Source organism: Lygodium microphyllum, chromosome 2 (assembly GCF_053477565.2).
Source record: "Lygodium microphyllum isolate KBCC chromosome 2, Lygodium_microphyllum_v1.1.10, whole genome shotgun sequence".
Taxonomy (NCBI): Eukaryota; Viridiplantae; Streptophyta; class Polypodiopsida; order Schizaeales; family Lygodiaceae; genus Lygodium; species Lygodium microphyllum.
The window spans coordinates 139,063,706-139,207,884 of NC_141136.1; the positions used below are offsets into that span (position 1 = coordinate 139,063,706).

At 40.5% G+C, this 144,179-nt stretch overlaps 2 protein-coding genes across 2 annotated transcripts; one reads left to right on the forward strand and one right to left on the reverse strand.

Moving 5' to 3' along the window:
* Positions 1 to 11,871: 11,871 nt before the first annotated feature.
* On the reverse strand, positions 11,872 to 63,863 carry LOC148040389 (uncharacterized). The gene is made up of 6 exons (XM_087699085.1): positions 62,801 to 63,863; positions 45,305 to 45,410; positions 12,952 to 13,673; positions 12,735 to 12,869; positions 12,584 to 12,628; positions 11,872 to 12,468 (listed from the first exon to the last, which is right to left on the reverse strand). The coding sequence occupies exons 1-6, from the start codon at positions 63,638 to 63,640 to the stop codon at positions 12,328 to 12,330; spliced, it is 1,989 nt and encodes a 662-aa protein (XP_087555211.1). The 5' UTR covers positions 63,641 to 63,863; the 3' UTR covers positions 11,872 to 12,327.
* A 53,240-nt stretch (positions 63,864 to 117,103) lies between these two features.
* LOC148040390 (N-(5'-phosphoribosyl)anthranilate isomerase 1, chloroplastic-like) lies at positions 117,104 to 135,749 on the forward strand. The gene is made up of 5 exons (XM_087699100.1): positions 117,104 to 117,230; positions 117,374 to 117,743; positions 134,553 to 134,710; positions 134,819 to 135,094; positions 135,253 to 135,749. Exons 1-4 carry the CDS (start codon positions 117,172 to 117,174, stop codon positions 135,048 to 135,050), a joined length of 819 nt encoding a protein of 272 aa, XP_087555226.1. The 5' UTR covers positions 117,104 to 117,171; the 3' UTR covers positions 135,051 to 135,094; positions 135,253 to 135,749.
* Positions 135,750 to 144,179: the final 8,430 nt, after the last annotated feature.

Consider the following 144,179-nt stretch of genomic DNA (forward strand, 5'->3'; position numbering starts at 1 on the left):
TGGGCCAAAAAGAAGAAGTTGACTAATTGATGCTGTTTTTTAATGTTAGGGGATAGAGTTGCTTTATGAAGTTGCAAGGATTATTGGCGACGTGAGACTTGGAAAAAAGGGGAGGACGAGTAACCAAGAAATTATTAAACTTTTCAAGTAACTAGAAAGAGGGGGGTTAGATTAAGGGGTGTCTATATGTGTTTAAGTGTGTATGTGTGAATGAGAGGTTAATAAGGTAATCATTTAGGTGTGTATTAATGAGTTTATATATTATAAACACTTAAGTTCATATCCTTTGATTAAAATGGAAGAAGATGTTTGCATCAATGCTCTACTTAAAAGTTTGCCTCCTGAATATAATAATGTATCATTAACTCTAATCAATATGCCAAACCCTGAACTTGTTGATATCCAAGCATCACTGTTAGAGGAGGAAAATAAGCACCTCTAGCATAGGTGAATACATAGCCAGAAGTGGACTTCCTACTAGAGGTCCCAAAATGCCTATCTAGTTGTAGTCAAAGAAGAAGAAAAAAATGGAGTAAAAGAAGAAGAAGAAGAAGAAGACCAGTAGGAGAAGGACAAACCTCATCAATCCTTCTATTCTGATAGACTTTTTTAGCCTTGTATTGCATAGCCCTAATGCTTCAGACATAAACTTATAAACTCCTCATGTAGCCTTGTACTACAGCCTCTGTACACTTTGTGAGGCCCCTGCTAATCATAGGCATGTCCTAGATTCGAGTTTCTAACATTCTAGAGTGATGTGACACCAACATATCCCAAGCTTCAATGGCCACCATGTGTCCTTTGTGTTCCAATGATGAGAAATAGTTAACAAGAAGAGGGAAGGCCTCACATATCTCTCACAAAACACCCCTCCACACACATACACACACACATGTGCATGCACACTCACTCACTCACTCACTCACTCACTCACTCACACACTCTCTCTCTCTCTCTCTCTCTCTCTCTCTCACACACACACACACACACACACACACACACACACACACACACACACAGAGCTAAGGGCAAAGGAGTGGTTGCAAACATTGAAATATGGAATAAACATATTTGACATGCAAATGTGTAATAGTTGAAATTAATGCAATCTAAAGGGTTGGTTACAAGATTGCTTGCTTTTAGAGTTGCATAATTTCATAAAGTATATGAAGGATGATAGTTTTGTGAGTAAGAAAAAGAACCTTTTTTACATGATAGAGATATGAGTAGGAATATACTTGATGTTGTATATATAAATGTTTGGGGGCCTACATAATGTATCTCTTGGTGAAGATAAATATTTTATCATATTTATTAACGATTGTTCAAGAATAAGGGGTTACATGCTATTAAGGACCTTAATTGTAAACAATGAGAATTGAAGTAAAAATAGAAGGTTCATCCTTGTCAAAAACTTTCAAGGCTACTATTGAAACAGAAAAAAACTTGAAAGTTAAGTGCTTGAGGTCAAATGGAGGAGGAGAGTACCTCTCTAAATAGTTCAATGACTTCTCGTTTAAGGTCTTATTTGATAAAGAGACAGTTTACTTTCAAGTATACCCCACAATAAAATAAGGTTGTAGAAAGAAAAATTAGGCATATTTTCTATATTATGAATAGAACTTCTACAACTGCAATTCATGGGATGAACCCCAAATAATGCTTTACAAACAAGAAACTCGATGTGTCACACTTGAAACTATTTGGTTGTATTGTATATATTCATGTGCTGGAAGAGTTACAAAAGAAGCTTGATCTAAAGGCTAAAAAATATATTTTTATTGGATACTCTTTAGAGAAAAAATGATATTGTTGCTATAACCCTATCACGTGTGAGTTCAGAGTGAGTAAGAATCTTTATTTTTTATGAGATGAGCAGTCGGTATGCATCTGGTGGTGAACATTGAATGATAATAATGATCATGATAGTTATGTATAGAAAGAAAAGAATGAATGAAGTAGCCTTAGTGGACTAGAAACATCATATGCTACTACATCTACAATTAGCCCTTAGGAGACTAAGAAGCATCCCCACATCTTTAGATGCATCTACAAGTGTTGCAAATAAAGAGGAAGGGAAGAAGAAAGTGACAAATGGTAATAATACATCTACTAGTCATTTGGGGTTTAATAAAGTTTCGAATGGCTAAGAGAGTTTGTATGATGAGCTTGGTATTTTTTCAATCTCAAGACAGCAGGTATACAGAGAGCATATGTCTAGCACGGTCAAATACCATGTTAAAAGATTTGGTTTTGAAGGTTATGCAGCTCACCATTATACTTATATGGTAAAGGTGGTTGAGAATGTTGAGCACACTTATTTTAAGGATGTTGTTGGTCATGCTCATTGAGATGTAGCAATGGATGAGGAGATGGTTGTATTAGAAGCCAATAAGACTTGGGATTTACATTACCTAAGGGCAAGAAATCTATTGGTTGTAAGTGGGTGTGCAACATTAATTGTAATACAAATGGCTCAATTATAGATATAAGGCTAGGCTGCTTGCAAAAGGCTATGCTCAAATATATAACATAGATAATGAAGAGACATTAAGTCTAGTTGCTAGGACGGCAAATTTTAGATGTGTAATTGTTTTGACAATAGCCAAAGGTTAGAGTTTGTAGCAAATGGATGTGAACAATGCCTTCTTATATGGTGAATTGCAAGAAGAGGTGTATATGGAGGAGCCAATAGGTTACAAGGATTTAGAGCACCCACATATGTGTGTAGGTTAAAGAATATACTCTATGGGCTAAAGCAAGCACCTAAAGCATGGTTTGACAAGATCTTGTCAGCATTGGATATTATATTTCCAATGTTAATCATTCACTTTATGTGAGAAAGGGAGATACAAGTTTTATTACTAGCGGAAGTATTCTGGCCGTTCCCACTTAGGACCGACCTGAATCAGGGTTTTCCCTAATGGTCATTTCCTAAACGACAACTAGTATCAAACCCTGAGCGAACTACTTTACGCAGAATTGCCAGGGCCGAAGCGGATTCACGCTGCACTTGGTTCAAGGAGAATGGGAAATGAGAGGGATGCAAGGCTTGACCTCTGTACCATAAGGCATAGTCCCATTCCGTTCCCCTAAAACAGCGTAAACCAAGATTATTATAACCTAGACTCTAGGTCAGCGCCCTTATTATTCATTCCCTCTGAGAATATCCCCTTGCTGTCCATTATGATTGATAAAAGTTCCCGGCCAACCGGGACCACCCATCCGTAGGATAGCAGACCCATGACCACATCCATCACACTTTCCTCAGATTGTTTTAGTTATCTAATTACCTACCACATTTAGTTGGACATGCATCAAGCAGCTTGCTTAATTAGCTTGTTAGGCACCGATTCCTTCACATAATCTTAGCACTTGACATAGAAAAGCAGTGTCAAACAAGTTCTTTTTCAATAGGTTATCATATTTATCTTTGGAATACATTCATAAAGTCCAGCCCCACACTTATCCATAATCCATCCGAAGGCTATCCAGCAATCCACAGGGATTACTAATCCAAGATTCCACCCGTAGACTAGTATGCAGGCCTCAAGATCCAATCCCAAGTCACGTTGGCCTCTTGTTCAGGGCCCGAAAGGCGAGGGATTTACGGCCAGAGCCCCCCTGGCATCCAAGTGTCCTCCTGCTCCAAGTAGAGCTCAACGGGAGAGCTCTCTCTCTCTCTCTCTCTCTCTCTCTCTCTCTCTCTCTCTCTCTCTCTCTCTCTCTCTCTCTCTCTCTCTCTCTCTCTCTCTCTCTCTCTCTCTCTCTCTCATTCATTCATTCATACATATAATGTGCCAGGGAATGACTAATGGATTGAACTTCCGAGGAGTCCTTAAGGTAGCAAGGCATAGAAAGGGGACCCATTGAGGGGCTGCAAGCATGCTTATGGGAGCCATTGAGCATCACACACACAAGATTCCTCTCTGCCTCGATTGATTGGGTAGAGCAATCGATCCGACCTAGCCCATTTTGATTTCATATGCTGCCTATGGAGTCCATCAGGCCACACACTCACGTTCTTGCACAATTTTAACGCATGCAGGGTGCGATAGCCCCCATCCTATGCTCTCAACCTCCCCCTCTTTACGCTTCTATGTTTTGTTGGGGCCTCGTTGGCTTTATAGCTCACTTCAGTCACAGTGATTGGCTCTTAGGGCAATTACACACTGCCCTTTACACACACGGTCCATAAAAACTACCATCCCTAGGAAGGTGGTTGGCCCACTAGTTACATCTCAAGAGTGTGGGGGGAGTGGAGGGGGTTTCAAATCCACACAACTAGAATCCTTGCTTCTTATAAATGTATTGCGATCACTGTGTGGCTTTGGCACAAGGAGATCCTGCACCCAAACTTGTCCACCACCTATAAAATGCAGGTTCAATGATATTTTACCATGCTCCTAGTTTTTTGCCACTACCTTGTCCATCTAAGGCAATGTGTAATGCGCCTCAGGCTGAGTCTATATGGTACATTTTCCATGCATATTTTGTAGGTAGAGACATGCTTGCTTTGAGTCTTCTTGCATGACTACAATCTTATCATCTCAATATTGGGGTTGGAACTCTTGGCCAACCAAATTTTGGATCATGAATGAGCTTCCACTAACCATATGAAATCGTCAAGATCAAGGTAAGCTAGAAAAGAGGACAAATAGGTACTTTATTGAAGTAGGAAAGCTATCATACATTATGTATTTACTAACTTAGGGAACCAAAGTTTGGATCACAAACGAGCTTACATTGGCACAACTCAAAGCATGACCAAGCAAAATCGCCAAAGTGAAGGTGGTGTTGGGATAAACCAAAGGCCAAAGGTCACACAAGCACTTTGTGTATAAGTACACATTGTACTATCATATATAAGTGAAGATGATGAATAACAAGGGTGTCATTGTCCCCACCAAAAACTTTGTGTGTGCTTCCTCTCTCTCACCATCTTTCTCCCACAGCTTTAACTTCACATCCCACCATTACTTTCTTCCGAACTAGTATTAGAGTGGCATTCCTATGCTTGCAGTGATCATGCATCATGAAAACATCTTCTTGGCTTGCATGGATTTTTGGCATCAGCGACAAGGGTGGCCATTTTCTTTTCTTTATTACTTTCATATTCTTATTCAACTTTAAAATACTAAGGTATCTTGCTTCATAAACCCCTTCACAGTGGCAATTATTGAATTGGTTATTTTGGAATAATTGGTCAAAGTGTATTCTATCCACATTGTAGCTGGAAAAATGATTACATTGGACACACAAATAGCTATTTATATGCCATTGTTTCCACGAGCATTTTATGCATGAAAAATAGTTAGAAAATTCTACAAAATTAAAAAAAAAAACATATCCATTGGGGAGTTCTTAGACATAATTTTGGCATTATTTTTGGGTTGTTTTGATGTTGCATTAGACATTTTTTGGCAACTTCCGTCTCACTTGAGTTACAGCCATATTTATCTATTTAGTCTTCCAATTGATAGTTTCTTAGTGTTTGGTGCTTGGCACACATTGTAGTTGACTATGGCTTCTTCTACCACTTGTAAAAACTGCATGTTCAACATGGAAACATTGGATGGTACAATTTCTTCCAATTGGAAGGAGCATACTTAGAACATATTGGCATGAAAGAGGTAGATCAATGTATTTCGATGTAAATGATAGGGAAAGTGGTGCTTTTGGAGTTTGGAAGAAGTCATGTGACTTGCATGTTGCATAAAAAGTATATTAGCTAAAGAAACTCATTGACCTTCACATGGAGAAGGGGAATTCTATGTCCAATCATCTCACTTGGTTTAATACTAATTTCAATCATCTGCCAACACAAAAGCTTACTTTTCATGGCTTAATGAAGGCTATGGTTTTGCTTGTCACCTTACTTGAAAGTTGGGGTACTTTCATAACTATCATCAGTAACTCAGCACTTGTGAGTGGATTGAGTAGTGCAAATGTGGAAAGCATCTTTCTTACAAAAGAGGTGAAAGAACAATGCAAGTTCTAAGAAGTCAAATGCACTTATAGTTAGAGGGAGGTTCAGTGCAAGGGGGAAGCTCGTGACAGATGGGAACTCGAGTAAGTCTCACACTAGAAAAGATCTAGAATGCTATTGCTACAACGAAAAGGGTCACATTAAGAAGGATTATTTCAAGTAGAAAAGAAAGAATAAAGGAAAGCTAAAAGGTGATGATGATGGCAAGAAAGAGGAGAAACAAAAAGAAAAGATTGAAGAGGTCAAACACCATAGGCAATGATGATGATGATGTGCTTTATATCTCTTCAGTTGGGGACACATTCTTAGTTGCTATTGATGATGGCATGTGTCAAGATTGGATTTTTCATTTTAGAGCATGATTTCATGTTATTTCCCATAGGGAATGGTTTTCCACATATGAAAGAAAGGGATGCATTCACTTGGTAAACAACTTTGCTTGATAGGGCCTCAGGACGAAACATCCCCCAATAAATAGAGTTGGTTCATCAGATCGATTCTATTGGGTTTTGTATGGGTTCGATAACATTGTTGGTGGGAGATTCCCACTTGTCGTTGGCTAATTGTTCTTCTTTTATACATTAGGAAGGTATGCCATGTACTAAACTTGAAGAAAAGTTTGATTAGTATTGCACAACTGGATGATTATGGTTATGGTGTGATCTTTGGTGATCATGCTTGGAAGATATGCAAATACTTTCTCATAGTTGCTAAAGGGCAAAAATTTGGCACATTACACTCTTTGCATATATATTGTAGCTTTCATGAAACATCCGTTCTGTATCACTTTGGCATTGTTGTTTAGTCCATATATCTATCATTGAAATGAAAGCTTTCACGTTTGTAATATCTCCCATTTTTTAACATTTTTTATATTGGAACGTGTGAGCATTGTATGTATAGTAAAGAGACTAAAGTGTCACATAAAAAGAGTGTTGGTACTAGAAGTTCTAAATGTTTGGAATTGGTTTGTAAAGATACATATGAAACTATGCTTATAGTTTCTTTGGGTGGAGCATCTTACATTGTTACTTTTATTGATGATGCCACTAGGAAAGATGGGTCTTTTCTATTCAAAAGAAGAGTGATGTCTTCAATGCATTCTAAAATGTATTGGCCCATGCAAAAAATTAGCCGAGAAAGAAGCTAAAATACTTGAGGATTGATGATGGTGGAGAGTATACCTCTTGTGTACTTTAGAACTTTAGCGATATGCATGGCTAAAATGAATAGGACTATCCAAGAAAGGGTTCATATTAGGATATCTATGTGTGTCTCACTTGTTGTTTTCAGGATAAACCTATTAAGATAGTTATTCATTTGATTAAGAAGTCATCTAGCAAGCCGTTGAATGGAAATATTCTAGAAAAGATGTGGCTTTGCAAGAGACCTTCTTATGATCACTTGTGGATGTTTGGATGTGAGGCTTACATGCATATCTCTAAGGACAAGTGAAACAAGCTCGATCCTAAATCCAAGAAATGCATATTCCTTGGATATGGTGATTCAAGTGAGACAAGTTACATTCTTTGGGATCCTAGAGTTAAGAACGTAGTACACAACCGTGTGGTTATCTTCAATGTGGATAATATGCATAAACTATCCAATAAGACATTTAAGATACACAAGGTAGTATTCTAGGAAGATGGACAACCACCATATGAGCAAAATGTACAAATGGTTTCACATGATATAGGGCATGGACAACCAAGAAATGGTGAGGTGGAAATACCACATGCAGGTGGGTAGCCTCACATTAGGTATGATAGATAGTTGGGACAACCAGGCGATTAGGTTGAGCTAAAATTGAGATGCTCTATGAGTCTCTAGATCACCAAAGAGATACGCATCATAAGTGGATTAAGATTATGCAATAACTTGGTTGCAGATTTTGGTGAGCTTTCATGTTATATTAATGCAATAACTAGGGATGACAATCATAAGTGGATTAAGATTATGCAATCAAATATGGACTCTTTGGTCAAGAATGCTACTTGAAAGCTAGTTTCTTTACCTAAGGGTAAGCATGCACTACCATGAAAATGAGTCTACAACCTGAAAATATCTCCATTTGATGCATTGCCCAAGTATAAGGCAAGATTAGTAACCAACGAATTGAAGCAAGAGAAGGGGATAGACATTGATGAGATATTCTCAGCCAAGAGGATAGCCTTGAATCAGTTGTTGTTGAGTAGAATGGCCAAGGTTCCTTATGCATCCATTTTGTCTTCACATTCACAAGAGAGATGGTCTCATGGGTCTTCACATTCACAAGAGGTGCAGTCTCATGGGTCTCTTCTTGTTGTAGCCATCTAAGATTTTACATACCACTCAAACCAAGTATATTACAGCCATCGACGCCTATAAGGAAGCAATATGGCTTAGTCCTCTAGTGGGAGATTTGGGTATTACAAGAAAGGTATCCATTATGCATTGCGATAGTTAGAGTGCCATCCAATCTACACATCAATCATCACAAAATCTTGTTTTTCATGCAAAGGCAAAGCACATTGAGGTGAACTATCACTTCATTAGGGAGATGCTTGAGAACAAGCGGATTGAGCTTGTCAAGGTCCATATGGATAACCTTGAAACTCTTCTCACAAAAAGTTTTCTCAATGCTTTGCACATTGCAAAGTACTAATGGGCATTGGATAGTATATTCACTTCTTATACTCCCTCAAATGAACATTGGCCTTTAAGTGAGAGGTTGTTGGGGGTCAAGGCCAATGGCCAAAGGTCCGAGCAAGACACCCTTAGTATAAATACACCTTGTATGATTATACATAAGTGAAGATAATGAAGAATAAGGGTATCATTGTACCCAAGAGAAACTTTGCATGTGCTTTCTCTCTCTTTTTCTCACCCTCTTTCACTCTCAACTTTGACTGTACATCACACCATTGCTCCCCCTCAAGTGGCAAAATAGAGGAAAAATGGGTAGTTTTTTGAGGCCATGAAGATATTGTACATAATATAATTAGTAACTCATATAGCTCTAGCAATTACTTTTAAAGTGTCGTGCCAATGGCACCTCCTCAAAGTGGATTGTAACAAGAATCTTGATGTGTGTCTCTTTGTCCTGTAAGTCTTAGGGCCTCTTAAAGAACATTCATACATCTCTCTCTCTCTCTCTCTCTCTCTCTCTCTCTCTCTCTCTCTCTCTCTCTCTCTCTCTCTCTCTCTCTCTCTCTCTCTCTCTCTCTCTCTCTCTCTCTCTCTCTCTCTCTCTCTCTCTCTCTCTCTCTCTCTCTCTCCATATTATATTATTCTATGATAGATGGCCCCAAGCACCAAGCATGGGATGCATTGAAAACTTTTATGTTTGGAACACGACACGCGGTATTGGTTGCAACCCTTACAATGTAGGTACTCTTTAACATTCTCAATAACCTACTAGTACTTGGGCTCATTTCAATAGGATTTATGTATAGCAAAATGACTTTCCCTTACCAAAAGCTTGTCAATATGTGGGTGGAAAGACATCATGTTCTTTGACCATCAACTAATAGTATAAGAGATGTTGCATAGTTGGTTGAGGCTTCTAAAGCTTTCTCGAGGCATTACCATTACAATTTTATCAAACTTTCTTGCAAGAAGATCTATTTTTTTATTGTATGCAACAGGTGACTCTTCAACTCAACTATCATTTGCATTAAGAGCGCTTAAATGCTTGGCCTATTTTCAAGAAAATGCTTGAAAGTTTGCCTTTGAGTATGGAGTATAACACCTTCAACAAATGGACCTCATTTAAAGCACTTGCAAGTTTATATGTCAAGTGACCTCTATGCAAGAACAATAAAATGAAAAATAGGAGTTGTTAGCTTGCATGATGCTTTGAGAAATAAAAATAATCAATTGCATGATTTCCTTAATAAATTACATTAAAAATCCCTACATTGATTCATCCTCGATAATATGGTTTTATCAAGGATCAAAATATATTCTCACAATGTCTTTAATTTTCAATTTGAGATTGATAATGCACAAGCACTTGGACATAGTGGTCATATTCCAACTTGACATAGAAAAAACTTATGATCATGTCCATTAGTCTTTTCTATGAACTAAAGTCTTTTAGCCCTCCGATGACTAATGTCATAAACAATATCAATCATGATGGCATTGCACAAATTATACTAATGGGTGAGTCTTTGAAGACATTGCTCTTTCTCATTTCTTGAGGCAAGGATCATCCCTCCCGACCCTTCATTGCTTGCTTTGGTCACTCATCCCATGTCTGATTTATTGAATATGCTTGCCTCCAATGGGGGTATTTTGGGTAGTGTAAAGTTTGTTCATCAATCATTGACTAATGACTCTTCCATGTTTCTCAAGGTTGAGAAAATAATATGACTAGATCTATGGCTTGGGATTTGTTTAGGTTAGCATCATGATTGCATATTAATATGCAAAAATAAACTCTTATGAACTACCCTCTAATGAATTTTTTTAACTTCAAATGGAAGATTCCTACAAGAATTATTACTAAATATTTGAGTTATGGGATGGATGTAGCACATTGGGTACAAATCATATTGATGATAGAATTGTACTCTAAAAATGTCAAGGATGGCCATTGTATGTTTGTCTTAAAGTAACACAAATTGGTATGGTGAGTATGATGTCCTTCCTACCATTGCTACATTGGACACAAAAATCATTGGATGAATTTGTGCAATCAATTCAATTTTTGCTTTGGAAGAATCAAGGAAATCAATTAAATCAAACTTAAGTAACTTGAGACTATATCACTATTGCAAAATGTGTGGGCGAGGTTTGCTTGTGTAGATGTCTAGAAACACACAATGGCTCTTCAATTAGCTCTCTTATAGGATATATACTTAAGAGCAATACCCTTGGGTTGAATTGTGAAAGCTTTTATTGAGTCATGTTTCGAAGCTTATTCAAAGATGCAAATATCACAAGTTTACAATTTGATCACACTTGATTTAAATGGAGAGTTATTGTCAAAGGCCTCCCTAGTAGTGACATGGCACGACAACACAAGACTACTGGTGGCCATTCTATGTTTAGTATTACATGTGTGGACACAACACCTCACTTTTATTTTCTTGCCTAATTACTAGACAAGTTATATCCATTGCCTTGGGCCAAACAATGGTGTCCACTCCATGGAATGAGTGGGATGAGCATGAGACAAAGGAGGCCAATGCTATGCAACACTTGTGCCTCAATGAGAATTTATTTGCATGACATCCCAAAGAATTACTATTCACACATGAATCTTAGGAAGATTACCCCACATTGACACACATTGCAACCACATCATTCTCATTTGTTTCTTGAGATAGATTGTCATTGGCACATCTAGTGCACTAGAAATACTTCTTTGACTCTTGGTCTAAAATTTATAGTCATATTGGCCACATTAGAGATTTTTATTGTCACACCTAACTTCCTATTATATCAATAGGGGTTGTTATCCACAATGTGACTGCTCCATGGTTGTTGACAGAGTTTTGGTCGTTATTTGTATACACGATGGTGCAGAATACTTTTATTGTTCCAAGGGCTTCAACAAGTTCTCTTTCCTACAGTCACACTCTTCAACTTTTTGGGGACTATTGGTTTTATCCAGTGGTGATTATACCTTTTGTGTGTTAGCTAAGATGGTTTCTGATACATCTAACTATTCTTTGATTTCAGAGGCCTTTATGGCAAAAGAGAGTGTGTGCACACGCACATGTAATGTGCAATTACTGTTTCACATTTCTAACCCGCTATATGTCACAGGCTTCTCACGTGAAAGTGCGCTGCACCCACCTCAATGTGCCCACCGTGTTCTATCCAACTGTACTGCACCTACTCCAATGTTCACTATTGATTCCCTATCTTTTGAAATAGACAATAGGCCTTTTCTTCCGTACCTTTCATTTCTTTTTCACACCTTCACATTTCATGCAAAATCTCAAGAAAAAACCTGACCACTTGTTTGACAAATGACCATAATCAACACAATATTTCAAGTGGTAGCCTAAGATGGTCACAATGCATACCCCTGATTCGTACCTGTGATTCTCTCCCATCTTCTGCAGCATTTAGAATATCACATGTCAAACTGGAAAAATTCAACATGATGCTATTATACACCGTAAAAACATTTAAGCTTTCACATGTATAATAGCATGTATCTGTGCAATAACATAACACAGACATTATGAAGAAATGACGGGGCATAAACCTTTGTTGCCCCCTCCTATTGCATACTGCTGCCCCTCTTGTCTTAAATACAACAATTGTGTTGAATTTGCCATATGCATTAGTTTCCCACTCTGATTATGTTACAACAAGACTTTTCATCTTGCTATGTCACTCTATCCCTTGGGTGATTTCAGATCCTTCTTGATGGAATCACCAACTGCCAAATCCTGATAAACCAAATCTGCTGCTGCTCGGACAGCTGCTGGTGAGCTATATTTCTTTTGCAGGGACATTAATAAAGAATCGTGAGACTCCTATTGCAATAACAACCAAAAAGTGTGTCACAATCACAGTCGAATATGGGATACTTCTGCTGCTATGTATGATAGCTTTAAAGGTAAATCACTGGCTTAGATAAATTTGGCTCACCTTCAACAATCTGACTTCCTCTCCAAGTGCAGCTGCTGCTTCCCTCTGATGCACAGGGTCAACAATGTTTAGCATCAAATCATACTGTGACTGATAAGAGGAGTCTTGATGTTACAGAATGCCAAATTCGGCATTTAAAAAATCCTCTTACTTGTTTCATCATTTCTTTTTCTAGATCTAAACTCCGTTGCTTTTCTTCAGCAAGTGCCAGCATAGCAGTTCGGCGATGCTGTTCTACAGCTTGAATTGTTTGATACAGTTTTTTAATGCGTCTATCCAGATCCAACTGTAAACAATACAAGTTTATCCATAAGATGCATTCATGAGCAGATTTGGTAAAACTACCTTGCTAATGGATTCCATGTTACCTCATCTTCTTCATGCCAATGGCTATGCCCACTTAACTTTGTAAATGATGGTCTCCGGGGCCTCTCATCTGACTCCTGCATATGAGAAAGTAAATGACTTGAATTTATTCGTCTGAAATGCCTTCCACTTGTAAATGACTGCATTGTGCTAGAAGTGGGCTCCATAGAGGACATTTTATCCTCAAATGAAACCAGTGGTTTCTCATCACTATTGTGTGGATCAGATGAAGGTCTATAGTCTGTTGTCCCAGTTTTCTTGGACATGGACAGAGCATCTTCATTAGTGGCAAACACTGACTCCACATCTTTCTTCAGTTGGTTACCACCATATTGGCCCCTCCTAGATGAAACCCTGAAATTCCTTCCAACAGATGGTCTGTATTTAGATCCTGGAGTGTACTGCCAACTGCCTCTTGCAGCACTAGCAGTGGGCAATTCACCTGTATGCACAGGGAACCGGAGTATCTTCTTATCACCATCGACTTCTAGAATAGGATATTTAGGAAACTCAGATATTCTCATCTGGAAATTTCTGTGTCCCCAATATTGTGGGCCAGAATTACCATACCACTGAGAACGTAAAATCCTGCGCTTAACAAACTGCCTGCGAGAAGATCGCCCAGCCGAATAAATCAGTCCAAAGGCAACTAATACAGCTCCGACCATGATCAAACCAATGCTGCCAATTGTCAAGTTGTCAAAGCGATGAATGTTGACAACTTCTGGAGAACCAAAAAGAAACCACAAAAATCAAATAGAACCTCAGCAGTTTAAATCTCAGGACAACAGTAAGGGAACTTCAAAAGACTACATGAAACTTACAAGACTGCACACAGTTCTCCAAAAAGCAAGTAGACGTTAGAAAATCAATTCTACACTCAGAAGGCATTATCTACCTCAGAAACTAAGGTATTTCTGCTGTGTACTGCAATGTACACCATATGTAACTACCAAACTAAATCAAAAACTAAGATGCAACCAAACTAGTTAACAGAGTGCAGTAAACTCAAGTCTCAGAGACAATTAAAAACAACCTCATGTATATAGAGAGAAAGATCATGCCCAAATTCCCAACATACACAAGTAATATGGGCCTGTTCTCGTCAAGGTTGGGCTCGTGTGTTATAAGTGAGAGTGGCATAAGTTGATGGAGAGCATGACAAATACATGCATAGAAGCAGATTCATTCTGATAATTTCAAAATGACTTCTGCGAAGAGCATGGACCAACAGTTGAGCATCAATTGAAGAAGTTGAGAGAAATGGCAGAGCACATGCTTAAAGGGAAAGGATTGGCTACCTTGTTTGGTTGTGACTGTTCATGACATGGCTCAGCTTTGATAAACCTCTAATACTTCTAAAGCCTTCTAAAATATATTCTGTGTACACCAGCTTTCCCACCTTGCCATAGTGGCAACAGCATCCGACATCTCCATGCTTTGGCATCAAAGGTATAGTCATCTTCCTTTTTCATCATGGAGCCTGCTTTACTATCACTTAATTGTAATAGGTAGACCTTCACCGAAGGATTGTAAGAGCATATGCAAGGCTTGCTTGGAAGCGAGCAACAGCAAGCATTTCCTAGAGAACCTAGAGGCCACCCTCCATGCCTCAAGTATTTGGACCTTGTTCTTTTGGATCTATGTGGCTTCATTCATGTCAAAAGACTTTTCTTGGTCCACATGTCAAAATGTACGAGGAATATATAGAATGGTTAGTATAGTGTAGCTAAGAGTTTGGAAATGAGAAGTTAACGAGCCTCTTCATGATTTTAAGCACTTCAAGGGCTCAAGTTTTTGCCTTGACAAAGTCAAGTTTTAAAGTTCTCAAAAAAGCATGTATTATACAAGTTTTGTAAGTTCGAAACATCTATGTATAGCCATGTTTCACATGTTTCAAAAAGGTTTCTATGTAACACCAACCCTCAGTTGAGGATGAGACTAAACGAGTTAGAAGAATCTGCAATGATAAGAAGGGATCATTTTCTTCGTGCAAGTTTGGGATTTGTAAAAGGGCAAAGGAATAAAGCACCAATTCTGTGTTCCTTAGGAGTCAGGACAGACTCCAGAGGCATAAAGCACCAATTCCGCATTCCTTACACCCCTTAACACAATGGAGTGGTTGGGGGGAAGAGCTGGGAAATTATGGAAATGGCAAGCTACATGCTACAAGGGAGACAGCTGAATCAGGGCAGAGCTTGTTGCCATTGCCATCTATCTTCTGACTGCAGCCACATTTCAGCCTTGTTGACAACATCAAACTTGAGGGCCCTCACAAGGTATACGGCCGTTTGCATCTCATGTACCTTTATGTGGTATATATGTCATATGCCACATGTGAAGAGAGAGAAGTTGGATACCATGTACAAGAGAAATATATTCAGCTTTAGGGTCATGGACCATTGTCATCAATCAAAATGTATGCTTTCGCAAGCATCCTTCAAAGGCAGCTAATCTTGAGCCCTCTACTTTCCCATTCTCACAAGGCAAGAAGTCCCCCTCTTTTTTTTTGGCAAAAACCTGTGGCACTAAGCTGAGGCTTGAGCATGGCCACTCCACACTTATTCCTCCTCCAAGCTTTCATACTCCCCTTCATCTATTTTGTCCATTACACAAGTTCCACCTACCCCTCCTTGTTCATCAAATATGATTCTACTCCATTGGTATGAACAGACCCTTATAGTTTCTAGCATCCAGTTTCTAAGTTTCTTTCCATGCCTCATTCAAAATAAGCAGTCACAGGGTGCAACTATTGCAGGCCTCCAGGACACTAAAACATCATCCCTACCTCCAAAAACGGGTGAAACACATCATGTCAAAATGAGACATTCCCTAAAGGGTCCCTCACAAGGGGGCAGGCATCTCCCGTTTCAGATGTACACTTGGCTGTTAGGGATGGCCAGATAAGGACATTTTAAATGTCCTATCAAGCGATCTTTTTCACTCCTGGATGCCCCTCCCATCAACAGCCCAGCTCTCTCTCTCTCTCTCTCTCTCTCTCTCTCTCTCTCTCTCTCTCTCTCTCTCTCTCAATGGGTAATTTATATAAATTGAAGAAAAAAAAGTACAAGATTACAAGTTGCAGAGTAACTCTAGGCCATCATGTATAAACCATGCACAACAGATTTAGCAGATACAAAGACAAGAGAACAAAGGGCATGCCTGAGCTAAACGGGCCATATCACAAAGGATCAAGAAGTATGAAGAGATTTTGTGGCATGGGCATGGGCCTTCGTTGCCAATGTCTCCAATACACCATCTTCAAACTTGCCTCCTTCGCAGATGCAGTGACAGCTGCATGAGTCCAAAAGGTACGAGTGGCAGTGAAAGACACAAAGAGTATACCCAAGTTCCTAAAGATTGAGGCAGGAGGTCACTCCTTTAGGCAGCAAGTCATTGTGACGGGGCAACCAAGGCAGTGTTTGCGTTGCCACAACTTTGGGCATCATGCAGCAGATTGCAAGCGTTTTGGAGCCAAGGCGACTCCGCCAACAAGCCCGCAGGTGAACACTGACAGCTTCACACGGGTCCAAAGACGACAAAGAGGGAGACGGCAGGGGGTGCCGTGACTAGCTCCTCAGACACAGCCTCGTCAACAAGGATCAGGAGGGCGAGCGACACCCCCCGGCAAAGCACTCCACAGCCTCCCCCCCCTGCCCGCCCCACCCAGCAGGACCGCAACCCCCCACATCCACCACCCATGCCACAGACTACCTCACCTAAGATCCCACAGCCCCCACACCCATCCCTCCCCCTCCACCTCCCATGGATCCCCCACCGACCCTGGCTCACAACCCTACCTCACCTAAGATCCCACAGCCCCCACACCCATCCCTCCCCCTCCACCTCCCATGGATCCCCCACCGACCCTGGCTCACAACCCCCCCCTCCTTCCAGGGTCACTAGCCCTCCCCCACACTCGTCATGCGCCTCTGAACACTCCACCATCCCTCGTTCCTCTTCCCCCCCACCACCTCCCTTGCCAAGAAACCCCCCTAATCCACACTCGGTACAGGTGATCCCCCCCGACCCACCCCCCCCCTCCCACACGATGATGAGCCACACACACCTACATCCTCCTCGTATCAGCAGTCCTGCCCCCCCCCCCCCCCCCACACACAGCCACCAGCTCATCTGCCCCTGTCGCCCACACCTTCCGGAGATGGGCACAACTATTACCACAAGAGTTCTTCCGCAGTGGCCCGTGGTCTTACCTGAGAGTTGCAGAGCGTGGAGAGTTCCCACTACCTCTACCCAGTGTACAGAGTCACAACTCTCAGCATGGCTAATAGATGCATTGGTAGTACCACCTGGTGCATCTATCACCCCCATGGTCCGCCCGAGGGCCACCATGGGAGATTGGAGTTCGCCGTCCAGGCTTGCGGCAAAGCGTACTTGTATGCCCCATAGTTCTTCATCCTCATCTCAGCTTCCACACCGAACAGATGCCTATTCAATCAATCACAAGTTTCCCCATGAGCTTGCACCTAGCATCTTGGAATGTGAATAGTCTCCACTACAGTGGGGCACATGGTTCCAAGAAGTTGATTGTTTGGCAGAAGTTGCAGCCGGCCCTTGTGGAACGGATAGACATCTTGCTTTTGTAGGAGCACAAACTCACCCCTGCCCAGGTCCATCGAGTAGGGAAGGTTCTCCCAGGCAGGTCATACACCTACTGGGAATACGCCATCGGTGCCCACGACAAGAGTGGAGGCGTATGCACCTCCATTGGCCCGAGCCTTACCGCCTGCGTACGGGATCATGGGGCGATTGTGGCAAGAAGGGTTCTATGGGCCACGTTGGATATTGGGGACTTGTGCATCGAAGTTCTCAATATCTATGCTCCCACTGAGGTCAAGGCACGCAGCAGGTTCTAGGTGGAGGTTGCAGCAGGACTCCCAGAGGTGGACTCCTGGATTGTTGAAGGAGACTTCAACAACCTGGAGGCTTTAGAGGACCAGCAGGGTAAAGGCAGAAACTACCAAGGCATGGCTAGGGAGGAGCAGGAGGTATGGGAGGTCTTCCTACTAGCAGTAAGAGCTCGCGATGCTTGAAGAGACCCAGCATTCCACACGAGGAAAAGGTGGTTGGACTTCTCGTGGGGATATAGGTGGCTAGGCGGAGCCCTGTAAGAGCGGTTGGATAGGTTCTATGTGGGAGTGTGGTGATGCTCTCACGGAGGTCAGATAGGGCAATTGGCTGGCACCACTCTGTCCGATCACTGCCCGGTCCTCCTAACACTTGATCCCCCAGCATCTTCCCTAGATACACGATCTTGTCGGATCCCTGACTCAATCTACAAGAGAGAGGAGGTGAAGTGACAGATTGAGCAGATTTGGACGAGGGAGGGAGTAGGAGGGACCAAATCGCTGAGAAGGTTGCATAGGTCCTAGCCACGTTGAGCAATATCTGCCAAGAGATAGCCCTATAAGCCAGGCAGCAGTGCTGAGAGGAGAGAGCACTCCAACGAGACCTAGTAGCTACGCAGAGATTACTACATGAGACACCAGGGGATCCCATCCTCCATGCACAGGAGGTGCACGCACAAGCAGCCATCGCTGGCTTAGAGGACAAGCGCTCAGAGTTCTCATTCTGCACCTCAACAACCTTTTGGGCACAGAAGGGGGACACGATGTGCAGGGAGTTCATTCAGACAAACCAGCCCCTCACCTCAGGAGAGCAGATATGCAGCCTTCGGGATCAATATGGGAGGATTCGCTCTAGCCCAAACGAGGTGATGGAGATTGCCACCGACTATTACAGACGTCTTTTCTAGCAAGAGACAACCTCAGCTAGAGGACAGCATTGCAGAGAGCAGGTCTAGGATCACGTCTCGTCCCTCGTCATAGAGGAGATGGGATGCTCCCTCCTAGCCCCCTTCACAAAGAAGTAACTAGAGGAGGCTTTCCACACATAGGACGGGCAAAAATGCCTGTGAGAGGATGGCCTTACACTACGTACTGGGAGGTGGCGAAGGATCCCTTACTGATGGCCTTCCATCGCCTATGCAGCTTGCTCCGCGTGTGGCAGGGCCTCCGTAAGGCCCTAATCCAGAGCCCCCCAACCTGCCAGGAAGAGATAGACCACCGTCAATCGGTGGTCTGGAACCCCCAGGTCGGAGATCGGAAAGGGGCACACATTGGCGAGCACCCCCATATCCAATGGGCTGGTTGGAAGGCTGGCCCGGCTCGTACCATCAGGACATGGCAGAAGGTGTACAGGATGGTGGATGAGGAGGTGCTACAGCAAGTATCAGGCTACCAGAGAGAAGTGGAGTTGAGGAGAAGGGAGATAGACGCAGCAATACCTCAGGAGTGGCTTGCTCCCCCAATACAAGAGCCGATAGAGCCCGGGGAGGTATGGGCCACTAGGTTTTCACCAGTACACATCCCCCTATACGTAGTAAGTAGAGTGGGTGGTGCTCCACCTAGGACTTTCTTCACCGTACAGGAGGGGGGGCGTTTGGCTCTTGACATAGGGTAGAAGGATGAGGGGATAGCTGTCCTTTCATGGAGGATCCGGGTGATTGGCCTATAGGGAAAGACATGGCGGCTGGACCCTTTTGTCTTCTAGACGGAGCTCAGCAAGCAGCGCCTCCGAATCTAGGAGGGCAGGCCACTTGATGAGTTGGAATGGGATCCCGGAGAGTGGCCATGGCCGGCCACTGCAGTTGCCAAGAAGCCACCAAGGTTCTTGGAGTACACAGCCAGAATTGGCAGACACGTACTCATGCAGGAGGATATGGATTGGGCGTCGCCACGTAGCAGGCACTGGACGGAGCACATCATCACGGAGCTTTTCCGACGGACCTTCTGGCGCCGCCAATGGGATAGCTGGAGGCCGAGGAGGGTATCGTGTTTCTTATGGCTGGTCGCACATGGAGGCTTGGCGGTGGGAAGTTGGCTTGCCGAGATGCAGAAGGAGGGTGGTTGTAAGCGCTACACACAGCAGCCTTTGAAAACCCCAAAGCACTGCCTTTGGTCGTGTGAGGCGGCGCAGCTCGTGTGGGAAGGAGCATGCCGCATCCTTCGCTATATAGCACCCATCCTTGGATGTATCTCATGGGGAGCTTTCTGCTGGCAGGCAGTTAGCCAGGGCCGTCACCTTCTATATGAGACTGGAATGTATGACACAATATTCATTATCGAGGAAGGGTCGTGCACAGTGACCGGTTTGGAGACTCTACCCATCCGCCAGGTATTGCAGCCCACAACAGACCCCTCTGAGGTATGGGAGATCGAAGGGAGTCTTACTAGGTGGCATATCTAGAAAGCGCGGTGTCAAGAGGCTTTCGGCGAAGAGACTTTCAATACAGGTGACCTTAGTAGAGCTTCCGACCTCCATCATCCACTCCCTCCGCGGCCGATGGGATCAGGTGCAGGGCAAGTCCAAGGCTCATCAGGAGCTTCGATGTCATTTCATGCGCACTTGGAGCGGCCAGGACCTGTTTTTTGTGATGCAAGTAGGCAGCCCCATATGGGGATACACCCCCCTCCATGGTTTCTTGCCCCGATCCCCCCCAGACCGCCTTGAGAGGCTTATATACATGATTTTTTTGTGACTTTCATCGGCTCCAGCTAGTCTGTCGAGCATGAGCACTCCGTTGTAATCAGTTTTTTTGAGTAATACCCAAAAAAAAAAAAAAAAGGAAAGGCGCATATCTCATGTCCCCAACTCAAAAAGGACTGGTGCAAGTCTACATGTTAGCCCTACACTAAAACACAAAACCTTGCAAAAGAGATCAAAATCTGCAAGCACAGATGTGAGCAGTGAGATGCTCCAAAAAGCAAAACTGAAAATAAAAGAAAGCAAAGCTAAGTGCAATGCAATGAGTATGTAAGTATGCAATGGAAGTCCAAAAAGAAAAAGGCTAAGTGTATGGCCACCATCATGTATGGCGAGGTGAAGAAATGGTCCTAGAAGGTGCACTGGATGTCCTAAAAATGGATACATAAAGTGCAATAGGTGAGTCACTAGCAGACCAATCAGCCAATCCTTTAGGAGTAATAAAGGAGATAGGCTATTGAGGCTGTTAGCTTGCCACATATCCAATAGCCATTGGGACAAATGGAGTGGATGGCACAGCAAGGAGAGGCGTAGCCCCATTGGATTGGCCAACCGAAGTGGAGGCAGTCGCAATAGTCTATTGTGATTTTCTAGAAGGAAGACCTTGGGCATTGGTGCAACACTCCTCATCCATATGGCCTAACCTCTGGCAGTGTGTGCAAAATCTATTCTCTTGGGAATATGCTGTAAAAGGGGTCGCGTTTCTTTGTTTCATTCGAAGGAAGTGGTGTCACCCTTTTTTCTAATTACCTTTGCATCTTGCGAGTTCTTGCCACTGTTGGTTTTTCCTCCGAAGAAGAGGCAACCAACCCTCACCCCTCTGAATAGATATATGTGGAGGACGTCTTGTGGACTTATCATGCAGCCTTGCGTAACACAAGAACTAACACTCCAACTCATAGAAGGTCGGCAATCTAGGTAGTGAAAAAATGTGCTAGACAAAATGGAAGTATTTATCGAGCAACTTGTTTAAGAAGAACGTGACCTAATCGTCGTCTGACTTTGAAAAGCCAATAGTAGCAAACTCGGCAAAGTAACCGCCAATATTCGGTCAACTTGACTTTCAAATCATCCCCTTCATTAGTGGAAATTCCTAAACCTCAAAATCAAGATTGATATGTCAAGTGCGATCACAAGCTACATAGCAGTCAATGAGATGACTTCAACATTCAAATGCGAGGGAAAAATGTTGTAATTGAGAATGGAACTCAGGAAGCAACCCCTGTATTAACTCAACATTGGTTGTAGCATTGCAAGCTCTCCTTTGACAGATGTGATCAATGTGAGCTAATCAAGGGTCCGTCGATACCAACAACAAGGTTCCAAAGTCCCTAAGATTCGAGCACTTGTTGCAAGAAGTTTAACCAAGTGGTAAAATTCGACCCATTAAAACGAGTCTTATCCGTGAAGACATTCTTGGACATTGCAATAGGAATGGTAGTCCTAAGAGATGGAGAAGGTGTGTAATGGGGGTAGGGTGGATAGGGAGGATAGAGAGATGGAGTGGAGTACACTTGGAAAGTAATCCCAAAGTACCCTCCATGCATACAAGAAGTGTGCATAGCAAAACCAAATGTAGGCAAGGGCAAACTAGGTATAGACATGGTAACCACCTATGGAGCCCATGGTAGAGGGATAGGGACACGTCAAGCAGTGGATGGAAATTCCTGCGTAGAAGTGACCCAAGGGATATGTGACGACTATCCATAAGCAGAGGATGGATATCCTTGCATCTAAAAGGTCATGTGGGGGTTTGTGAGTGTCCATAGGGTAGTGAGGGGGGATACCCATCTAAGCCGTCCCAAAGTGGAAGAATGTGGTAAAGTGGAAATAGGTGGAAGGTACCGTGTTAAAGGGTGGCATTCCCCCTAACAATACACCAAGAGATGGAGTGAATGGAGGGTAGATAGATGGTGGGATGGAGAAAGAGAAAGTATTAGGAGTAGAGGTGGAAGATCCAACTCCTAGTGTGCTTTGAGTAGAAGTGGAATGTAATCCAAGATTTTGGAATGAAGATGCGAATAGATCAGAATGTCCAGAAGATAGTGGTGGAATGGGAGGGTGTTGAGAAGTGTACTTGCTCAAATGAAACAGATAGTAGAGACATACCTAATGAAGGGTATTTGCTTTGAGAGCCTCCTTTATTAAAGTTATCATATTGAAAACCATCCGGCTCCTATACACCAAAAGGAGAAACAAAAGAGGATTTTGGCTCATACAACTCAAAAGGATTATACGAACCTAACATAAGGCCTAGCTAAGATAAAGGAGATGGATCACCAGACATGCCAAATGTCGTGGTTCCTCCAAGATCAGAGAGACGGCTAATCTCACCAATTGGTCCGGATGGAGTAGTAGCACTCGTTGGAGCGTAAACTAAACTATACGTGATACACAAGTACTCCTCAGACTCTTCATCTGTAAGATTACCAAAACAAGAAGAAGAATATGGTAAAGGTGAAGGTGTGTCTACCTTCTCCTCAAGACCATAATGCCTTCTCACAACCTCCAATGATGGAGAAGCTTGATACAGTGTCATATGATCCAAAGAAAAAGGTGCCCGAGATATTATAAGTTAGAATCGAGTCACGTGTGAGTCTCTCATAAAGACTAGCCTCCACAATCACCGCAAGATACTCTTTAGAAGAGCGTCGGCTTTGATACCATGTGAAGATATGCTAGGATTTGCACTGAGGAAACACAACATGTACAACAAAGACTGAAACACAAAAAAGACTCAGACAAAGGCAAGCAAAACTCAAACCCTAAATGCAAAACGCAAAACGCAAAAATGCAAAACACAAACACACAGACAAAGACACAAAGAATAAACTCTGAAGTGAATGAATGTTGTAAATTAATGTAAGAGTGTACAGAATGCCCAACGGCAAAGCAATGCAATGTCAAAGGGCGACATCCGTCGGAGATAGATCCCAAGTGTTGTGACCACCAGTCAGAGTGTTGAAGTGTGGGAAACACCGAATGCTAATCACCAGAGTGTCAAGGAACTGAGGTGACAACACAAGAAGTGTTTGCTGATGTAGATGGCCTGCTAGACAGCAAAAACGCAAGTATTGCAATAGTCGCCTAGTAGGAGAGATGGCAATAGTCTATCGCCTAAAACCAAATGCTGAAAACGTAGGCTAATCAGATGCTATGATGACACAGCAGATGGAGACCTCCAAACAGCAAGGGGATGGCTGAAAACAGGCCATCTAGGGCTGGATAGTGGTGGGCTGCAATCCATGATGGCTAGATAGCAGATGGTAGGTGGCTGATGGCTGAAATCTGCACGGTAGAGTGAGAAACCTACACAAAAGGATAAGCCTAAATGGTGGGCAACCTGTCTATTTATAGATGTTGAAGCGTGCCCCAAAAATTTAGGGTTTTGGGGGACCACTCAAACTCTCTCTAACCGTACATCAAATTTGTGTTTGTCATTAATTAAGCGTATTTTGGGGCTGTTTAAAAATGCTAATCAGCTATAAAGCATGTTTTAGCTCAACACCACCCATACGGGACATGCTTGCTTAAAAGCATTGGAAATCGACCATTGGATGCCACGAGACAATATGCACTGACTACTTATAAAAGAAAAGGGGTTACTTGTTGAGAAGAAGATCCTGTGTTGAAGGTGAAAAAAGTATAACCTCATAGAATCCATGGGGACCTGTGAAGATCTCTTCTGCACAATCGATCTGAAGGATACATGTCAGCCATTAACAAATCCTAGTAAGCATGGAAATATGACCAGTGAAGAAGAGGATAACACCCCGCTCCTGGAAAGCAAGAAAATAGCAAAGAACCTCTTTAAGCATGAATGTGTATGTCCAGGATCTCTTCCTCCACGTAGACAGGAATAGCTCGGTGGCTACGCTCAACATATTCCTCCAAAAGAGAATTCACAGACTCCAACAACTATTCCCGGTTAGATTCTTGCAAATCCTGTGAAGGAGAGGCCACCTAAACATATGAACGAAGAGGAGAATCACCCACACCTAAGGCCTTGAGAGCAAATGCAGATGCTTGGTATGTCTAACCGATGGTTGAACAGTAGAGGGAGATGAAGCCAGCTTGCCAGTACTAGACACCATGTCTGCGTCTACGGTATCTTCTTCCATGTCCATTTCCAAACTCCGAGCAGCAAAAGCCTGTTCCATATCCTCCATATTCTCCATATTCTGACTTGCCATCAAAAAGTGGGAACTATCAATAGGTCATACTCATCGCAAGGTGTCATGCTGCAACCATGGGAAAGTCATTGGAAAGCAGGGATGCTAGTGCTAAAATACTTGAAGGGAACTCTTGACTAGAGTATCACATATAGTTTTGGAAGTGCTCTTGTAGGGAACTGTGACTTAGAAATAGAGCCACACATCAATGCACACTCGTGAAGTTCTATAGAGCATCCACTACTCCCTCCACTACAAAGCCCCCATCAGACTGACCAGCAGCCCTACCACGAGAGACCACCCTAGACATAGCCACAAAGAGATGTAGAGCCCGTTGCCCACACCCGACTGATCCATGCCCTCACAAGAGGCATCATCTGCACTTCTAGAGGATACTACACCTCACCCCCCTGCTTCAACCTCTCTATGCCAGATAGACCCATGAGAGTTATCTTGTAATGAGAGTGCCTTCTAAGTAGTTCCACATTGTATCTGGCCTAGACATCATTTTGTACTCATCAACTATGTATTGTTTACTATTTATTTCCCATTTAGTCAGTCATAGCAATAGATGACAGCTATTTTGGGACTCCAGAAATTCCTTGACTTTTTAGATGTAGCATTTTGGTCTTATAGACCGATTTGGCCTTTTGTAGACGTTAATATAGCTCCTTTTTATTCATAATAGGTTTAATCTCTCTCTCTCTCTCTCTCTCTCTCTCTCTCTCTCTCTCTCTCATAATAAGTAGTTATATTATATCAAATCACATAAGAAATACAAAAGTCACAGCAAAGAAACAAAAGAAATTGCCACATGCCAAGGAACCAAATCCTCCCTAGGAAGAAGGCCAGCATGCTTATCAAGATCTAGCTGCCAAGGTAGAAAACCCTTGAGCCTAGCAATATGTCCCTAGATACTAGAGGCTGAGTAAAAAATGAATGCATTCTGGGTGACCCAGTTGTGCCGACAGCCCCAAAAACTAAGAAACTAGAACAATATCTTCATATGTGGCTATGTCGGAGTGGGATATTTTGCCTTAGAAAAGGCCAAGTCAAAGAGGCATAGCGACAATCCAACCACAACTCTCCAAATATCACACAGGAGGGTCCATATTTTTCTAGCTAAAGGGCAGGAAATAAATCTATGAGACGAGAGGATTCCACATTGGTAATACAAAAAAACAATTGCCGTTTGGGATTTGTCACTTTAAAAGAGCCAAGGCAAGGGGAAGTCCGCCAATTAGCACTCTCCAAAGAGGGACTTTACATTTTAAAGGAGGCTTCTCTAGCCAACCTTCTATCACAATCATTTTCCACTAAGCCTTAGATTTATACAGGCTCCAAACAACATTGGCTTTGGTGATCCTCCAATGATGATCTTTGATCATGAGATGATACACTTGATTAGCTGAGGCATTTTCAAGATTGAAGTAATTGAACCGACCCACAATATCCCAATCCTACCAAGGACAATCAAAATCAAGGGCCAGAAAGGGTTGCCTATGTTGCAATACCATCAAAGTATAGCTCCATAACTCACGATATCCACAAGGGATCTGAAAAAGCCTCTTGGCTGTGTGGGAAGACATCAACACACTGCACCTTAGTAGAGTGGGGTCAGCAAACAGAAGACAAGCCCACATGTGCCATGCGATTAAATATTGGCGTCCTCACGTTTTCCATCCAAAGAGAGCAGCTTTGACATAGCCAACAATTCCATCTGAAAAGAGTTAGAAGCCAAGCGATCCTTTGCTTGGTGCCAATGCACCTTCTGATGAACTAACTTCCGTGAGCATACCAAATGAGTCACCAAAAAAGAGGAAGATGTCACGAAATTGGAATCATATTAAGGATGTGCTATCACAAGCCCTAAATGCTGGTATTACCATGCACAAGTCCCTAATTCTCTAGGAAAAAACAAACAATAAAGACCAAGGGTGATGATTAGTGCACATGGCGCGAAAAAGAGACCAACAAAGAGCCACCATATGAGTCTCAACATTCAAAATAGCCCCACCGCCCCTGCTTTTCAAGGTGCAAATATGGCTCCAAGAAATGCAAGAAATACTTACATGTATAAGTCATGCCTAGTAAGATAATTCAAGGTAGTGGTAGTCCAAGGTAGAAGTGCCTAAAAATAAGCAAGCACGGGTAGCATGATAGTCTGTGTCACTTTTAGACAAACATGGAATGGCCAAGCTTGAGATTTCCAATGAACAAACTTAGCCTCCAATTTATGTGAAATCCATTCAAGCAAGTGCTTTGACTAAACATCAACACCCAAGGGATATCCTAAATGCCTAGTGACATTGCCACAAAGATATTGCTACACCCTACCATCCCAAGGACTACAAATCTGATTCAATGCAACTGATAAGAGAGAATTTCACATCATTAGTATAGAGGCTCTCTTTTTTTTTCGTAAAAGTATAGAGGCTCTCTCTCTCTCTCTCTCTCTCTCTCTCTCTCTCTCTCAAGTCTCTCTTTGTTGTCCACAGAACTATGGCATCATCTTTTGGAGAATTCAATCCTTCTCACTATGGCAATCACCATGCTGGTTGAGGGAGGTGATCTAACTCATGATCTTGGTGGCAAGATGTCAATGTTGACTGCCCCTAGGATGAGACTCATGTGCCTAGGCATGCAAGTTGTGTCTATAGCAAAATACTAGGAAAAACATAGAGAAACATAGAATATAACAACATGAGGAATGCAATCTATAGAATGATCCATGAGAATGAATGAATATAAAGATGTAATAATACAATGTGGAGCCTCAAACCTTTGTCTCGAAGACCGGGAATAAGGTGAGTTGAGACAATAGCTCTGAGAGAGTGTCATACTTGTGACGGTGTTGGGTCAATGCTCGATTGATCATGCACACACAATGAACAACAAGATAGAAGAGAGATTGCTTACTTGCATACACACACAAACAAAGTGAATAGTAAACATTAAGAGGAGAGATTGTTGGAAGGTCACATCCACTAATGTGAGAATGATAGAATGAAAGTACAATTGTTAAGCTACAATAGTATCATACCAAAAGTGGTGTTCACTGGCAAAAAAACCCTTCACCTAGAAGGTAAAAAGGGTCCATGGATAAGGGAGTGTTTACACCAGAACAATGGAGGAACACAAGAAGTACAACAAACCCCTTGAAGTGAATGATGTGAACATATACAAGGAATGGCAAATAATCTCCAAATGTTAGGAAGTCTTAAACCTTGTGAATGGCCTAAAAAACTGATTAACTCTTTATTACAGCCCAAAAAACTCAATTATTACCAAAGTTTCATTAAACTGTGTGCATTTCTAGAGTGTCCATGTCCCATAAGCCAAACCTGATTTGGGAGAATCCACTCATCTACAAATAGACATGCATCTTGTTTTGCAATTTGTTGACGCACTATCTTTGCTGCTGTCCACACCACATTTTCAGAGGACATCTCAGTTCGAGTTGCTGTCTACAGCCAAGTGCCTGCTTCCATCCCACCGTCTGCCATCTGGTGTCCGCAATCAGCCCTCCAAGCCTGCATTTTCAGCTGGCAACTACTTTTCAGCCATCAGGCAGCTGTTTTCAGCCTTCATCTCCAGCCTAAGAGTGATCTATTGCCTCTGTTTTGCTGATGTACACTGTTTCAGCCTCCATTTGCAGCCTTACTGCTGTCACCAGTCTGTCAGGACATCCTCTACTACTGCATTTTCAGATTACAGCACCCGCCCTGTTTATTCTGTCAGTCACCAACCTGCTGCCCACTGTCCAAGCTGCTCATGTTGTGCTCGGCTGATCCAAACTCTCCAAATCTGTGTTTGCAGATGCTATTGATCACATTCGGAGGCCATCTGCTGCATTTCAGGATCCATCAGAGCACAACACACTCTCCAGCTCATATCTTTGCCTCAGTCATAAAGAAACGAGAGTTTGGGGTTCAATATTCACCTTGCATAGTGCGTTTGTTGCATTGAGCGTGGTATTTATTCATCATTCATTATTCATCTTCAGTATTCATTGGCTTTGAGTTACCCTAACCCTACTGAGTTCTTGTATCAGTCTGTGTTTTGTCATTTGTTATCTGTAGGCAAGAGCTAGGTACTCTCTGAAGAAACCTAGGCCCTCGATTAGAAAGCTTGTCAAAAATAGGAACTATCAGAGAGAAGATGACTTTGAACACTTCCACACCACTAAGGTGACTTCGAAAACTTCCACACCACTCTAATCTCCAATACATCCTACGTCAAGAATTGAGCAAGAGTGGGCTTCACAACTTGCCTAGTGAGGTTCTAATACTAGAGAGACCTCTGCCTATCATGGAGTCTACAACCATTGAAGATTTCGTGGGCTAAGTACAACCCAATTCTCATGTATCGTGCCTAGCAAGCCATTGTAGGTAAACATGATCTTTTCCTTTTAGATGTTTCACATAAGTTTGAAGATGTTGGAGGATTGTTGGAGCCTCCACTAGGGATGGGACCCCTATTGGAGAAAGCGACCCAAAGTATGTTTCATCCTTGAAGACAATTCTTTCAACCTAATACATCCACTCTAGTGTAAGATACACAAGTTTCTACTTATGACCCTTCTTCTTTTTCTTCTACATCCATGCAAGATTTTGGGATAGGTTATGAGGAAGATAGATCCCAATTTGTAGACTATCGAATAAGTCTTGAAAAGGCCCGATTTCTATATGTGAACACACGTAGAGGTGGATATAAGAAACAATCAAGTACTTCTTCCACCTTTCCTTCTTTGAGTTTTGCATCTCATAGCCAATCTAATGTTAGTGTCTCATCTTCATTTCCATCATTCAACTCCAACACTTTGACCTTGCCTCTGAGCATTGGGCACATCTCGTCAACTACTATGCGGCTTGCAATCATACCTAGTAAATCAACCTTCACCATGACCTCCAAGAATTCAAAATCACTTAGAGGGATGATTTAACTATCAAGTTGGTTGAGTATAAATGATTGCTCGCTAAATTCGCCACACCAGCTTACCTAAGTTAGCCAATCATCAAGTCACTTTGTTCATGAACAAATTACCATAAAGATACTTCAATTTCATCCAACGAGTCATCTCACAACCCCATTTACTTGCCTTCTATGAGTTTAAGTGTTAGCTAGTGTGTTATGCTCGCCTGTTCAATCAATTTCATAAAAGAAACCTCAATATTCAATGAGGGCCTTGACTTCCCAGAAGGAGAAGCAAGGTGGTGGACCAAGATTAAGTCAAGTAGTGAGAAGAAAAGTGGCTCCTTTCCAAGATTAAAACCTAGTTGGAAAAATGTCTCAAAAAGAATAGGTATTATCAACATTTCCAAAAGGAAGCCACTTTGACAAGTGTCACTCAAAGACTAAGCGTAGTTCACGTCAAAAGTTCGACCCTCTTCCCCACCTAGGAGCTCAAGCACATCAAGCAAGGGCCCTTCAGCCCCACCTCCACACAACTGAGAGGGGGTCATCCTTCACCACAACAAGGTAGACCCGCTACTCACATGTCGATAGGACCATCGACCATTGTTTCATCTAAGGGGTTATTTAATTGGTCCAACAATGCAACTACTATGGATTTCGGTCCTCATACACTCCTTGTCTCCCTTAATTATAGATTTGATGAGTCCTCGTCTATTTCTTAGTTGCCCTCTACATCAAGTGCGCAACAAAGTAAATGAGTCCACTTTCCCTCAAGATCCTCCAATCCAACGGATCATGGAGCTTTCTATTAGTTCAAAAGTCAACAAACAACACTAGCCATAGATCTTGCACATCTCCCACGTATATATTACTTGATTCTTATAGGGCACACTCTAGCCTTTTTCCTACATCTTTAGCGTGGCCACATTTTGGTAATGGAACCATCTCAAAACCCAACACACTGTAGTTACAAGCACTTTTCATTGAAGTTGAAGTATGCTTGTTTTATGGTCTTACGTGGTATTTTTGCTCCTAACTTATCTTTTGCATGTTGACACTAACCCTTACAAGACCAACTGGTTGATCGGAGCAAAGAGCAAGATTGTTTGGCACTTCTTGGTTGCCATTCCTTGATGGGGCTTTCCTCTCTAAACCAACATGGAGTATTCCCCTGCCGAGGGCGAATTCATGCCTTCCTTGAGGCGACCTTGGAGGCCATTCATTTCACAAGTTCTCAATTGGGCATACAGTTCCCTCTTCTTTGGGTGCTTCCTCTTTCCCCATTTACATCGATATCTTGGGTAGAGAGGTGGTGCTCACTTCTCCTTCCACCATCCAATGGTGAGAGGGGGTGATCTTCTTGTCTTGGTGTTTATAAGACTTTGATTACTTGAAAGACATTATTATTATTGTACTTTGTATGATTGCGTGCTTGGGCACCATTCCATAGCATTTTGCATGAGCATGACCTATTGCATTACCCCATGCATTGGCATTCTATTCTTGTAAATATGCATTTGTGCACAGTAATTCTCATTTCGATTAGAGAGTGGTCAACTCTAGATCCACCATATTCATGGCAATCTCCCTAGGCCACATCTGTCTCTACATATATTGTCCATATTTTTCTTCTTCACTAACACCCACGAGTGATTGGGATAGCTTGTCTGTTTTATGTTGCATTGGATCTAACCATCCTTTCTCATTTTTCCCAAGGGCACAATTGCTTAATAGGACGCAAACCATTGCTCAAAAAGTAAAAAGGTTCAAAGTGATTCCATCCGCCTGTCTTTGCAAGTTGCAAGTCCTAGTAGGCCACTCGGCAACCGACGACGAACACCCTTTGTCCGATACCTCAACCTCTCTGGGGTCACCCTTTGGGCTCCCTTTGTAAGATAACCCCTGCTGATACCCTAGCTACTTTGAATGGGCTTGAGCTATCTTGGCAATCCTGGTTCTAGTTTTGGGCTTGAGAAGAGGTGTTGAGCTAAAAAATGCATTATAAACTTACTAGCTCTTTATTACAGCCCAAAAACTCAATTATTACCAAAGTCTCATTAAAATGTGTGTGTTCCTAGAGAGTGTCTATGTCCCATAAGCCAAACCCTAATTTGGTAGGATTCACTCATCTATAAATAGCCCAGCTGCCCACCACTCAAGCTATCTTGTTTTGTGATTTGTTGGTGCAATATCTCTGCTATCCACACCCCGTTTTCAAAGGACATCTCAATTTGAGTTGCTGTCTACAACCAAGCACTTGCATCCAGGCCACCATTAGCCATCTGGCATCAGCAATCAGCCCTCTAGGCCTACGTTTTCAGCTGGCAACGAGATCTCAGCCATCACGCAGCAGTTTTCAGCCTTCATCTCCAGCCTGAGAGTGATATCATGCCTGTGTTTTGCTGCTAAACACTGTTTCAGCATGTGTGTGCAGCCTTACTGCTGTCACCAGCATGTCAAGACATCCTCTACTGCTATTTTTCAGATTACAACAACTGCCCTTCAGCCTGCTGCCCACTATTCGAGGTGCTCTTGTCGTGTTCACCTTGATGCAGACTCTTTAGAACTGTGTTTGCAGCTGCTGATCACATTTGGATGTTGTTTGCTACATTTCAGGATCCATCAAGTACAACACACTCTCTAGCTCATACTCTCTACCTTGGTCCTAGAGTTCACGGTTTAGTATTCGCCTTGCATAGAATGTTTGCTGCATTCAGCATTGTATTCATTCATCGTTCATTATTCATGTTCAATGTTCATTGTCTCTAAGTTACCATAACCCTACTGAGTTCTTTTATTAGCCTATGCTTTGTCATGGGATTGCCTGTTAGCTATAGACGAGTATTTGTTTAAAGCAACTACCATAGCATTGACTATCAATATAGATAGGAGTGGGAGACTATTGTTCCACATTGAGATCAATGGATAGGAATCTAATAGGCACAGGCGTCATCATTATCCCATGCGATCACAACTTCATCATAGTTGTCCTCGTTGAAATCAGCTAGAAGAGGAGTGGAGGGCTCAAGACGCTCAAAAGATCTAGAAACAACATATGATAACCACTTTTGCACAACCCATGTTTTCATAACAGCACTCCATGCTAGGTAATCAAGGCCATGTAATTTGTCATCAATAGAATAGCAAGGAGGAGCCGTCTCAAGAGGATAGAAATAGAAAATAAAGGAAAGAAGAGGAGAGAGAGAGAGAGAGAGAGAGTACAACCAAAGCACAACACAAACTACATTGATGGGAATTCACACACAGTACAGGACAAGCTGACCACTAAATAACTGCTGTAAAAGGACAAAATCTGATCAAACACAGCCAGAAGGTGAAAATTACAGCAACAGAATCTGAAAATATGGTCCCCTAGCTGACAATAGTCAAAATGCAGACCAAAAAGGCATTAAAATGTAGACTATTGGAGATCGAACACAGGCAGAAGGAGCAATTAATGCAGTAAACGCACACTATAGAAGCTGGAAACAGCATGATTTGCAGCAAACAAGTGTCACCAAGCCGGAAAGAGGGCAACAAGCAAGGGAAATCAAGAATTAGTAGTAGGAGACCTATAATCAGCAGAAAACAACAGCAAGAGCGAAGTCCTGAAATCCGATACCATGTCACAAGTGGATGCAACAAGGGAAGCGTGAAAGAGTGCTGAAATAAACTACTGAACACAAGACAAAAGAGAAAGCAAAGAGAAAACACAAGAACACTACAAAGGAAAACTCAGAGATGTGCTCAGGAAATGGAATCCATATACCAAACATGAGACAGTCACGTACAAGAATGAGTCACTAGCTACGTGGGCATTACACCCGCTCCCCCTCTCCATAGGGCATACATTGGATCTGGAAGTGATAAATAACAGAGTGTCGAGGAGACGCCTAAATAAATAGCCCCAAAGAATGCCATAAATGGCATCACATTGGCCAGCATAAAATGCCAAAATAATCACTAATTTTACCACTAAAAATGCCTAAATAATACTAGAATGCTTAGCACACGCCAAACTCACACATGAGTTGACTAGACTGCTAACAATTAGGCATCAAATACTCTAAGAGTATCATGATACCCCTAGTGCTGGGACAACCAAGAGTAAGCAAGACTTACAGTCTTGTTAAGAGGCGCTTTTATTGGCCTAGAATTTATAAGAACGTCCTAGACTATGTGGTCAAACGTGATAAGTGTCAACTCAATAAAACTGAAAATTTAAAGGCAAGAAGAGGACTCCACCCTTCAAATATTCCTCTAGAAAAACGAGATAGTATCTTCATGGATTTTGTTGTTGGATTACCTAGGACACAGAGGAAACATGACTCTATGTAGGAAATTGTGGATCAATTAACCAAAATGAAGTTGATAGCCGACACCCATTGTATGGCCTTCTCGCAAATGTTGTTTCTGATCAAGTTAGCAAATTCGATAATCACTTTTGGACAAATGTATTTAGGAAGTTAGATACTAAACTTAGCATGAGTGTAGAAGATCGTATGCAAACTAATAGGCAAACAAAAAGGGTAAACCAAACCCTAGAGGATATGCTTCAAGCATAAGTAAGCAAAAGGTAGACTAATTGGAAAGAGTACTTACCAATAGTAGAGTATGCATAAAAAAGTGCCAAGCACTCTTCCACTGGATACAGTCCATTCATGCTCATGTACGGGCTTCAACCTAGAGCTCCTTATGCAATGGGACTATAAAACCAAAAGGTTCTAGCAGCCAAGGATTTCTCCGAGGATTTGAATGAGATATTAAGATTAGCTCAAACATCAAAAAGGCATAGAATACATCAAGAACCTATGTTGACCCAAATAGAAAGCCTCTTTCTTTTGAAGAAGAACAAGTCTCCTTAAGATGTTTGAGCATTCTAAGACCATGGAAACAAGACCATGCCCAAAGTTATCACTAAGGTATTGTGGTCCATCCACAATACTTAAGAAAGTAGAAACTATGGCTTACAAGCTCCAACATATCTACCACTAGTAAGATCCATCTAGTACCTCACGTAAGTAAGCTTAAGAAGAAACTGGGGGACACTAATAATATTATCTCAAGAGATGATATTACAAAACTCTTTGAAAGATAGTCAGTATTGTTAAGCTAAAATATGCATTACTTGCTGATTAGCCTCTTAAACAGCCCCAAAACACACTAAAAATGCTCTTTTAGAGTAAAACCCTAAAACAGGGAACGGGGTGTGGTTCAAGAGAGTTCAATGGAAACCCTAAAACGGGGAGCAGTTTGACAGAGTTTAGTGGAAACCCTAATTTTTGGGGCACCCTTCCACATCTATAAATAGACAGGCTGCTCCCATTCAGTGATCATCCTTGTTTTGCAGGTTACACCAGCCCACACACCCTCTGTTGCTGTTGGCGCCCAATTTCCAACCTGCAGCCCGCCTCCACATCTTCTGTCCAGCCATCATCGACTGCAGCCAGATCATCTTCAGCCTGTCCATTGCTGTAGGCGACAGCTCTCAGCTACTGGCGACTGCTCCAAACTGTGCCAGACTGCTGTTCAGCCTGCTGTCCGTCATCTCCAAGGTCAGGCAGCCTGCGTTTTCAGCATTGCAGGCCCTGACACTCTCAGACACTATTTCAGCCTGCTGTTTACAGCAGACTGTGCACAGTTTCCAGCCCCCGATTGGTGGTACACTGCTACGTTTACTAGTTTCCAGCTTCCAGACTCTTGCGTTTTGGTGACCAGCCTGCTGCCATTCACAATTCAGCACTCCTACACTCCGACTGGCGGTCATAGACTTGGGATCCGTCTTCAGTGGACATCACACTCCGACATTGCTCTGCCCTTGAGCACACTGTACACTCTTACATTCATTTACAGCATTCATTCACTTCAGAGTTGTGTTCTCTCTCTCCCTTCTTCTGTTTGTGTTTGAGTTTTGAGTTTTACATTTAGGGTTTGAGTTTTGAGTTTTGCGTTTAGGGTTTGAGTTTTGCCCTCTATGTCTGTGTCTGTGTCTTTGTGTTTCTGTCGTGGTCATACACTCTATGTGTCCTCAGTGCAAACCCTAGCACTCTTCTTAACATGGTATCAGAGTTGGTGCTCTTGTAAAGAGTATCTTGCGGATATTGTTGAGAGCTAGTCTTTGTGCAAGGCACACAACACGACTCGTAACCGAATCACAATGTCCCAGATACCTTCTTCTCCAGTTCCTATGATGTCTTATCAGACTTCTCCATCATTGGAGGCCCTGAGACGGCATTATGGACTCGGTGAGGAGGAGAACACTCCACCTTCACCAAATTTCACTAGCATGACAGAGGAGGACTTTGAGGAGTACTATCGCAACAAGTACGGTGATGTTTACACCCCTCCTACCAGTTTTGCTACCACATTTGGACCGGTTGGTGAGGCTGGCCACCTCTCCGATCATGGAGGACATAGAGCATTCGGAACATCTAGCGATCCATCTTCATCATCTCCGCCAGGTCCAATGTCAGGTTTGTACAATTCTTTTGTGTTGCATGAATCAAAACCCTCGCATGTTTCTTCTTTTGAGGTACAAGATCCGGATGGCTTTACGTATGTGAACTTCAATAGAGGGGGCTCACGAAGCAAACGAAATGCAGGTACATCTACAGCTTCTGTTTCATTTGAGCATATTACACACACTTCTCACTTCCCTCCCATCCCACCCTCTTCTATATCACACCTTGATCATCTCATCATCATCTTTCCAAAATCTTGGATTATACTCCACATCTACATCACACACCCTAGGGGTTGGATCTACCATCTCCGCTCCTAGCACCTTTTCCTTCTCCACCCCATTCTCTACCTCTTTGCACCATGGTACTTCGTTAGGGGGAATGCCACCCTTAACACAGTGCCTCTCACCTTTCAGCAAATGAGCATACCCATTACTCCTAGGTCGACTGTGATGGGCATCCCCCCCACTATCCCCAGCTTCACATCTCCCATGACCACTCATACACAGGGGTTTCTATCCTTAGCTTATGGTGCATCTTCACACTCTCCTTGGGTTACATCTACACAGGGATTCCCATCTTCTGCTCCCCGTGTTCCCATCCCAACTCTTTGGGTTCCTCATATGGCTACCATGCCCATGCTTGGTCAGCCCATCCCTACCTATGGATCCACCTTGTACACTACCCGCATGCCTGGTAGGCACTCTGGGGCCCATTCCCAAGTATACTCCACTCCCCCATTCTACCCCCACTACACTTTTTCACACTATGCATCTCCGAGCACTACCACTCCTATTGCAACGGCCAAGAATGCCTTCACGGATAAGACACGGTTTAACGGGTCAAAATTCACTACTTGGTCGAATTTCATGCAACAAGTGCTTGAGTCTCAGGGTCTCTAAGACCTCATCATTGATCTAGAGCCTATGTCGGACCCTCGACTAGCTCACCCTGACTACATCTGTCAATGGAGAATCCACAATGCTACAGCCAATGTTGAGCTAATGCAGGAATTGCTTCCTGAGTTTCACTCTCAATTGCAGCACTTCCCGCTTGCGTCAGAGCATTGGAGTCACCTTCTCGACCGCTATGCGGCTCGTGATCGTACTTGACATATCAATCTCGACTTTGAGCTTCAAGAGTTCTCTCTTAAGGAAGGGGATGATCTAAAAGTCAAGCTGGCTGACTACACGCAGTTACTTGCCAAGTTCGCCACTACTGGCTCTCCAAAGTCAGATGACGATTAGGTTACATTCTTCTTGAATAAGTTGCCCGCAAAATACTTCAATTTCATTCAACTCATCATCTCCTAACCTCGATTGCCAACCTTCTACGAGTTTGAGTGCCAGTTCTTGCGTTACGCAAGGCTGCATAATCAAGTCCACAAGAAATCCTCATCACAGCCTTATTCAGAGCAGAGGAGGTTAGTTGCTTCTTCTTCGGGAGGGAAAACCACCAATGGCAAGAACTCGCTAGATGGGAAAGCAAGCCAATCAAAGGGTGACTCCTCTTCCTCCAATGGAACCAAAGAACCAAGACCTATCTAGCAGCAACTCCCTAAGAAAAACCGGTTTGCACATACTGCCAGACAGCAAGCCATTGTGGACGAGGAGTGTCGCTCCAAGACCCAAGGTCTTCCACCTAAAAAGCCTCAACAGACCACTGAACTTCATAGTCCAGTGGGGCTATGCCTTCCGCTGCTGCCCCATTTGCTCCTCTAGTCCCCCACAGCGACTGCTGGACATGTGGCACCCGGACAACCTCAACAGCTATCCTTCTCTACTCCTAAAGGATTGGTTGATTGGTCTGCAAGTACCGATCCCGTTGCACTTCATGCATCTATCTCACCTTCCTCCCAACCTCATCAGGCGTTCCCTTGACGTACGCGATGGTGGCCACCTTCTTAGACTAGCATGTCTCTAGGTCCTTTCGGATACCCTAGGTCAGTCTAGCATTCATTTTTCACACTCTTAGAGTCGAGCCCATAGGATTTTTGTCTCTACATTTTAAGTCTTCCTCTGCATTTACTCACACACACATATACATTTGCATCTTTGCACTTTTTTCTTCAGTTAGCTTTTCTTCTTCTTCTTTTTTTTTTGGAGCATCTCACTACTGACCTCTGTGATTGCAGACTTTGATCTCCTTTGCAGGTTTTGTTTTCAATGTACGGCTAACATGCAAGTTTGCCCAATCCTACCTGGGCTGGAGACTTGGGATGCGCGTCGTTCCTTCATGGTTTCATCATCCTTGGAGTTTTGCTCTTCTACCACCATGGAGACTTTCCCTCCCGAGGCGAATCATGCAACATCTCTCTTGATGCTGTACTGTTTTGTGATGTGTTGGGTGTACCCTCCCTACTCTCGTCTTCTAGGTCACTAGTCCTCAATCGGTTGCATCCCATAAAATTTACCACACTTATTCCAAAAAAAAAACACACACACACACAAAAGTTCCATGTAGTTCCATCCACCTTTGTAGGGCTTGGTAGGCCACTAGGCAGCCGACGTGCACCCTTTGTCTGATTCCCTGTCCTCTCTGGGGTGACTACTTGGATTTCCTTGGTAAGATAACCACCGCCTCTGTAGTCTTGGTAGGCCACTGGGCAGCCAACGTGCACCCTTTATCCAATGCCCTGGCTACTTTGGGGTGGGACGCCTTGGGGTACATCAACATCACAATGGCTAGCCTAACCTTTCGGCTCAATTTTGGGCTTGAGAGGGGGTGTTGAGCTAAAATATGCATTACTTGCTAATTAGCCTCTTAAACAGCCCCAAAACACACTAAAAATGCTCTTTTAGAGTAAAACCCTAAAACGGGGAGCGATTTGAGAGAGTTTAGTGGAAACCCTAATTTTTGGGGCGCCCTTCCACATCTATAAATAGACAGGCTGCTCCCATTCAGCGATCATCCTTGTTTTGCAGGTTACACCAGCCCACACACCCTCAGCTGCTGTTGGCGCCCAGTTTCCAACCTGCAGCCCGCCTCCATCTGCTGTCCAGCCATCATCGACTGCAGCCACATCATCTTCAGCCTGTCCATTGCTGTAGGCAACAGCTCTCAGCTGCTGGCGACTGCTCCAAACTGTCCCAGACTGCTGTTCAGCCTGCTGTCCATCATCTCCAAGGTTAGCAAGCCTGCGTTTTCAACATTGCAGGCCCTGACACTCTCAGACACTATTTCAGCCTGCTGTTTACAGCAGACTGTGCACAGTTTCCAGCCCCCGATCGATATGATGCCTTTAGATGATGTTGAGTGAGATTCTCTTCAGATCATTGTTAATACATCATACTAAATAGATCGTGTTCACTTTTGTAGTACACTATACTTCCTAGTTGATCATGATTCAATTCATGGATCATTGGCATATGCATGATGTATTTATTTCAACATTATTCTTTAATATGTACCATGTACTCATAAGTTTTAAGTCCTCAAGCCTCAAACTCTCCTTTTTTTAGTCTATATAATATCATGGTAGCCCTTTATATAGACTACTAATATTGGAAGTTTTTGAAACTCGTGTATTTTCATTTTATAGTCTTAGGTAGTTTGGCCCTCATCAAATCTCTTATAACGTTACATGTATAATTTATAGTATTGAGGGATTAAAGTATTCTTGGTATAGAGGTTTAGTTTACAAATCGTATTACCCCTTAATATATCTTTAATATCAAAATATTCATGAAAATCGACATAAATTCCATTTTCCCTGTTCCAGCGTGGACTAAAACTCCATTCTGCAACTCCAAAACATGTTTCTCTTTCCCCATTCCCAAAACTCCTAGCAACAAGTGTGGTTGCCACGATTATCAGAGAAAGGATAAAAGAAGGAGAAGAAAGGAATGAATGAGACTTCTTGAGGATGTTGCCTCTTCAATTCCAACCTAATCCTTGTAAAGGGAAGAAGAAGGAATATGATGAGACCAACATTGACTTGTGATTGGCCAAATGGATAGCATATTTTGATTTGTATTAATGTGGCAACACTCCCTATAAAGGGGAGAATAAGGAATATGATGAGACCAACATTGACTCATGGTTGGCCAAATGGATGGCTTATTTTGATGTGTATCAGTTTGACAACACTCAACAAATCGAATAGATACATATCATGTTACAAGAAGGCATATGCTTGGTGGGCAAGCCTATGCCCTTACTTGATATGCACTCTCTCTTTGGGTTGCCACCAAACTACTAGAACAAGATGCTCCTCAATCCTTTACCTTCTCTAGAGGACTTCTACAAGTACGCCACAAACTGTAACAATACTTTGGCTGTGAGTAGGGGTAGCTAGTCGATGGGTGGGTTCCATCAAGTTGCATCTACCTTCAAGTTGAAGAAAACCACTACCCTTGTATTGTCATATCAATCACCTTTGGAATCGCATAAGAAAAAAGATAATGAGCATGAAGTGACTTGTAGTGAGGATTGCTCTAAAGGTCGCTACTTTGCATGCCATCAAACTAGACGCTTTCGCGAAGATAAAGAGTGTCCACAAAATAAAAAGGCAAAGTTAGCTTCTAAAGCTTCAATGAACATTGTGGAAGCTCCAAGTATGCCTTTGAAATTTTAGCACAATATTACTTTGTTAATGTGAGTAATTGTAATGGTTGTTCCATATATAAAATTGTGTTTGGCCTACATGATCTTTTGAAGGTCATCGAAAAAATATTAATGACTAGATAGTTACAATTTTATTTGACAATGATTCTACTCATAATTTCTCTCTTCTCAATTGGTGCAAAGACTTCGATTCCACATGGCATCTACTAACCAATAATATTATGTCTCATATGCAAAGGGCCTAATTGTAGATTGCTAGGATCGAATGGTACTGAGATTGGATCTTTCAATCCCATAATGCCACAATTCTTTGGACTTCTTGAGATGAGCTCAGACCATGTCAATGTCATCCTTGGCATGCCATGGTTATTTAATAGGTCTCTTTGTACATTGATTATAAATCCCATGTACTTTCTTTTGAGCTTGATGGTTGCTTTTATTGATCAATGGCTGTCCACCCTTGGACATCACTAAATTCAATGTGGCATTAGCCTTGGAATTCTAAAGACATTTTCATGAATCAAATATTATTAGCTATATCTATTATGTTGAAAAAGTCCAATCATTTATGGTACAATGTAATTCTCTTTCTCTAAGGATCTATTTGGACCCAATTTAACAATACATTGATGTCTTTCCGTAGGAACTACCTAACAGACTTCCATCATCTCAAGGAACACAAGATAGCTAGGCAACTTGACAATTACATAGCAAAGGGCTTTATTGAACCTAGTAAATTTCCATGGGACACACCTATCTTTTGTAGAAAAAAGAACAATGGCACAATGCAATTCTACATGGATTATAAGGGTCTTAATAAAGTGATCATTAAGAACAAATATTTGTTATCTCGAATGGATGACCTTACATATGGACTTTGCATTACCCATTATTTCAAACAAGATTGATCTAAGGTATGGATACCATAAGATACAGATAGCTCCCAAGGATGTCCCAAAGATTGTGTTTTGAACGTTGTATGGACACTCAATTTTTTGTCCTACCTTTTGAATTAACTAATGCTCCTGTAACTTTTCAACAAATGATGAATGATTTATTCCATCAATATCTTGGAAGGAGGATAGTTGCTTTTTTCCACAACATACTTATTTACAATAAGTTGTTTGAGGAGCATGTAAGCCATTTACATACCATCTTCTGTCTCTTAAGATAAGAGTGATTGTTTACAAACCTGTTCAAATGTGAATGTTTTGTATGGAACTTTTATATCTCAAATACATCATCTCGATTGATGGCATCTGCATTGATCCAAAAAAGATTCAAGTAGTGTTAGATTGGCTTATCTCGAGGACCATAAGACAAGTCAATTTTTTTTTGGGCTTTACTGGATGCTTTCAGAAGTTTTTCAAGGACTATGCTCACATTGATGAACCCTTTACACGTCTGCTTATTGAGGGTATCCGAAGCAAAAAAAAACATATTAGTCCACCAATTATTTAGACCAGTGAGCTCAATCAATGTTTTCAAACATTGAAATAGTTGGTTACTATTGCACCAATGTTGCAGATTATCAACCCAAAAAAACCTTTCGAGGTTCATATGGATATAAGTGATTATGCTATGGGTGGTATTGTTTATTAGGATGGCCACATTTGACAATCGTAATCTCACAAATGCCCAAACACATTACACTACTCGAGAGAAGAAAATATTGGCGGTCATCCATGTGCTTAAAATTTAATATTACTATTTGTACGTCACCCAATGAAACCAACCTTCCTTCTCGAATAGAGTGGTAAATAACTTAATTAAGCACTAAAGCATAAAAATCACATAAACTGAAAATGCACACTTTACCACTTTAAACTTGGACATTGGACACCCTCTTGGCCCCCGAATTGGCGCCCCTTGCAGTATTTTTTTATTCTATATTGCAAATGGAAGAAATATATCTGAGATCTCCTAATCTCCTCCACTAATCCACATGCTCCTTGCTGTCAAAATTGACCAGCAAGTCTCCAAACCAATTTGCCCATTGGTTTGCTTGGGGATTGTGGCCTTCATTCTACTCCTTGAAATACAAATTCAGACCCAAATCTAATATTGCATAGTTGGCCTCTTAAATCTCCCTGAAATTCCTCAATTTCAACTGTTTAAATTCAAGTTCTAGGCCCTCAATTTTGAGCATGCATTCCAAGGTGGCTATCAAACCCTAATTTATGCTATAAATTAGGGTTTACAGCAAAGATTGAGTGAAATCTCTTCCTCTAATGGCTCAAAGTACTATCACATGTTGTAGAACTGATACTTGATGGCACTTCAAATCACATCAACAACCTCTCCTTGCTCTCTAACTTTTCTCAAAATTTCACATCGCTATGGCACTTGGTTCATTATTTGGACTAACCGCCATCTTTTAAAGCAAGGTAACTACAAAACGTTTCACCCCCGAAATATTTCACCGCTGAAATGTTGCATTTCACTCCGAAACATTTCACCTTTGGAAAGGCTCCAAGCAAAATACCCAGTTAAACGATTGAACAATACATGTAAGAAAGGTTTTTTTATAAATAAAAAGTTTCAACCTACACATTTATCCATGCATATCCTTTTATGTCAACAAATGATGTCTTTTTTTGGGTATACAAGATCAATAAAAATGGTATCCAATAAATAGAGTGTGCAAAAAACCTCCAAATAGCAAGAAAAAAAGCACTTTTTCCATTTAAAATCATGTTTCAAATAGCCATTTCACTCAAGGCCTTTTGCATTTCAATGAAGTGTTTTAGCCATTTCGCATTTTAGCGCCAACGAAACATGTTGCACAATTACCATGCTTTAAAGTACCTTTGCAATCAGCTAGATCACTATAGTCATAATGAAAGATGGGTAGAGCTTATACAAGAGTTTTGACTTTAGGGTCCATTAGTGAAAGGGCACAACTAATATGGTTTATGATACCCTTAGTCAAATCGCCAAAGTTGATGCCTTGTCCTTCTCCGAAATTTCGGTCGATTTCTATCGTTCTCTCAAAGGGCATTGCCAAAATAATCCTCATTTTGGTAAGATTTGGCAAATAGTCAAAGATGGACCTTGTAGCCCAAGAAGCTTTGGCGATTCAGACACTCAAAAGCTACTGACTATTGAGAGAAAGATGGTGGTGTATTCATTATAATTGGGTTATTGATTTGATTACTATGCCTATTGGTTTATGGAAAATGTGTTATATTATTTTGGCCTTATGGCATGGAAGTATTTGATAAGAATAGGAGACTATCCTCAAGTATAGTGTACAAGACAAGTGCAAGAATTTCGACAAGAAAACATACATATACCACCATGTTCAACAGCCACCACTGACAATCTCGAGCTCCAACCTATCTAAAAATACACCAAACTCGACCAAGACCATCAAGTTTTCCCACTTGAACAATCAAAGAAAATGACAAAAACAAATCCTAAGATTAGATAAACACAAAAAATCCAACTACGAAAGGACAAAGCAAACAGTCACACATTTAGTTCATGTACTCTTAAAAATCTCAAAAGGCAGAGTAGTCCCACTTATGTTTGACTTTCCAGAAGATTTCCATCATATTTGACCTTTGTGCATAGGCACTCATTAACCCATTTCTGGAAACAGGATGTATGACTCTGCACAGGAACTAACTTGGTAGGGGAAAGACTCAAGAATGCAGTAAGATTACACTGAACAAGGCCAATATTGAACATGTCTATATATTTCAGCTTTACAGAAATATCACACCTGATATTCCTTATGCCTCAAGTACTTATTCACAAGCCAGGTTGACATTGTTCTGATGAGCAGATAGGATAGCTCCCAAGCTGAATAAATTGCAAATCTTGATTGCATTAGGACCACCTGATTGTCCAAGCAGGCAAACTTCCAGGAACAAATCATGTGAACATAGGTGTCCAAGCAAGTGATGCACCCAGCAAGACTGAGCCCCCAACCTTAATTATTATGCACCCAGGTATGAACTGCTGGCCATCAACTTTGCGACTGCTACAAAGGGTCGTGCAATCTAAAAGTCTTGTTTTATATGCTAGATCAATTCCCTTCGAAGCAGAGGATGACCTTCTATGCACTATCCTTCACTAGCCCACTAACAAGTGTAATCATATTAACATCCTCTATCTCATATTATATCCTAGATGGTAGATTTTGGCTTTTGTTTTTCAAGATCACATCCAGTCATTGAAATTAAATAAACTTTTTTGCTTTTTTAAGTCTCCTCACACATCTTTCACTAGTCAATTGAGCAGCCTAATCAAATAGGCATCTTAGCTTTTAGTCAATATACTTTCATTTTCCATGACCATAGCTTTTAGTAACTGTACTTTTATTTTCCATGACCACAGTTTCCATGACTACTTTGATAACCACTAGGCCTTTACTAGACAATAGTGCAACTTTCTTCCTTTCATTTTCCCCCCATTCCTCACTCCCTCCTCATATTTCAAACACACCTTACATTGTGCACCAGACATACACTTACCAATATATTTCAAGGGACATCATCTTAGAATCTTAAATCTTTTCAATGTTTTGCAAGCCTATGGATTAAGTCAAACCTAGAGAAAGAAAAAGCATGCATCTAAATAATGGTTACGTAATTGATATCCACAGTCCACTATCAGCCAAGCTTTGTGTTCATAAATCCAAATAACATAATTAAAATCTATCTCACCAGCAAAGGTCAATAGCGTTTTTGCATCAACTTGTAGCTTGTTTGGCAAGACCATTGAGGCCCTATTAAAAATACCTAGATGTTGGCCATTTACTCGTTCACCAACCTGAGGTAAAAATTCAAGTCAATAAAAGATAAGCAAAAAGAAACAATGACATTTAAATACAAACATGCTTCAATATGACTAGCTAGGTCACTAGCTTGCTTTACTCTATGATGTATAATCTTGAAGATTTCATACCAAATGCAAAGCATACCCATGTGGACAGAACAATAAACAAATTCTATTATGATTTTATATCAAGTTCCTGCCAAACAAGCAAACTATCTTCAAACAAAATAGATCACCCAAATTAGGATCTAATGATAATATGTCAACCTCCCAACCTTGAAACCAAGCAAAAAAGTGTTATTGGTAGTTGTCTAAAACACCATTCATACAAAAACCTCTTTAAATATTAGTTTTGGTAGGGGTGGCTAATAAATTTGACATACCCCAAAAGTTCAATTGTGGTAAATTTGGCAGATTTGAATACCCTTTCTTTTTCCATTTCCTCCCTTCTACAGTAAGAACCTTACTTCACAAATTGACCCCTTTGATATAAGGAATTACTGCACCATCATTTATTGGCAACATTCCTACAAAAACTTTCAAGCCTCTTTTGGAAAAATAACTCAGCCCAAATCTAATAGATACGAGCCACAAAGAGGCTGGCGTTTCTCGACTTCTCCTTTAGATATCCTCATATTGGACACTCTCATTGAAGAAGCTCTTGGTACCCCTCATGGTGTTTCTCCACTTTCATTGAAGAGCTTCACAATTCAAGGTGCACACGCTGTTGCCCTAACTGTCAGGATTTTCAGTAGTAAATCAGCTCTCGTGTTTTCCTGAATTCTCAATGCATCCTCTTTCAAACTAGTGCCACTTTGTCTTCAGCTGTTCTTCCCACAAACAGTTACCTTCACATGACAAAACTGATCGACATTCCCTCTAATCAGGCCCATTTTGCCCCTGTAACTTTGCCAGCTATTTCTCAAGAGAGAATACAGAGCCAATAGTGAGTCACCAGCTGTATAGGCATTGGCATTGGCTCCCTCCTATAAAGAAATACTCATCTACAAATAATAAACACAATTGTTATGACAAAGTACAGACTAATAAAGAACAAAGTTAGGGTTAGGGTAACTCAAAGACAATGAATACTGAAGATTAATGATGAATGAATGAATGAATGAATGAATGAATGAATGTATATGATGTTCAATGCAGCAAACACACTATGCAAAGCAAATATTAACCCCCGAACTCCCATGTCTCTAGGACTAGGGCAAAGAGTATCAGCTAGAGAGAGTGTCGTGTCAAGAAATGACTGAGCAACCAGAGGGACAGTAGGGTTTGCAGGGACAAACACAAAGTGTGTTTGGCAAAGACTGAGAAGAGAAGAGAAACTTAGATGAATAAATGAAATACAAGGGTGTCGTAGCACGAAAGATGCCCTAGAGCAACAAGACTATCGGAAAAGCCTCTAAGTCTACAAACACAAGGATGACAAAGTGTCACCTGGGGCACAGAGACTGCCGTCAAAGAGGAGCCTCCGAATCCACGATGCAAGGATGATGACTGGTGATGCCTAAAGCAGGAAGATTGTCATCAAAGGGTGAGGAGCCTCTAGGTCTGCAAACACAAGCTTGAAGACCGGCGCCAATGTTAAGAAGAGTGCTAGGGTTTGCACTAAGGACACACAGAGTGTACGACCACGACAAAAACACAAAGACAAAGACACAGACACAGAGGGCAAAACTCAAACCCTAAACGCAAAACTTAAAACTCAAACACAAACAGAAGAAGGGAGAGAGAGAACACAACTCTGGAGTGAATGAATGCTGTAAATGAATGTAAGAGTGTACAGTGTGCTCAAGGGCACAGCAATGTCGGAGTGTGACGTCCACCGAAGACGGATCCCAAGTCTGTGACCACCAGTTGGAGTGTAGGAGGGCTGAATAGTGAATGGCAGCAGGCTGGTCACCAAAATGCAGCAGTCTGGAGGCTGGAAACTGGTAAACGTAGCAGTGTACCACCGATCGGGGGCTGGAAACTGTGCACAGTCTGCTGTAAACAGCAGGCTGAAATAGTGTCTGAGAGTATCAGGGCCTACAATGCTGAAAATGCAAGCTGGTTGACCCTAGAGATGATGGACAGTAGGCTGAACAACAGTCTGGGACAGTTTGGAGCAGTCGCCAGCAGCTGAGAGCTGTCGCCTACAGCAATGGACAGGCTGAAGATGATGTGGCCGCAGTCGCTGATGGCTGGACAGAAGATGGAGGTGGGCTGCAGGCTGGAAATTGGGTGCCAACAGCAGCAGAGGGTGTGTGGGCTGGTGTAACCTGCAAAACAAGGATAATTGCTGAATGGGGGCACCCTGTCTATTTATAGATGTGGAAGGACGCCCCAAAAATTGGGGTTTCCACTAAACTTTCTCGAACCACTCCCCGTTTTAGGGTTTCCACTGAACTCTCTCGAACTGCTCCCCATTCCCCGTTTCAGGGTTTTACTCTAAAAGAGCATTTTTAGAGTGTTTTGGGGCTATTTAAGAGGCTAATCAATAAGTAATGCATATTTTAGCTCAACAGCCAACTATTGGGGAGTGACACCAGAGGTGAAGGAGGTGTCAAAAGCTGAAAACACAAATGTAGCATCCTCCAATACTGATGCCTAGTGGAGGGAAAGGTCGCCAACGGTGAAGGAGATCCCAGATGCAGCAAACGCAAATGGGTGAAGCCTCCTAACTATCAAATGCAAGGTACATGGGTTGGTAATTTGTCGCCAGGTGATGGAGGAGCTGCACAAACAGCCAAACGCAAATTGATGAAGCTGCCTGGAGGAGAATAAGCTATTGCCAGCTGTCGAGAAGTGTTGTCGCCCCCACTGCACAAGGAGGTCGCCAACTGAGGAGGAACCACTACTACCATAAACGCAGATCTGGGAAGGAGATAACTAACGCTTGGCAACAGATGGAGATGGTGGAAGGAGAGAGGACAGAGAGATGGAAAGACGAAGGTCTCATGAACAAAAGAAATGGTGAGTGAAGAATAAATGGGTGGTACCAAATATATAGGCACGAACAGTGTCGAGTCTTGCCTACTGAAGTCTCTTGAACGGTGCTCCAACACTCTTGGAAGACGCTAGAAAGCCTTTTTGCGGATGAAAACTAAAATTAAAAATGGAAATGAAGAAGGGAAACTGTACGGAATGATGTGGTTTCTCAACACCCTGTAACCTGAGAAGTGAGGTAAAGAGAAGTATATCCACCCTGTAATCTAAGAAAGCCACCTGAAAGGAGACCTATGAAGATAGTTAGGAGATCGGATGAGCAGTAGAATCTAAAATACAACCTCATATGAGAAGCCACTAGCTCTGTTACAACATGCTAGAAGGAATACAAAGGCCTAGTCACAAAGTCACTGCTGAAAATTCAAGGGCCCCAATCGAAGATAGATCCTCTGGATGTTGGGTTTTAGTGGAGGTAAAACTGCTCAAAAGGGAGCCAAACCTCGGAAGTAAGGGATGGTGGGGGAAAAACTTCGAGAGTAGGAGGATCCCCTCTAAAACTAGAGGAGGAGGAGCCCCCTCTAAAGCTAAAGAAAAAGAAGATGCCCCCTTTGATGAAAAAGGAAAAGGATCCCCCTCTATATCCCCCTTTGAGAGAGGTAAGGACTCCCAACTTGTGGATCACGAACTCCCAGGTGTCTAATGATGAAGAAAGTATTACCAGTTGTGCGAAGAAAGTATCGGGAGCTCAAAAGGAGCAAAAGTCAGAGAACACCTAAAGGTCTCTTCTCGAACCTTAGTAGAAGAGAGTGGGATAGAAGTGTCAGAAGTGGTGCGGCAATGGAAGCATAAACATGTGCTGAAATAAACTGCTAAAACACAAGACAAAAGAGAAAGGGAAAGAAAGAACACAATACACATGAGAACTCAAATGTATGCTCGGGAAATGGAATCCCATATATTAGACACAAGACTGTCGCATACAACAGTGAATCATTGGCTGCCTGGGCACTGGCACCGGCTCCTCTCTCCACGGGACCTCCAGGTGGTGAACTCACTAGCTAAGGAGGAGGAGCCCAAAATATATACGCATGAATAATGCCATAAAATGTGTTAGGTCGGCCAGCATTTATTGGCAGCAATAAATGCTATAAAGCATAAAATGCTACACAATAAAAATGCCTAAAATATCTACATAATGTCCCCAGCCCACAATACATGCTCAAACTCACACATGAATTGACATACTCTGCTGACAAGGAGGCTTAAGGTGAGCCGAGGGTGGGAAAAGTCACAGGCTCTAATGGAGTGGACTATGGAGGAAATGTGGGTTCTAATAGCCACTGGACCCGAAAATGGGTGGGGCAAACCTCCAGACAGTGTGGTGGTCTCCAGGAGGACTTATCACCTCGTAAAGACTCTATCTGCTCCTTGGGACTTAGTGTGCGTGGGATGCGGCTTATTGCCTTGAGCATAGTAAGCTGAGAGCTGATGTAGAACAATCTCTGTGGCCCAAAAAGGAGAGGTAGCACAAGGAGTGCCTAGTGGAAGACACATATACTCCGATGGGGTAGGAAGCAAAGATCGATGTCGACAATCTTTGAGGGTGTGACAATTCTTGCCGCAATAGAGCACCTAGGAGAGGAAATCTGTCATTGGAGACACCATGGTACCGAAGTGGCAACCTGTAAAAGGGGAGGGTGGGAGGGAGAACAAGGATATCTCCCAATGACACAGCGGAAGTAGAGTGATAATTAGATGTAAATACTGAACCTGCAACTTGTCTTTGTGAGAGTGCGCAACGGAAGAAGAACACGAACACAGAGGAGAGGAGAGAGAAAGCAGGGAATGAAGGAAGAAAGTCTGCACTGACTGAGATGAATGCTGAATACACTGAAATGGACAGAGCAGTCCCTGCACGCAGCCCGGAGCGTCAGTGAGGGCACCAGAACAGACTGGAAGCAATGGCAGCACCAATGCCGGAGACGGAGATGACGGAGACAGTGCTGAACCTGCAGAATACAATGCTGGAATGACTGGGGGGGCTGCTATATATAGCCCCCAGGCCAGTAAACTGGCCAACCTGCCAAATCTGGCCGACCAGCCAGATCTGGCTGACTTTGGCCAGATCTGGCCGACCTGCCCAGAAAACTGGGCCGACTGCACAATAACAGCCCAGTATGGGCTGTGTGACTCCCGCAGGCTGTGGACTGATGAAAACAGCCACTAAAGGACTGACAGAGCTCCTCTGTCTCCTGTCAGACTCTGACAGGAGCTCACAACCAGGAGATGGCAGACTGAGAATGATAAAGAGCAGGCTAACACCCCCTCTGAGATCCTGGGAGGGGCTGAAGACCCAAGAACCGCATGTGATGAAGCAAAGAAGCCTGAGGCAAAGGCTTCGTAAAGAGATCAGCTGCATTGGCCGCCGTAGGACAATAGACCACCACCAGCTCCGAATCCACGATCCGCTCTCGAACATAGTGATACTGAACCTCAATGTGCTTCGTGCGAGCATGAAACACCGGGTTCTTGGCCAGAGCAAGAGCACTCTGGTTATCCACGCGCAGCTCCGTAGGTCCGGTCTGGGAAAAGCCAATCTCCCCTAGTAAGCGACGGAGCCAAACTGCCTCCATAGCGGTCGAACATAGGGCCCGATACTCAGCCTCTGTAGAAGAAAGGGCCACAGTAGGCTGCTTCTTGCTGCTCCAAGAGACAGCACCGGATCCAAGGGTGAAAGCATAACCTGTAGTGGATCGTCTCGAATCCACATCACCTGCCCAATCAGAATCACTCCATCCAAAAAGGGTAATCCCATCTCCATACATGATCCCGAAGGATCGAGTCCCCTGTAAATAGCGAAGAACCCGCAAGGCTGCCTGCCAGTGATCCTGGGTAGGAGTCTGCATAAAAGAAGACAATAAAGCCACCACAAAAGAGATATCCGGCCTAGTGTGAAGCAGCCAAATAAGAGAGCCGACAAGGCACCTGTGACGAGTGGCATCTGGAAGGGGAACTCCAGCTGTCAAAAGCTTGGACTCTGGGTCCATGGGGCATGAGATAGGCCGACACGCAGCCATATCAAACTCCGAAAGAAGCTCGGAGATGTACCTGAGCTGCGAGATAAAAATAACCTGTGCCATCTGATAGATCTCCAGGCCTAGAAAGAAGTGAAGGATCCCTAGATCCGTCATGTCAAACTCCTGCTGAAGAATGGACCGAGTATGCTCCACTTGCTGAGTGTCACTCCCTGTAATGATAAGATCATCCACATACAAGATAAGGAACACAGAAAGAGAATCCACAACCCGTAAGTAGAGATTGGGATCATAAGCGGAGCGCGCAAAGCCACTCTGTAGAAAGAAGCGGTCAATCCGCTGGTACCAAGCACGAGGAGCCTGCTTCAAGCCATAAAGAGCCTTCCGCAGCCTGTAGACATGATCCTCCTTCCCCTGCACAAGAAAACCAGAAGGCTGTGAAACATAAATCTCCTCCTCAAGAACGCCATTCAGAAAAGCAGACTTGACGTCCATCTGAAAAACAGGCCAACGGTGGTGAGCAGCAAGAGCCAAAAGAACGCGAATGGTGGACATCCTGGCTGTAGGAGCAAAAGTCTCAAAGTAGTCCAAGCCTGCGCGCTGTGCAAAACCCTTGACAACAAGCCTAGCCTTATGCTTGTCCAAGGAGCCATCTACAAGATACTTGGTCTTAAAGACCCATTTCACACCTATCACCTTCCGTTTCGCGGGACGCGGAACAAGATCCCAAGTATGGTTTCGCTCGATGGAATCGAGCTCGGCCTGCATAGCCTGTCTCCAAATATCCTGTGCAAGAGCCTCCTCCATTGTGGAAGGCTCGGAATCCTGAAGAATCTGTGACATAAGAGCATAGTTCACACATAGTGAACTATCCCGCTGGGCCTGTAAACATGCTGATCGACGTGGACCTGTAGAAGAAGCAGGAAAGTGAGTAACACCTGAATCCTGCATGAGCCGGCGATACCATAAAGGAATCCTGAGAGACTCCTGCTGCTGTGAGGGGGACCGGGGGGTCTCCGGAACCTGCAAAGCACCCAAATCAGAGAGGGACTCCCCCTCACCGAGTGAAGGTAGATCCTCCGCATCAGAAGAAGGCTGTGTATCCCGTGAAGATCCCGAAGTGGAGATGGAAGAGCTCGTAGAAGACGGAGTCACATCCACCAAAGGGGAAAGGGAAGCCGAAGGAGGAGGAATAGGGGGGGTGCTAAGGGGTATCCTGGAAGGAAGTGAAGGTGGGGGGGTGGTCCATCGATGACAAAGTAACATCTGTAATGGAACCATCAATCGGATCCTCAGAGGCCGAAGCCTCATCAAAGATCACATCCCTGCTCACCTCAACCTTCCGCGTCGTCGGGTCATAGAGCCGATATCCCTTCGTGGTCGTACTATAACCCACGAAGATAAGCTTTCTCGACTTAGAGTCGAACTTCGTCTTCCTCTTCTTCTTGTCCACATGGACAAAAGCATCGCACCCAAAGATGCGAAAATGGGACACGGAAGGCTTCTTCCCAAAGAAAGCCTCATAGGGAGTCATGTCCTGTAAAGCCGAAGTCGAAGAGCGGTTGCGAATATGCACCGCTGTAGCCACCGCCTCACCCCAAAGGAAATGAGGAAGACTCCTATGCTCCAGCATAGATCGGGCCATCTCCACCATGGTCCGATTCGCATGCTCCACCACACCATTCTCTGATGGTATGTTCGGATGGGAATACTCCACCCGAATACCATGATCCCTGCAAAACTGAGAGAAAAGGTGAGAAGTGAACTCGCCACCGTGATCAGCTCGAATGCCATGAACCTTGGAAGTTGTTTGGGTCTCCACAAACACCTGCCACTCACAGAAACGGGAGTACGCCTCGCTCTTGTACTCCAAGAAATAAGGCCACACATAACGACTAAAGTCGTCCACAATCAGCATCAAATACCTGGCCTTCCCAAGGGAGGCCGTGCCCATAGGTCCGCAAAGGTCGGTGTGAACCAACTCAAGCGGAGAAGTAGCCCTCCTAGAAGCAACCTGAGGGTGAGGCTGCCTGTGCTGCTTGAGGCTGCCTGTGCTGCTTGCCCCTCAAGCAGCTAGGGCACAAAGTGTGAAGAGGAGGGAAATCAGGAAGTCCCTCCACCATCTTCCTCCTAGAAGCCCACCGAAGAGAATCGAGGTTCAAATGACCATACCGAGCATGCCAAAGCAGCCCAAGCTCATGGGAAGTCTGCGCAGCCAAGGCTGTGAGCGTATAAAGCCCACCCTCCTGTGTACTTGTCCAAAGAGCATCACCTGTAGAAGCATCCTCCACTGTGACTGCATCCTGTGTAAAAATGACTCGGGTACCTAGCCGAGTAAGGCCATGCACAGATAATGGGTTAAAACCCAAATCAGGAACATAGAGAACTTTGGCGGAGGAAGACCGCCTGTCAGAAAACATAGGTAAAGTCCCCACGCCTCGAACAGGGACTGTAGAATTGTCACCAATGGTGACGGTACCCCCTCTCGAACGAAGATCCTGAAGCCAATCCTGACGGAAGGTCATATGTGAAGATGCTCCACTGTCGACGAGCCAAGGCTTCTCCTGTGTGGTAGAAGCTAGGGCTGTATCCTCCTCAACAAAGACATGCACAAACGCAGATTCTGTTGTGGCTGGAGCCGCCTTCGAGTCCTTCTCCTTAGGCTTCAAATGGGGATACTTCTGCCAACACTTCTCCTCGGGATGAGTGCCCTTCCCACAATGGGAACACTTGGGCTTTTTCTCCTTCGCATCCTTCTTGTCCTCCTCCTTCTTGTCCTTGGCCTTCTCCTTCTTTTGTTTCTTCTTCTTGCCGCCACCTGTGCCGGCCGTAAATGCCTTGGTGGAGCCACTGGCTCCCACCTCTTTGAGTCGCTTGTCATGCTCCAAGACAAGCGGGGAAAGCTCCTCCCATAGGAGTGTCTCACGGGTCCTCGAAGTGATGAGGCTGGTATAGAAGATATCATAACGGGGTGATGGCAGCTGAGTCAACAGAATCATCGCCATATCCTCAGACGATATCAAACGACCAAGAGAGGCTAACTCGCCTCGCATATCCTCCATCTTCGTGATGTGCTCCTTCATGGAAGGAGAATCATCAAGACTGAGCATCCGCAACTTCTTCTCCAAGGAAATCTTATGGGCAAATGTCTTGTGCTGATACAAAGATGCAAGCTTCTTCCACACTTCTGCCGCGGTCTGTAACCTGTGAACATGTACAAAAACAGAATCATGGAGACTCATAAAAAGAAAGGAACGGGCTCGAGAGTTGAGCCTATCCCATAAGGCTACACGGTCCATAGAGGTGCCATCGGACGAATCCGCGGGGGGACGGTCGATTGGTAAAGAAACAAGCTCCCAAAGGTCAAATGTATCGAGGATGCAGGCCACCTTGCATGACCAGAGGGAGTAGTTGGAACCATCCAACTTATCTTCCTTCGGAAAGAAAGGGAGAATCGGCACCTGAATAGAGGGAATCAAGGAAGGCATCCGCACATCTGAAGCAGTCTTCACGGAAGAAACCTTCGCGGTAGATGGAACCCTCTGAGATGCATGGACTGAAGAAGGACGAGTGCGAGGAGGTTCTTCCCGACGTCGAACCTCATGATAATCCCGCCTCCGCTCAGAGGAATGATGAGAAAGAAGTTCATCCTCTGAGTCATCAAAGCCTGAAAACTGGTAAGACATCTTCCAATCTGCAAAATACCAAAGAAAGTTGTGCCGATGTCGAAATATGACCGGCAATGTGGTCACCAACCACCAAGACGCAGGCTGAGAATGCCTACAAACACCTGGATCTGCAAAACGCAAAGATAACTGATGACGATCACCAGAAAAGAGACCACCAGCACCAGGAAACAGCCAGGAAAGGAGTCGCCAGCAGGAAATGTGCCGCCTGGAGTGGAAGCGACCAGCAGAACAGCAAAACGCAGCCTGTAGATGAGTCGCCCAGCAGAAGGAGGGACAGCCTAGTGGAAAACGCAGGGTTGTTGCATCGCTGGATGACGTGGCAGCCTTTGTAGGACAGAAAACGCAGGCTGAAGAGCCTCCAGAAGAAGTCGCCTGGCAGTTGTTGATCAGATGGCAGCAGCAGTAAGGTATCTCACTCCTGAGGGTATGTCCTCCGTGCTCTCAATCAGGCGATGATACCATGTGAGAGTGCGCAACGGAAGAACACGAACACTGAGGAGAGGAGAGAGAAAGCAGGGAATGAAGGAAGAAAGTCTGCACTGACTGAGATGAATGCTGAATACACTGAAATAGACAGAGCAGTCCCTGCACGCAGCCCGGAGCGTCAGTGAGGGCACCAGAACAGACTGGAAGCAATGGCAGCACCAATGCCAGAGACGGAGATGACGGAGACAGTCCTGAACCTGCAGAATACAATGCTGGAATGATTGGGGGGGCTGCTATATATAGCCCCCAGGCCAGTAAACTGGCCGACCTGCCAAATCTGGCCGACCTGGCCAGATTTGGCCGACCAGCCAGATCTGGCCGACTTTGGCCAGATCTGGCCGACCTGCCCAGAAAACTGGGCCGACTGCACAATAACAGCCCAGTATGGGCTGTGTGACTCCCGCAGGCTGTGGACTGATGAAAACAGCCACTAAAGGACTGACAGAGCTCCTGTCTCCTGTCAGACTCTAACAGGAGCTCACAACCAGGAGATGACAGACTGAGAATGATAAAGAGCAGGCTAACAGTCTTTGCCTTCTCCAATGCAAAGGATCTTCAAAGCTCACTGAGCACCTTTGGCTCTGGTGCCATGTCAAGAAATGGCTGCCCAACCAAAGAGATAGGGTTTGCAAAGAGAAACACTATGTACGGCAAACACTAAGAAGAGAAGAGAAACTCATGTGAATGAATGAAATAATGAAGTAAATCTAATACAAGAATATCGTAGCACGGCTTTGTAGAAAATTGATCAAATGGCCAAGCATAATGCAATAGCTAATACTCAAATTCATAGAAGGTGGATAATTGAGGCTGTGAAATGACTTATTGGATAAAACTGAAATATCTTTGTTGCAATTTATTCACAAATAAAGTGACTTGATCATCTGTGACTTGGGTAAGCCAATGGTGGCAAATTCAGCAAACAATCGCTAATACTCAACTAACTTGAAAATCAAATCATCCCCCTCTATGATTTTGAACTCTTCAAGCTCATGGTCAAGGTTGATACGTCAAGTACGATTGCAAGTTGTATAGCAATCGACCACATGTGCCCAACACTCAAAAGGAAAGGTCAAAGTGTTGTAATTGGGATTGAAATTCAAGCATAAGACCTTGCATCAACTAGATGATAGCAATAGCATTTCTATTGTTCCAAGAGCAAACTACCTCGCATGAGAACCAAAAAAGGTTAGGTTGGGGTTCATGTGCTGCCTGAACAAGTTCCCACAAGCCTTGGGAATCCAACGCATGCCACATCAAATTAGACCAAGTGGTAACGTTAGACTTGTTAAAACAAGTCTTATCTGTAAATGCATGCTTGGTTGATGCAAATGGATGGATGGTTTAAGAAGAAATTGAGCTTTTCTTGCTCGGCCGACTGCTCCATGTGCCATTGTTGCCACATAAGCTCCATTTTTCAGCTGGATGTGAAGTCGATTCTCTACTTTAGATGGTAAGATATACATGTTGAAGAAGGCTCTCTTCGGGCTTAAGCAAGCTGAAACTAGCCTTCCTTCTTGGATAGAGTGGTAATTCCTTGATTAAGCACTTAATTACAACAATTAGCAAATTAATATAACTTGAAATACAGAAATTACCTTAATAATCTTGGACATTTTACACCCTGTTGGCCCCAAAACTGGCAACCCCTTTCAATATTTATTTAACCTGATAGCTAATGGAGTGAGTACAAGCTAAGATTCACAATCTCCTTTGTTGTTCTAAAAGCCCCTTGCTGTAGCAACAATCAGCAATCAATTCAAACCAATTGCCCTTTGATTCTCCACCCAGGACTTGCACAAATGGAACTACCACCTAGCCAATTGCTGCCCCAATTTAGAATGAGTGGGCTGGAATCTAAATTCCCTAACAGTTAAAAAATTTTCAGGTGCTGAATTCAATGTACAATGCCTCTACCAATTGGCACAGGTCCTAAGGTGGCTGTAAAACCCTAATCTCTACAGAAATTTAGGAATTACAGTAGAGATCTCTTTGCTATTCACCAAATTTGACTAAAATCTGATCCAAAAGGCCGAAAAACGCTGAGAATGACTGCGCAAAAGCTGGAGAAGGTGAGAGAATGCCAAAAGAGAGAGATTTTTGATTTTCACACAATAAAGGCCTGAAATCTGATTGCTGCCTGTACCAAACAACATTTAATGCTGTCGCCAGCTGCCCAAGAGGCCCCAAACTGTTGTCACCAGCCATTGTCGCTAGCTCCTATAAACTCCAAAATTGTTGTCACTTGCATCAGATGGATTGATTACTACTGCTCCAGCCTCCAAAAGGTCACCCATTGCAGGAAAATCAGATCAACAGCCTGTTCTCTCTCTTTTTCTTAGCCTCTGAATGAACTAATTTCCTCTCTCCAAACTCCAAAAAACGTTTTTCAATCTTGCATGGGCATTTGTGCCAAGTGGCAGCCTTCTAAACCCATTTTCCAGCATTATCCATCCATTTAATTAGTTTTCAGAATTAAATAATTCTAAAAATTAAATTCAGCCCTTCTAAGCCTGCCCAAAATTAAATGTGCCCATCCTTAATTAAATTGGCTAAGCCATTTGCAACTTGGAGTGGTCCCTAACCTCTATTGGCCCTTAGACCAGCATTAATTAATTAATTAATGCTAGTTCCTAGTGTTACCACTAATACTTATTGGCCAAACCACTGCCTTGGAGTCAAATTTGATTCCAACTAACCAACAAAACCTAGTCGGCATAACTTATCACAACTTTTGCCTTTGATACCCACTCCATCCTCGGGGTCCTAAGCCTATTACTACGGAATATCTGCCATACGCATCACATGTGCTTAAACAACCTTGCGCATTTAATTAATACCTTAATCAAATGTTATCAGCAAGATTAAAGTATCTCAAAATTTTACGTCCCCGTAACATAGGCTCCTCAAGCTTGGAATGAAAAGTTAGATACCTTTTTTCAAGAGAGCATGGAATATCGAAAATCGAATTCTAAATTCGTATGTCCATACCTCAACTGGTATACAAGCGGTCTTCATGCTATATGTGGATGATCTCATATTTATAGGTGACATGTCCAAATGGTCAAGTAAACAAAGGATGCCTTAAATGAAAAGTTTGAGAATGACCAACATGGGCCTTTAGCATTTTTTCTTAGGTCATGAAATATGGCGGACCAAGACCACATCCAAATGCCAAGTAGACAAAGGATGCCTTAGATTAGAAGTTTGAGATGACCAACATGGACCTCCTATATTTCTTCTTGGGTTATGAAACATGGTAGGCCAACAGGGGTATATCTATCTCCCACTAGCAGTCTGTGTAGCAACTCTTGACTGCCTTTGAGATGACCACATATCATTCCAAGGTTTGAACCCATGTAGATTCATTGGTTGTTGAAGCTTCTAGCTACTAGCAACTAATTGGATCCTTGATTCGGCTACTCAACATTTAGATCAATCTTTGTTTTCCAATTGGTTTGCTTATTGGGCCTATGAGTGAGCCCAAAAAAACTCATTGGCAAGCTTCTTTGAAGTTTCTTGGACTCCTCAAGGGAACTTCCAATCTTGGCATTTTCTATCTAGCAAGGACAGGAGACACCACCTTGTCTGCGGATGGACAAATTCCAATTGGGCTAATAATATTGGTCTTCGGCTTGACAACTAGCTTTTGCTCTCTTCTTGGTATCAATGCTATATCTTGGCATTTTCTATCTAGTAGGTATAGGAGACACCACCTTGGTGTTGCATGGATGGATAAAATTTTGATTGGGCTAGTGATCTTGATCTTGGGCAATCGACAATTGGCTTATGCTTTCTTCTTGGTGTTAGTACTATATCTTGGAGTAGCAAGCAACAACCAATATTAAATAGTGAATAGTGACATTATCTTCTACAAAGGCTGAGCACCAAGCAGCATCATCTACCACGTGAGACCATGTAGCTTTGGAAGTTGGGGGGGAGCTTGGCTACACTCAGAGTCATGCTACTACTCTTCTATGCAACAATGAGAATTGCACGGCCATTCCCCAAAACCCAATGTTCCATGTACATACAAAGCACATAGAGATCTAGTACCATAACATCTATGAGAAGATCTTAGATGGTATTGTCACTGTGGAGAACTACAAGATAGAAGACAACTTGGTTGATCTCTTCACCAAAGCTCTTCCTCAAGTTGTTCTATATCAACACTCCAGACCCCTGATCCTCATGCCGCGTCTAGGATCCATAAGGGGATATTATCAATCGCCCTCTAGGCAGGCACTCCTTAGCGGATATATCACTTCATGCATGAGTCTACACATGTCAGTGGGCTAGAGCACTATGATTTTATCCTGTGTATTTAGGCATTTTATTTTGCATGATTTTATGTGTATTGGCATTGATTGCAACTAATCGGCCAACATTAAATGATAGCCGACCTAACATATTTTTGGCATTTATTGTGCCCTATATTAGGCACTCCTCTTCAATCAATTGTATCATTTGCCATTCACCTCCTTCACATTCTAGTAGAGAGAGGAAGCAGGTGTTGGTGCCTTGACAACCAGTGACTCCCATTGGATCTATACTATCCCATATCTTGGTATATGGATTTCATTTCCCGGGCATCTCTTTGCTTATGAGTTCTTTGTACAATGTTCTTTTCTTTTGCAGTGTTTCTCTTTTCCTCTATCTGTTGTGTTCAGCAATCTATTACAACAAGTTTTCACTTTTCATCTATTGATTGGACCTGTTTCTGACTATTGTGACTAATTCACAGCCTAGGCGACCTTCCTCTGCTAATTCTCGGCCTCTTTTTCTACTCTTTTCTCAGTGTTTTGCAATTTGCCATCTGCGTTTACACTTTTTAAGGCTTTTCAAGGCCAAGGACCTGTTATTGACCCTTCACATCAGCATTTTGGTGTCTATTGGCTGAGGCGACCTGTTTTTCTGCAAGTCAACTGCATTTACTGCAGCTATTGTCTGCATTTTACCGATCAGTCAATTCATTTTGCTTGCTTGCTTCTGTGCACGGCTGGGCCACAATATTTCAGGCTGGCTTTGGCTGTGTTTGGTTTGTATTTTCATTTTGTGATGCACTATTCAGCTTTAGAGAGGGTCCATGTGCATCCGGTTGTCGTGTTCTCATCTCTACACTCTGGTTACTATTGATCTTTCACCTTGTGAGTCTATTTTTTTGGCATACTTTTCTCCTTGGAGATCCTTTGTCTTTCTTCCTCTTCTCTGTATCCCCCTCATCATGACTCCTCCAACATCTCCTCTTGATGGCCAACATATAGATATTCTCTACGCATCTATAAGTATTATGTTGGAGACTTGTTGTGTTCACCTTCACATTTCTATGAGGATGCTATCTCTTGGTGCTTTAGATGTTCCAGTTTCAAAGAGGAGTGCCATATAGCAAAAGAAGAAAAAGTCTCAATGCTATTATTGTGGCCAGAAGAGACACCTTCGGAAGGATTGTAGAACATCAGTAGCTTTATAGCAAGAGCAGGAGCGAACTGTGACAAAGGGTGATGACTGTCTCGCTGAGTCTTCCTCATCTCTAGGTCTAGGTTTAGGCTCCAACTATGTGGCCCCAACCATGGTTGCAAGAGCCTCCCTTCACGATTGCTAGTACAGGTGATGCAATCATCCCAATTACTAGTGCAGGTGAAAGGGTGGTGAGATGAGATTGGTCAACCTCATCTATACAAGTATACAGGTGCATAGGTTCCAAAGAGGGTTTTCCCTAATGCATCAACCCAAGCCTGGCAGGTCCAAATCCTAGAGCTCGGATTAACATCCAAGTTCATGATATTGGCTCCCAATCTGAGCTCACATGAGGGGACACTTTGGCGATCCGGCCAAAGGCAAGGAATCCATGGTCACACATGTTCAAAGGCATTTTGATGAGATGGTCTTGTATGCTGCTATGGGACATTGTTGACAGATATTGAGAGTTACTATGGTTCTTCTTTGTTTTCAAGGGCTGGTACAATCAACATTGATATCAAATACTCTCCAAGGCATCTTGATGGTGGGTTGGCCACTCACTACTTGGCTATCCATGGTTCATTTCTAGTATTTATTGTTGTATGGACTTTGGTAGATTCTTATCATTGTATCATTATATTGTACCAAATCACCCATGTCTTGAGAGAGGGTGTTAAAGGATATGTCAATTCATGTGTGAGTAGGTGAATGTCAATGGGCTAGTGCTTTAGGATTTTCCTGTGTATTTAGGCATTCTATTTTTCCTAATTTGATGTGTATTTGCACTTATTGCAGCCTTTAATGCTGGCCAACCTATCATATTCCTGGCATTTATTGTGCCCTATATTAGGCACTCCTCCTCCTCCTCAATCAGTTGTATCATCTGTCATTCACCTCCTTCATGTTCTGGTGTTGGTGCCTTGACAGCCAGTGACTCGCATTAGATTTGTACTATCTTGTATCTTGGTATATGGATTCCATTTCCCAAGCATCTCTTTGCTTTTGAGTTCTTTGTGCAGTGTTCTTTTCTTTTGCAATGTTTCTCTTTTCCTGTCTCTTGTGTTCAGCAGTCTATTACAGCAGTTTTCCACACTTCCATCACTGCATCCACTTCTGACAAGGCAGGCAGAGTAAGCAGGGCAGCATGGTCAGTTCCAAGCAGCACAGGCAGTGTGGGCAGGCAGGCAGACATATGTACTGGGCAACAGGCAGCTCCTGGGCAGTCACAGACCAGGGCATGTCAGACTGCCATGTGGCAGTCCGGCCAACCTCGGCCATTATTGCAGGCTGACTTGCACTTTTTCCTCCTCCCTTTCCGGCCTATAAATACACTGCCCCTATTTGGTGACACTTCATTCAGACTTAGTGAGTCTTGTACTTGAGAGCGTGAGGGAGCTGAGTGCATACATGCACAACCCCTTGTACTTTTCTGTACTGAGTTTATTCACTGTTCAGCATTTCTCTCTGTCTCTTCTCTCTCTCTCTCTCCTCTCTGTGTTCAATTCTCACAATCAGTCCATGAATCTGTTCCACAACGCTGCACTCTAACACGTTATCCCTAACTTTGTGTTCACTCCTTGCTACTAAAACTATACAACTGCCAGCCATTGCCAGAAAGTCTCCGATAAAGTCCTGTCACAACTAGAAGTTTCCTCGACTAGTCAAACTCTTAATCTAGTTTTCAAATAACTACTGATCGACCAAGTGGAAACTTGTATAAAATATGCAAAAATGACATGACAAGAAGACTCTTGACAGCAGCAGAGTAACGTACATGTGACTTGTTGCCTTGCTCCTTCACTTCATTTGCTGATCTGTCCTTTACTAGCTTGGCCATCTCACCGCTTAGAACTGCATCTTGCCCTGCGACACTTGTACGGACTTGCATCATCCATTCCTCCACACTTTTGCTACCTGCACTGCCTTCCATACCTGTACGTCTAGCTTCTTGCAGGAGGATATCTTCTTCACTTGATGAGCTTTGCCCAGTTCTATGATGCGTAGCTATATCAGGATTCTGGGGGAAAAGGCTGAGTGACCGTGAAGATTGAGTTCCTGGAGGTATGTGACGACCTATCTGAGCATCATTGCTGCTAGGAGGAACTTGATGTCGCTCCTGTCCATCAAAAGAACGGAGAAAGCTTGTTTCATGAGAGTTATTGCTCGCTCCGCTGTTAGATTGATGCTGCTGTCCATGAGATGTATAACGCGACCTTGAATGTTGAGCAGTTTGACTACCCGAGTCTTGAATGTGCAGCTGATCGAATCTTCCTGCAGAGAGATTGACCTCACGGGAATGGAACGATTCCCCATGGCTGGTGGGAGGGAGATGGAACTCGCTAGGATGCGGCACGTCTGAACCAAGCAAGTGCGGAAGCGGAGTCTCCTCTCCGGGATCCGGAAGATGATCAAATGCACGGGCTAAAGTTTCAAAGAAGGTACTCTTGACGGAAGGAAGGAGGGCACGCCGGCCATGATCAACGAGGTCGGAGGGGGTTCTCTCGCCGTGGCTTCGGCAGAGGCAGCCATGGCGAGGGGGGAGAGGGGGCAATCTCCTAAGGTTCTGGCTACCGTCAGGAACAGCCGGAAATGGAAGCTTCTTCCAAGCTATCATGGCGAGCAGGCGGTTGACATGGCTGAGCACGATAAGAAGGGGGTTAAGAAAGCTTCATGGCCTGTGAATCTGCATGGCGAATAAAGGCCTAGAGAAAGATTGAGAAGGCGCTTTCCAGCTGCGTCCGTATGTAGGTATACTGTTCATTAACAGATTACCGGCCCTCCTGAAATTCCTGTTGCTCCGCGGCCCCTCCCCCCCCCCGCCTTCTCTCTCTCTCTCTCTCTCTCTCTCTCTCTCTCTCTCTCTCTCTCTCTGCACTGGCTCTCTCTCGGGCACTGAGGGTGGGGGCCTACCAAGCCTACCCTTGATAATTCTTGTGGAATGATGATTGGTCACGCGCTCTATCAAGGCACTTATCGTCCAAGATCATTAGTTCTCCAAATTGGACCATATTCGATACGATCATTACCTCTCCAAATTTCCTAACTCGTCAACCCTTTTCCAATCTATATATATTTCTCACATTATAAGAAAATATCATTAGCTCTCAAGATTGCACCCTATTTGACATGAATATGGTCATAACAAGCATATCATTTAGCTACAATTCGAAACATATTAGGATAAGGGGGCAAATGGTGGAACACTATAGCAGTCCATGCACCATTAGCCACAGTTCGGAACATATTCAGCTAAGGGGGCAAATGGTGGAACACTTTAACTTTCCATACACCATTGGCCTCGTTAAAGTAAAAAAATGGACCAATGGTGTATAGGTAGGTGTGCCACCACTTGCATCATCATGTGGACAATGTACACAAGCGGTTTTGAGTAAACCACTCCTCATGCTGGTTTCACAAAAGTATATGTTTAGTTTTAAAGGCACAAGTAAGGATGGCCCTTCCCTAACACATGTCAATTTTCCTCAATTCAGGACTGGAGATCTACCAGTGGCAACATGTTGTTGTGTGAAAATTGATCTTTCTTTCGTCAATGGGAGAACAACCTTTGACTATGTTCTTACACTCTCTCCCCCTTGACAAATGCCCACATTCCTCTTGCCTCTCCTCCCATTTTCATTTCCTCTATGATCCTTCCGCTACCATTGTCACTCTACTCCAATTTCTTTATGGTCAACACAATGGTGGAAGGCTAGCTTTACTATAATTTCTACTAAAGAAAATAATGGAGAAAAGCTATATGTTGGACAAGTGGCTTAATTTGACAGAACCTCTAACATGCTAACATATTTTTTCAAAAATATGCTTGATCAAACGCACTTGATCCAAGTGGAGAGGGGATTTTATATGGCAAGGCTTGAACAACATGTGCTCAAATCACAGGCAAATGCTCTAAACAGTGAAAAAAAGATTGCATCAAGAATAGAGCTAAAGCATTGTAATGTGGAAAGTGGAGTTGAGCTCCTTATATTAGATAGTTGATTGAGGAAACAAGTTGGAAAGTTTATGTTGAATCACTTATTTCCCAAATAGTTGTGGATGATTGGCACAAGGAGGTGTGTGATGCTCTATAGAAATTGGCCTTCGAGCCTGCAAGGAGAGATGATACCATAATTTATCATGACAAGGAAGTGAAAATGTAGACATGAGCAATTGATGAATTGGAGATTGACTATTACATTAATGTCTATTCACTTAACTTTGATAAGTGACCAAACTTATATAAAAGAAATTGGAATCCATTTAGCACATGAAGTGAATTTTAAAAAAACAAACAAACAGACATAAGGATAGAATTGAGTGAGTTTCTCAATTCTATAGTAAATCAAGGCGAGGGGTTCATTACAATCCTTGATCTAGAGGAGGAGCTTGTAAGCCAACAATTCCAATGTGAAGTTGAGCTTGAAATTGTTTTAGAAGTTATAAGACAAAAAGACCGAGAGATAGCTAGCCTCTTCTATTTAGCACGTTGTCTTGCAATCAAAGTGTTCTTGATGCTAATGAAGCAAGCACATATGAAGGTGCCAGGTCGTAATTTGCAAGGACCAGCCTTGAGTCTTTCTTGGAGCTTAAAACTTACAAGCTTAAAAGGATCAAAACTAGTTGCTCAACATCAATTTCTAGCCATAAATTCAAGCTAGAAAATCCAATGAAGAGCTTATCTAACCAAGTAAATGAAATAAGACAACAATATTTCTTATATAGGAAGCCATCTTAGACATGCCCCTAGCTAAGCTAGAGGAGAGGACACCTCTTTGTGAGATCAGCATCGTTCAAACCTCGTAGGATACATGGACTTAGATGATTGGGTAATCACCAAGTCTACCTTGCAAAGAAACATCAAGGCCTCAACCCAAGAGGATCAACTTGAGAGCTTCTAAGATCTTCCTAAAAATAGCAATACTAAGGCAATCACTTCACGACCAATCAAAGATGAGAGTAAGTAACTCTAGGACCCATACACTACCATGTTGTTTCCCTAAAGCAATGTTAGCTCAATTTCTATTCTTCTACATAGAGGATCACACTCGCATAACTCTTATCCTAACAGCAACATGGAAAGCCACCAAGCCAATCAAGTCCACCCATCCATACGATAGGTCATTAGAACCTTCATCCACCCCTTTTTAATCTACCACACATCTTTTGAAATCTAAGTAGTCCCTGATAACACACTACAAAACATATACAATCAACTCCCTTAACTAGTCCATTAAATAGGGTTCATTGAGCATAAGCTAACAATGTACACAAAAATAGTTGCAAACAATCCTTTCAAAAAGTAGTTCCTACCTTTGGATAGCTTGTACAACTTGTCCCCTTGGGGGTAGGTATTCGATCACTAAATATCTCAACCCTTCTTAGGTTCCACCCTATCCTTATAAAGAATCAGGCCTTTCAATGCCCATACATTGGGCTTGCTAAGGATTTATTCTCCTTCTTAGGATTGGTCGCAAGGTATAGAGTAGAGTGCCCCTCAATTCCTATGTTGTCATAAGAGGGAACCTTCCTCCATGGAGACCCCGTGCCTCATGTATCAGTTAGTGCTTTCGGCAGATTTGACTCTTAATGAGAGAACCCCAACAAGAAACTTGGAGAGGTACATTACTAAATCATCCATGTCTAGCTAGAACACACAAACTCCAATAATAACTTTTTCAGTCAAATCAAACCAACCAAAAGTAGCAAAGCCAAGGTATCAAAAGATTCAATTCAAATCACTTTTTTATGCCTCAAGTCAATACACTTGTATAACTCCAATCACTGTACAACAATATACGCCCACAAGCACTAGGTGCTAATTAAAAGAATTGTCATGAAAAATAATTACATTTCTCAATTTAACCCCTTCTAAGGGCCTTGTAGTTGTTCACAAGTTATCTCTTTGATGAGGGTTCTATGCTTGGAATAAGGATTGAAAAATCCCTTGTGTAGCTTAAACAAGGTAGAAAAAGCAATTAGGTTCTAATAATCCAACTAAATTTGATTAAGTCTTAATTGAGAATATATCAGCCTTCCCCTTGCATTGCTTTAAGAATGTCCCTAAATACTCCATGTTATTCTTGCCATTCCTAGGGTCGTCTGTTAGCATCCCTAATGAGTGTTTGGAATATTTAGGTTTTGGTTTAATTACTGCTCTATTGATTTTCCTTGCTGGGGTAGGGTTACTAGGGTTGGTTTAAGCCCATGAGTTGTACCCTTGGTCATTCCTTTTTGCTTTCCAATATTGTAACAACCTTTCTAAATGAATATCATACATGAACTAAACAATTTCCTCTATTAGGATTTAGATATGTTGGTGATTATCTCCTAGGATTTCTAAGGTCAGTGGCCCTAAGACTTAACAAGGTATCCCTTAAGTAACATTAATAATTTACAATATTGTTTTGATAAAAGTATATATTTTCTCATATAGAACCTAACAAGATTTTTTGTTCCAACTTTCACTACTAAATGCCTATATTTGCTTTTCTTCAACTACTTATTGAGAGCATTGCACATTGATTTACTCTATGAATAATGCATAAGGGGGGCACCACAACCCATTGAGGGGAATGGGGTGGGGGATTTATATGGTTTTTTTTTTTTTTTTTGGTGGGGGGGGGGGGGGGGGGATGGGTTTACCAAGCTATGCAAGGAGAGGGGAAGGGGGCTATTGGTCAAATTGGTTCTTTGTTTGTTTGTTTTTTCTTACTTCTTTTTCCACCCCTTTCTGCTTAGGAGGTTCTCATGGGGAGGAGGCAAAAGGTGCTACATCCTCTCCTATTTAAAGAAATCAGGATGTCCTTATCTCAACGAGAGCTAGGGTATTCTAACTTGCCTTAGATTTATAAGATGTAGTTCTATTGTTCTATGAGATGTCCTCATCTAGATGAGAGCTATAGTATTCCAACTTACCTTAAATTTATGAGATGATGTTCTATTGGGCTCAACACTTGATTTGGCTATCTATAAGCATCCCCAATTTAAAACCTTAGATTCACTTAACCAACTCATTTTTTATTAGTCTTATCTTTATCATTCCCTTAATACAAAAAATCCCTTTCACCATTGTGAGTTTACTCAACTTTAATTCTCAATGAGCCATCTTGAAAATGGCATTGACTAAGTTTAGCATACTCAACACTTGATTTAGCTATCTATAAACACCCCCAATTCAAAACCTTAGATTCACTTAACCAACCCATTTTTGATTAGTCTTAACTTTATCATTCCCTTAATACAAGGTATCCATTTCACCATTGGGTGTTCCCTCTTGAAGATGGCATTGACTAAGTTTAGCATACTCAACACTTGATTTAGCTGTCTATAAACATCCCCACTTTAAAACCTTAGATTCACTTAACCAACTCATCTTTTATTAGTCTTACCTTTATCATTCCCTTAATACGAGATATCCATTTCACCATTGGGAGTTCCATCTTGAAAATGGCATTGACTAAGTTTAGCATACTCAACACTTGATTTAGCTATCTATAAACACCCCCAATTTAAAACCTTAGATTCACTTAACCAACTCATTTTCGATTAGTCTTATCTTTATAATTCCCTTAATACAAGATATCCATTTCACCATTGGGAGTTTACTCAACTTTAGTTCTCAATGAGCCCTCTTGAAAATGGCATTGACTAAGTTTAGTATACTCAACTAAAATCTAACAAATAAAAAAAGTTGAGACACTTACGCTCTAATATGACATGTGTCACATGCTTGCTCCTAAATAGGCTAGAGGATGCAACATTTAATAGTCACTCAGGCACCTTTTTGTAAGTAGCACTATTAGGATTCCATAAGTTACATGTATTTAGCTAGTTTCTCTAAGTCTTTACTGCAAAGAAATGTCAAGGTCTCAAACTAAAAGGATCAACCTAAGGCTACTATACCTGTAAAGTCTTCCTAAAAAGAGTGATCTAATGCCCATCTAAGATGATCATTTCATAACCAATCAAATATAAGAGTAGCTAACACTACACTTGGTTTGTGAAGAGTGGTAGTTGCTTCCATGACCTCAATGACTAGTACTCTGCCTCATTGTTGCCCTAAAATAGTGTTAGCTTGATCATGTCCTTCTACATAGATGGTCATACTCTTTTGACTCTCATCCTGACAATCTTTCCTTCTACACAGATGGTCACACTATGTCAACTCTCGACTCTCATCCTAACAACAATGTAGAAAGTTGCCCAAATAATTGGGTCTTTTGTAGTCCCATACATTAGCTCTTTCTTAATGCTGGTGATACTGAATTGGACAGATACTCCTTCAAAATTTCTCCTCCTTGAGTACTTGTAGTAGGATTTTGGGAAGCCTCCGTCATCACTACATAGACTAGTTAGGTTGATGCAGAGAGTCCTCTATTCTGATTCTGATTCAGAGCTCCTATTGAGACTAGTGGTTGTTGGTTCCAATTGGTAGGGTTCCACTATTGCTGTTGAGTTGCCATAGGGCAAACTGTTTGAGGCCACTATTGTTGTGATTGAACCATCATTTGAGGTATCCTTAGGATAGGGTCATCAACACCTCCATCCATCCACTTTCCACCCCAACATACCCAAAATCTTTAATCGTCCATGTAGTTCATGCAACCATATTGTGCAACATATACAGCTTGTTTTTGTAGTTAGCCCATTACATAGAGTTCATTGAACATAAGTTTAGGTATATAACTAAAGACAATTACAACAAATCCTTACAAAAATAGTTATTGAGAATAACTTCCTATAGCTTGTACAACTTGTCCCTTCAAGGACATGTATCTAATCATTAAATATCCCAATCCTTCTAAGGGTTCCACCTTGTCCTCGTCTAGAATCAAGCCTTTCAATACCCATACATTGGGCTATTGAAGAGTTTCTTCTCCATCTTGGGGATGTTGGCCATGGGGATTACCTATATGACCAAAGCCCCACTAGTTTCTATCTTTCCATAGTAGGGAACCCTCTTCCATATAGAGACCTTTGTCTCTTATATTAGTTACTATTGTAGGTAGATTTTACTATTGGTGAGAGACCCTCAATGAGGACCTCGGGGAAGTATATCACCAAATGATCTGTGTCCGTTTAGAGCACATAGGTTGCAATAGTAACTTTTTCAATAATAATAAATCAAACCAAAATAACCAAGCCAAGGTACCGCATTAGTTATTTAAATGCATTTTTTCCAATTCAACATAATAATAACATATAATTCCAATCATGACACAACAATGTGCTCACAGTACTAATTAAAATAATGCCAAGGAAAATAGTAACATTTCTCACTTTAACCCCTTCCAAGGGTCTTGAAGTAGCTCCTAAGGCATCCCTGTTACGAGGGTTCTATGCTTTGATTAAGGATTGAATAAGCCCTTATGTAGCTCAATTAAGCTAGAAAGCAGTTAAGTCCTAATAACCCAACCAATTTAGTTAAGCCTTCATAGGAATCCATTAACATATACTCCCCTTTATGTTGTTTAAGAACTCTTTAAGTATTCATATCCTTGCATACTCCATGCTATTCTTATCCTTCTAAGGGATTCCTAGTCTTGTCTCTTAGCAACCCTAATGCAGCCCTTGTTGGACTATGTTAACACTAATCCTAAAGTAGGAATCAACTATGTACCTTACGGTTTAGGTTTCCTTGCTAAATCATAAAAACCTTGTTGCTTATTGATTATCTCTTATTTCAATTTCATTGTAAGTCACTTTGATTTGTTATTAGGCTTGGTGGTAATTGGATCCCTATCTTGGATTCTGGATAGTTTCTAGAATCTTTAGGTAACAAGGCTTTGCTTGATTTTCCTTGTTAGGGTTACTAGGTTGGTTTAAGCTTGTGTATTATCATTGGTCTCCTCCTAACATTCCTTTTTACTTTCCAATACTTGTGTGACCTTTCTAACCAAATGTCTTCTCATAGCACCATTTCCCTAGGTAACCTATGTACATAGTTATACATCCTCCTATGCTAGGGTTAGGAGATATTGGCGCCTATCTCCTAAGATCTCTAGGATATCCCTTGATGAGGGTTAATCTTATGTACTATCATCTTGAAAAAAGTATCTATTTGTTCACCATGGAGCCTAACAATATTTTTTTGTTGCACCTTTTGCTATTGAACATCTCTATAAGTGTTTCTTCAACTAATTATTAAGAGCATTACATATTAGTTTACTATATTAAAATTTCATATTCTAGTCTTCCTTATCCTATGCTTTAGGATTTGAATTTCAATGACAAATGTAGCCATTAATTGAGCTATATATGTCATATTTGGAATTTACAATTAGCTTATAGGAGTGAATGTGTTCCACTTGGGTTCTTGAAGGGCCAATCACAATCGAGTAAGTGGAAGTGGATCTGGCTTGGGAGTTGATGTTTACTTCTTCAATATCATCTTCATTGTTTTTTGTTGCCTTCAACCCCAAGACTCACCTTTACAGCTTTCAAGGATATTTGGAGCTTTCTATGGTGATGGGGAATAGAGTAGATGCCTATGTAACTAAATGTTAACGATAAGAATTGTTAAATATAAGGGAGGAGGAAATAATGATGAATATTGTCAAGGTGAGACAATGGCAAAGGAAGTGATGTTGGCCGCCCACAATAGGTTGGCATTGACATAGGGCCTTAAACTTTGAGTGGTGAATGGTGTCAACGACAATGATAATGATGATGAGATTGGCAGGTGGAAGAGCAACATGGGGTGGGTGGGTTGTGACCATCTAGCCTTAACTCCCTCTGCCTCCCTCCCCTCCTCTCTCTCTCTCTCTCTCTCTCTCTCTCTCTCTCTCTCTCTCTCTCTCTCTCTCTCTCTCTCTCTCTCTCTCTCTCTCTCTCTCTCTCTCTCTCTCTCTCTCTCTCTCTCTCTCTCTTTGTGCTTGGCAAGGGGACTTCTCACCAATATCATTTAGCCTTGTTTTGTGGTTTATTAGTGTGTGATGCTTCTATGGAAATCGCTTGTGTTAGTAGCCATATGTATTGAACAGTTGTAATGCATTCATGCTCACATGCAGTACAATAATCACATTGATAGAAAAAAGATTTGACAAGTGGCAATCACACCTAAAGGAAGATAAGTCGATAATGCCTGGACAAATATGAGATGCATGAATTTGCTAGTTGATACCTAACCAAAATTTCATAATTAATACAAAAAAGGTGTTGTACAAGCATTGGCATCTAGAGATAAGATCACAACTATACTATTGTAGGATGTGAAAGGGAGATTACAATATAAGGGAAATAGCAAATGGTAGATGCTCATTGTAATCAATACTATAGTTGCTACTGAGAAAGAAAATTTGCATGGAACGTTGGACATCGGGTGGCATCTTGGACCTAAGCTTGCCATGTCTTCTCTAGATGCACCATTCATACCAATTGATGGTTAGTGCTATCGACACACTACAACAAGCAAAATTGCATGAAATGTTGGACATTGGGTGGCATGTTAGACCTAAGCTATTATGTGTTCTCTAGATGCACCATTCATGTCATTCTATGGCTAGGGCTATCAATATGCAAGCTCAAAGGATGATTATAGAGCCTCTTGCACCCTCTTTTATGATTACTAGAAGCCATGCATCCATTGTTTGCTATTCACCTTTCCATGCCCTTCTTGTGACCTTTGCATGTTGTTATGCTTCTCTTTGATGTTTTTGTGCCTCTTACACTCTCTCTCCAACCTTTTCTCCTCCTTAGCTTGGCAATTTCATCCTTTTTTGCATATTTGGCCTTAATGTTCTCGATGTATTAGTCAAATGTTAAAATTGACTATTGTTATAGTATGCAAATGCCTCCCTAGACATGTGACAAACTAAAACTTGTACCAAAGGCAATAAAAATACATCCAATTTATTAGCGGTCTTATTAGAAGTACTTGATAATCTTGGTTAAATTGACTCACCATGATCCAATGCTTTTTCAATCCCCAAGGATGTACCTCTATAACCTAACCTTCTACATGTTCCTCTAATGGGTGCTAGGAATTTGTGATGCAATCTCTCCTAATATCCCTTTGCAATTTCTAACAACATCCATGTGTTCAAGTGGCATCCCATCAAATTGTACATCTCTTGGATTAAGAGGCCATATCCTAGTTTTCCTAAAACTAGCCATGATGTTGCCCTCTATGCATGAAAGCTAGAAAGGCCTAGCTCTACAATGAAACCTAAGTCTCTTTTACTTGCTTGAGTGCCTCTTACTCTACACTAGGAAATTGCCCTTTCGTTACAAAAATGAGTTTTAATGACCTAAACATAGTCACATCCAAAGGTTAAAGATGATGAGAAGTGTGTGTTGGTAGTGTAATGATATCAGTTTCCCATAAACTTGCCTTCTCAACAACCGAAATAGAAACATGATTGCCATGGCCATCAAATAATTCGCAAGTGCCTATTGGCAAAGCGTAAAGGCTTGCCAACAAAATTATGGAAATGGTAAAAAATGAACGAATGAACTCCCTAGTTATCCATGCTTTTTCACATGGCCATGGAAATGCCATCCTCAGAATCTTGGATATAGTTGCCACCAACCCTTTGTCCTTTGAAGATGTAGTATTTAGGAATGGTGTTACAATAAACATTAACATATCATAGAATTATCACATACATCTTCTTCCTTCTCATGCAAGCACTTTCATTACTTTACTCCAGTGCCTTGGAATTCCATCTTAACTGCATTCTAGATGTTGCTTGGGGGATAGTTGTGTTATTCATATAGTTTCTTCAATTTGTCATGGAAGTTCCTCACAATATTTGACCAAAAATTAATGGCCCTAGATTGCCCCAAGATTTCACATATTCAAAACAACAATTTCAAATATTGCCTATGAGAGGGGCTGTTGTTGAGTTTATTAGGAGCAAGATTTCTTACAATAATGGCTTGCAAAGTAATATTGTACCAACAACCTTCCAATGTGACAGGTAGGAGATCTTTGAAACCCACATTATTGATTTCATCAACCAATGTGTTTTTAAATGATTTTAGCGTGTTTGGTTGGATAATTCTTCATCTTTGATAAAGAGTTTCTTTTCGTCAATGGAGGTATGCTTTTGGGACATGTCATTTGCCAATATGATATTGCTCAATGTATTTGTATAAATCCATGGAAGCTATTTGCATTATGCAAGTGGAAGTTCCTCCATCTCTAATATTTGTCCTCCAGTTCATGAGGGAAAGTTTGGCAGCATGGCTAACATTAATGCCTATCAGCATGCATGGCTATTTCCCTCAACTAGATAGCACATGTTTCTAAATTAGAATTTCAATGGGATGTCGAGCATGACTTAACCTTTTGGCAACTCTAACTGATGCTTTCCAAAGCTCCCATCTTCAATCCTCCTAATTGGAATGAATAATCTCATGTGCTTATGGATGCTTTGGACATCACCATTGGGAATGTGTTCATACACATGAGGATTCCAAGAGTTGACTGATGCTTTCCAAAGCTCCCATCTTCAATCCTCATAATTGGAATAAATAATTTCATGTGTTTATGGATGCTTCAGACATCACCATTGGGAGTGTCTTCATACATGAGGATTCTAGGGTTTGTTTTTTCCCATCTACTATGCTAGATGCGACAATTGTCCTTTGCATTAAAAAATTACTCTATCATTGAACATGAACTTTTTGGGATGGCACATTTAGTTTTTTTTTTAAAGTTCCAACATAACTTGATTGGCATTCTTTCATCTCCCACAATAGATCATTTCATCCTAGTTTATTTGGTAAATCAATAGAATGTAGAAGGGTAGTTGGCTTGGAGGATTTTTCTTTTATAGGAAATTGAATTTTGGGCGATGCAATGGCTAGGAGTGCAACATATAGTCATCATTCTCTTTCTCAACAACTAGATAATAATGCAGAAGCTTAACCTAGGGTGGATGCTGAATTCCTTGATGCTCAAGCCTGTGTGGCTTCTACTCCTCCAACTACTACTAATCCTTCAATTCCAAATGTGCCTTGGTCTTGGTATGAAGAAATGTTAGAATTATTTTCTATCAAGGAGATGAGAGACCACCATTTAACAATGGACCAATAGAAGTGGTTGGCTCTTTGCAGTTGTCATTTTTAAGTCCTATTGGGTTTCCTCTATCATTGGACTTTGGTAGGAATGCTTTGGCAAGTGGTGCTTCTAGTTGAGTAGGATGTAGTCATTAAAGAAGTGCATTGGGGGTTGTTTGGTGGACACTTTTGTAATGATCAAAGCTTGCATGGTTCAACAGCCTGGTCCCCTTGTGGTTGATAATGTAGGGAGATACTTGTAAGTGGGTCCGCTAGTGCATCCCATTCTACCCCTAGAGTCATTTCACAAGTGGGGTCTAGAGTTTGTTAGCATGTTCAAGCCCAACTTGGAATAAATACATATTAACTAGTATTGATTGTTGTACTAAAAATTGAAGCTTGGCCCCAGTGGAGGACAATATGGACAATTTTGTGGCAACCTATCTATTAAGGATATCATCAATTAGTGCAATTTTTCAATGAAGTTGGTTAGTGATGGTAGATGTTAGTTCATCAATAAAGTCATTTATTAGATCACTACATTCTTCATGATCATTCACAGGAAGTCTTCACCCTATTATCCTCATGCCAATGGGTTGGTGGAGTCTACTAATAGAAATTTGTGTAAAGTCTTCACCAAGTTGGTGGAACATAGTTAGATAGTTTGGGATATCAAACTCCATTTGCACTCTAGGCTTACCAAACCTCTTTCAAGGTTGTTACTATTGGCTTATCTCCCTTCAAGTTAGCTTTCAAATTAGAAGCAGTAAACCCACTCTAGTTTTTAGTCCCTAGTATGCAGCTGGTAGTATAAGATTGGTTGTTACTAAAAGAATCCCTTTCATTTTGACTATAGGACTTAGATAACTTGGATGAGGGTCAGCTAGAGAGTTCCAATTTTCTTACTAAGGTCCAAGTGTGCTAAAAGAATCAAGTGGATCTCTTCTCTAAGAAGCAGCTACTTGAATGTGGGCATGTTACTTTGGTGTTTAATGCACGAATTGAGAAAGCTATTTGGCAAACTAAAGTTCCAATGGTGTGAACCATTTTGGGTATTCTAGAACATTGGCTCTACTTCTTTCTATTGATTGATTTTCTGTGGTGGGAAACTTGTTGCCATACATAATCATTGGGTTTTGACTCCAACCCTACTCAATAATGACAAGTGGTTTCCTTATGCACTTTGAGTTAATGTTTCCTCTCGTGCATGAAGCCCCATAGGAAAAGTGGTCATATTCTATTGGCTCATTCTCTTTTGTGTGTTTGCCTTGGTTTATGACTTGCCCTCTGTGGGAGCTTTCACTCAACCGCCAAGACCCACGGACCGCTTATTGTTTCAAGCGTTCCAAGCCGAGCACTAATGGCTACCTCTCACATAACCGACGCGCCATCCATACCTACGGGTGTAGTGAGCTTACCTCCGTGCCGTTTGAGTTACCTCCTCTCCCGCACACTCCGGTAGCTCCACGATCCCAGTGCAAGCTTCAAGCAAGCTCCATCCTCAAGCTCCATGCTCCAAGCTCCATTGCCGCGAGCAAGAGAAGAAGAGAGGAGAAGATGGAGAGCTTCTCCTCCTCGGTCCCTCACCCTCACACACTCACTCCCTCACACTCTCACACTCCCTTTCTCAAGCACAAGCTCAAGCAAGCAAGAAGAAGAAGAAGAAGAAGAAGAATAGGAGAGCTACTTTTGGCCACACACAAGAATGAGCTTCTCATTCACTTTTCAACTTTATATACAAAACCCTAAATCCCTTTTGGGCGGTCATTCCCTTTTCCCCTTTTTACATGGCCGGCCGTAGCCCATGCCCTTTTTCCCATTGTCCTTCTATCTTCCTAGCTTCCTTTCCACTGCCCATCTACATTTACAAATTGCACGGGTGAGAGCCCGGCGCTCTTTTACAAGATTTCAGGGTGCGCCTTTTTATTTTAAAATGCGCCTTTCCCCTTTTGCATTTGCCTTGGACTCTTAAGGTTGCCCTTGCGCCTTTTTTCCGCCTTTGCCATGCGTCTTTTTTATTTCCTTTTGCTTTCTTCGTGTTGGGGTTAACACCCTCACTTGAGCCTCACCCACATGTCGAACTTCTTTGCCAACAACTCATCAAGGTTCCAATGGTCTCCTGTGAAGGTGTCATACATAGACTAACAATGCTGGTGGTAGTGCATTTGACAAAGGTGCATATGAAGGCTACCTTATGTGAGGCCATAGATGGTGGATACCAATTGTGTAATGTGAAATGCTCCAATATGGAGATTTTCAAAATTTTGATGGAGGCCATATGTGTGTAGTCAAAGGCCTTGACATCTCTACATGAAAGGCCTCACTGTTCTTGCATAATGACATTGGCAGTAGAAATTGGAATGATGTTTTCTTATGGGAGCTTCCAAAATGAGATTTCCAAAGTGCTTGCGTGAAACACATCCATCACATCAAATCTAGAGCAACACCTCTTCTTCTTCTTTCCTCTTCCCTCCAAGAACACTTTGGCCAAGGCTATTCCCCTAAGGCGGAGTCCTCAGGTAAGAATGTAGGTAGGCAAGTGGATAGGTTAACTGAATGTCACCAAGTGCTACCAAAGATGGAGCTCCCTCCAATAACAACATCAAATGAACAATTGAAGATAATATTTGGATGCTAGCTCCCTCCCTAGGCCATCCATGCCGATGCCACTCTTTAGTGTGCCTGTCCTACCTTCTTCACTAAACACCCCACCTCCTCTACTCAAGAAATTGTGTCCTTGACTCACATGGATATGAAGAAAAATTTGGCATTATTGAGGAGGAAAAAAATGAGCTACTAAGTGCAAGTGGATCCCCTCTTTGTCTTGATCTAATGTGCAAAGTAGACATGTGTCCTTAACGATGACTTCAACTTTTGTGCAACTCTCTTCCTTGTCAGATATGCTCAACACACATATGCGAGTCCAAATCGGACCTTGCTCTTGGCCTATGTGGTTGAAGGGCTAGCATCTCGTGCTTGGGGGTCTACCATAGCTTAGCACCTAGCTTGTTGACTTGTAATGAAATCTTGGTCAACACATAAGATAAATTCACAAAGGCTCATTAGGAGAATGCTTAGCCCAGGGTGCAATTGGATCAAGTTCAAGACCATCTGAAGCACTAATAGCAACATCTTTTGGTGGTCAAAGCAAGCCACCTGGAGTTTTCTTATTAGTTTCGTGACCAACTATAGTATGTGTGCAAGCAAAGGCTAAGGATCAAGTGATTCTTGATGTGGCTTAATTGGACAATATCTAGGAGACTTTGGCCAAAGTTCTTCGAGTTGAGTGGAAGAAGGGCAACTCATTAGTTTTAGGTAGTTCTGATGGACCCACGCTCCCAATTCCTAGTGCTTCCTCGAGAGGATCAAGACCTCGATGTGGACATCTAGTATGAGCATCGAGTTGACCCCATTAGGATCAATTGATTGTTAATGTGCCCATGCTCCCAACTCCTTGTGCTTTCTCAAGAGGATCATGAGCTGGATGCAGATGTCTAGTATGAGCGTTGAGTTGATTTTGTTCATGATCTCGAATGACCATGACTCTAGTGCCTGATACTACTAGTGGTGGGGATGTTTTGGCCCCCCAAGAAAACTAGCTTCATCAAGCTTGGCTCATCTCACTCGGCCTAACCACTTCTCAACATCTGCATCAACATCCTCACCTTGACTTTATCTATTGATTCATTGATTAAAGGTTTAGCCACTTAGTGGGAGGACAAGTTAGAGGGCAAGAAGCCAATGGAGAAGAAAGTGCTTAGGCTGGTTACACACCATATGATGAATGCCCAGCCCTAGCCTAGAGTGTGGGCATGCAATTTTGGAAACTAGGCATAGACATGGGCACAAAGTCTTAACACACTAAAATGACACGTATTACAAAAAACTAAAAAACAATATGTTTCTTATTTTTTGAGTGGCTACAAATGCAAAAAGTGCACCCTTGTTTGTTACTTTTACAAGATGAGTAGGGGAGAGTCCTTGTCCAAAAGTGGGGGAGGAGTTTACCTATTTAGCGGGTAAACAACAAGTCATGTCCTCTCTAGTGTCTAAAGAACTATTGACTCCCAACCCCTAAAGAAATACTTTGATTGGTTAACACTTGCAAAGTGGGCGTTTGCCATTTGATGTATAAATAGCCTTAGTCATAGTGATGAGGATACCAATTTAGCAATAGTAAAGATGGATGTGATTTTTGGACTATAATGAGGTCATTCCTCTCAATATTATGAGTTTAAGTTGCTCAAGGAGCACCATTAGGTGTTGGAACTATAGAATTGAGCTAATCGTAATCTTGGAGGTTGTTGTAATTCGATATCATGTAGATTTTGAAGATAAAGTTAAGTTCCTCTAGAAGCACATTTTGAAGGCTATACTTGCCACTTAAGTGTGGAATGATCCTTTCCTACTAGATTCCACTTTAGAGTTGGCACTTGCAATATTGACACAAAGGAACCCCACTTGCTAGGATGTGGCTAAGGAGTCATAGGCACGAAAAGCTAGCCAAGTCATCTGCATGAAATCATTTAAGAAGCTTTTTGACAACCCTACTATGAAGACCATTGGCAAGGAGACTAAGTAGACCATGGCTAAATCTACCAAAGAGGAATTGGGTCCTTTGTCTCTTTCCCAAGCCTTCTCAATTGGATGGATAATGAAGTGGGAGCCCTTGCAAAATCTCTTGGAAGAGTGCTTTTATGGTTTGGCCTTTGCTAATGGTAATGTGCTGCTTATGGGAGAGAAAAGGGTCATCATTCTCTTGGACAAAGAGGAATGAACCACCATAAGTTCTCAACTTGTTTGATGCTTATGATATTGAAGTATTTGTTAAAGGTAAGTTTTTCTATGTCCTAAATTTTTCTATTTCCCAAATTGTCCTCCTTTGTGTGTAAAAAAAGAGCCCTAAAAAACAAGTTGGGAGGAATCAAAAGTAAGAAAAGATAATAAAGATATGCAGATAATCCCTCCAATCATGAGAAATATCATGAGAAAGACATCAACAAAGAAAATTCAAATGGCAAGCCACCTTCTTTTAATATTGTGCAAAATAGCAAGTAGGCCAAGAACAAGCATCCTAACGAAATATTTTGCATCTAAAGCTTGCTATGGGAACCAACAGACTAGATGATTGTATTAGATAAGGAGGATACATATTTGTGCATGCATGGTCGTAATCAAACAAAAGGTAAGAAAAATGTATGAATTATAAGTTGGTCAGAATCACCATTGTGGAAAGAGATCTATATGAAGCCCCCTGGAAGGAGATGCTAAAGAGTTTCTTGACCCTAATCTTTATATGCATGGATAAAGACCTTTAGGAAAATGACCATGATTTCTTGAGATGTATGAGGCCTCTATTCGAAAAGGAGGAAGGAGATACGTAGTGTATAAAAAGTAGGGGATGCAAGTCCAACATTGCATCTTTGCAAGAAATAAAACTTATACGAAATCAACTTCGATGCAAAAGCAAGGCATTTTGGTGCTAGTAGTGGCCTTGAAAATTGATTTTCTTGGATGCTGTTAATGAAGAACCTAGATGCTGCATTTTTTGTGGGTAAAATATGGCCTTGGATTCTTGATGCATAATCATGAGTTGATACTTCATCTCCTTATTTTGCATTCATAATTTTGATTATGAGGTTGTCATTGTAGCCAACCTACAATAACCACTTGATCAAGAGGTCCCTTAATGTGGAGGACCTCCCCTTCTTATTTGTATCCAAGCTAGTGAACCAATTTTTTGTTTGCCTAGACACATGCCAAATACTTATGGCCACTTGTCTTCTATCATAAGGTTGTTATTGCAAACTTGTTGAAAATTCTTTATTAATCTATAAGGGACATTACCCAATCTATTCTTCTTTACTTGGCTACTAATGGGATATTTGCATGCTCCCTTGAAGTGGTGCTCACTCCAACCTGACAAGCAAAATTAACACCATGTTAGGAGTAGCTTCAGTTACTTTGGATGAGCTCCATCATAGAATCTTTTGGAATACTTGATGGCCTAGCATTGGCCATTAGTTTTTATTTGCTTTTTAGTTCACTCTCTTAATTTTGCACGACTTTCTAATTGATAGCTATCAACCTCGGCATAGTCTTAAAATCTTTGTCACCTAAGTGTCTTTAGATATTCCATGAACCCTAAATTGGAGTGCTTTATTAGACTCGCTTGACTTGCCTCATGGAGAGACCTAATGGCATCCCTTGTCTCATAGGAAGAGACCTATTCTTGGATTGACTATCTCTTCTATATAGTCAATAAGATTTTGAACAATTTTCTCCTTTATAAGGGATTAGGGTGGTTAGGGTAACATGATGGACTAGGTAGGGGCTATAGATTGATGTGGGGACTTTATCCTAGGTCCATTTTTTAAGTGTAGGAACTAGCTCCAATTTTGAATATCACTTTTTCAAAATAAGCTCAATAGTTGCTAATTTAAAACAAAGTTGCTTGACTCAAAACATTTAAATTGACATCAACTCAAATTTTAGGATGGATTAACATGTCGCCAGATTCAATGTTCTTAGAATCTGGGTGTCAACTATGAGATACTTATTATGAATTGCCAAAACTCAACGTATAAACTATAGGTTCATATTAATCTATTGCTTTATGTACATTTTCACGTAGTAGAAATTATGATTCTAAATGGTGGTAAAAGGTCATCACTATGTAACAAAATGTTGATTTGATATTGAAGTTATGCATTTGAAGCCTTTTTGTTACCATTGATAAAAGAGCTTGAAGACTTCTTTATTTAGGGAGTATATGCATCTTGCAATTATCCACTTGAATGCATGTTTGAAATTTTAGTACAACAAATAGAGTTTTCAAGATACATGATATGCTAGTGATGGTCAAAGGTGACCATCTAGCCCAATGCAAAGTTAAAATGTTTGAAGATGAAGGACAATCTTTTGTCAAAAGGAAACCTTGGATGGCAACAATTCATTGTTTCAAGGTTGCTATGTTTATGATGGAAACATATATCAAGCTCCATATCCTCTAGAAAAATGTGGCATAGGAGGAATGAAAGAAGAAGTTTCACAAAAATCCACACAAGTTGAATGAGAAGACATGCTCAAAGAAGCAATATTATTGGGGGAGTCTAAATTGATAAGATCATATGATTTATATAGTTTTAATTTATCATTGGGTTTGGTCTATGATTCAATGCAGATCTTTGCATTGACACTATTCCAGAAAAATATAATTGCACTAATGCAAGCTATATCCAATGAAATAAAAAGATATATAAATGCTTGTGTAAAAAATGTGCCCACACTTGCTTCCCATTCCATTGAATCGAAAGGCTATCCAATTGTGCTTACCATATACGCTACTAAAAGTCCCTAACTTGCCTAGAGACACCTATTACTCGAGGATTCTTCTAGTTGTTATTTCCTATGGGTTTTATAATTATAGTCGTGGCAAAGAATGGTTAAAGGAATTCATAGAAAGGATGTGTTCCTTACTTTCTTGGATAATACAAAAGGAAGAGTTTATGGGACCAAATTCATCTCTTCTTGAGCATGTCATAGGTATAGACCTTTTGTTAAATAGGATACAACTTTTTCTCGTATCTTATAATGGCTATTATCTTTATATTATAAGACTTGGATAAATATTGGATGACATTTCTAAACATGGAATGCTTGATATCTATTTGTGTTATAAATTTGAATGTATGGTACTATTGTGCATTAGTGTCAAGACCAATGGAAAAAATATCGAGATATTCTAAGAATATTGTTAATTGAGGTCATCTCAATATTACATCAAGAAAATGACATTTCTTTTGTCACATGAGAGGATAGTAAAGAGTATTCATATGTGTTTGTCATTTCCTTCTTGTTTTGAGCTAATAAATAATAGTGTATAATGCCACACAAAATATAGAAGGGAATTTTAGAGGTTTCATTTGCCAGGAGGACAAGGGAGCTAGAGGAGAGCTTGAAATATTGAATGAGGATTTTGCATGCTTGCAAATGGGAAAACAAAAAGGTATATCAATACAAAAGAAGAGAGGAATGATTAGACCTCTTAGTAGGGAGGAGCAAAAGTACATAGAGCAATTTTGGTTTCTTGGAGAGGGTTCTTTGGAATTCCAACAAGCAACAATGTATAAAATGATACTCTTCAATGGGAATGTTTGCAAAGTTGGAGATGATATAGTACTTAAAGGTTGATGAGCCTAAAACTACCATCAAAAGTATGGGTCATTGGAAGGCTCGAGTCACATCATTCTTTTTGGTATAATGGAATGTATACATCATAACTTTCTTTGGTGTAGAATGTTTCAACAATGCATCACCTACATGGTAAAAAGTGTTTACTTATTGAATCACCTACATGAATGAGTGTTTTGCAAGGAGAACATCTTCCATTTGATGAAGATTGTATATGACCTAGAGGATCATTGTTGCTCAAGTGTATGCTTCTTTCTTTTACAAATAAGTAGACTAACTTATGGAAAGTTTATTTGGAGGATGACTACACAAGGGCTAGATTGTTGTCACTACATGGCTAGTTGAGAAGGGAAAAAACTAGAGGAAGATTACCTTCTAGCCAATTTATAAGAAGATGAATATTACCTTCTAGTGAATTATGTGATTTTTCAATGGCATGGATTTCATAAATCCATACATAACATACATGTCTTGCACAAGCTACATATATTTTATATTTCTATATCCTATAAGTATTTTAATAATGCCCATTTTTAGAATTGAATGTTAGTTTTGTATGACTTAAAAAGTAAGATGTATTATTTCACGAAGGATTGCACACTTAAATAGTAAAAGATACGGCACACTATGTTAGATGAAGGGTTTATCGCATCAAAATCTATGATAGGAAAGCACACGATTGCTATAATTACTAGTATTAGCATCAGAGTATGTGTCAGGTATGTCTATCTTATGTAGGAGTGCCATACTGCTACACATAACAACACATATATTGATGATCATATCAACATTGCTAAAAATTACATGTGGAAGCTTTGCCTTTCTCCACACATTTTGGAGTGAACAATGTATAAGACATAAAACACAAACTAGAAAAAATCATCAAGCTAAGAGCACATTCCCTCCTTTTTCATGCTTTTTCGATTTCTTTTCTTGCTTCTCTTTCACATACTCTCTTTAAAAAAACTTATGGCTTCAAGGTAGAGTTTGTTTATTTTTGGCATAAATGCTTTTCAATTTCATAAAAACTAGAGTTTGAGTTTGTTGTGACAAATGAGAGAGAGAGAGAGAGAGAGAGAGAGAGAGAGAGAGAGAGAGAGAGAGAGAGAGAGAGAGAGAGAGAGAGAGAGAGAGAGAGAGAGAGAGAGAGAGAGAGAGAGAGAGAGAGAGAGAGAGAGAGAGAGAGAGAGAGAGAGAGAGAGAGAGAGAGTGTGTGTGTGTGTGTGTGTGTGCGTGTGCGTGTGTGTGTGCACACACGCACGCACACACACACACATGCGTGTAAACTTACTCATAGGGCACATACTATGGGAGACATGCTTTGTGTGTGTGTGTGTGTGTGTGTGTGTGCGTGCGTGCGTGTGTGTGTGCACACACGCACGCACACACACACACATGCGTGTAAACTTACTCATAGGGCACATACTATGGGAGACATGCTTTGTGTGTGTAAAGGCTAAAGCAACAAACACATTGAACCTATGCTCCATATGCTTGATTATTATTTTTGTTAAGAGATGTACTTGTTTATTAATTGGTACAATTATAGAATTATTTAAAATTAACAACAACACTTCAAAAAGCACACTTTGATATTGTTTAAAATATCAGGATTTAATATAAAACTTATAGCTTAATTTATAATAAAGAATGTTGTGAAGATTTAATATGAAATTTTCTTTTCAGACATGAAAAGATACAATTAAACATTGTTTGAAATATTAATATACAATATAAAAATTAATAATAATTTTATCATTAAAAATAAAAGGGTAATGTTAATTTTGTTTCAATTTATGAGAAAAGATAAAAAGTGATGCTAAGCTTTGGCTGCATTAGCCCAAGTATATGCTAGGCAAATACATATGCTAGGATCAAGCAAAACTACAATTAAATATAAACTTTTTATTTGAAAATACGAAAAGTACAATTAAACATTTCTTAAAATATTAAGGTTTAATGCATAAGTTATAAATTAGTTAGCATTAAATATTATATAAAAGGTAATATTAATTAAACATTTCTTAAAATATTAAGGTTTAATGCATAAGTTATAAATTAGTTAGCATTAAATATTATATAAAAGGTAATATTAATTTATTTTTAGTTTATAGAAAAAATTAAAAAGGGATGTTAAGTTTGGGCTAAGCATATGCTAGGTAAAGACTTAGGCTATGAATAAGTGAAACTCAATGTAGGCTATGATTATGATCAAGTGAAACTTAGTGTAGACATAGGCTAAGTTACAATGTATATACGTTAGGATTAGGCTTAGGCTAGGAAACTAAGTGTAGGCTAGGCTTATGATAGGTGCAAGAAAAAGCTTTGCTTGTGTGCAAAGTAGACATAAGCTAAACATAGGCTATGGCTAGACTAGGCTAGGTTTATACCATAGACTAGATGCAAGCTAGAACCCAAGTTAGGTAAAACTAATCTATGTCCACCTTATGCAAAAAGTTAACATAGGTGAGGCATAGCCTAAATCAGGCATGTGTTAAAGTAAACATAGGCCTTATGGTATCTCTAAGCAAAATTATTGCTTATGCTTAAAGTAGACGTAGGCTAAATAAATGCAATGGCTTCTCTAGGCTACACATACACATACAAAAATCGTCTTTCACACGAATTTAAAGGAATGAAAAGCCTAATCTAGGCTTGAGGGCTTAGGTTGATAGGCATAAATTAGAGTGAGCTTAGGCTTAAATGCTTCATAAAATCAAAGGCTTGGGCTAACGATATCATACTCTCGCATAGGTATATTGACATGTAGTTCCCAAAATGTGGTGCTAATTGGTAGCGTTTGGTGGTCCTTATATCATGGCAATCATCCTCTAATAGTGTGCTATGTTTCCCTATTGGGATCAATGTGTGCATGGAGGAATGGGAGTACCCAAGGGATGTGCACAAAAGGTGAGCAACTATTGGGATGTTCTTCTTGTAATTGCTATACCTATATGCATGCTTATACAATCTACTTTGTTTGCCTTTCTTCGTATAACTTGTTATTGACCTTATGGTCCTATAGATACACTTTAGAGTGGAATGCTTAAACCAAAGACAACATGCATGTTGATTGCAATGCTACACCGAAGTTCCAACAAGAGAGCTATTGTAGGGCCACAAAGTTAAACATTGTGCTAGTGGAAATGGATTACTTTGGCAAGATTGAGATTTTATGGGTTGATTACTCGAATTTTAGCATAACTATATTGGATATCCAGTAGTATAGAGTGGTGATGGAGGGACCAACTACAACCATCCAAAGGGGACCTTTAGGGTTTGTGGAGGTGGACTCTAGGAAATTGAGACTAACCTGCACAATAACTCTGAGATCCCAAAACATAGCGCAAAGGAACATAAACTTCATTACCTTCAACTTCTTTGAGACGTGCGCACTTTGGGCATCTTTCTATCATGGATTGTTTTATTTATAGGTTATTTTTTATCCCAATCCATTTGATGACTAGTGGCACTATGTGGTAGAAGTAGCCCCATGCTCCCATAGGTTGTATGAAGAGCATAATTTAATTGAAGCCATCAAGTGAATCTATTCAAATGGATGGATTAGACTCCAATGAGAAAGAAGAGATAGATGTTCCCAATAAGCATGATGAAGTGTTTACATAACTAAGTGGTTGTGGACATGAGGATCAACAATAGTTTCCTTTCTTAGATGAGGACAAAGTGATAATAGAGGAGTTGGATCTTTCTAAGCAACAAATGAATTTAATATACATTATAGGCTTTTAAGAGCATATAATGATTGCAACTCTATGATTCTTGGAGTCTATCAAGTTAGCTATGTGTAAATTGTACAATGAGCAAGAGAGGACAAGAAAGAACATTACATATTTTGTTTGCTTTTACACATAGCCAATCCATAGGAAGGATTTATCATGATAATGGGGAGAAAATGTTGTTACAATCATGCATAGAGTTAGAGTAGTATGTAGCTGATGCTATACAAAGGAGAAGCTATAACACATCGTAGATGGTACAAATCATGATTGATAGGAGCAATTTATCATGATAATGCAGGAGAAACTATTCTCCTGATCATGCACAAAGCTAGAGTAGTCAACTCGCACATTGAGCCAATGCACTTATGATTAGTGCTCTAATTCTTGTAATTATGGTGGTTTAATCCTTGTGAAGGTGAGGTATTATCTTGTTATTTGGTGCCTCTCAATATATGATAGCCCCCTCCCCTTGACCTCATAGACCATAAGGCCACTAGTGTGTCTTATTTGGTCCCTTCATCCATTAGGCCATCGGTGCCTCCTTCTATTAGAACCTCTTAGCCATGTTCACGTACCCTTGTAGAGGGATTGATACCAAATCCACATGAGCATGGCTTGGTTGATCTGGGTACTACTAAGTTCACCCTAGTATTTTCCATCTATTACCATGCATAGAGCTCATATTTCATCACCCTCTGGCCAGATCCCATCTCATCCCATCTACATTTTCATTGTGCCTCTCCAAGGCAACTCTAATATGACCATGCATAATGTCATTGAGAGATCAACTCGTAGTGATCACACCTCCCAATCCAAAAGCATTGCACCCCCAAAAGCTCAAATCACCCATGACTCCTCCCAATATGCCTATACATGCCAGTTGATTATGAATAATGAAAGCAAGAGAGTCATCATGCCAGGTTATGTAAGCTTGTTGTGTAACTCTACGGGCATGGAAGCATCGATGAATTAAAAGGCTAAGACTAGGAATTGAAAGAATATATCATATGTATTCCCCTTGATGAGTTTTCATAGTCATTTGCCAATGATAGGTTTTCCAATGATAATATCCAACTGGAAACACCTAGCCCACCTTCATTAAGATGCATCCAATGCCTATAGAAAAGGTTCAAAAAATCCTAGGTGGCTTGCTTGGGACCAACACAAGAAAAAGAAATATATAAAGAAACTTGCTGACAAGTAGAGACAACAAAAGGAGGCAACACGTGCAAGTTGTAGCAAGAGTGACATCACATATTGGGAGTGGTGGGGCCTCCTTTGAGACAAACTTTGTAAGTGTTATGGTTCAATTTCAATTTTTTGATATTCTAGGTTTTGACTTTGTAAGTCATTTCATACTCTATCTATTTCCTCCAATAGTCATTGTGATTGTGTTTTTAGTATGAGTACATCATTTGTCAAGTGGAGAAAGAATATGCAATGGGACATGGGATTATGCAACTTTTGGAGAGGCCACGGGCACATGGAGGAGAGATAAGGGGTCTGTATATAGTTATTATGTATTGACATGCATGTATTTTATGTTTTATTCAAGAGTTATTATGATCAACATTTATTTCTTCTTACAACATTGGCCAAGGAAGGATTGCATGAGGATGAGATCCCCAAACACACATTTCATCCTTCTCTACTTATATATATTTTAGTACTATCGCTTAGTTTTATATTTTTTGAAGTAGATATCCAGTTTTATTATTTGGATTTATAGATATTTGTTTATTGTTATATCATTTGGACTTTGTGTACTTTCATTCCCTTTCAAGTGCTCATAGTTTTTTACCTTTGGTACATACGAAGCATCTAAAAGTATGAAAGTACTTTCATTAATAATACTCAAGCCAATTTTACCAACTCCTTTAACAAGATAAGAGGAGTTATCAATGCATGTGACATTACTACCCTTAATGGTAGACTCAAGACTCAAGAGAAGTAAACAAACTGCATTGGGAAGTATTATACTTAGTGGCATCATTATCAAAAGTCCATGTGCATGAATACACAATAGACATGTAAAGATCATGTGGCAAAGGGTCTTAACTACATTTTGACTAAATCCTCATTCATTGTCTTGCACAACATTTATATATTTTGAATTAAGAAAAGGAGAGGCATATGCAATAGCCATGCTAGCCTCTTCCTTTTTAGCCCCTTTTACATCTACTTTAGGAAAGTCCTTGATAATATAATATATCACCTTACCATACCTATAAAAGATTTCAATTTCATTTCTCTTCTCATCCTTATCATCCTTTTTTGTCCAAATGATATTTGTTGATTTTTTCTTAGTAGTAGAATAGATAGCATTTCCTTTACCTTTTTTATTAGCCACACAAAAGCTTAATCTATAGTGCACATAATGGATCTATTTTATCAAGAGCCACACAAAAGCTTAATCTATAGTAGTAGAATAGATAGCATTTCCTTTACCTTTTTTATTAGCCACACAAAAGCTTAATCTATAGTGCACATAATGGATCTATTTTATTAAGATCAGTCTTCTTCCAACAAATCAGAAACCAACTCAAATGACACACCATTGGGATTTGTTTTCATCATCAAACAAAGGCTAGATACAAAACTTTGACAAGAGTTAGGAAGACCATTGAGAACAATTTGCAGAAGTGAACTATTACCAAAATCTCACTTGTAATAATTGATTGCTTCCTAAGATCTTTGGTACTTGTCAAAAACTATCCATAGAGTCACCTTTATCAATGTGTTCACTTTGGAATTACTTATGTAAGCAAACCATCTGGACCTCATTTCCTCCTTAATACAAATATATAAATGTATCCTAAGTCTCTTTAGCTATCTTGCATAAGCCAATGTATGGAATCGAGATTCATTTAATAGAAATACAATCAAGGCATGTGCCTTTGTATCTCTTCCATTCTAGTAAATCTTCTCAATAGTAGATAGTGGTACTTTAGCATTAATTGCTGTGGAATTGGAACCTACAACATCCTCAAAAACACTTGTTATGCCTTACTAAAATCAATGTATTAAAGGAATTGTACTCTAGTTCTGAACCATTCAAACATACAACTACTTTGTCTTCATCGAACACAAGACATTGGATGGATGCTAGTTGATTGGCAATTGTTCTAATATCAATTACATATTGTTCAATAGTTCTACCTTTCCTTTCCATGTATTAAAATTTTGCTTGATTTGAATTTTCATTGCATTCATGATCATTTTATTCAACCTCACAAGGATATCCCAAACATCCTTTCCATGTATTAAACCTTTTCTTTAGTTGAATTTTCATTGCATTGATGGTCATTTTATTCAACCTCACAAGGATATCCCAAGCATCCTTGGGAGACTTGCAACTCATCATATTAAAGCGCCTAGAATGGAAAATATAAATGGTTTACCAATGTGATACCTTCCTAGTCCCTTTAAATCCAAGCTTTGTGGTTATTTGATTACTTACTTGTGGAATAAGTGTAGGTTTTGCTTTAGCCTTGATGGTACGATACTATACAAACAACCAAAATTTTTTCCATACAAAATTTTCATATTGAGAATTGCATTTACCAACTTTTTCTACAAGTATTTGAGCTATATTGTTAGAATCACTAGTTGCATTGGCCATTTCTTAGGGTTTATATCAAGTAATAAATGCTTAATCACAACTTTAAATATGATCCACACACAAACATTCAACACGATAACTATCCACTAATTGGATTAATAATCCAAAGCCAAAACATATGAAATAGTATCTACATGGACCAAGCTACTTAGATATATCACTAACATACTCAAGACAAGGTAGAATAGAGTGTCAAATCAAAACCTAGAAAAGTTATCAACCTTCATTACAACTTCGTTACAAGATTGGCTACTACAAACTAGAGCAAATAATGTCCAGAATTGCGATGGAGAAAAGAGTTGAAAGCCATAGAAATGAAGATCATGAAAGTATGTCTTTGGTGGTTCCTTCCACTTTGAAATGGTATTCTTAGCATTCATTGTTTTTTATGGCTTCAATGGCCAATGAATTGGAGTTGATTCTACTATAGAGTCCAAATTGAACACTTATATGATGCATGATCAGTGGAGTAGAGGATGAGAAAAAAAGAATGCAAAACAATAGTGTCAAATGAGAAGTTTAGCTCAGAGAAGATAACTATGTCCTTTGAAGCTTGGCTATGGAGGAAGTATTGAACTTTTCATGCAAGGTAGTTGAGAAATCTTTGAAGGCTTAGAGTTTGGTAAGCTCTAATACCATGCGAGAAACACACACACACACACACACACGCACGCACGCACACACACGGAGGCAAGGGTACCTAAAAGTGTTGCCTATAGCCCGTAAGAGCAAGTACCTCTTGTATATGTACACACTATACAATCATATATATAAGTGAAGATAACAAAGAATAAGAATACCATTCTATTTTATACCCACACAACTCTCTTGTGTTCATCTCTCTCTCTATCAACCATATTGCACTCCATTGCTTCTACCTTTCATCCCACCATTAGTTCCCTCTTAACTAATGTTGAAGCAATATTTGGTATGGTGGGAGATCCTTCTTAGAGTAAGAAGCATGAGGAATGAAGCTTTGTCACAAAGGTCAAGGATTCAAGCTTCTTCTATGACATCGATGCTTGCTATCCATACATTGATAGAGGTACTATTCTTATTATGAGGATTTAGATGTAAGTCAAACAAGCGCTTGAAACATTGAGGCTAGATTCGGGGCTACAAGAGCCCAATTTGACATCAATTTGTATAGCCATTAATGGCTAGAATTGAAGCAACATAGCTTGGCTTTGGATGATTAGGAAGAGAGTTTGGTATATGGTTTTGATGTATGCAAGTACATGCTTACTTAAGTAGACGGGTAGCTTGTTTTTTGGAAGCAAGGGTTTAAGCAAGGGGCATGATTGTTGGATCTAGCAGGGGGTTTGCTTATGCTTGTAACAAAGAAAATAAAAGAGAGAGAGACTTGATTATTTGCAAAGATTGCAATGTCTATGAGCTGTGTTGCTTATCCAGATGCTCTAGGAGGTTGTTTATGCTAAAAATGACCTATCTTGCTACTCTAGGAGGTTATTGATGCTTCAAGAGGTTGTTTATGCTAAAAATGACCTATCTTGATGCATTTTGGTGAGTTAGATTATTCCTGTCATTTTTCCACTCTTTTTCATATTTTTGAAGCTACATTGTATCTATTTTTCTCACTTTTTTTGTAACCTTTGGATTGTTGAGGATTAAAGGCTACCTATGCCTAGGCACCTACATTTACTTATACTTGTTGCCTACACATCTGTACAATGCAGTAGCCACCCTCTATCACTACCACTTTGTTCTTTATGCTTTCATGACAATAGAATAAGGGAAGGTAGGTCACACATTGTGATTTTTGGAGTTCCCACATGCCATCTTGCTCTGTGTCTTTGCTTTAATCTCCATAGCTATTGCTTCTCTTTTGCTTTCGCTCATGCTTCCACTCATGCTTCACCTTTCAACTTGTATCAGAGTGGGCACTTGAGAAGCTTCACAAACATTGCATTCATCCTAGGAAGAAGAGCTTACTTGAAGCTTTCATGGCAGCCACATATTGAGGTATGTATCAATCCCATGGCTTCTTTAGTTAGCTCCACACCTTCCGCACTTGTTGAGGGCCTTCATATGGCATTGATTTGAACCCTCTTTAGGGATCCTTGATCTTAGCACTAGCAATAGAACCCATGGGATTACCCAATGTAAATTGCATCTAATAGCTATTCATGTCCTCTACATCAACCCACTTCTCTAGCTTGTGCTCTTGCTCCTAGGTGTTGCTCCAACTCTCGGGGTATTACTCCCAACATTGAAGGCTTATCTTGAGCTCCCTTTGAAGTCCTTATGCTCAGCCATTGATTATGTAAATAGAGCAAGTCTGTCATAGTACATTGTGGCCAACATGTATTCAAATGCCTCAAATTAACATATGCTTATGGGGCACTTTTGTAACTCCTGAATGCTAGTTCAATGCTTGGAAAATCTTCTTGAATTGATTAGATATCAAATAGTACAACATTTTAAGGTTTTATTATTGCAATAAAGTTTGGACAAAAAGCATTCACAGTGGATATCTATATATTGAATGTCTACATGCTATTCAAGTATGCTACATGGTAATGTTGATGCTTTGCATTGTTTTTTATACTCGAATATGCCTATGTTGAGCTCTACATATTGGATTTGGGCTTGGATTGATTGCATTTGGATAGTGGCTATTTGCTTTAGTGATTTCCACTTGCAGGCTTAAAGACTTATTAAAAGTTTAAGCTCTTGGATGCATATATGATGTATTTTGGGCACCCAGATACTATGAGCTCTATGCATTGAGTTTTTTTTTGCTACTTTGGATACTCTAGTTTTGCTCTAGTGGGAGTGCTTAGTGTTTTTAATGCAGATTTGGTTCATTTGAGTTAGTGGGAGACTCTCTTAATCTCTCTTGGTTGATGCATATACTGTTACAGAGGTTTATGACTATGGGTTGATTTGCCTTTGATTTGGGCACATTTTTACTATTTATTATCAATGTGCTATCAATGGTGGATACATGCTTGGCATGCATTATGGTATGTATCTATGTACCTAACACCTTAGATATTTTGATAGTCTTTGGTACTTGGTGCTTTATGCTACACTACTAGTTGCATTGTATATCCTAGTTGCTACTTGGATCTTCCTAGTAGTGGGAGCTAATTCTTCTAGATGTTTGCCTATAGTTATATATTGATTTACTATATTTTTATGGATAGCCACCCTGAAAAATAGTTTTAAGCAGTTATTTTAAGAGTAGACGCTTACATTCCAGTCCTCTAATGGTTCCTGCTCGTGAAAAAGCAATGTATTGGCTCAATTTTCATCTTGTTGTCACTCTTTTGGCTTGGTTTCAGGATTGAATTACTATTATTATAGCAACCTACACTTCCTTTGTTTGGTAGACATAATGGCAAGTGCTTCAAAAGCTTCTTCCAATGGTAGTGTTATCTTCAATGTAGAGAAGTTGGATGGCAATAACTTCCAATATTAAAAGACTTAGATTTGGCAGGTATTGGTGTAGAAGAAGAAAGCCAAGCCATTGACATTAGAGGGCATAAAGCTAGTAAGTCTATGATGTAGAGGAATGGAAATAACTTGATGAGCTATATAAGTCTATCATCATTTTTTCATTGTCAAAGAAAGTATACTTCAATGTCATTGAGACGACGGATGGTGGTGCTTATGCATTATGAAAAAAGATTTGTGATCTCTATGATAAGAGGTGTCCTATACCTCATCTATGTTGACTTAAGAAACTCATGGACCTTCATATAAAGAAATAGGTGTCTATTTATTTTTACTTAAATGAATTTTATTCTATGTTCATTCATCTTACTTTGCAGGGTCTTTAGTTTGAGGAGAATGTCAAGTCTCTTTTCTTGCTTGTTACACTACTTGAGTCTTGCGATACATTTCACAGTGCTATGAGTGCAAACACTCCTGAAGATGGCTTTCAACTCAAGGAGGTGGAGAGTGCTTTTGGTTAGAGAGGAAGTAAATATGAAGAATATTGATGCAACATGTACTTATCATACACTTATAATGAGAGGTAGATAAGGCGGTAATGGGTATAGTAATCATAGTAGAGACTCACAACCCAATGGGGACAAGTCTAAGTCTTATGACAATTACATAGGAAGTCTCATGGTTCCAAGTCCTCTCTTACTTATCACTATTGTTTGCAATAGGGTCACATAAGATCATAGTGCCATAAAATACACAATGATGGGCATGAAAAAGAAAAGAAAAAGCATAGGGCAATGCCAAATCTGATGATGATTGTAGCATTATCCCTAAGTATAGTATTAAGATAGAAGAGATAAATGCCTTCGAGTATAGCTCAGATTATTATATACTTGTTGCTTCATCAATTGATGCTACTCAGCTAGCTAATGCTCCATTTTCTTTGTTACAGACATGTCACGAACATGGACCATGCAGCCAAAAAAGAAGGAGACGAAGACCAAGGAAATGAGAAGCTCATTCTACCTAGGCGAGAAAGGTGGAGGAGAAGGAAAGCTCAGAAAAAGTGTGGGAGAGCACCGAAGATTCTAGCAAGGTGCTTAGAAGGAACAAAGGAGAGCACCGAATATTCTAGCAAGGTGCTCTAGAAGAATGAAGGAGAGCATTAAATATTTTAGCAAGGTGCTCCGAAAGCTCTAGCAAGGAAAGCACATGGCGCAATGTAATTCATTTTATAAGAGTGCAAGGCTCCTTCCTGTGCAAGTTATAAAGTTTAAACTGACATAGGTGAAGGGATGAGGTAGCTAGAAGGAAGTAGGGAAAGAGAACCTTGGTAAGATGCATGGTCATGTAAAAAAGGAAATGGATGCCCAAGGGATTTAGGGCTTGTATATAAATCCAAAAAGTGAATGAGGAGCTCATTATTTTGGTGTGTGGCTAAATTGGTCTCTTCTTCTTGCTTACTTGTGTATGCTTGAGAGAGGGAGTGTGAGAGTGTGAGAGAATGAGTGTGTGAGGATGAGGGATCATTGAGAAGAAGCTCTCCATTATCTCCTCTCTTCTTCTTATTCTTATTCTTCTCTTCTCTTCTCTTCTCTTCTATTGTCTCGCTCATGGCTATGGAGGATGGAGCTTGGAGCTAGAGGCTTGAGGTTGCTTGAGCTCACATCAGGAATCGTGGAGCTACCAGTTTGCTTGTGGGCGGAACCTACTCATTTGGGTATCAAGGTAAGCTCACTACACCCCCGTAGGATCGAAGGTGCATCAACTCGATGAGAGATAGCCAGTTGTGCTCGCTTGAAACACTTGAAGCAATAAGCGGTCTATGGGTCTTGGCAAATGAGCATGAGTCCCATTACATTTTCATTACCGAATCTTCATCTGCTCAAACCCACAAGTGCCATGGGACTGGCACTCATCTAGGAGGGGGGTACTATTACAGGCATGTCAAGAACACGGACCATGCAAGGCAAAAGAAGCAAATGAAGACCAAGGATGCCCAAGTCAAAAAGTGAATGGAGACGCTCATTCTGCCTAGGCAAGAAAGATGGAGGAGAAGGAAAGCTCATAAAAAGCATGGGAGAGCACCGAAGATTCTAGCAAGGTACTCAGAAGGAACGAAGGAGAGCACCGAATATTCTAGCAAGGTGCTCTGGAAGAACGAAGGAGAGCATCGAATATTCTAGCAAGGTGCTAAAAAAGAATGTGGGAAAGCACCAAATATTCTAGCAAGGTGCTCCGAAGGCTCTAGCAAAGAAAGTGTAAGGTGCAATGTAATTCAAATTATAAGAGTGCTAGGCTCCCTCCTATGCAAGTTGTAAAGTCTAAATAGACATAGATGAAGAGATAAGGTAGCTAGAAGTGAATAACAAAAGAGGACCTTGGCAAGTTGCCCGATCATATAAAAAGGGGATGGGTACCCAAGGGATTTAGGGGTTGTATATAAACCCAAAAAGTGAATGAGGAGCTCTTTCTTTTCGTGTGTGGCTAAAGTGGTCTCTTCTTCTTCTTTTCTTCTCTCCTTCTTGCTTGCTTGTGTGTGCTTGAGAGAGGGAGTGTGAGAGTGTAAGAGAGTGAGTATCTTATCCCCTCTCTTCTTCTTCTTTTTCTCTTCTCTTCTCTTCTCTTCTCTTGTGCACGGCTATGGAGGATGGAGCTTGGAGGTGGAGGCTTGAGGTCACTTGAGCTTGCATAACAAATCATCGAGCTATTGGTTTGCTTGTGGGAGGAGGCTACTCATTCAGGTATCAAGGTAAGGTCACTACACCCTTGTAGAATCAAAGGCACATCGGCTAGGTGAGAGATAGCCATTTTTGCTTGCTCGCGTGAAATGCTTGAAGCAATAAGCGGTCCGTGGGTCTTAGCATATGAGCATGAGCTCCCATTACATTCTTACTCTTAGACTTAGCTTATTAATTGGGGTCTTCATTTTATCATACCCTACATTTTCATTGGTTTTATACCTATCAACTATAATATCTTTGATCTGATTGGGAAATGACACTACATTGGATATTATTAGCATAGGTGATGTGAGATTGTAGTTTGGTACTAGTGCTCATGATATCCATCATATCTTGCCTTTGACTAAAAGCCTTGATAAGTACCATGTTTCTTTTGGTGATTCTACATGGAAGATTACACATGGCAGTCTCACTTTTGCTAGAGCTGGTAAGAGTGGTATCCTATATTCTTTGCTTGTATTTAGATCTATTGAGCATGTTTTAGTTGTGATTGATCTTCCTCATGTATCTCTTTGGAATTGCCATCTTGGGCATATATTAGTTAAATGAATGAAATTACTCACTCAACTTGAGACACTTTGCTAGAGTCTCACATCCTTCTAATCATTTTGAGCCCTCTATGCATTATGTGATGGTGACACATTCTAGCAAACCCCTTACTTATGAGGAGGCTACGTGCAAAGGTGATCGTCAATCTTAGGAGAGGGCCATGCAATATGAGTATGATATTGCATAAAATCATACATGGGATTTGATTTTTTTTCAACGAGAAAAATGCAGTGCCATGCAAGTGATTGTATAAGTTGAACAGTACCCTTGGTCAGTCTAAGCTAGATTGGTTACTAAGGCTTGTAAGTAGGAGAAGGGAGTTGATTTTGATGAGAGATTCTCTCCTGTGATCAAGGTGACTACCCTACACTTGGTATTGGCCTTGGTGGTGTAGATGGAACTAGATAGGCTTTGGAAAAAGGGGAAGGGAACACCTAGTGTATATGAGGAAGAGTCTTTATGGACTTAAGCAAGTACCTAGGGAATTAAGTTTGATGCCTTTATACATTCACACGACTCCCATAGTGATATGGATTTGTGTCTTTACATGAAGAAGGCATGTGATAGTAGCCTTATCAATTTGGTACTATATGTTAATGACATGTTAATAAAGTACAGGGTAAAGAGTACCCAACTTAGTACCACGTGCTAGGACAAGATTCCCACGGGTAAGCTTCCATGGCGAATCACAAAAAGAGACAGCACAACTTGCATCATCCAGCTATCTAGCTGAAAGTAGGCTTTTAGTCAAAGTTGAAACATGGCATACATCATGTAAAATATATATACTATCTAAAGAAAATTGCAATTGGACATCTCCAATACCAAGTCATTATCCAATCTAACAAATCCTGTCATGTTGCGTTAGGAGTGAAGCCAACTCTCGATAAGGGGTAATGTGAAATGGAGCCCTTGAATTAAGTAATCAATACTAAGCATAAGTAGACGAGGCATCAATTAACTGTGAAACATCAAGAAAAGATGTTGCAAGTATATAGTCACCATCAAAATAAGTCTGCATAATATTAATATTTTCAATCATTGAACTTGCTAAGGGCAATGCTGCAATTATTATTATTTTCTTGCACTTTATCATTTTCCTTTTCTTTGCACTTGTTATCATGCATTTTATGGCACTATGGCCAAATATAACCCTACTTCCCACAATAGTAATAAGTTAATATAGACTTATGGCCATGGGACTTATTGTGAGATTGTCCATGTGACTGAGAAATAGACTTTTCAGAGTCACTTCTACAACATTCATTACCACTCTTACCATTATTGCCTCCCACTATTAAAGCATGAGAGGTGCGGGAAGCATCAACATTCTTTCTATTAAACTCTTCGTTCAAGAGTACATCCTCTACATCCAACAATTTCTGTTTATTAATAGGCATATTTACACACATAGTAGTATGAAATGTATCCTATGACTCAGGCCATGCAACCAACAAGAATAAGAGAGGAAGATTGTCCTTAAATTCAATCCCCCATAAAGACAAGTGCCTAAAATTGTGAAACTCATTTAAGGGGGCGGACATGGAGATCCCCTCCTTCATATAATGATCTATGAGTTACTTCAACCAATACTTTTGAGAGGTAGGGATGTGCTTATCATAGACATTGTGAATCTTATCCCATGATTGCCATATGGTCTACTCGTCATGGACAACATTATAGTAGGCCTACTTAGAGAGTGGCAAAATGATTGTAGATTCACATAACTCATCTAGTTCAGCGCAATCCTTTTCATCAAAGCATTGGACCTTCATACTCTCATGTCTTAATGTCGCAATCTATAATTTTTGTACTAAGAATCTACTAGATTTGTTTCTTTTAATAGCTATAATTTGTGCCATCCAACTTCTCAATGTTAAAGATAACACTACTATTTGACCCACTAGCCATAATGCAAGAGATGAAAGTATAATCCAAGACAAACAAGATATTATAAGTGATAGCAAAACAATCCCAAAATCATAGCCAAATCAAGGGTCGAACAAGAGAAACTACCATAAGGATGAGCTATCCACTAATTATAATCAAGAAACTATCAAATCCAAGTGACTACCCTTAGATAGAATGCATAAAATTGAGATGACAAGCTAATGTAATAAACTGCAATAGTATGCCAACACCAATCATGAGCAACTAGGAAAGAAAGACCAATAATAACCAACACTAAAAGTTCTCATGACTATAGTGTGTTGATAACCAGACATGTGGTAGGTATAGACATCGTGCACATACAAGATCTCATGGTAAAGAAAAGAGAACTACCAAATGTATAACCCATTGAGAAAAGCTCAATATATTACCCTGAAGCATATAAATATCACTGACAACACATTGACAAACATATGTGCCAAGTCCAAAGTAAGTGATCAAATTAGCCCACTGTAGGGTAATTGCATCTAATACATATCAAGAGAGCATGTACATGAAGTAAGTGTCCCACGGTCTCAGTGAAAGTAAGCTCAATCTCAACTACATAAATCCAAAGCTCTATGTAATATCAAAAGTAGCATAGGTAACTTCCACCCCCACTCGAACAAAATTGAATGTCAAATGAGCAATGCAAGCTCAAAACATCAAGTATATTATATCTGAGTATCCAAGATACACGAAGCATAAGCCAGGAGTATAAAACCCAACAAATTATTCAAGCCCAAACTACATAAGGTAGTGAAGTAAGCAAGGTATGTAACCATAGCCAAGATCAATGTAATGGAGCCCAAATCTCAGCTCAAAAGCATGCCATAGCATATCGAGACGTATATATAACAATCGAAGTAGCGATACACCCGTTGAGTATTCGATAAAGCATCAATGAGCATTAGACATAAGCTTTTTACTTATAAATACTTATTGCTCTATTGTTATAGCACTAAATTGATAGTGAAATTTGAGCTATTTCAAGATTAAATCAGTCCAAAAATCATAACCATACCATCTAGACACCAAAATAGCATCCTTGAAGCATCAAACATACATTATGGAATTTATTATTTGTTGTCCAAATCAGAATTGTTCAATTTTGTGTGAAATAAAGAATAGAAAACAACATAAAATAAGCTCAATGAGTGGTTAGATCTGTAGTTCTCATCGCACTCTTTGTTTTTAGCTACATAACGCCTAAATCTAATATCGTATATAAAAGTTATGGCCAAAATATGATAGTGCTATCTAGTTATCATAGTTGTCAATGACTTCTACAGTATGCTCTATATCCACTCAAAAGGGATAAAATGGATGCTCCTCAACTTAATAAGCACTCAACAAGGCTTAACTAGGCCTTGGGACGCTTCTCAATAAGCACGAAGCAAGCTAAAACAAGCTGTAAAAAGAAAAAACTCAATGCATACCTTGAGAGGAAGAAACAATGGCTATCACAAAAACCTTAAGCTGAAACTTTGAATCAGTGGAGCCACAAGAGGAACACCAAGAAAACAGGGAATCTGCTGCAAGAAAATTATCTTGTATCATCAACAAACATTTTTTTCATATTTGGTGTAACCACAACAAGAAAAAGAACACCAAGAACAAGAAATCTTCACACAGCTTCATAGAAACAATTCTCCATGGCTTTTACTTGAACAAAATTGATTATGCTCTTCATATTCTTCATAGAATTCATCAAGATACCACAAAGATAAAAGAGAATACAATACTTTGAATGGAAATCATCACATAGTATTCTTCTTCAAAGGTTCCATAGCTTTCTCTCACTCATAGATACATTGTTTTTCATAGATTTGGCTCACACACACACACACTCTCTCTCTCTCTCATACATGATGTCTCTCAATAGTACAATTGGATAATCAAGAATAATCATTCATAACCCCTCTTTGGTCATGGATACCCCTCCCAAGACGTATGTCTGGTATGAAAGGTCACTAGGACCACTACAGTGTCCCTTCGTAGCTCAACAATGTCACTGTCACTTCAGTCTTTACTTGAGTCTTCATCGGCTACTTTTTTCACTTCTTCGAGCTACTTTGAACTTGTATACAGAGGTGAAAAAGAGAACATAACAAAACAGAACAGAGATAGAGGCTAAACAGAAAGTCATCAAGAAGTCTTTAGCTCAACTTAAATCATTCAAAATCATTAAGAATCAATCAAAAAGCTTCCAAAAACTCTTAAACTCTATCAATCATTGTCCCCACCTCTCATACAGAAGGAAAACAAAAGCTTAACAGACCCTAACAGAACCAATCAGACACCAACAGGACATCAATAGAACATATCAGAACATCATATCTCCACTATAAAAAATCATGAGCTTCTCAAACCTATTTAACCTCATCTGAAACACTCCCAAACACTTCCAAAACAATCAATCATCATATAAAATCCATCAAAATTTAATCATGCAATCTATTAAAACAACAAAAATTTCCCCAAAAATCAAGTCATGTCAACCATCAACAATCAGAGCTGAAGCAATGGATAAATAAGCTAATTGAATGGTTAGCTTTGATACTAGTTGAAAGATAGAGCCCGAGTGGAAGCACACAAGCTGAAGCAAGGGCTATAGCGGATGGAACAAGAGATCAAGAGAGCAAGAGAGAGAGACGCCATATGTGGAAACTCCAACAACACAATGTGTGACCAGCCTTTCCTTATTCAAATGTCACTGAAAGAATAAAGAATGAAGTGACAATGATGGGCACTCCCCACTTGCAATGTACATGTGTGCAAGCATTGTCAGTGTAATAAATACACGTGTTGTTAGGCATAGGCACCTTTACCCCCAACAAGCAAGCCCTAAAAGGATGCCTAATTACCGTCTTCAAGTATAGTTGTGTCAAGACAACACTTGAGGATTTCACTAACTTTGATCATCTAGCACAATCTGAGTCCTTATTTTTGCAGCAAGGGTTTACCTTATGAGCTCAACGAGAGTGAGTGGATAGCCAAATCATGACTAGTACCAAACAATAATACGCCATAAAGATGTTTGAATATGACCCCACTTATGTTACCTCAACTTTGTTTTGGCTCCTTGGAGTAATCCGTAAACTAGCCATTAAAAGATCATGTTATATTGCATCTATACATGCATTGAATCCTTAGCAAAGAAAGAGCTCCACGTTGCCAACCAAATAGGTTTAGATGGCACCCTCACTGATGTTTGAACCTATACCAACATGTTGGCATTTGGCCATTGGATATGGATCATTATGCTACATTGGAATACAATATAATACTCATTTATACGGTTGATTATTAAAATAGTAGCTAGACATCTCTCTACATATAAATAAGTGCTCATGCATAGCAACATCATAATCAAAACACACACTACACCACCTCTCCCATCACCTCCTTTGCACAATCCCCAAAAGTATTGCAATCAATTAGAAGGGGGGGCTTGCAAGTTCTTTCTCTTAGGTGTAAAAATTTGAGTGTATTAGTGTAAGTTTTTTATAATGATGTGGAAATTTTTTCTTACATGTACTTTTTGTTGGGCTAAACACACTATAGTTGGGATATTGGATGGGGACTTCTATTGTTTTAGAAGCTGCAACTCACTTCGATAACAATCTCTTGCCTTGTCTGTCAATGCTCCACTTTGATTAACCATGCATCCTACTCTGCAAACAAAGAAAGCAAGAATACAATAAGATCTTTAAGGTGTAGTGAACTTACCAACTCACCTCCCCGTATTATAGTTCAATAGCTTGAAGGCTTGAAGATGGTTCCACGACCCAAACAACACGATCCAATGTCATTGCTCCTTTGCATCCACCACCAATCATACCAATGAGTCAAGAAGCTAGTAGAGAAGAAAACGAAAAGCAAGAAGATGACATACACCTTTCCTCTATCCCTCACTCAACACACCTCTTACTCACCCTCTCTCAATCACTCTCAATGGAAGCAAGATGATAGAATAGAAAGATTGAATGTTTGCACTAATAGAGCTTCCACATTATGGATCTACTAAAAGGGAAAGGGTTAGGTCACTTCTCTAGGGTGGCACCGCTGTTGCATTTTAGGGTTTTCATTGCTGTGAATTAGGGATTGCACTCTCCTTTGGGCGTTTTACCCACTTTATGGACTCTATACTAGTCATTCCTTCAAGCATACTTGCACCTTAGCCTAGTCCACACTATTCTAGTCACAAATCCATGTGTGCAACCCACACAATAGTTGTGGATGCGACAAATACAACAGTGGTTGATAATACAATGTGCATAAGAGTGTGCCATGCTCTTTCAAAACAAAATAACCATAATAATGTGATGTTCATGAAGTACATAATAATACAAGTGCCCCAAAATAACACACTAAAGCTCCAAAAAACAATATCCTTATAAAAGTAATATTAAAAAATAATGTCCTAAAATATCCTTGTGATAGTCTTTCTTGACTTTAGCCTTCACAAAATACTATTGACACTATCCCCCTCTCTAGGATGATTATCAGTCCCATGGCAATCATGTCAAATATAGGTGTAGAATGTTGGGAACAATCAATGAAGTAGCTCTAAAGAAGGAATGGCCATGATAGAGGAGTAATACGTGTGGCTAATGAAGAACTCTGAATGATGATGATGATATTCCTACTGCAAGTAGTACATGTGATGTTGCTAGTGCTATGGTGGATGAAAATGAGAACAATATGGTTGGGAATATAGCTTTAGAAGTTGATGTGGGTGAAGAGATACTTGACTTATGATATTTATTGTGGGGTAAAGCTTGAATGGGAGGTTGTAAAAGTTGGAGAATTTGTATTTATATAGAAGTGATGACTCAAGATTATGTACAAATAGTTGTATTTGCAAAGTAAAACCTCGCATGCAATCATTTCCTAGTCTTCTATTTGTGCATAGGACATAGAATAGTGTTGGTTTGGGAGATGGGCTCAGCTTGAAGTGTTGTCCTGCACTTGAGGACTTAAAACCATGAATAGGTTATAGTGCAAATATAATATAAGTGCACATGCATACATAGGCTAATATGTAGTTAGAAGACTGCTCTAAGGGTTCTTCTATTGAGGATGGCCGATGAAGCAAGGAGCGTTAAACTTGATGAAGATGGCAAGAATTGCTATTGTAGAGGAAAAAGAGAGTTTGTGAAGAGATTGGAGAGACACCATTAGAGAAAGATGGACAAAGGGTGGAATCCAATCCAATAAGCTCTTGAAGCGCATGGTGCTCTATTGGATCAAACACATGTGGGAGTTCATATAGTTAGTCCCTTTTTGCTTGAAGTACTGAGAAAAAGGACAAGTGATAGGTCTAACCAAGGAGTGCCAATAAGCTCATCGGTTGTTGTTTCACCCCATCTTTAAAACTCACTTTCAGAGGATTTATTGGTGCTCAATGTGACTATAATCCTTAGTGTAAAGGTACATAACTAAGATATTGAAGGAAAGTTCTTGAATATTAGTGATGACATTAAGTTTTAGAGTAATTTTTAATGATGAACCCTACACAAAAACAAACAGTTCAACAGGTATCAAGATTCAGTAAACATAGGCACGTCTCATTGAAGGAACAACCTCGCAAGACAATCAAGGGATTAAGTCAAGAAAAAACATTGTGTTATATAAAACCTCCATCCATATTCATATCAATGATTTTGTTTTGAAACCACACATGACACAAATATCCTTTAGCTTGAAAGGTTTCCATTTTACATAGCGACTTTAAAAGTAGACAAAACTATATTTTCCCCAAGAGCCAAAATTCTATATAAGTGCGATTGGGATGGAAACTATGATATCACTAATCCTAAAACAATATTAAATCAATTTTTTGTTTGAGTGGAAGTGTTGGTGGAAAACACATTTTCCTATGTAGGAATTGATCAAAAGCTCATTGTGACAATCACTCATGGATTTTCTTCAAGAATTGTAGTGAAGGCCTCAAATCTAGTAGTTCTTTGGTATGTAGCTATTGCCCACCATCAATATTTGTTTAGATATAGTTGCATGTTGATAGTCTTACAATCGCTTGCCAATCTATGATAACCAAAAATCCTCCCCATTTGATAGAGAGAAGGAGGTAGAGAAGCTAAAGGTGACAAAGGTGGTGGACTCTGTGTGTGTGAGAGAGAGAGAGAGAGAGAGATAAATAATTAGTTAATATAATATGTCAACACTAATAGTATATCAATAATAACATATTAATTAGCTAGTATTATATAACTAGTTAATGTTATATACTAATAAAAGTTTTATATTAATTAACATAGTAACAAATGTAATATAATTCTCTCTCTCTCTCTCTCATTTATAATTAGTTAATATAGCATATTAACATAATAATATTAACATACATATGTGTCAATTTGATCGATACAAGTGATTAATAACTATAGTAAAAGCCCTATAAGTAATAAATAGGTACTAACTTTAGTAATATATGAATTATAAAACTTAAAATATAGTTGTCAATGTGATATAATGCATCATGATATTACCATAAAATTGTAATATTAATATATTAATAGTTAATTCAATCGTTATCTATTGATTATCAATATAGATAATCCATTAGTATAGCTAATAGTTAATAATACATATTAGAGTGAGGGGGTTGTCGAAAAGGCGATTATTAATAGTAGATTTGTTTTCATCGAAAAGGATTGTCAGCAACTCCCTTTTTGACAAAAAACCTTTCATCAGTCTCTCTCTCTCTCTCTTTCCAAAGTGAAGGAGGGCTTTGCTTTTTTCTTTTTTTTAATATGGGGTCACCACAACCCCATTTCTAGTGTTTTTTTGTCAAATCTTTCCACCATTTACTTATTCTCTCTCTCTCTCCCTCTCCCTCTCTCTCTCTCTCTCTCTCTCTCTCTCTCTCTCTCTCTCTCTCTCTCTCTCTCTCTCTCTCTCTAGCTTCTCTTGAGTGAAGGAAGGCTTTGCTTTTTGGCTAAAAAAGGGGTTTCTCACAACCCCCTTTCTATTTTATTTTCAAATCCCGCCATTGATTACTCTCTCTCTCTCTCTCTCTCTCTCTCTCTCTCTCTCTCTCTCTCTCTCTCTCTCTCTCTCTCTCTCTCTCTCTCATGAAGGGGTCATTGTAAATTTTTTTGCTAGAAATGGGATTGTTGATAAACTCATTTTTGGTGAAATTTTTTCAAAACCTTTCATGATCTATTCTAGGCCTGGTTCTCTTTGTCTCTCTCTCTCTCTAGAGTGAGGAGGGCATTGAAATCTCTTTTCCTCGTTAAAGGGGTTGCTTTTAGCTTTAAAAATCAAGCTTCCCCTTCCACCACCATTTTCTAAAGAGACAAAAAATGGAAGAGATAGAGAGGCATGTTTGTTTGTTTGTTTTTTTAAAACCCAAATGGGGGTTGTCGACAACCCACTTTCCATAAATATTGTCCTAAACCTTTAGGCGATTATTTCTAGAGGAAAAGTGGTTTGTTGATAACATCCTTTTTGACATTAAATATATTTAAACCCCCCTCCATTTGTTCTCTCTATCTCTCTCCCTTTTCCTCTCTCTCTCTCCTCTCTTTCCTCCCCCACCCCTTATCTCTCTTCTTTGCCCAAAAGAGCCCCCTCTCCTCCTCCTCGCTCTCTCTCTCTCTCTCTCTCTCTCTCTCTCTCTCTCTCTCTCTCTCTCTCTCTCTCTCTCTCTCTCTCTCTCTCTCTCTCATCCATATATGAAAAGACTCCCTTTCCCCCCATTACAAGCTTTAGCTTGCCAACCAAGGTATATACCCTGCACTAGCAAATTGCAGTAACTCAATATTATGGCAACAACACCGTTTAAGAGGCAACACCACAACACACTTTTTGTGGGTGACAAATGCATGGGAGAAAGCCTCATTCAACAAACAATGGAAGGCTTGGTCCTTGGACACGTAGGAGTGCTTGTCTATATCATACATCATGAAAGTGTATGTGGCATGGATATTGATAAAAACAAAAGAGCTCAAGGAAAAGAAATTTGTGTAATGGCCTATTGAGCTATTGGTAAGTGGTTGCAATCTCAAGGTTAAAAAGCAAATATTCTTTGCTCCTTCTTCCTCTTTTTGGATTATTGTAGGAAAGCGAACGATGATCAAATGAGACATCAGAGAAGAACACATATCTAACCCCACCTTACAGGTGGACATTGTGTAGACTCTTGATGTAGTCTGTAGGAGCAATAAGGAGGTCGCCCAACAGGAAAGGGAAAGTAAATATAACCAGTAATCTTAACATCTACAAAGGTGGAGGATGCCATTCCAATTTCCCGTAGGACAAGTAATCATAGGGGAGGTGATACCATTATGCCTTTCTTGTGAAGGTGTATCTACTTCGTCTAGGTTAGGAATCTCTTTAGAATAACATTTTTTTTCTTCATGTAGATAGGAAGAAAATGACTATTTATAGAATCCATCAAAGACACTAATAAATGAGGATAAGATTGCCTTCACTATAACAATTTGAATTAGACCCACAACTCTAGTACTTTGGATATTTGAGGTTCAAAGTGACAAGAAACAATGATAAGGTGATCAAGAATAATGTTTTGACAAAGAGACCCATAGAAGAGTGTGGTTTGAAGCTTTATGCAAGAGTAATGTGTGGGACATTAATCAATATCCCTTGTCTAGCATTCATTAAGACTTTACCAAACATTTGATACAAAGATCAGGACTATCATGATCTAAACCAATAGTAGAATATGTCCTAGGATATCACACTTTCATTTGCCCTAATAGAAGGCACTAGGAATTAGCTAAAAATGAGAAAAATATGACACATCTAGAAATGTAATTGTATTAACCAAATGGAGCAAGCTAGACATCACCCAAGTTGACTTGCTACTTAGTACCATTATAGATAAGGACTTGCATGTCACTACTTAGATCTTCCACACCATGTTTACACACATTAAACCTAATGCTTGTACCAATAGAATTCCTAGTGGACTTTGGAAGCTTTAATTATTGGAGGAATAGAGAGGTGGAACCTAAATGACTTGCGGATTGAGCTCATCCATAATGCCATAGTGAGAGCATAACATGATGAAACATTGACATAAGTAGAGGAGGGGGCAATAGCCAAATCCAAAAGTGCTCTCAATAGAGTTTTCAATGAAGTATGCAATAGGATGGATGCCTCATCAACTTCAAAAGAGGATCCCATAAGAACCACCTTCAAAAGATTGGACTCTGATTCCCATAAAGAAGGAGAAGATTGATAACATCATCAAGGAGAAAAAAGTGACCATCAATGTTAAGAAAAGGGTCCTAAGATGGACATTCATTGGATAGCTCGACCGTAGCACTAATAGTAGGAAATGAACCACTATGTCAAGGCATTAATGGGGTTAAGGGGTCAAGAGATAGCCTACATTAGGCCACAAGGGTATATGGACCAAAGGATCAAAGGATTTTAATAAGTGTGAATATAGCTCGAATAGAGTCAATAAAAGTCACGGTCTAAAAATAGTCCATGGATCTGCCTAAAGATACCAATGTGGTGCCTAAAGAGGCTATCGGCTTGAGTGGCTAGGAGGTCAATCAAGCTTTTTCTAACTTCCATGCTCACTGAAGGGAAGGCACCCATGAGTGCTTTACAACTGTATCGAAGTGAGGTTGAATCAAAAGATAAGGGAGTTCATGACACCATTGTAGTGGACCAAGTTGGGGTCAAAAAATAGTCCATGATGTGCCTAAAAATACCAATGCGTTGCTAAAAGAGGCTATCATCTTGAGTGGTTGGGGGGTTAACCAAGATTTTCTCAAGTCTTATGATTGTTGAAGGAAAGGCACCCACCACAAGTGCTTTACAATGGTATCAAAGTGAGGTTGCAACAAAAGATCAGGGAGTTCGCGACATTGTTGTAGTGGATCGACCTTCTAACCACATGATCGGTGTCCCTCCACATCATACGACTAACAATGGTAGTGCCTAAGGCATAGACCTTGACATACTTAGTAATGAGGCTACAAAGGTTTCATTGGCACCATTGGCTACACATGAGGTGGAAGCATTTGCTTGAAGGCAAAACTTTATGGGAGGTCACCCATCCCACTATTGTCTACACCCAAGCATGCTTAACTATAAGAGGCAACTAACCATCAAATTAAGACTTGGAGTTATTCCAAATAACGAAGGAAGTTTTCAAAAGCCTACTTTTGGGAGGAGATAAAGAGCTTTTCAAGGACCTTTGAACTCCTTCTTGGAATACAACATCCATGGAGTTCTACCAAATCGCTCTTGTAGTTTTGTGAATTGTTTCATTGTGAAGACACTAAGGATAAGTGGTTCTTTTCTCTCTCAATTTCAAGCATCACGCCAACGTACTCACCTTCACATTCACTACATGATGAGCCTGTAAACATGCATTAGGATGAAACCATGAATGATTAGGATGATTTAGATGCATTTGAACTAATGGACAAGGGAGAATTTGGTGCTTTCGTAGACTTGCACACTTGGACTATAGAAAATATTTACTCCTCTCAATGAATTAAAGCAATTGGTAAAACAAAAAGATTCAGGCATCTCATGTATGCCTATTGAAGATGGACTTGATCCTAGTGCTATTTCATCAATTGGGCTACCTCAAGGCACTAAAGCCTCTAGCTCTCTTAGTACACATAAGGTTAATAATATGTTAAAGAATATGAAGCCACCTATGTTTCGAGGAGAGGAATGAGATCGTAATAAGGATGCAATCAACATTTTTTTACAAAAGTGGAGTGACATTGTACCCCAGATTCAGTTAGACCCCTTGAGGCAAGCCTCACACTTGAAGGCAAGGCCTACAAGTGGTGGATGAGTCTTGAGGCCACTACTCGTGCTACGACATGGGCCAAGCTTGAGGAAATGTTTTGAAAATAATTTATCCTTGAGAATGAAAAGGATCAAAATTGGATTACATGGGATAAGTATCAGATGGAGGATTTGGCACTAACCCAGTACATGCCCAAATATAGAGCAATCATTCTCAAACTCGATAGCTTAGATTATTTTCAAAAGGTTAGAGGATTCATTTGAAGCTTAGACAACGAGTACAAGGTCAAGGTTAAAACTCAATATCCTAAAACACTAGAAAAAGCCATCACGAGTGCACAGATTTTTTATGATATGTTAGATTGAAAAACATTTGCATATGTATCTACGCATTCAAAACCTACATCAGTATTGGTAGGGAAGAGACAATTCAATGCTATATCCAAAGAGAAGAATACTAAGAATCCCAAAGGGGCTAGAGGGCCACTCTCAAGTGAAGAGCTTGCGAGCATGTAAGGAGAAGTTATGCTTCAATTGCTTAGGCCCTCATGAAAAGAATGAATTTTCCAAAAATCAAAGGCAATGAGCCTCATAAAAATAAGAACAAATAAAAAGTAGTGCACGTGGTGCAGATGCTTCCTTTGGAAGCTTGTTCTAAATATTTGGCTGTACAAGTTAGCCATCAAACTAATGAGCATGAGTCTTACTAGACTGCTCCACCATGGTAGCCCACATTTGACCCGCACGACTTGGTTCGAATGCATGGTGCAATCAATAGACGATGAGTCCATATTCTCATAGAATGATGTGTTGACTCACAACTTCATTAAGTATGTGTTGGTTATAAGAAGCTATGTTTGCCCCAAACACTTAGTACCCATACTTATGTTGTCTCCCTCATGAATGGAGATGACAAAGATGTGTGGGATACAAAAGTCTGTGATGTTTCATTGGAAGCACAAGGGCATACCGTGAAAATAAAATTTCAAGTTATGAACATGACTCAAGCGAATGTGGCATTGGGTTGAGAATGATTGTATAGTTTGGGTGACTCATTAAAATGTAGTTATCACCATAACACTATTACATTTGAGGACCGTATTGTGCATGTTTTGTTACAGGGTGAGGAGTATATTCTGCCATCCCCTCTTATATGTATAGCTGAACTTCATTATTTGGCCAATTACAATGAAATAGAATATGCCTATTTTGGTTATGTATTATCTTCCTTTGTTTCTTCGCACAAGTTTATGTCTTCTCTTAATGATGTTGTGCATATTTCTTTACTTCTTCTCATGGGATTTGCCAATATTATTGGTGAAAAAAAAGTACGGGTCCATGTGTATGTGCATAGACTATCGTGGTCTAAGTGCCATCACCATTAAAAATAAGTATTTGCTTCCTCACGTGGATGAGTTGTTTGATCAATTCAAAGGAACATGATACTTTACAAAGATTGACTTGAGGTTAGGATATCATTAACTGTGTATCAGCATGGAGGATGTATGGAAAACTACCTTTTGAATGTGTTTTGGGCATTAGGAGTTTTTAGTTATGCCCTTTGTCCTAACTAATGCTCCTTCCATATTCATGACACTCATGGATAATGTCTTACATCCATATCTCAAAAAATTTGTTGTTGTTTTCCTTGATGATATTCTTATTTATAGTCATTCTAAAGAAGAACGTTGGGAACATCTTTGCTTAGTCGTTGAGTTGCTTGGGTAGCACAAACTTTATGCAAAGGAAACTAAATGCGAATATTTTAAGACAAATGTTCATTATCTTGGCCATATCATATCTAAAGAAGGTATTAGAATGGATCAAGAAAAGGTCCAAACCATCTTACAATGGCCTCATCCTATAGACTAGACAGAGAAAACGTATTAGAATGGACAGAGAAAAGGTCCAAACTATCTTACAATGGCCTCATCCTATAAATTTAGAATAAATATTCCTTAGTTTGGCAGGATTTTATTGTAAGTTCATCAAATGTTATGCTAAGATAGCTATTCTTATGACAAATCAATTGAAAGCTCGAGGTTGCACTTTCTCTTGGGGTGAGGAATAATAAGGCAGTTTTGATAAACTTAAAGGAGCTATTGCTACTGCTCCAATCCTAGCTACAATGGATCCACATGAGTTGTTTGTGGTGGAAACTGATGCTAGTGGCACAACCATTGGAGCTGTCCTCCTCCAAGAACCTATGGATTTTGAAATAAAAAAGCTATATAAGACTCTATAGAATTATTATATTTATAAACGTGAGCTCTACACAATTGCCTATGCTTTGAAAAAATGATGACATTATTTGTATGGAGCTCCATTTGAGATAATCTTTGATCAAGTGAGTATGAAATGGTTTACTATCCAAAAAGATTTGAAAGGAAGAAAAGATCAATGGGCTAAATTTCTTCAGGAGTTTGATTGTACACTAAGGGTCAATATAATGTTATAGTTGATGCTCTAAGTAGAATACATGAGATTAATACTCTCTCATTTACAATATTGAATAGTGATATATTAGAATCTCTACAAGACAAATGTGAGCATGATTAGTCTTATGACAAGGTATGAAATGTGGTTAAAAGAAGGGATCCCACCAACCCATGCACAAGCTATGAATTCCACAAAGGGCTCCTCTCTTACGAGTGATGAGCTCAATCAAATGGAAGAACTTTACCATTGATGATGGGTACTTACTTCACAAAGGTCACATATGTGTACCCTCAGACTTACACATGCAACACCAAAATCTTAACGAGTGTCATGATAGTCCTAGTGTAGGTCATCTCGAAATATGATAGACCTATGCCCATATACATAGACACATTTATTGGTATGGAATGCATAAGGATATAGAGAAATATGTTATTCAATGCCAAAAGTGTGAAATAGTGAACAAGCTAAGTGTTTGAAGGTTGGTGGGCTTTTACACACTTTAGAAATTCCTAATGGCAAGTGGGAAAGTCTCTCTATGGATCTTGTTGTTGGACTTCCTACTACCAATCATGGTCATGATGCCTCCTAAATTAACCCAGTATTTGTGTAGAATATTTATCGACTCTATGAATTGCAAGCAATCATGATCAAAAGTGTAATAGCCATTTTTGGAGAGCTATATTCAAAAGGTTTGATACAATGCTTAATGTAAGTATTGCAGATCACTCTCAAATAGATGGAAAATCGAGCGGGTAAACCAAGTTTTAGAAGATATGCTACGAGCATGTGTAAGTAAAAAACAATCTAATTGAGAAGATTATCTAGCCATATTAGAGTTTGCTTACAATAGTGCTAAGCACATGGTGATAAGGTTTAGTCCATTCATGGTTATGTATGGATTTGAACCCCGCTCACCGGTTATGGGGGAATTATCCAATGAGAAAATCCAACATGTTAAGGACTTTCTTCAATATAATTTTAATATGCTAAAAGTAGCATGCTTGAATGTTAAGCAAGCTCAAGACTATTATAAAAAATATACAAATGACCATAGACATATGGTCACCTTTGAAAAAGGTCCCAGACATTCAAAAAGTTTGAAGTTTCAAATAGTTTCTAATTTATCTCCATGATATCGTGGTCCATTTACAATCCTTAAATGTGTTGGTGAAGTTGTATACAAATTAGATCTACCCTCCTTTAGTAGAGTCCATCTAGTCTTCCATAGTAACCAGTTGCGCATGCAAATTGGTAATGATGATAGTTTGGTGGACCAAGGAGAATTATTAGAAATTATTGAAGTATTAGTTCAACCCCATGAACCAAAATGGATATTGGATTTTCATGAGCATCATACACATCACCATGTTTGAAAACAAGTTTTGCTTGAGTGGAAAGATAGACATGAAGAAGGTTCTATTGGGAAAACATTACAGTACTCAAGAAGCGATTTTCCACTTTTATTTTCAAGGATGAAAACTCTTCCAAAAGGGGGGAGTAATGTTAGAACAAGGGTCTTGAGTGGACACGGTTCATGGGATAGCTTGATCGTAGTACTAATAGCACAAAATGGCCCACTATGCTAAGGCATTGACATGGTTAAGGGGTCAAGAGAGAGATAGCCTACATTAGGGCACAAAGGTATATGGGCCAAAGGGTCAAAGGAGTGTGAATAGACTCACTAAAAGTTGAGGTCTAAAAATAGTCCATGGATTTGTCTAATGGTACCAATGCAGTGCTAAAAGAGGCTATAATATTGAGTAGCTAGGAAGTTAATTGAGCTTTTCCTAACTTCTATGCTCACTGAAGGCAAGGCACACGAGTGCTTTACAATCAAGTAAGAGAGGAAGGTGAACTGACAGATGAAGAAGAAAACAAGGAAAGAGAATCGTCTAAAAGGAGACAAAGGGAAGTAGCAATGCACCTTGTTGAGAAAAAAAAAACACAAGGAGAGAAAGAAGAAAAGTAAGAAAAAGTCCACCTTTACAAGTGAGGCGAAAGAGGTCAAATTTCATGTTGTCTTAGAATTGATGAAAGAGTTTGAGACTAGAGAAGCAACTTTAGCATTGTTATCAATAAACATTTATGATAGTGATTACACTTCCATGTGGCACATGGAAAAGCATGCAATCACTCCTTTTTCCACCAAGTAATCATTATTTCCAAGAAATGGGTCTAACACAATAGTAAACTAATAAGCAAGATGATAACCCTAGGGAAGTGAAATCTTAAGGGTAAATTCTTATCGAAGGTGGCCATGAATAAACATACAAAACAATGTGTCCACCATTGTTACAAAAAATTTGAGCACGTAGCAAGCACCAATAAAATGAAGTCCCATCTCACCTAATCATACACTTTATGTAGGTCCACGTTTATCATAATAGACTTTCTAATTTGTTGCAATGGAAGATCCAAAGGAAAACCTAGATTGAGAATGTCTTCTCAAATATTTCTTCCATGAATGAATCCAATTTGTTTCTTATGTACGATACTAGTAAGTAGGTAATTCACCCTCATGGCTAAGCTCTAGGCATCGCTTTTTGTAGTAGTGGTCAACATAGTTAGTTGCCTTCAATCTTTGCATGCCTACCTTATGAGATTCTTTGGTATAAGGCCAACTAGTTCTACTTTAGATGTTTGTCTTATCTTCATAACTCCATTTAGCATAGAAGTAAGGTATTTTCGATGCAACCCAACATTCTTGCAAAAGTTCATTATGTAACCATCTATACAGGGCTTTGTTATTTTTCAATGGTCCCACAACATGCTTGAGGCCTTCTTCGATAAAAGATCTCTCCAAGTTGACAACATTTTCATCTCTGATTGTGTATGGCATGTGTTCCAAAAACTTAAATACTTTATCATAGGAAGTGTCATCCAATTTTGCTTCAACACCAACAATGTTCAATAGATGGCTTTTGGAAAAACTAAGTTGTTTCACATTGCTCTTTATGAATTGATCCCTTTTCATCCACCACCTCTACTATGGTTTCTTGGAACTTCACTTTCCAAGCCACTTGAAAGAAAAATGATGAAGGACAATCTCACACTCTTAGCCATTGTATTCTTGACTCTTGTGTTTGAAAATAAGCATGAACTTCTCGAAAGACAAAAATCATATGCTCATAAGCAGTAAAGCATGTAGTGACCTAAGAAAAACACTCCTAAATTGAGAAGTGGAAGAGACCAACTATATTCTTATATGTGCATGCTCTTTTCCTTATTGCTCCAACCTTCTTGCGTGAGTTGTCAATATAATTACATGCCATGGTGGTACCACTCTATGTATTTGCAAGTCTCTTAAAATAGTCACGCATTAAAAGTAAGACATTTAACATAAACAATTAGGGGATGTGATTAGCTATAGAATCTTGCATCATGTAAAAATCACTAGTATAATGAAATGATATTTAGTAGAGCATTTAGAAAGGATTCTAGTGTGAAATCTATGATCCAGCCACCTTGCACCATTAGAGTCAAAAACTTGATAAAGCCAAAGATGGTCTCCAGAATTGGCCTTAATGCCTATTTATCTAGGTAAATTAATTTAGTTTATCTTCCCTATTAATATCTAAAAGGTCCATGAGATCAAATTTAGATTAGAATGAGTACCATGCAACCAATTCATGTGCATGTAGAAATTCAACCCAAGTGTGAATAGTCTACTCTTCTCTCCACCGTGTTCTACTCCCCTACAAAGAGGACATTTGTAATATATTTCACCTAAACTAACCTCGGCCTTTTTATAGTATTGTTGGGTGCATATGCACTACTGAGAATTACAAGCTCAACCACCCATTGATATAGCTATACCCATATATTCACTTGTGCAACTAACTTGTGAAAAATTAAGCTTAAGCCCCTAGAGCCTCAGAGCAAAGCATTAACAAATACTCATAATTAGGAGGAACGGGTCTTACATGATAACCAATTTAACCTCCCAAGGAGTCATGTTCATATTGTTGAGCCATTGCCTTGACTAAATTGCATTTATCTCTATTGCACATCCCTTTAATGTTCCAATGGATAATTAAAATTCTTTGCATTGTGAAGTAAAGAACATTAAGAAAAATGGGATAGCCCTTCAAGAGGCAGTTCACAATTTCTTGTAGGTTCCATTATGCTGGTTTTTATGGTGAGCTTCTAAAGCTAGATGCTTTTCCCTTTTTTGATTCTTTCCCCTTTGTTTCCCTTACATTTTCATTTTCCTCAAGCATCGAATTTCCTTATTGAGCAACACACTTCGACCATCCTTAGATTTTCTTAGCAGCCTTTGTTTGAATAGGTTTGCTCTCTGTTGCAAAAAATTATGGTTATTGTTTATGGGCTATGGTTGTGAACCTTCTTTTTCTCCAAAATTTTCGTAATGTGAGTTTCATATTATGACAAGAAATAATAAATAAAATGATTTACATAAGCATGCTTGAAGCTTCAAAACCTTGGAGCTGTGTCGCGCTCGGGGTACGAGAAAGCATTTGCATTTTTACTTCCCTTTCGACTTGTGGAGGACGACAAAAGCTTTTCATCATTTTCTTTAACCCAACCAATCATCTTCCTTAACCCCACTAACCTTTCAATAAAACTTAATTTTTCACAACTGCTTGGAGTGCTAAGGTAGGGTTTTGTGAACCCCATGGTGCGACCCGGCCCTTAGCATGTGGCTAGCCGCTTATGGGCGACTTTAAATACGCATATGGCTTTTGTTTCGCTTCGTTTCGGAGCCTACCAATAAATGATGAGGAGCTCCAGTATCTCATTTTCTCCTCGGTATGCCGTCTGTCCGGACTCCAGGTAAAGTCTCATCTCTCCGGCAGATGTCGCAATTCATTTGACAGTGGATCTGGCGCGCATGGCCGCTCCGTGCTGTGCCTGCAGGTGTCTGCTTTACCACGATTCCTATAAAAAGCTCCGTGCCTGTGATGGATTTTGCTCAGGAATCGGGCAGCACAGGGTGTGCAGCATCTCCGAGTCCCGCGCGTTAGTCTTACTACTCAAGCGTGCTTGCGAGAAATACAGGCCAAGCCTGTTACATTGACGGATGCAAGTGATACTGAAAAGGTGCCTCTCGTCAAGATATGTGGAGTCACCAACATTAAAGATGCCATAATGGCCACCGAAGCAGGCGCTAACTATGTTGGAATGATTCTATGGCCAAAGTCTAAAAGATCAATCGACATGGATACTGCCAAGGAGATCGCACATGCTGTAAGAAGGAACAATGCACAACCTGTAGCTGTCTTTGTGGATGAAGATGCAGACACCATCAACAGCTGCTGCAAATTTGCAGATATTGGTATTGCTCAGGTAGGATGTGCGACTGATTATCTTAAGACATGAAAAATGCGAAACAAGTTATCTTTTCTGTAAGTCGTTGCTATGTACTGTGGTGCTAGGCACAAGGTCCTGACTGACTCACGAAGTAGAAGATTGTATATGATGGGCCAAAGAGGAGTTTTAAAAAAGGATGTTGTGTATGGTGCTAAATAGTCAATTATAGGTTAGCTGGTGCTGTCATAGGTCATCCGTAAGAGTTGTCACCCTTTGTGCATATGCTTTTAAAGAAGGGAAGAGAAGGACTGCAATGGAAGAAGAAAACTCTCACTGAACTTTGAAGAAAGCTGAATACAAGGAGGATTGATCAATCCTTGCACGCAGCCCAAGGTGTTAGTGAGGGGACCCGATCAGGCTGATGATGGATGGCAGCACTAGTGTATGTCAGAGTGTGTGAAAACGCACAAGACAGAATGTCTGAATGATCTGCCCCAAATTGGGCGACAGCTATAGATAGCCAAAAGTGGCCAACCAGCAGCTGGGCAATAAAATAATGCAGTCAGCCAGTCATAAACTAGCCAACCAGCCTGCTTGAGGAGTGAAAATGCTGACATCAGCTGGCGAACAGGTTGCCTTGCTTCAATTGCAAATATCCGGGCACTTGACTATTGGAAAAGCTGGAAACTATGCACTTTACTGTGTGAACACACGTGACACTCACTTAAAATGAAATGGAGTGAAATGCATGCTCTAGAAAGAGCTGCCTCCTTTGTCAAAACACATGTTAGATTGAATGCTAGAGCTCCTAATGTCTCTGTTTGACTTAGATGGAGGTTCACAGGCAGATGACGACTATGCATGACAAACATGATTGCTAATATATTCAAGCGAAACACCTTGTTGTCATGGCCAAGTATAGTGAAGCTAGGTGGTTGAGCAACATGGACTTCTTCTAGAATAGCATTCAAAAAGGTGTTTTTACATCCATCTAACACAATGGCCGCTTATAATGGGCAGCCAAGCATAGAAGGATGCAAATAGATGTTGAAACCGACCTTCGAAACTAGTCTAAAGGGCAATGATCATAAAATAACTTGCACAGATATAAAATAATTCAGCAAATAAACAAAATACTCATTGAATAGGAGAGCTAGAACGCTCTTGCATGGTAGATGACAAATGATAGGCCCTAAAGGTTGCGTCCCTTATTTCTTTATCATTATTCGAAGCTTGTACAATCACAATTGACTTGCTGTTATAAACTAGCACTCTCTTAATGCAAGTGATTCCCATGTGCCTTGCTCTTGAATTGGCCTAGACTTGTCTCCAGGGCTCAGATTTACATTATTGCAAAACTTGTTAGCAATCATGATTGTCATGCCTTGTCATCTCCTACCTGTGAGTCTCAGTTTGAGTCAAACGAGGACTTTAGAAGCTTTGGCTGTCACTTGTTTTGATGGAGTAGCTCATTCTAGAGTAACCGTTTCATTGCCTTTTTGTGCATTTTTCCTTCTAGTCGGGCTTTTGTGTGCATTTCTTGGGTAGTTTTTGCATTTACTAGTTTGCCTTCACTTATCGGACATTGTCCATATTTGTTAGGGATTTTTTGTGCACGTTTGACATTTTTCCTAGCATTAGATATTGGTCAACCCATTTTTAGGGCCTGGGATGGAGGTTGGCCAGATTTAGGGGCAGTTGGCTATTTATAGACTCCCTTATTCACTTGGTAGATCATCTTTCATTCTTCCCTTGTAGGTTTTGAGGTGCACACGTTGACTTCAATCTTCTCCTTTGTCTTCAGTGTTGGTGTCATCATTAGCTCGATCTAGTGCTCTCACTGATGTTGTGGGCTTCATGCATCAGTCCTTCTGTGTTCAGCATTTGTTCCTTGTTCAATGTAGATTTCTTTATTCTTTTCTTGACTCTCTCTTTGTTTCTTTGTCTATGTGTTCGTGTTCCCTTCCATTGGGCACTCACATGGTATCATCGCCAAACGAGAAGAGAGAGTTGTGTGGAGTTGCAACAACCCTTCTATAGCTGAGGCGACCATTCTAGAGTGGAGGTGACCATTCCAAATTGCTTCGAACACTACCATCTACGTTTTGTTGCTATGTAGCCAACTCTCTTGAAGATGGCCTACTTTTTTCCCCTATTTCTTGCGTTTTTCTGCCAATTATTGTCTATATCAGCAAACATATACTTCTGTGGAGTAGGTGACTGACCAAATCATTAGGTGATAGGTTTTTGCATCCTCATTTACAGCAAATGTAGCATTTTGTGTGCAGGTGAAAGTCATTTTTCTTTAAGTAGACCATCTACATTGAATCCTTCATGATCTTGTAGCTGCTTTCCATTGTTCGAGGTTTTACGAGTGATTCTCTTGCAGATTATTGAATAAGTCTTAACACCAATTTCAAGGTCTTGATGATACAAATGAGGAGCATTTTGACCACTCCTCTGAACGGTAGTGAGATCATCACAAAGAGCATTTGGAAATACCACGCGACAATGATTGTGAAGAAAGACGGAGGTCACCTAGCCCATTTGTGCGGGATCCCTCTCCTCCCCATTCTATCCATGTTTTCCAAAAGTTCTACTGGCCTCAAAATGCCATCTATGGCACCCTCCATACAGGTGCTCGCACTCCCTTCTTTGCCCAAAGAAAATTGGCTTGATGGTTTAAACTACTTGCTTTGGTTGTGTAAGGTAGAGCCTATTCCCCATTTGGTGAAAGATCTGACAGTAGGATCATTGATGGATCATGCGACCTTATGGGATCGGCTCAATTGCAGAGCTCGATCTTTCCTCTTTATGAGTCTACAAGATTCTGTTGTAGTGCATGTTTGTAGGTTGTGGAAAGTTGCAGAGGTGTGAACAAAGCTTGCTTCTTTGTACCATTAGAAGATATTTGCCCAGTAGGTTACTCTTGAGAAGAAATTACGAATGCTCACTGTTGATGACTCTTCCGCGCAAAAGGACCACATCAATTGGTTGGAGGATATGAGGAATGGGCTTGCATTCCTTGGCAAGATAATCTATTTAAAGGACATGGCCATGATTCTTTTGACTTAGCTGCCATCTCTCTAGTTTCATGTCTTCTACACCAACCTTCTTACATCGAGGATCCGTGAGAAGCTTCTATAGGAGGAGCTTGCTTTGCTTGTTTTGGAGCATGATGAGGGTGTCCAAGAGGTTGCTAGTGGATTCCTTTCCAAAGCTTTTGTTGCAGGTTCGGGAGGGGGGAAGAAGAAGAAAGGGAAGTTAAAGGCTAAATGACAGGAGAGTTCTTCAGGCTCCAACTTAAACTTGGAGAAGCCTAAATGCCCATATTGTGAGAAGGAAACACATCCAAAGGAGAAGTGTTGTAAGAAGTACCCTCACCTTCGTCCAAGAGCGAAGAATGGAGCTAAAACATCCAAGTCTTCTATCTCTACTCCAGTGGTTACTCATGAGTCAATGTTTCTTCGTATTGTTGAGTTTGAGGAGCCTTCTCCAGTGGTTGTCGTCTTCTGCGAGGCTTTAGCTGGTCGATAGTGGAGCTTCTAGTCATATGACTCCAAGAGGTGATTATTTGTAGGATCTATGTCCTTTTGAGGGTTCAATCATTGTTTTGACATTGTATTGGTACCTATTTGTGGTGTTGGCACTTTGCCTTTGTTTCCCGATCGCCCTCGAGCTCCCTTTCACAGGCCCTTTATGTTTTGGAATTGGGCTTTCCACTCCTCTCTATTTATGGCCTTACTAGGCTTGATACTCCAGTTGTCTTCATTAAGCAAGTTGTTTGTATCGAGGATTCTTCTACAGGAGCTATTTGTTGAGAAACTACATCATTCCGTATAGTTTCTGTTTTTCATTTCCATTTTTGGTTTCCCTTTGTAGCCCCAAAAAGGCTTTCAAAGGCCTTTCAAGAGAGTTAGAGCACCATTCGAGAGACTTCAATAGGTGAGACTTGAGACTGTTTGTGCCTATATATTCAGCACCACCCATTCATTTCTTATGGCTTACCTCACTTCTTTTCATGAAATTACCATCTCTCTCTCTCTCTCTCTCTCCCCCCCCCCATCCACCATTTCCATTCTATTGTTGCGTTCTATTGTTTGTGTTTTACATTTTAGTGGCTTCTCCATCATTTGGCATCACACCTCCAATTGGTGCCATCATTATCAACGGCCATCTTCATTTGTGTTTTCAGCTTGTGGCTCATTCTTACCACCTAGCGTCACATTCAGCTGCTGGTGTTAGCTCATTAGGCCTACGTTTGCAAACTTGGAGGCTTCTTCGGCTGTCTCCCTACTCCAGGTACGAGTCTTCATCCCTGCGTTTGCAAATTCAAAGGCTTCTCTTCGATGATAGTCTTCCTGCCCCAAGCGACATTTCATTATCTTTGCATTTGCAGATTCAGAGGCTTCTTTGACAGTCTCCTTGCTCCAGGGCATCTTTTGTGCTATGATACCCTTGTATCAGATTCACTTCATTATTTCAGTTCATCATCATCTTGTATATCCAAGTTTCTCTTCTCTTCTCAGAGTTTGCCATCCACACACTATGTTTCTCCTTGAAAACCCTACTATCTCTTTGGTTGCTTAGTCATTTCTTGACATGGTATCAGAGCCAGAGGTGTGTAGTGAGCCGTAAAGATCCTTTGCATCGGAGCAAACAAAGATAGACTGCCGGTTCGGCATCAACATTTGATTATTACTCTACTTCAGTTGTGTCACGGGTAGATATCCTTCTTCTCACTCCCACCCTTCCTTTTATAGGTTGCCACTTCCATACCATGGTGTCTCTAGTGATAGATAGCCTGTCTACTAGGTACTCCTATTACGGCAAGAACGGTCACATCCTCCAAGATTGTTCACATTGACCTTTGCTCCCTACACCATCGGAGTATATGCATGTGCCCAGTTACTCCTTGTGCTACCTCTCCTTTCTAGGCCACAGAGATTGTTTTACATTGGCTCTTAGCTTACTACACTCAAGGCAATAAGATGCATTTGATGCACACTAAGTCCTCATGAGTGGCCAGATTCTCTAAGACCTCACGAGATGATCGGTCCTGAAGACGACCACATTACACGGAAGTTTCCCCTACCCATTTTCGTATCCAACAGCTTCTACAGTCCACTTCATTGAGAGCTTGCGATTGTTCCCATCCCTTGGCTCACCTTGAGTCACATCTTATCCTACGCTCTTTTACTTAGGTTTCAGAAGACATCTCTAGGTGTTCTTCGGCTTTTATTCCTTTCAAGCCTCGGCTACATTCTTTTGCATGATTGGCAGTACTTTCTTCTTCATCAGATACCTCGGGGTCCGTGATCCATGAGTTGGAATCCCTATCTTTGTTAGAGGGGGATACAGAGGGGGATTCTCTTCATTCGCTCTTCGTGGGGTTATCTTCTTTTTCTTCAGCTTTAGAGGGGAACTCCTACTTTTGCAGTTTCAAAGGGGGGCCCTACTATTATCGAGGTTCTTTACCCACTATCTTTTACTTTTGAGGTTTGGCTCTCTTTCGAGCAGTTTTACCTCCACTGAAACCCAACATCTAGAGAATCTATCTTCAATCAAGGCCCTTGGATTTGCAGCATCGACTTTATGACTAGGCCTTCGTATTCCTTCTAGCATGGTGTAACGGAGCTAGTGGCTTCTCACCTAGGGTTGTATTTTGGGTTCTACTGCTCATCCGGACACTTGACTATCTTCACACGTCTCCTTTTAGGTGGCATTCTCAGATTATACGGTGGATCTTCTTCTCTTCACCTCACTTCTCTTTTTGTGCTTCTTTTTGGGCTTGAGAGGGGATATTGAGAAACCACGTCATTCCATATAATTTCCCTTCTTCATTTTTATTTTTGGTTTTTGTTTCCACTCCCAAAAAGGCTTTCTAGGGCTTGCTAAGAGAGTGGAAGCGCCACTCAAGACTTCATTGGGCAAGACTCGAGATTGTTTGTGTCTATATATTTGACACCACCCATTCATTCCTCACCACTCACCTCACTTTTTTTCATGAGATCATCATCATTATCATCATCTCTCTCTCTCTCTCTCTCTCTCTCTCCATCCACCATCTCCACTTGGTGTTCTATTGCTGTGTTCTACTGTAGCATTCTATTGTCACCTTCTATTGTTGCGTTCTACTGTTTGCGTTTTGCATTTTGGTAGCTTCTCCATCATTTGGTGTCACACCTCCAGGTGGCATCGTCATCATTAGAGGCTCTCTTTCTTTGCATTTTCAAATTCTGGCTCATCCTCACCACCTAGCATCACATCTAGCTGCTTAGGTCAGCTCACTAGGCTTGCGTTTGCAAATGCAGACGGTTGTCTCCTTGCTCGAGGCACTTGTCTTCATCCTTGCATTTGTAGATTCAAAAGCTCCTCTTCTCAAAGGCTTCTTCGGTAGTCTCCGTGCTCCAAGGTATCTTTCGTGCTATGACACCCTTGTATTAGATACACTTCATTATTTCAATTCTTCATCATCTTGTTCATTTAAGTTTCTCCTCTTCTTAGTGTTTGCTGTTGTCATGAGGATATGTATTTTTGAAACCGCACTTAACATGTGGATTAATTTTTAATCACATGGTTAAGTAAATGTTGCACATGTGAGGTGTAATTGGGGTTAGAGTAAATTTACGAGTTCGAGATTGAAGGAAATCACGAGGTGTCAAAGGCAAAAGTTTCTATAAGTTATGCTGCATAAGTACTTGGTGGTATTTGGTGCCAGTTGTTGGCCTAGGTCATTCATTTGGCCATAAGTGTTAGTTGGTGATGCCAGAGAAGTGGTGTTTAATGGTACCTAATGCCAATTTGATGGTCAAAGATGGTGTAGATTTCAAAGATATGACGGGGTTCCTTAAGAAAAGCAAGGTATCCTTACCATCTAAGAGCCGCACAAAAGGGAATGAGTGAGAAATACTTGGTTATTTGGAGTAGCATTAATAAAGTGACGGATTCTCATGTGAAGAAGGGCATGGAGCTACTCCAAGTTGTATGCAAAATGCATGAGTAGGATATGGGAAATGTAAAAGAGATGATGGTAACAATGTGTGATGAGGCTATATAACAAATTGGGGAGGAGATGGCTAAGCAAGTGCAATAATGGAAGAACGAAATATACGAGTAGATTATAGCACATTCCATCTCTTGGAAGGTAGACATTGAAACCTCTCTCCAAGAAAGAAATAGGGTGATTGGAGAACTTCGACATGAGACTACTATTGGAACTAGCTTGATCTCCTTAAGAAGGAGTCTCCTTAAGAAGGAGGAAGGGAAAACTAGTGAAGCAAAATTCCCAACAATTTACAAACTGAAATAAATGGGCTAAAGATACATATGACGAAGGAGATCAATACATGGGCAATCATAGTTGAAACAAGTACAAGTTGAAGTAGTTGGAAACTCCAAATGGGTCTAAGTGGCAAAGAAGATGCCAACAAAGAAGGAAGAGCTCGTGAATGTAGCACTTGAAGAGGAGAAGAGAAGAAAAATTAGAGCTCTGTACATTTGGGTGGTTGGATAAAAAGAGGGAGACAACCCTCTAGAAGATGCCAAGAGTATATATTGAAAAATGGGAGTAAAGGAGTCCTTCATTGTGGAAAGCGCATGGTGTGTAGGGAAAGATCTAGAAGAGAATTGGCTCCTTATCCACAAATGGGCTGACTTGGAGTCATGACGAGCCGTCCTCTCCAAAAGAAAAGTTCTTAAAGGAGAAAAAGTCTATCTTGAGGATGCTCTCATGCCCACCCAAGTAGCCTACCCATAGGGAACACATGCCATAGATTATGGAGGCTCATAAGGTGAGCAAATGGGCAATATACAGAGATAGACGCATCATTATTATTATTATTATCGTAGATTATGGAGGCTCGTAAGGTGAGCAAATGGGCAATATACAGAGATAGACGCATCATTATCACACACAGGTGCCAATGCCGGGGCACGGCCTATGAGAGATACTTGAAGTTCGTAGTGTGGAACTGTAATGGATCCATGAGGATTGATGCAGGGAAATCTCCGTCAGTCCTAAGAGTAATCTCCACAGTTAGTAGGCTGAAATCCGTTAGAGACAATGCGTAGACTGTTGAAAACTCAGTCTATTTATAGGCTGTAAATAAATCAATAAATGATCAAGTCAACTGCATTAAATGTAGCCGACTGTAGTTGGACTGTCCGACTGCTGCCACGTGGCACTGCTAACGTGGCCGTGTCCAGGAAATGACTCTCAACACCCCCTTTCAGATCTTGGACAAGGCAGCAGATGGAGGGATTTGGAGTATTGGTGAAGTAAAGCTTGGGGAAGTGCCTTCGTAAACAAATTTGCAAGATTGTCTTTAGTCTTATAATATTCCACATTGATGGTCTCATCCATAAGCTTCTCCTTGATAAAGTGATACTAGATCTCTATGTGCTTCGTCCGGGCATGGAAGATGGGATTCCGTGCCAAGGCAATGCAATTCTCATTGTCGTACCGCAAGATAGTAGGATGAGTTGGGGGGCAGCCAAGCTCCTCCAACAACCGCCAAAAGCCACAGTCTCACATGTGGTAGAAGATGCAGTCCAATACTCTGCCTTAGTCAAAGATAGGGTAACCATGGGCTACTTCTTGGTACTCCAAGAGATAGCACCAACACCTAAGGTAAAACAATAACCTATAGTAGACCGCCGTTGGTCCACGTCGCCAGTCCAATCTGAATTACTCCAACATGCAAGAACAAGATCAAAAGCACCTGTACTTGCTAGATAGGAAATCTCGAGGTCAGAGGCCCCCTTCAGAAACTGAAGCATCTTTTGAGCAGCTTGCTAATGCACCTGCTGAGGTGCACTTATAAACCCGGCCAAGAGACCTACAACAAAACATAGATCAACCCGTGTGTTGAGGAGCCAAATCAATGATCCAATCAGTTGACAGTAGTGGGTAGCATTTGCCAAAAGAGAATCTGCATGTGAAGAGGCCTTCCAATTCGGATCCATAGGAGTAAAAATGGATTGATTATCCTCCATCGCAAAAGTCACCAAGAGCTCCTATACATATCTGTGCTGAGAGATTAACCCCCCCCTCTGAGTTTGATAAAATGGCCCAAAAAGAAATGGAGAAGTCCTAAATCCATCATCTCGAACTTTGATGTAGGGCTGCCTTCGTCTCGTCTACCTTTGGGCATGATCACCTATAACAATCAAGTTATCAACATACAAAAAAAACAACACACGACCAATCTCGGAAGTGTGCACATAAAGCTGTGGATCGGCCCCAGAGCGCCGATATCCCAACTTGGCATAGAGAAACAAATCAATCTTCTCGTTCCAAGCACGCAGAGCCTGCTTTAGGCCATACAAGGCCTTATTCAACCTATAAACCTTCCCATTTGAGGAACCAAAGTCAGGAGGCTACTCGACATAGATCTCCTCCTTCAAAACTTCACATCCAATTGAAAGACATGCCATCTCCTATGACCTGCCAAGGCAAGAACAACATGAATAGTCGCCATGCAAGGAATAGGGGCAAAACTATCATGGAAATCAACACTGGGGCACTGTGCAAAACCTTTAGCAACAAGGCGAGTCTTGTGCTTGTCCAAAGAGCCATCATTATGATATCCCCTCTCAGATCCTAGACAAGGCAGCAGATGTAGAGATCTAGAATGTCGATGAAGTAAAGCTTGGAGAAGTGCCTTCGTAAACAAATCTGCAAGATTATCTTTAGTCTTATAGTATTCCACATCAATGGTCACATCGAGAAGCTTCTCCGTGATGAAGTGATATTGGATCTCTATGTGCTTTATTTGGGCACGGAATACGGGATTTTGTGCCAAGGCAATGCAACTCTCATTGTTGCACTGCAAGATAGTAGGACGAGTCTGGGGGCAACCAAGCTTCCCCAACAACCGCTAAAGCCACACAACCTTACATGTGGTAGAAGACACTGCATGATACCCTGTCTTAGTCGAAGATAGGGCTACCATGGGCTGCTTCTTACTACTCCAAGAGATAGCACCAGCCCCCAAGGTAAAACAATAACATGTAGTGGACGGCCTGTGATCCACATTGCTAACCCACCAATCTGAATCACTCCAACCTGTAAGAACAAGATCAGAAGCACCTTACCTACTAGATAATGAATCCCTAAGTCGGAGGTCCCTCTCAGATATCATAATATCCTCTGAGTAGCCTGCCAATGCACCTGTTGAGACACACTCATGAACCCAGTCGAGAGATATACAACAAAACATAGATCAACCCGTGTGTTGAGGAGCCAAATCAATGAGCCAATCAACTGATGATAGTAAGTAGCATCTGCCAAAGGAAAATTCGCGAGTGAAGTGGTCTTCTAGTTCGGATCCATACGAGTAGAAATGGACCGACAATCCTATATCTCAAAAGTCTCTAAGAGCTCCTGAATATATCTTTGTTGAGAGATGAAAATCCCCCTCTGAGATTGACAAATCTCTTGGCCCAAAAAGAAATGGAGAAGTCCTAAATCAGTCATCTCGATCTTTTGATGTAGGGCTGCCTTTCTCTCTTCGACCTTCTGGGTATGAGCACTAGCAATAATCAAGTCATCCACATACAAAACAAACAACACATGACCTCCCTTAGAAGTGTGCACATGAAGCTGCGGATCGGCCCTAGAATGCTGATATCCCAACTTGGCTTAGAGAAACAAGTCAATCTCGTTCCAAGCACGTGGAGCCTGCTTTAGGCCATACAAGGCCTTCTTTAACCTATAAAATTGTCCATCTGAAGAACCAAATCTAGGAGATTGCTCTACATAGATCTCCTTCCTCAAATCACCATTCAAGAAGGCCGACTTGACATCCAACTGAAAAACAGGTCATCTTCTATGGCCAGCCAAGGCAAGAGTAGCATGAATAGTTGCAATGCGAGCTGTAGGAGCAAAAGTATCATGGAAGTCAACACCTGGGCGTTGTGCAAAACCTTTAGTAACAAGGCGAGCATTGTGCTTGTCCAAAGAGCCATCACTATGGTACTTGGTCTTGAAGATCCATTTGACACCAATCACCTTCTTATGAGAGGGACAAGGCACAAGGAACCAAGTGCCATTCTGCTCAATAGCCTCCAACTCAGGTTTCATCGCCTTTTGACAATGATCAGACTGTAAAGCCTCCTTTACTGATGTAGGCTCTCTATCCTACAAAACATGAGACATCAAACAATAGTTAGAGCAAACAAGCTTCGTAGTATATGCTTGGTGCCGATGTCATCTCTGCAGTCCATCTTGCGGTTCCCACTCCAAGGACCCCCTCGATCCCTGAATTTCGAAGGGTGTCACGGGCCCAACGAGGAGGAGGCTGAATCTCTCCTCTGCGTTCTCCATCTATTGAAGACTCGGGTACATCCACTGGTGGGGTCTCCACGGGAGTGGTCGGTGGAAGAGAGGACTCGGAATTTGAAGAAGAATCGCCATCAAGAGGCTCGGACTCCAAAGGTATTGTCTTGGGATCCCAACTGTCCCGTGGATCTCCAAGTACAGGGTGCTTCTCACCCCCTTTTGTGGCCGGAACTTCCACGAACCGCACATCTCGACTTGTGTAGACATCCCGTTTCACGAGACAATACAAGCGATAATCTTGGGACTGGGAGCTGTAGCCAACAAAGACCTGTTGTTAGGAAGCCGCCTCAAACTTATTACACTCCGTCTTCAGGATGTGCACATAGGCGTCACACCCAAAGATCCTGAAATAAGATACATTAGGCTTAATCCCAAAGTAAGCCTCAAAAGGTGTCATCCTGTCAACGGCCGAAGTGGGAGATGGATTTAGGATGTGGACTACTGTAGCCATTGCCTCGGCCCACAGAAACTGAGGTGTCTGTCAGTGCTTCATCACGGTGGGTGCCATCTCGATCACACTTCGGTTCTTTCACTCCAAAATGCCATTCTCTTGAGAAGTGTTGGTATTAGCAAACTCTTGGTGAATGCCCCTATCTGCACAAAAATGAGCAAACTCATTAGAAACAAACTCACCACCCTTGTCCGATCGCAAGGTCTTCAATCTCCGGCCAGATCGGTTCTCCTCGAAGAGAAGCCAATCCTTGAAGTGGAAGAAAACCTCTGGCTTCAACGTTAAGAAGTAGGCCCATGTCATCCTGCTATAGTCATCTACGATCAACATAAAGTATAAGCTTCCCTTTAGGGACTCATTCCTTATCGGGCCACAAAGATCTCTAGATGCAAGCTCCATAGATGAAGTAGACCGCCTCGAAGCTTTGTTGGGAATCGCATCCCTATACTGCTTTCCATGAATGTAGGAGACATATGGTTGCTAGCTCACCACTATGTCCGGCAAACCTCGAATAAGCAATCTGCACGATGCCTTTCAAAGGTACTCATAGTTTAGGTGGCCAAACCGAGCATGCCATTGCTCGGACTATGTCTGAGAGGTAAGAAGAAGAGAGGTAAGAGCAGAAAAAGAATTCAATTTGTAGACGCCATTCTCCTGATACCTGGAAGAGAAAACCTTCCTTGATCCACAATCAAGAACATGAACAACATCACTGTCAAGCTCCACCAAGAGACCAAGAGAACAAATCTTATGTACCAAAAGTAAATGATATCCTAAACCTGGCACATGCAACATCTCGAAAGTGTGGGTACCACCACGTCCATCTGGAATCAGTTGCATCTCATCCCGAGCAGCTATAGACACAAGAGCTATCTGTTATGAGAATTTGCCTATACGAGGGTCGCAAATGAGCAATACCTACTGTCGAAGAAGTCATGTGCCATGAGGCACCACCATCCATGATCCACTCTTGAGCCTCAGCCTTGTTCTGATGTATAGCCCACCTACTCGCACTTGAACGCTGGAAACACAGTCTTGTGTCGTGCTGAAAACTCCTCGTCAGATAGGTCCACCAAGTCCTTCAATGCTTTGATACCATGACAGAGTGAAGCAATGCGGAAGCGAATGACCGTGACAAAGAGTGAACACAGAGAGAAAAGAGAGAAAGAAAGAGACAGTGAAATGCAAAAAATTTGAAGTAAAGAATGATGTATAAGGATGCAGAGAGAATATCTGCGCATGTCTCCTCCCTAAGGACCTTGATCTCCGTCAACCCTGAGTGCTGTCTCTATCACCAGCAGGCTGAAATCTGTCAAATATAAGTGTTGAAGTTTGCTCAAAACTCAACCTTCAAAAGGCTGAAAAGAATGCCTCGAAAAATGCCCAATGCCCAAAATAGGCAGGTCAATTGCATTTAATGCAGTCGCGTCTGTAGTCGACTGCACAGAGAGTCCGACTGCTGCCACGTGGCAAAACTACCACGTGGCACTGCTAACATGGTAGTGAGCTGATTGCTAACAAGTTGTAAGCCTAGGTCATTCATTTGGCCATAAGTGTTAATTGGTGACACTAGAGAAGTGGTGTTTAATGGTACCTAACGCCAATCTGATGGTCAAAGATGGCGCAAAGATACTTGGGAATGGAAGTTGCCTAGCCAATTTAATTATAATTTTTTGGCCAAACAAATTATTTTTTTGGACATTGAAATAATTATTAGATCAATTTTTAGTATTTAAAGACTGAAATTTAATATTTAAATATGGATAATACTAGAAAAACTATTTGGGAAGGTTTCCATTTGGCAAACTTGCCCATGAAGGCTGGTGGGAGGCTGAAGAAGAGGAGAAATGTGACCATTCTACTATTTTGAATCGTGGGGAGCTGTTGGAGCTGATTGGGACTGTTTTTCCTCCATTTTCTAGCAAGAGCAGGTTGGCTGTAGGCGACAGCTCCTGGGGACCCCCAAGCTGCAGTCAACAATATTTGGGCTGCTGGCGGCTGCATTTATTGCGGGTGACAGCAAGGAGAGGGTTCCCAACAAAAGGGGACAACATCTATAGGCTGTTGAGACAAGGTAGCGGCAATAAATGACTGATTTTCTTTAGCTCTTTGTGAAAAAGTCTGAATTTTCTCTCCCCTCAGTATTCTCTCTCATCTCCGAGCCTTTCTACAACCTTGTTCCGAAGAAAGATTGAGAAATTTCAGGTTTCTGTGCTATAAACCCCAATCTGTAGAGCAGAAATCAGGGTTTAGCAATAGCTTCAGGAAGCGTGCCTGAAATTGGAAGCTCCAAGTCTTGGATTCAATAGGGCTAAAGCTATTTTCAGTCAAATTCAAGTGGAGGGACCAGCAAATCAATGAATTTGGGGCATTTTCCATCTCCATCAAAGCGGGTGAAGAACAATTGCCCGAATCAAGGGCCAAATTTCAAAGAAGGCCCAAAAATTTTGAAGAAATTTGGCCAATACTGAACTTAAACAGCAAAAAGCACCAAATTTACTAGGAAATTGAAGAGAAACTTGAAGAATTTTTGTGAAAATTTTAGTGGATGATATTGAATGTCATGCCTAAGGATGAATTGGGCCTCAATTTTGAAGAAGAATGCCCAAATGCTTGAAAAGCCCTAAATTCATTGGTGATATTTGGGCGAAATTTGATCAATTTGATGGAAGGGCCCAAATTTGTCAATGATCGAGATTGAATTTCTTCAATTTGATGATAAGTTTGGGGAAATTAATGAGAATTGCGGAATTTTTTAAATGAGATTTGGATTAGATTGGTGAATCTGAAGAAATCCCCAATATTTGCGCAGTCTATGCTTAGTTGGGGGTTGGCAGGTGAAGAGCAGCTGTGGTTGGAGTAAAATAATGAATTTTGATAAGCCTTGGAGAAAATTATTTTGTTGGCTTGCATGAAGAGAGGTGGTAGATTTGATGTGATTGACATGGAAAGAGGCAGTAGAGACATTGTAGGGGCTGTCACAACTGTTTGTGATGAAGGTGGCGATGAGACATGAATAGGGTGGTGATGAGTGCAAGACACAGGACTAGGAGTGGCAGTTATTGGCGTGACCAAGGCAATAAGAGTTTGCCATAGGGGCAGCTGAACAAGGCAGCAAGAAGAGGTAACTCTACACAACAGCAACACTCACATAACTTGTTTGTGTGGTGGAGGAATTGTAGACGTGCCTCCTAGGTGATGTTGCCATTAGGCAGTAGGCAGCTATAATGCATAGGCGGCAGCAATCAGTGTAGAAGGCTGACACAATACTTCTCGGAAGATGCATGGATATTGGTGTTGAAAGTGGTTACAATGGCAGCCCTTGGTAGGGTGGGCACCTCCTTGCAATTAATGGCAGCAGCAATTGTGAAGCTTGTTGCCAGTGAAGAAAGCTTGTGGTGAAGGACCAGCTCTTGGTGTGGCACCTTCTTGCAATTAATGGCAGCTGAAACTCTTTTCCAATGAAGAAAGCTTGTGGTGAAGGACCAGCTCTTGGTGTGTTGGATATGAATGATGAGACTAAGTGGTGGTGACAATGGCAGCATGGTGATGTGCAACTGTCGGGGACCACTTAGTTGAAGCAACAAAAGCGAGTGCGAAGGTAATGCCTTTAGGTGGAAGCTGGCCGTTGTGTGGCGCCCAATGGCAATGGCTGCATGGGAGGTAGTTGCAAGCGATGGCAATGGTGGTAAGTGGCTCCAATACCATTGTTGGCCTAGGTGTGAAGTAATCATGTGATCTATTGATAGAGAGATGATGCGAGAATTGATTGATGCACAATAACTCAATCACAAAACAAGAGGTGATGTATTAATGAATAAGAGAGAGTACAACAATGCTCAAGGCAATCACAATGAATATCCCTAGTGTCACTTAGTGTCTAGGCCCTAGGGCTCTAGAAGCAACAAGTGTGTTTGATGACAATTTAAATGACTAGGGAGCTCCGATTGTGGATCAAAGGGCATCAATGTGTAGCCCATGAGATGGCTTACGTACTGCTGCTGAATCTTGAGATAGTGCTAGGGATTGGGGTGGGCAAGAGCTTTTACTCTAATGGCAAATGTGGAGAGTGGATTTAGCTTAAGCATGAATGATTCTAAAAGAGAGACTCGAAGAAGCATGCAGTGTAGAGAGAGAAACAGATATTACTGACTTTATTCATCTAATCAAGGATTAAACTCCTAAATATTCATTTTTCCTTTAAAAGTAAAATGGTTTTGTGATTGGCATTAGACTTTAGCCTTGCATGTTCCCTTCCCAACAAGAAGATTTTATAAACTCCATGCATAGTGATTGTGCACCTCATAATATAATGTGTAAAAGCTTTATGTGCATTTACACTCCTGTGTTTTGGGATCTGATTAAATTGGCAAGGTGCTCTTATATGCTATAACTTACAATGGTAAGTCTTTTTGCCAAGCATTGGATTGGAGACTCGAATCATTTTGAGCAGTTTAATCTAGGGGCTCTAGTGCATTCTGAAACTTTAAAACTCCTAGGTTATTACACATCTTCATGTTGCTGCTTTTGTGTCTTGTGTGTTTGTTTTTGTCAATATTCTTTGTTTCTGAACAAACGTATTGTAGAAAATACGCCATGTGCATATTACAAAATTTATGAGATAGATAATGTGGATCATGAAAGTACTTCATCATGCTTGTACACTTTGTATTTATGCATCCAATAAGCAGATTAGATAGTCAGAATCTTAGTATTTTCAGGTTATTTTGAGAGATAAACGTTTGCATCCCATTCATTTTTGTTGGTTGTGGTCTTATACATTGTGGATGTTTGAAAGAAGGCTAGGGTTTTCGGTTTCTATCGCCTTAAGGATGGCAATTGAAATTTACAAGACAACAGAAGAGGCTTGGAAAAAGCTGCTGAGAATCAGCAAATAGCAAAGATATTGGTTATACTTTCCAAAACCTTAATCTAGGATTATGTGCTTCGAATTCAGGAAGACACCTTGGTCTCTAGGGTAAGGAAGGGAGAAGGGGGGAAAGGGGTTGGGGAAAGGAAGTTCTGTTGATTTTACTGTAATGGCTTTCAGCTTCATGGCGATGGAGCACGGTCATCATGTCCTAGAATATCCTCATCCTTGAAGACAGTTTATGTTCTGCATGTGGACAAGAATGGTGCGGTTCAGACAACATTGCCTATGGAAGATAACATTGGTTGGATCCTATTGGACAGTCTGCAAGGAGGGAGGTCTGGAGAATGCTAAAGAAAACTTTTAATATATATTTTCAGAGCCTTGTCAGTCTTTACATGAAACATTCTTAGTGAAGATGCTAACCTTAATAGGTTTGTTTGCAGCGGACATTCTTTTGATTGGGAGAATCTCAAATCCTTATCCCTTACTAGCAGCTATCGTTGGTTCTTAGCTGGTGGACTAAACCCTGAAAATGTTTCAAGAGCCATATCTATCCTTAAGCCAGATGCAGTGGATGTTTCCAGTGGTGTTACAGGCGCAGATGGCCTCTTTAAAGATCAAAGGCGTGTGGCGGCATTCATGAATGCTGTAAGAAATTGGCCTGTTTTGGCCTAGAGAAATTGTAAAAGATTACAGAATTCTGATTTGGAATCATACAGGTGTGTCATTCTGTAACTCAGGCAACTCGTGTTCTTTGTATTCAGACATAATCATTGCTCTACTCAAGGTTCACTCAACTCGAATGTATGTCTAGGTACCACTGCCTTTGAGCGTCTACTTGTGTGTCGTTTCAATGTTGCCTTCTATGTTGTTTCAGATCTACTCATAATTCAAGAGGCTCAAATATCTTCCTAAGGACCAATGCTATGTATATTTCATGGGGAGCAAGCGATAGAGGCTGATACAATTCAGGGCTGTACGATGTCTTCCAATTTCCAGATCAAATTTCAAAAATTTTCTGCTTACATTAGCTTGTGTACTGACAGGCCATGGTAATCCATGTATTTATCCCAAATCTATTTGGAAGGGGAAAGCACCCCCCTGTTGTATGTGGGTATGCTTCCCCAGCAAAAGGATGCTGACTTTCGGAACGTGTCTGACCTCTAAGCTATCAAAACCCTAGATATACTTTATTCTTGAACTGTATGCATCAGCAGTAGCATTACTTCTTTAATGAAATGATATAAACTGGTGAGCTTGCATACAGGTGTGGTAAACATGTGTAGCACCACATGTAACTAAGTACTTGTAAAAGTTTTGCTAGCTTATATGTATGGGTTACTAGGCATTTTGTACCATAGTTTCAAATGCAGTTTTGTGGGTTTTGATTGAACAAGGAGAATTACAATTAGAAATTCCCGTGTTTCTTGGTTCTTACGCAGAAAATTGTGATTGGACGCGAACAAAGAAAGCAAAGCTTATTTCCTGCAAGGCCCTGCACTTCCTTGTTTGTCCAGTGCTCATGGAGGCTCGCGAGTAGATATCCATAGGCGGCATAGCCATCTGCCACATCTTGAGATGAATTGACAGGGGGTTTGTAGATGTCCCTAATCCGGTCCCCTTACCCTATATATATATATATTGCACTCGGCTAATATCATTGTTAGTTACTATTTACATGCATATCGTAGTTAAATAACTTAATTTTGTTAGTTAATCTTACATATTACTTTATGATCTTCCTCTTAACTACTACTTGTGCAAGGTAGTTTCATATAGGCTTTTTGCATTAACCATAAAGGCATTTGCTATAGTGATGGTTGGAGACTCCTTTTGCCTTCAAAAGCAAGAGTGAGGAACAAGCTTTTGGATTGGTGCTCATGCCCTTTCATGCAAGTAAGTTCTCTCCTTCACCAAGGGTACCTCATTCGTCAATTATTGTTCGTCAATAGGATCTATTTATGGATTTTACACACACACACACAAACACACACACACACACACACACACTCTCTCTCTCTCTCTCTCTCTCTCTCTCTCTCTCTCTCTCTCTATGTATGTATGTATGTATGTATGTATGTGCGCGTTTGTATTCTTATCTAACCAAAATGCCACATAACTAGTTCGTGAGGATGTATAGGCTGATGTGGATGGATAATATAGTTTTCATTAGTGCAAGAGGTAAACAAATTGTTAGTCACAATCATATAGAAATTCAAGTCCTTAATTCAACAACTCTCCATTAATAGTGTCATATTTTTAACAATTGAGTATATGCAAAGTCATGCACCTCAAAGTTTGACATGAGAAACCATCATGATAGTGGGTATGTTAGGAAGGCAAACACGTGTTGATATTGAGTTAATACTATTTGAAATACTTGAAATGGGTAGGCCAACACACTCTTTTATATAATGGCTAAAACTAGCCATATTTTATAATTATTAGCACTTCAAAATGGTCCCTTTATTCAAGAATACAAAGTGTAATTGGATTTATCAAATTATCCTTTAGAAATGTGGTGAATGTTGGTTTCTACAAGCCTTGCGATAATAGCGATATCTACAACACTTTGGAAAAAGCCATGTTTATCCATGAACAAGGAGGAATTAAACTAAGATTTATCAATTTGTCTTGAAGAAAATGTGCTAAGTGTAATTTTTGTACAAACCTTGGTTTGACTATTGTTTAGTTTTAGGTGATTCAAAGTATTCATTAAGCCAACAACATGATTTTATTTTGATAGAAGTGTCAAGTTGTCCATTTGTTATGTGATTGCACAATGGTAGGACAATCTCAAAGGCAAGTCACGTTTGATCATGTGGCTTGCAAAAGTGTATAACATAGGTTCATGCATGGTCCTATACCTTCCTTTACCAAATTTTTCTCAAGATTTCATAGATGTTTCCTTTGATAATGTAACACATTGTTTGTGACAAATTTTGGAAGTTGGCCTATCGAGGGTTTGTGGTTGAATAAATTGGTTTGTGGTCTACTAATAATTTGGTTTGTGGTCCATAAATAATTTTTGAGTTGTACTTTAATCCAACATAGTATAAGACAAGACCAACGTCAAATTAAACTTCGTAAGGAAAGTGTATGGACTTTAAAATGTAGACAAGTAGTAGGAAAATTTATATAATGCTAGGTAACATTGAGAAAGTAGAGCATGGAGCAAGGGATGATTTATCATAATTTTGAATATTTATTTAATAAATTTAATAACTGGATTAATGTCCTGATTTAAACTCTCTTAAATCAATGTAATTTATAGGCGTAAGTTGGTTATTATACTTTGATGATTTAAATATAAGGAGATGATGAATATATAAGAGGATCTTAAGTTTACATAGAATTGTATACATATATACATATATGTATATATAATATATATATAGATATATAGATATATATATACATACATATATATATATATATATATACATACATATATATATATATATATACATATATATATATACATATATACATATATATATACATATATACATATACATATATACATATATATATATACATATATATATATAGAGAGAGAGAGAGAGAGAGAGAGAGAGATTGGGCAATTCAACCAAAACACCGAATAGTTGAGGAGGCCTAGAGAATAAGGGAATGCTATTGGATTTAGGTTGCAAGAGTGGATATACGCAATGTGGAGAGCATAACCCTTTGCCACAAGTCTAGCTTTACAGCGATCACCTCACTGCCATATGGTTTGCACTTCAACTTATAAACCCACTTGGTTTCAATAGCCTTCTTAAGGAGGTAAATTAGATAACATATAAGTATCATTTTTTATAATAGTATCATACTCAATTTGCTTAGTAGCAATTCTTTTTTTTAATGCCTCTTCAATAGACAGACTCATCCTCACTAAATAGGCTAGAAACAATCAATGCATAATAATCTAATGTATATGAGGCATTGTGTGAGCCCAAATGAGTAGGACTAGCTTAACAATGCATCCAACTTACTATCACACAATATTTGCACTAGCCATTTTTGGCACTCTACTCTCTTATCAAGAAGTCCATCATTCACATTTATATTAGAAATAGGTTTATCAATGTTATCATGAGAAATTTTTGTAGATTGGAAGACTACCTCATTGGCCATTGTATATGACTTATTCACCATTGAAAAGTGACAACAAAGTGTCATAAATATCATGTGAACATACATTGTCTCTTTAATACATGAAACTAAAGTTCGAAAACATTTTCCACAAAGACAATATCATAGTTGATCAAGATATGCTTACTATGTGGATAGTATAATCTTTGCTTTTGTTATTGTACTTAACAAAAATGCAATTCATAGCCTTGTCATCCAACTTCTTGCCAATACGAAAGCATAAGCTAGGTAACCCAAAACACACAAGTGAGTACATATAACTTTTTGCCATGCCAAGCCTTGTATTGAGTAATATTCTCCAATACCTTAGTGGGACACTTGTTAAGTACATAGGCCACATATAAAACAACCTCAAGCCAGGAGCTATGTGCTTAAGTACATAGGTTGCACATAAAACAACATGAAGCTAGAAACTATGTGGTAAAGCTTGACTCTTAATCATACATCATTGCATCATTGTATTATGGTTTAGGTGACATTGTACATTGTTGTTTCATCTAATGTTTAGCCAAATATAGATTAAATTCCTTAAACATATACTCCCCCTCAATCTCAACAGAGAGTGTCCACTTGACATTTTGACAAATTTTCAATTGTGCTAACAAATTGCTTAATCAATAAAATACTTTGGACCTAGCTTTTAAACTATATATTTGTGCTTTCTTGGTGTAGTCATCAATGAAAGTCACAAAGTACACAGTTGCCAAGAGGGTGCTTGCATGGGAGTACAAACATAATTGTGTACAAGTTGTAGTTTAAAAATAGCTCTCACTAAACCATCTTTTGAAAATGAAGCATATTGTATTTTACCCAATGTGCAGCCTTCATAAACATGTTCTTCAAATGCTCAAGAGTAGATAGTGAAGGCACACAACAAACTAGCAAAATTCAGATGATCAAAATGCACATACCAAAGTTTTACATTTGAAAGTGCTTGTGAATTTGTAATACACATGCCGTGTCTTGCACAAATTTTCCATAGCTAGAGCTTATATAGTCCATAACATAGTAAACCAAATGTAATAATTGTATCATCGCAGATCCCAAAGTCTATGCCCCGTCTCACCCTTGTCACCATATCCTAGGAATGTGCATTTACAAGACTTTGGTTCTAGTTTGCTACATTCTTCTTTCCACATGTGCACAAAAGCCTACCAGTCAAACACTCGCAAATGAGCATAAGAAGGTGGCTTGCCCGGCCACTCTTCCTGAGGGACTCTCCCCCCCAAAGAACTGTTTAGTGACCTGTTAATTGAATGAATTGTTGTCATAACAACCTTTGCCCAAAAGCCATGGGGTAATGAAGAATGAGACATCATCGTATGGACCTTATCCTGTATGGTCTGATTCATGTGCACTGCAACTCCATTTTGGGTTGGATTATGAGGGGCATTGAACTCCCTCTTTATCCCTTTATTGTCACAAAATGCTTGAAAGGCTTTGGACACATACTCCCCACCGTTCTCAGAGCAAAGACACTTAAGTGTCTTATCAATCTAATTCTCTACCAATGCCAATAATTTTTGAAACTTGTCAAGCACTTCGTCCTTGCTATAAAGAGGGTAAACCCATAACTTTCGTGTAGCATCATTGACAAATGTGACAAAATATTTCTTTCCTCCTAGAGATAACCCTAGCATCTGACATACATCAGAGTGCATTAACTCTAGATACAAAGATTTCAGTGAAAGAGACTTTTTATGAGATTTTTGCGCATGCTTACAATAAACACAATGATCACACGGCTCAAAATCAACATAATGAAGACAAGGCAAGTAACACAAACGAGAAAGTATTACCATTCATGTTTGACTCATGTGTCCAACTAGCCATGCCACAAGGAAACAGTTGGCTACTCGGTCATGGCAACAGCCATGCCACAAGGAAACAGTTGGCTACTCGGTCATGGCAACAACATAGTCATGCACACTAGATACATGAAGTGGATACAAAGTATCACTTTTGCAACCTCTAGCAATAACCCTAAATCCCTTACAGATCTTCCATTTCCAATAATCAAAGGTGCTATAAAAACCATCATCATCTAGCTGACCAGTACTAATCAATCTCTTTCTGAGCTGTGGTACATGCCTTACATTCTGAAGAGTGAAGACATATCCATGCTGAAACTGCGGTCACACATTGTCAATGCATGCAATGTCACATGCATAATTATTCCCAAGATCAACAACACCATGTCGACATGTCATCATCCGTATCGACTATCAAAGTATGTGCACTAAAACATGAATAGATAAAAAGTACATCATTCCCACTATCGCTCTCATGGCTAACTACATTCACCTCTTCAATCTTTACATTTCTCTTCTTAGCAAGCTGACTCTCTTTCTTCTCTTCCTTACTGTCATCCGTCTTCTTGCCCTTCCCTTTCTCTTTTTTCAGTTTATAGCAGTCATGTTTGAAGTGACCCTTCTTGCCACAGTGATGGCATTCAACATCCTTACCACATGATTTACTGAGTCCCTTGCTATCGGATTTTCCTTTCTACTGTGATTTGCTTCTAGTATGCAAAGTATTGGAAGACTTACTAGATGCATTGTTTTGCTGATTCATTTCTTTCATGAGTAGAGCACTCTCTACATCAGCATACAAAAGCATAGCATTAGAATTGCTCATAGCAGTCTTGAAGGTATCCCAACTCTCTGGCAGAGTGCAAAGAAAGAATGTAGCTTTGAACTCATCATCAATATTGAACTTCAAAGCGGCAAGCTAGCTGAAAATGGAGTTAAAATCACTAAGGTGAGTAGACATTGCAATACCCTCTTTCATACGCAAATCCATGAGTTTCTTCAACTAGTAGACTTTGCTCGCATCACTCTTCTGGGCATATAATTCTTCCAGTCGCTTCCAAACATCATAAGCAGAATTCAACCCTTCAATGTTAAACAGCAAGGCATAAAAAATCGATAGCTCAATGGTCGAGCATGCAAGCTCATTCAATTCATCCCAGTCGTCCTACTCTACATCAGCTGGTTTTGTTCCCTTTACTTTAATCAGCTTTGCTTGCTTCTTCTGCAACAAGATATTATAGCACTGCTTTTGCCAAACTGCAAAGTTGTGTGCTCCTTCAAGCTTCTTGATATGCATAAGATGACTGTCATTGTTGCTAGCCATGATTCACAACCAAATAATTGTATGACAGCTAATGCCAAGCAATGAAAGCTCCAAAATCCACTCAGTAGTATGTTAGGAATATCCCCAAGTATGTACAACAAGAACATACATCAGTTCATTTCCCAAAATGCCTCAAAAGCATTCAATGACAGTAAACATACCAATTTTTGGACAAAAATAGAGTGCAATCCTGAAATTTCTAATAATACAGGTGGTTGTCTTGCAATTTAGGACTGCAGTCCAAAAATTCCTGACAATACAGGTGACTATATTGCAATTCAAGAGTGCAGTACGAAAATTCTTGATAATACACGTGGTCGTCCCGCAATTCAGGAGTGCAGTTTAGAAATTCCTGATAATACAGGTGGTTGTCTTGCAATTTTGGAAACTCTCCTGAATGTACAGCAGTAGACCTTAGGTAAAGTTGATCCAGAAAATGACCTTTAATCATTGCTCAAATGCGTTCCGAAATCAAATCTAAGCATGTAACATCAACCATAAGCATGAATACATGGTATAGAATGCCCAAGACCAAGTCTAGAAGTAAGACATAATGCATACGCATTCAAAATGTCATTCAGCCCTACTATTCCAGTAGCCAAATCTCTGTCAAAACTGAGTGAAATCTCAGTCAAATTCAGCCCAAATGCACTTCAATACATAGGCATATCATTCCTCAGTGTCTTGACATCACTTGAGCATATATACGCATCAACATGCATGTCCAAGAACCAATGTCATTAAAGGAAAGAGAGCTACATGTAAATCCCAGCTTGTGGATTGTGTATTCCAACCACAAGCAAATTTGCAAACTGAGCAAAATGATTGCCAATATTAGCTCCAAATGACCTCAAGACAATGCCACATGATGTTGCCTAAAACATCGAGTATCAAGATATATCCAAATAGCTATCATATGAGCATCAATCTCAATAGAGCAGGTGTTGCCGTATTTATTAGATATTTGAATACTGTGTATTTCAGACCTGAAGTTAAATGTATATTAGCCCAGAGTGTAATACTATCATGATACCAAATGAAGAGGAGCAATTGTTGTAGGTCTTGAGCATCTTGAAAATCAAATTTGCATACCCATGTTGATGGTGCCTTCATCCCTGAAGGGATTAGAATGCTGGTCCAAGTGTTGGAGATGATGGGGAGGGTCCCCCAATGGCCAACGATGGCTTCCAACAAGCTCGAATGAAGAGGAAAGCTTTAAGCTTCAAGAAAAAGCTTCAAACCTTGCTGCCTTGCTTGGACTCTTCATAGTGAACTCTACTTCAATTTCAAGCTCCTGCACCTGAAGAAATGCCAAGCTCCTGATTGCCTGAACCCTGCTCTGATACTAGTTTATTGAATTAGCTGTAATGGAGCTTCTGAGAGAGTAGTAGGTAGAGAGAGAGAGAGAGAGAGAGAGAGAGAGAGAGAGAGAGAGAGAGAGAGAGAGAGAGAGAGAGAGAGAGAGAAGAGATAGAGACACAGGATTTGGAGTACTGAAGAGAGTACCTCAATAATTATTTTAGATAGGTATATGTACTATGTACAGCCTGACCCTTGTGGGCAGATACGGACACTGCCCTTTATCCCAACAGTATATAGGCAATAATTAGTCTCACTTCTAGTGTACCCTTGAGACTATATAGATCTCCTTGACTTTCACAATAAACCCCTCAGAATACTACATATAAGTATCCTCATGCAAGTTCCCATGCAAGAAAGCAATCTTTACATCCATCTACACCAAATCTATATCCTCTCTGTAGCAACCAAAGAAAGAACCATATGAAGGGCGGTCATCTTGAATAAACTACTGGTGAGAAGATCACATCAAAGTCACTCCCCTTTCCTTTACTTAAATCCTTTGGCCATCAATATTGTCTTGTACCTAGGAAATGCATTAGATGGTGATATCATCAGCTTATAGACCCACTTACATGGCAATGCATGTTTGCCCTTAGACAAAGAAACAGATTCCTAGGTCGCATTATTCCCAAAGAATCCATCATTGACTACATAGCTCTCTGGTACTTATGATTGTCAACCCTAATCATAGCATCATCATCATAACAAGAAGCTTACCATAGTTTGTGACCATGACATAGTTTAGAGACAGAGTATATCTATCTAGTAGTCTAGAAACCCTCATAGACTCGTGTCAAAATAACTCAATTGTAGCCTTTGGATATTCCACCTATCTATCCTCTAAGACAGAAGGCATTCTACCATGTCATGGTACTTCAACCTCAGCAGTAGTAGGCTATCCAAGCATTGCATCATGTGGCAAAGGTCGTATAATCTACTCATGTGCTAGCTACCCATCCTCTTGAAGTACCATTTTGTCATATTCCGTGAAGATCACATGCATAAGTAGCCTAAGAAGATTGAGGAAGTCAGAAGGGTTGTTTTCAAGGAGGATATAGCTTTTAGACAGTCGTTTGTGCCCAATGGACAACAATGTATACCTACTCTAAATACTCTTGAAAATGTAGAAAATGGTGATGGAAATGATCAGCA

What these genes read in the sequence shown, in the direction of transcription:
- LOC148040389 (XM_087699085.1), bottom strand. Translation starts at nt 63,640, where the DNA reads ATGATAGCTTGGAAGAAGCTTCCATTTCCGGCTGTTCCTGACGGTAGC. An exon ending in AGCAAGGCAACAAGTCACAT is followed by an intron (nt 45,411 to 62,800) that starts GTACGTTACTCT and finishes TTTTTACCTCAG; the next exon opens with GTTGGTGAACGAGTAAATGG. An exon ending in AAAAAGAAATGATGAAACAA is followed by an intron (nt 12,629 to 12,734) that starts GTAAGAGGATTT and finishes CCTGTGCATCAG; the next exon opens with AGGGAAGCAGCAGCTGCACT.
- LOC148040390 (XM_087699100.1), top strand. Translation starts at nt 117,172, where the DNA reads ATGATGAGGAGCTCCAGTATCTCATTTTCTCCTCGGTATGCCGTCTGT. An exon ending in CAGATATTGGTATTGCTCAG is followed by an intron (nt 117,744 to 134,552) that starts GTAGGATGTGCG and finishes AATGGCTTTCAG; the next exon opens with CTTCATGGCGATGGAGCACG. An exon ending in GACAGTCTGCAAGGAGGGAG is followed by an intron (nt 134,711 to 134,818) that starts GTCTGGAGAATG and finishes GTTTGTTTGCAG; the next exon opens with CGGACATTCTTTTGATTGGG.